This window comes from Mustelus asterias, chromosome 5 (genome assembly GCF_964213995.1).
Source record: "Mustelus asterias chromosome 5, sMusAst1.hap1.1, whole genome shotgun sequence".
Classification (NCBI taxonomy): domain Eukaryota; kingdom Metazoa; phylum Chordata; class Chondrichthyes; order Carcharhiniformes; family Triakidae; genus Mustelus; species Mustelus asterias.
This window is the reverse complement of record NC_135805.1, coordinates 59,246,922-59,391,100: the sequence shown is the minus strand read 5'-3', so window position 1 is coordinate 59,391,100 and position 144,179 is coordinate 59,246,922. Positions and strand designations below refer to the sequence as shown.

At 45.0% G+C, this 144,179-nt stretch overlaps 2 protein-coding genes across 3 annotated transcripts; both read left to right on the top strand.

Moving 5' to 3' along the window:
• The first annotated feature begins 35,114 nt into the window (after positions 1–35,114).
• On the top strand, positions 35,115–108,229 carry LOC144493553 (4-galactosyl-N-acetylglucosaminide 3-alpha-L-fucosyltransferase 9-like). Of its 2 annotated transcripts, XM_078212647.1 has the most exons (4): positions 35,115–35,225; positions 93,218–93,295; positions 93,673–93,752; positions 106,555–108,223. In XM_078212647.1, the coding sequence occupies exons 3-4, from the start codon at positions 93,698–93,700 to the stop codon at positions 107,613–107,615; spliced, it is 1,116 nt and encodes a 371-aa protein (XP_078068773.1). In that variant the 5' UTR covers positions 35,115–35,225; positions 93,218–93,295; positions 93,673–93,697; the 3' UTR covers positions 107,616–108,223. The 2 variants fall into 2 exon arrangements, with proteins under 2 accessions (XP_078068773.1, XP_078068772.1); XM_078212646.1 differs by lacking the exon at positions 35,115–35,225 and having other exon boundaries at positions 93,009–93,295; positions 106,555–108,229.
• Positions 108,230–115,329: 7,100 nt separating this feature from the next.
• LOC144493555 (4-galactosyl-N-acetylglucosaminide 3-alpha-L-fucosyltransferase 9-like) lies at positions 115,330–143,474 on the top strand. The gene is made up of 3 exons (XM_078212648.1): positions 115,330–115,991; positions 116,360–116,439; positions 141,557–143,474. The coding sequence occupies exons 2-3, from the start codon at positions 116,385–116,387 to the stop codon at positions 142,615–142,617; spliced, it is 1,116 nt and encodes a 371-aa protein (XP_078068774.1). The 5' UTR covers positions 115,330–115,991; positions 116,360–116,384; the 3' UTR covers positions 142,618–143,474.
• Positions 143,475–144,179: the final 705 nt, after the last annotated feature.

Here is a 144,179-nt window from a genome sequence, read left to right as displayed (position 1 = left end):
GCTTTGGTAAAGGGGGAACCAGTGCGGAGGCGGGCGCGGATTGCGCTAATCGCCTCACGCCTGACTTTACCAAGTTTTCACGCCCGAAAACAGGCGCAACGCGATGGAAAAATCGGGCCCTATCTGTTCAGATTCTATGTTCAGATGAAATTTCTGTACAGAATATTCAGCAATTTGAGGCTTTGCTCAGCTGATGATCAGCCATGATCATAATGAATGGTGGAGTAGGCTCGAAGGCCTGAATAGCCTACTCTAATTTTCCATGTTTCTATGGGTGACCACTGGTTTTGAGGATCATATTGCAGACTATAGACGAAATAGAGAATGATTATTATGTTCAGAAGGTGAAGTTGGGTTCAGGCTGAAGTATAATAGAAGATGAGGCAGAAGTTCAGGAACAAGCCATCTTGTTGACTAACTGAAGTGACCACATTTGACTCAATCATGTCACAACTTAGACAGGAGTGGTTAGAAGCAATTCTTACAGCCTGGGACTATGTTTGGCTGAAAATAAAAGCCTTTGAAAATAGCTTTCATTCAAAACCAGGCAATGTTTCATTTAGTAAGAGCAGACTACTGCGAGTGCTAAAGATTTGAAATTAAAACGTGCTGCAAACCCCGGGCAGGACAGGCAGCATCTATGGAGGGAGAAACGGAGTAAATGTTTTGAGTTTATTATGACCCCTTCTTCAGAACTAATGAGGTAGGAATGTGATGGGCTTTATGTTGTTGAAAAGAGAGGGATGGGCAGGTGGAGCACAAGTAAGACCAGGAACAGGTTACAGGCTGGGAGAGATTAAATAACAAAGACTGATGCCAAAGAAAATGACAAACAGAGCAAAAGGCAAAGGGAGTGGTAATGAGAGCAGTAAAGAAACATTGATCCAGTTAATAGCAGAATAAAGGACGGGGCTGTCTAAGACAAAAACATGAGTGCAAGATACAGACTGGCAATTGGGAAAAAATTCAGAATGGAGGAGAGAGTACATGGTTTGAAGCTGTTGAACTCAATGTTGATTTGATTTTAAATTTGATTTGATTTATTATTGTCACATGTATTAGTATACAGTGAAAAGTATTGTTTCTGGGGCGCTATACAGACAAAACATACCGTTCATAGAGAAGGAAAGAAGAGGGTGCAGAATATAGTGCTACAGTCATAGCTAGGGTGTTCAGAAAGATCAACTTAATGCGAGATAGGTCAATTCAAAAGTCTGACAGCAGTAGGGAAGAAGCTGTTCTTGAGTGGGTTGGTACATGACCTCAGACTTTTATATCTTTTTCGCGAAGGAAGAAGGTGTAAGAGAGAATGTCTGGGGTGTGTGGGCTCCTTGATTATGCTGGCTGCTATTCCGAGGCAGCGGGAAGTATAAGCAGAGTCAATGGAGGGAGGCTGGTTTGAGTGATGAACTGGGCTTTGTTCATGACCTTTTGTAGTTTCTTGCAGTCTTGGACAGAGCAGGAGCCATACCAAGCTGTGAAAAAAACCAGAAGGAATGCTTTCTATGGTGCATCTGTAAAAGTTGGTGAGAGTCGTAGTGGACATGCAAAATTTCCTTAGCCTCCTGAGAAAGTGGAGGCGTTGGTGGGCTTTCTTAACTATAGCGTCGGCATGGAGGGATCAGGACAGGTTGTGGTGATCTGGACACCTAGAAACTTGAAGCACTCGACCATTTCACTTTATCCCCATTGATGTAGACAAGGGCATATCCTACACTACACTTCCTGAAGTTGATGACTATCTCCTTCATTTTATTGACATTGCAGGAGAGGTTATTGACATGCACTAGTTCACCAAATTGTCTACCTCTTTCCTGTACTCCGACTCATCATTGTTTGTGTTCCGACCCACTATGGTGATGCCATCAGCAAACTTGAAAATCAAGTTGGAGGGGAATTTGGCCACACAGATATAGGTGCATAAGGAGTATAGTAAGGGGCTGAGGACACAGCCTTGTGGGGCACCGGTGTTGAGGATGATCATGGAGGAAGTGTTGTTGCCTATCCTTACTGATTGCAGTCTGTGGGTTAGGAAGTCTAGGATCGAGTCAAAGAACAAAGAACAAAGAAAATTACAGCACAGGAACAGGCCCTTTGCCCTCCAAGCCTGTATCAACCATGCTGCCCGACTGAATTAAAGTCCCCTACCCTTCCGGGGACCATATCCCTCTATTCCCATCCTATTCATGTATTTGTCAAGACGCCCCTTAAAAGTCACTATTGTATCTGCTTCCACGACCTCCTCCAGCAGCGAGTTCCAGGCACTCACCACCCTCTGTGTAAAACACCTTGCCTTGTACATCTCCTTTAAACCTTGTCCCTCGCACCTTAAACCTGTGCCCCCTAGTAATTGACTCTTCCACCCTGGGGAAAGGTTTCTGGCTATCCACTCTGTCCATGTCTCTCATAATCTTGTAGACTTCTATCAGGTTGCTCCTCAACCTCTGTCGTTCCAGTGAGAACAAACCAAGTTTCTCCAACCTCTCCTCATAGCTAATGCCCTCCATACAAGGCAACATCCTGGTCACAGAGGGATGAGCCGAGCCCCAGGTAACGAAGTTTAGAGATGAGTTTCGTGGCAATAATAGTGTTGAAGGCTGAACTGTAGTCAATAAATAGGAGTCTGACATAGATGTATTTGTTATCTAGGTGTTCCAGGGTTGAATGTAGGGCCAGGGAGGTGCCGTCTGTTGTGGACTTGTTGCGGTGAAAGGTGAACTGTAGTGGATCCAGGCAATCTGGGAAGCCGGAATTGATTCGTGCCACGACTAACCTTTCATAATAATGGATGTCAGAGCCACTGCGCAATAGTCATTAAGGCAAGCTGCCTGGATTTTCTTTGGTACTGGGAAGTCTGTGAAGTGCCTAACTGGAAGTTGAGGTTCTCTTCCTCCAGCTTACATTAGGCTTCAGTGGAACAATGTAGCAAGACAAGGACAGAAATGTGGGCATGACAGCAAGATGGCAAATTGAAATGGCAAGCATAAGGTTGGGGTCATAAGTATAGAATAGGCGAATGTGTGCTGCAAAACAGTCGCCCAGTCTGCGTCTGGTCTTCCCAATGTGTAGGAGATGCATTGTGAGCAGCATCGAGGCTAGACTGAAAATATACAAGTAAATCACTGTTGCCGTAGAAAGAGTGTTTGGAGCCTTGGACAGTGAGGACATAAAAGTGGGGAGGGACGGGGAGGGGGGGGGGGCGTGGTGGGGGGGGGTGCGAGGGGGAGGCTTTACACCTTCTGTGATTGCATGGAAACATGCCAGAGTGATAAACCAGGGTGCCAAGGATGGAATTGTTCCTTCAGAATGCTGCCTGGGGAGGAGAAGATGGAAAATGTTCTTGCCAGTTTTTTAGATTGTGGGTTGCATATGCTGAAGGGCTGAAGGGCAAGGTAAGTGAAGTATTTAAACAGGAAATGGGCAGAAAATTATAAAAATAAGGTAAATTATATAAAGTTAATATAGAATAGATAAGATTGATTAAAATGAGAAATTTAAAGGTAAGGGAGGATAGGACTAATATCTTACTAAATTTTAGCAAACATTGTAGAACTATATAATTAATATTACAATAATAAAGTAACTCTAGTGTGTATTATTCAGGATTGCTTCATTACTAAGTTGCATGAATTAAGAAGTTTACAAAGTGACTAACTCGAAGTCTAGATCTGTCTTTACAATCAATGATTTAAGATTTGATTTGATTTTACACCAAGCTACATCTTATCCTGCTTTAGAATGTACAAATATCATGTCCAAATTCATAACACAACATGGCACGGCATGGTGGCGCTGTGGTTAGCACTGCTGCCTCACAGTGCCACAGACCTGGGTTCGATTCCCGATTTGGGTCACTGTCTGTGCAGAGTCTGCATGTTCTCCCCGTCCCTGCATGGGTTTCCTCCAGGAGCTCTGGTTGCCTCCCACAGTCCGAAAGATGTGCTGCTTAGGTGCATTGGCCATGCTAAATTCACCCTCAGTGTACCCAAACAAGCGCGACTAGGGGATTTTCACAGTAACTTCATTGCAATGTTGATGGAAGTCTACTTGTGACACTAATAAATAAACTTTAAACTTAGTCTCTAAAACATAAGGTTATTGGAATAGGGGAAATGAATATGTGGTGCACAGTCTACTATATTTTAGGATGGAACGTTGAATCTTGATCTGAAGTTCTTTAAGAAAACCATTTAAAACCATCTAGAATTCTATGGCTGGCAGTACCCTGTGTTTAACCATGCTACAATTAATACTGTATGGTATTCTCCAATGATTGGTTTATGGAGCGGACTCAGAGCACAGTCTGCAAGGTCTCAATTTGATTTGGTTTCCTTGTTTAAAATAGTATCTTTGTTCCCTCCAAGGTTGATTGTATTTGTATCGTGCGATACAATCATTTCCACATTGTAACATGTTTAGCGCCAACCTCGGTCACGTCTGCGGATCAGCAAGATAGTTTGTTGATTTGTGGTGAAAACTCTGGAAAATTACATTAAAAAGTATACAGAGCTCACTGGAAGATAGTTACAAACGCTCCATTATTTTGTTTGGATTATTTCTTTCCTAACCGCTCTTGGTACAGTGGAGATTTGGAATGAAGCCTGACGACTTTTGCCAGTATGTGAGGTTAGCAAATTGGGTGCTTCTGAACTCTCCAAATCTAAACGCGCCCATTTAATTTTGTATTGAACATGTTGGTTCTGGCGATGTGAGGTGAAGTTTGGGGGGAGGGCAGTGGGACTTTGGTGGAAGATTTTTAATCTTCGGCGTTTTGTCGCAAATGTGGAACTTCACACAATCATCGCTGAATGAGGTCCCGCAATGATCACATAAACTCTCCTTTCACATAAACTAAAACACACGCCAAATGGTTAGAATTCTGCTCAGAAATCCGGAATAATACTACATCATGGCACAGTTATTTATTGGGAACATTTATATTTGAATTAATGAAATGCTTTAAGATAAATATTTTGACAAGAAGCTTTGCGGGGAGTTGACGTGGATTACAGACCGTTTTGAAAGATGAATTGTAAATTGATCGGCATTTTAATGTTGACTGGTTGCACTATAGTTCACAACATATCAGCTCAATAGAATGCAGCATTTTAATAATCCAACATCCACATCTTCAACAACTTGGAAAAAAATGTACACAGCCCCGCCTGACAGATTTAAAATCTGATAAGAAATGGCCACAAGGTATTTTAATGTAAAAACCTCTCCCTTATTCCTGGTAAGGTTGGCAGAAATGCCGACTTTTTGATTCTCATTTTGTTCTGACTTCGGAATCAGGGACGATTTTAATGAGGAAATCCATCGCTTTGTAAAAAATACAGGCAGGTTATTTAGAATTACACAGACAGCACTTCACTCATATTGTTATTTTCTGCGCTGCCAACCTTTCAAAAAGCTTTTTGAGAAAAAGGCAATTGCGCTCAGAACGCATTCACAGAAAATAAATAAGACATTCTCGGCCCTTTTACCACGTTCTCATCACTCAATATTCTGCCAACACAAACCCCCAAACTGTGCAAATGCTGCAGTCCCAACGCTGGAAAATAAAAACACCTCCAGGTGCAATTGGTGAAATCACCATGTTTTAACATAAACCACATTCCCAGGTACTCACGGTCTCAGAATAGGATCCACATCAATTGTGCAAAAATTAATCTTGCAGAGAGGACTTCTTAAAGAACAGAACAAAGGTGTCCTTTCATCTGCAACACGGAATGCACTGAATCCTGCGGATTTGCTGCAGATATTTGTCGGAGAGTCTTTATTCCTCACTGTAATGTTTCTGACCGACAGGAAGTGGCGTCTTCTCGTCAATTTCGGTGAAGTGGTGCTTAGATCGCGGTGCAGGCTCCATGGTTCCGCTACTCAATTCACTCTGCATTCACCCGCTTCATTATATCAGCATCCCTGTTTCCAGTTCAACCTTTGCCTTTCCCGTACCGATGGATATCACTAAAATGCGATACCATCAACAGTGTGCAGTAATTTAATTCGGGTGATACAGATTGTCGACATTAACACAGCCGTTGACATTAAAACAGCCTCTGATTTAGGCGATATCCCTTAATCGGCCGAAGATGCTTCTCTATCTGGTCTGATCAAGGCAGCCTCTGATGCACTACACTGTTATAAACCTGCAGGATTTGCTGCCGCTCACACGAGCAGGTGAACTGGAGAACGAATGATTCTGCAGCCACCAGGAAGGGGTTCAAATAGGTATCATGTCAGACGGTTGGCATTTTCTCCACGTTCCTTTACAGGAGAAAATCTGTTAATCTATGATCCAGCCAAGTGCAGTAATGGGTTCGCAGTTAATATATACTTCAGGGTAACATCTGACCAATACGTGTGGATTTGCTGCTTGCCACTCAGAAATACAGTTACACAGATTTTAAATCCTTAAATGCTCTTGTATCTTATTGAATCTCAGCTCTTCGGCTGTGTATCCCTGCCAACCACCATTCTAACCAACCATTGGTATTCTAATTTATGTCCACCAAAATAATGACACCCACAGCTCAGTTTCAAAACAGGGCATTTCACACAAGATAAAAATGAGAAAAGACTCGCACCTGCAGGCTGCTCATTTTTTAAAAACTGTATTATAGACTAACATGAACATTCTCTCTTCCACCTTCATCCGTCGGGAAAATGATACAAAAATCTGGGGTCACGTACCAACCGACTCAAGAACAGATTCTTCCCTGCTGCCATCAGACTTTTGAATGAACCTACCTTGCATTAAACTGATCTTTCTTTGCTCCCTTGCTATGACTGTAACACTACATTCTACACTCTCTTGTTTACGTCTCTATGTACGGTATGCTTTGTCTGCATAGCGGGCAAGGAACAATACTTTCCACTGTATACTAATACATGTGACAATAATAAATCAAATCAAAAAATCAAATGCCTTACCTGATTCACTTAATCTCCCACAGACAAGTTCTGTAGAAATACTCCTTGATGCTCAGAGGGAATCACAAAATCCCAGGAAATTTACCCACCTCCACTCTTCCACTTTTCATCACTGACCACATGCCTCTATGGTCAGCAAATTCCTGTCCCCTTTTTCAAATCGTTATGTTTTTGGGACTATTTAATCACTTTAGCGTGTACTTCAACTGCCAAGTAAGTCATGCATCTAGCCTTTTTTAAGGAGTTCTTTGTTATGGTATCAATGTCTTTTCTGGGATCCTTAAATCTGAGATCTACAAGAAAACGTTTATAATTTCAAAGCTTTCCCTCTAGCTTTGTGCTTCCAATCCAATACAACTTAATTTGTTTTAATCTATGTTACAGAATTTTTCTAGCTGCAAACGATCATCATTCTCAAGAGCAGTCACTTTACTACACACAGCTTCACGTTTCTGCATGTACGCACAAACTGACACATCACCAAGAACATGGATAAGGGGGAAGGCCAGAAACCGGTGGTGCTCAGCAGCCAGCAATAGCTGAGCATCTGGTGGAGGGAGGGAAACAGGAGTGTTGGGTTCACAGTTGCACAGTACAATGGTTAAGATCAGCATTGACGGATTTAACCATCTTTTCTCCCATTTCTTTTCCTTTGTATCCACATATGTCACTATGTAGGCCACAATCTGGAAATCCAATACCTACACACGCAAAATAAATAAAACTACATTCAATGAGCTTTGTACAATAAATCTCCCCTTTTGTTCAGGCAGTATCATCAATAATATGTCAGCTAAAGCTGAGAATTTCTTGTAAGATTTAATGTACCAAGAAATGAGTATTGCCTCACTGGTTGCACTGTCAGCTCAGTGTTAGAAGGTTGTGAGTTCAACCCCAAATCCAGAGATTTGTCTACTTGACCCTTGCTGAAACCTCATTGCAGTATTGAAGGAGTGCTGTCCTGCTGGAGCTGATACTTTGGATGAACCATTAAACAGAGGGGCCCTCAAACAAACCAGAATCCCAAACCACTTGTAGATGAGAAAGGTATTATACTTGTGTCCTGGCTCATGCACCAGTTCAATTGGAATCTCCATAGGTATATTGTTGGCTGCCTTATATCTCTCACCCATACGTTGCCTCTCAGGAACATCATCTAAAAACAGGTTTGTAAGGGCTTAAGAAATAGAACCAGGAGTTGGCCATTTTTCTCTTTGAATCTGCTTTACCATTCGAAAGGGTCATGACTCGTCTTCTACCTCAACCGTACCTTCTCAAACGATCCTCAATTCCCCGATCCCTTTAGTGTCTAAAAATCTATCCCTCTTGATATGAAATGAAATGTGGACCTGGGTTATTTCTATACCCAAAAAGAAGCAAAGTATAGCATTAACATTATTGTAGCCACCCAAAAGTAAGATAAGGAATAAAGCATTTTCAGAAAGCATTTACAAAAAGGAATGGATATTAGAAGTATTTGAAGCCTGGACAATCTTTGATAGGTTTAGAAAATCAGGGAATCAGTCCATGGAAGAATGTATCATGGATTTTGATAAATGTTATAAGACACTACAGAGATTTGTGCTTGAAATTCCAGAATCTGTATCGGCATTTAAATTACTGGATTATGCCCACATTTCCCATGTTGATAGTCTTTTGGTACTGACAGGGATTCAATTTCAATAGAAATCGAGATCAAATGGCTGCAGTCCTAAAAATAATTTCTGGCAAACAGTCATTCCCAGCCATTCTCATGGCAAATGCACACAAAATGCCATGAAATGAAGGATAGAGGATTCAATTGTGGCTCAGCTTCAAGGTTAACTAAACATTAGATGAAAACTACAATACAGAGATGGTGTTAATGACAGGAGGTCTGAAAATGGTCATATCCCTAGCCAGTTTGAAAGTTGGGTTAAAAAGCATGCCTGGACAGTGACCGTAGGTAGTTAAACCCAAAAAATGCACGGGGTATGATAAATCATTGTTTCCGGTGTAATTCCCAGAATCATTATGCAATGAACTGCCCACAGCAAAGGATCTGTGTTTTTGAAGTAAGCCATGAGATGGATTTACCTGAGACTGAAAATAATGCTGATGGCTGCCATGATGGAACTGCATTGGTCACTGAGGGTTTGAATCTACTAATTAGCATATTGATGCTTGATTCCTTTAACTGTGCAGTTTTAGATAATGGTTGCACTTCTATAGTGTGTGGAGTCGACTGGCTTAACTGCTTTCTGTGGTCTCTCAATGAGACAGACTGACAGAAGGTCAGAAAGCAACACCTCTTTCAAGTTTGGAGAGGACAATACATTAACATCCTCCAAATGAGTGATCCTCCCTTGTAAGATCAGAGGGATCAATCTATTTATCAGTACTGAAATGGTTTCTTGTGAGATATCACTATTGTTAAGTTGATCTGTGATGAAAAAGGCTGAAGTGATGCTAGATATGAAGAATGATCAAGCTATTGTGTTTGGAAAATGTGTGGATCTGCATTTTACTCAATCAACCATTATTGCTTACCGCTAACCATATTATTGCTTACCACTAAGTAAGCCAGAGATTTCTCATCAAAACATTCATGAAATTTTGTTAACCACTGAGAATAGGAATTTGATGGACAAAAAGAAGATAATGTGGAAATTACTCAGTTTGCACATCCAGCGTCACAGAAACTGAAGGTTCTTCTTCGAGATGCAGGAATGCTTGATATAGGATATGATGACTTTACTGGACAAATCACTGCTCAATGCAAAATCTGCATTACATATCACAAGACACCACCACATCCAGTTGCCACTAGCCAGGAAGTTTAACAACACAGTGGCAATGGACTTGAAAGTTTGGGACAAGGAAAGGGGTATTTATATACTATCCTTCATAGATATGCAACCAGATTAAGCCTATCCAATGTGATACATTGTAAAGACAAAAGGACCATTGTTGATAAGGTCATGGAGAAATTGGCAGGAAAAGGATTAGGAACACCAATGATGTTCTTGACTGTTAATGGTGGAGAATTTGCCAATGAGGAATTTCAAGATATGTGTGAAAATCTAAACAACGTAGTTATGCACACTGCAGCTGAGAGCCTGTTAATAACAGTTTTTGCAAAAGAAACCATGTGGTAATAGACAACATGTTACCAAATATATTGCCTGATCAACCAGATTGTAACTTGCAAATGCCATTGGCATGGTTGGTGCACATAAATAACTTTTTGCAAATGGCTGCAGAGTACAGTCTATACCAGTTGGTGTATGGAAGAAATCCAAAGTTAGCTTCCATGCTGTCAGATGCTCCCCCTGCTCTAGAAGAGATGAGCATTAGTTCAACTTTTTCTGCTCATCAGAATGCCTTGCATGCAGGCAGAAAATATTTAATTAAAGTTGAGGTTTTGGAGAGAATTCAGCAAGCCCTACGGCACTGCATAAAGCTTTCAGAGATACAATTTTGGCCAGGAGATATGATATATTATGAAAGGGCAGAATGTCAGGGAGTGGTAAGGGCCTGGCAAGGTAATAGGGAGTAATGGGAAAGTAGTAAAAGTAAAGTTTATTAATCACAAGTAAGGCTTACATTAACACTGCAATGAAGTTACTGTGAAATTCCCCTAGTCGCCACAGTCCAGTGCCTGTTCGGGTCAATGCACCTAACCAGCACGTCTTTCAAAATGTGGGAGGAAATCGGAGCACCCGGAGGAAACCCACGCAGACATGGGGAGAACGTGCAAACTCCACACAGACAATGATCCAAGCCGGGAATCGAACCCAGGTCCCTGGCACTGTGAAGCAGCAGTGCTAATCACTGTGCTACCGTGCCACCCAAAAACTGTGCAAAATGGCACTCAAATTGTTCAGGTGCATTCTTCATGGTTGATTGGTATTGACTATACATTCACAGATCCTGAACTGCACAGAGGAAATGGGGAGGCATCATGAACTTCATATACACACTGGGTAATTATGAGTAGCAGATGACAGTAGATGCAATGTTGGCAGACTATGAACAAAGTAATACGGAGGCACAGGATAATGCTATTTGTTCAAATGGACAACCAGCTAAAGTGGGCACAAAGATAACTTACATGCCAGAAAGGACCAGTGTGTGGAGGAGTAGCATCATAAAGGGAGAGCAGGAAAAGCCTCTGGCAAATACAAAAATTGGCTCAATATGCAGGATGAAGGACAAGAGACAAGGGCTGGAATTCTCCAGCTGCTCATGCCCTGCCACCACTGCTGCCAACTAGAACAGAGAATTGGCAGCTCAGTCAAATCTCTGTTCACTGCAATGGGGCGGGAACATCCTAGCTGTGGGCGAGGTCGGAGATCTATGGATTGGCAAAATGATACAAAGGTGTGGAAACCCAAAAAGCAATAGTATCTGTTCTGACACTGAATCAGAAGTGGGCTGGGACCCCCAAAAAAAGATCATGAACTTGCGGACAAAGTCCTGATCTTATGGGAGCAAGATCATATAGTAGTAGTTCAGAAAGGGACAGGAATATAAGTAGAGACCATAGTTTAATGAGAATGAGACATAGAAAGCAAGCTAGCAATCTCATTAAAAGTACAAAGAACAAAAAACAGTACAGCACAAGAATAGACCGTTCAGCCCTCCAAGCCTGCGCCGATCACATTTACCTATCTAGACCAACCACTTATATCCCTCTATTCCCCATTTGTTCATACGTCTATCAAGATAAGTCTTAAATGTGGCTAATGTAACTGCCTCAACAACTTCACTTGACAGTGCATTCCAGGCTCCCACCACCCTCTGCATAAAAAACTTCCCCCGCACATCTCCATTGAACATTTCCCCCCTAATCTTGAACGTGTGCCCTCTTGTAACTGTCATTTCTGCCCTGGGAAAAAAACTTCCAACTGTTCACCCTATCTATTCCTCTCATAATTTGATAAACTTCTATCAGGTCGCCCCTCAGCCTCTGTCTTTCTGGGGAGAACAATCCCAGTTTATTCAATCTTTCCTCATAGCTAATACCCTCCATATCAGGCAACATCCTGGTAAACCTTTTCTGTATTCTCTCCAAAGCCTCCCCGTCCTTCTGGTAGTGTGGTGATCAAAATTGGACTCAATATTCCAAATGTGGCCTAACCAATGTTTTATACAACTGTAACATAATTTGCCAATTTTTATACTCGATGCCTTGTCCGATGAAGGCAAGTATGCCAAATGCTTTCTTCACCATCTTTTCCATCTGTGCTGCCACTTTTAAGGATCTGTGGACCTGTATTCCCAGATCTCTCTATGTGTCTATGCTCCTGATTGTTCTGCCATTTATTTTATAGCTCCCACCTGAATTGGATCTACCAAAATGCATCACCTCGCATTTGTCCAGATTAAATTCCATCTGCTATTTCTCTGCCCAATTTTCTAGCCTATCTATATCCTGCTGCATTCTTTGACAATCTTCATCAATATCTGCAACTCCGCCAATCTTAGTATCAACCAAACTTGCTAATCAGACCAGCTATGTTTTCTTCCAAGTCATTTATATATCTTACAAACAGCAGAGGTCCCAGCACTGATCCCTGTGGAACATCACTAGTTACAGACCTCCATTCAGAAAAACACCCTTCCACTGCTACACTCTGTCTTCTATGGCCAAGGTCAGTTCTGAATCCATCTAGCTAGTTCATCCCTGATCCCGTGAGATTTAATCTTTTGCACCAACCTGCCAAGAGGGACCTAATCAAATGCCTTACTAAAGTCCACATGGACAACACCCACAGCCCTTCCTCGTCAATCCTTTTTGTCACCTCCTCAAAAAATTCAGTTAAATTAGTGAGACATGACCTCCCTCATACAAAACCATGCTGTCTGTCACTAGCAAGATCATACAGTTCCAAATGTGTATAGATCCTATTCCTAAGAATCTTCTCCAACAATTTCACTATCACTGACATCAAGCTCACTGGCCTTTAATTACCCAGTTATCCTTGCTACCCTTCTTAAATAGGGAAAACATTGGCTATCCTCCAATCCTCTGGGACCTCACCAGTGGCCAATGAAGAATCAAAGATTTCTGTTAAAGGCCCAGCAATTTTATCTCTTGTCTCCCTCAGTAATCTGGGATAGATGCCATCTGGCCCTGGGGATTTGTCTACCTTAATGCTTTTTAATTCACCTAACACTTTCTCCCACGTAATGATGACTTGTTCTAAAGGGGTTACACAGACATCATCAATCAACGTGTCCCTCTCCTTTGTGAATACCGATGCAAAGTACTCATTAAGGAGCTCACCCACTTCCTTTGGTTCTGCATATAATTTCCCTCCTTTGTCCTTGAGTGGACCAACTCTTTCTCTAGCTACCCTCTTGTTCCTAATATATATTCATAAAATGCCTTGGGATCCTCCTTAATCCTGTCTGCGAAGGACATTTTGTGACCCTTTTTGCCCTTCTAACTCCCTGTTTGAGCTCTTCACTATTTTCCCTGTATTCTTCAAATGCTTCATCTGTTTTTCGTTGTCTAGACCTCATATAGAAGTCTTCATGGCCATGAAATTTTAGCAGCTGCTAAAAAAACTGGAAAATAAGCTAATAAAGGAAGGCAAATATAAAGAGAAAAAAGTTGGAAGGAATTTGGAATATATACTGAAGTGCCTGCTAGGGGATAGTCAGCTTTATCTCACCAGTGGATCTGTACAGAAAAGATACCCACAGACAGCATGTATAAGGCCAAAGCAAGATTAGTAGCATGAGGCTTTGATGAGAGTTTAGGGGATCAGGATGTCAGAGTTGACTCACCTACTGCAGGGAAAGTAAGTTTTAAGATTTTTTTGGCTATTTTGGCTTCATATTCCTGGGAGTGTAATCTATTGACAAAAAGGCTGCATTTTTACAAGGAGAAAATATCAAAGATAATTTTTTTAAAAGCTGCCCAAAGAAGCTAGTGATGTAGAAGGAAGCTATGGAAGTTAAACAAGTGTGTTTCCTGATTAATAAAGAGTCCGTGGCTTGATCTTACCGCCCATTCATGCCATGCTTCGGCTGCAGTGAATACGGAGAATCTAGCAACAAGCCAAATCTATGTTCACTGCAGCAGGATGGGGAAATCCCGCTAAGGTGAATGGTCAGAAAATTCCAGCTATTGCATTTTTTGTGAGGACTGCCCTGTTGAAAATAGGTTGCGTTCAACTAAAGGCAGACCCCACAATGTTCTACTGGTAACATAAGGAGAAACTAGTTGGAATTTTCATTATAGATGTTGATGAGTTCCCATGGGGAGCCTCTATTGAATTTTAGCAAGGGTTGGTTGAGAAGATACAAAAGGAATTCAAGGTTGGAAGTCAGGCTTCTGCGGTCTTTAAATACATAATGTGGAGTTGCTGGCGTTGGACTGGGGTAGGTTGGACTTTAACCTGGTATTGTGAGACTACTTACTTTAAATACATAGATTTAGACATTAAGAAAAACAAATTAAGAGTAACACTGGATCAATAGTCTTACCTAGAAAAAGTTATCTCTATAACTCAGATTAAACCCTGATGAAAAGAGGATCCTGTTACCAAGGAAGAAACGGAACAACTGAGAAGTTTGATTGGGCAGTTGAACTGGTTGTCCACTCAGACAAGATCTGACACCAGCTATGGTGTGTTAGAGTTAAGTAACATGCTTCAGGTGAGGAAATTCCGAGAGCAAATAAAGCACTAAAAAAGTTACATTTGGAAAGTTATTTGTTGAAGTTCTCAGCTTTGGATGAGCCAGAACATGTGAAGCTGGTCATTTTTTAGTGATGCTTCACAAGCCAATCTCCCAGATGGGTACTCTAGCACAGGGTTAATCATCTTCTTGGTGGGAATTTTATTTTATTAATTCATTCGTGGGGCATGGATGTTGCTGGCTGGGCCAGCATTTATTGCCCATCCCTAGTCGCCCGAAAGCAGTTGAGAGTCAACCACATTGTTGTGGCTCTGGAGTCACATGTAGGCCAGACCAGGTAAGGACAGCAGATTTCCGTCCCTAAAGGACAGATAGGTTTTTTCCGACAATCGTCAAGGTTGCATAGTCATCAGCAAATTCTTAATTCAAGATATTTTTTATTGAATTCAAATTCCACCAGCTGCCATGGCAGAATTCAAGCCTGGGTCCCCAGAACATTATGATAGGTGTGGATCGTTGGCTTGGGAGGCCAATAAAATAAAAAGAGTGGTAAAAGGCACATTAGCTGCTGAAACACTGGCATTGGTCGAAGCACTGGATATGGGGGTTTACTTATCCAATATATTGTCAGAAATTTTATATAAGGGGCAATGTGAGAAAAATTTACCCACAGAAGGTTATGCTGACAAGGGGTCTCTCTGGGACAATGTGCATTCGACAAAGAATGTAAAAGAGAGGAGGCATAGATCTAGCCGGCATAAAAGAAATGTTCAAGTGAAGGGAAATCCCCTTGTGGGTTGACACAAGTCACAAGCTGTCTGATCCTTTTACAAAAGAGCCTGCTCTAAGAAATTACTAAATATGTTAGAAGAGGGACGAATTATGGTATAACGATGAAATGAAAAAACTAATTTTTTTATAATGGCTTATGTACATCTGATAAAGGAATTATAGGGTTCATAGATATGGAAATATGAGATCATTTATTTCTGTTTAGATTCAAAAGGATGATCTTTATTTTTTTCTTTCAAAGCTTTACTTTCTTTAAAAAAGAGGGAGTCTGTACAATTATTGTACTATAAATCACAATGTATGGCAATTACCTTGTTAGGGGAATTGCTGAACACGTGACTTTGATTGTCCTATAAATAGAGGCAGCTGGGTAAAGAGTTTCTTGTAGGTTAGTAGGACTGAGGAAGTGTCTTACCATAAACCAGCTTGAACCTAAAAGACCAGCCTGAATTGATTCTTCCATCACAACCACTTGCTGTGGGCAACATCCAGTACCTTCAGACATTTCTTAATGTCATGTGAAGTGAATCAAATTGGCTGAAAACTGGCACCTGCAATGCTGGGGACCTTTGCAGGAGGTGATGACTGATGATCCACTTAACAATTCAAGTTGAAGATTGTTGCAAATGCTTCAACCTTGTCTTTTGTGTTAAATGCTGGGCTCCTCCATCAGTCAGGATGGGGATATTAGTGGAGGTTCCTCCTCCAGTGAGCTGATAATTGTCCACCAAGATTCATGACTGGATGTGGCAGGACTGCAGAGCTTAGATATGATCCGTTGATTGTAGAATCGCTTATCTCTGTCTATTATTTGTTGTTTATTCTGATTAGTACATAAGTAGTCCTCTGTGGTAGCTTCACCAGATTGCCATCTCATCTTTAGGTGTGCCTGGTGTGCCCTCCTGCACTCTTTATTAAACCACTGACTTGGTGGCAATGGCAGAGTGGGTGATATGCCAGGCCATGAGGTTACAGATTGTGGTTGAGTACAATTCTGCTGCTGGTGGCCCACAGTGCTTCATGGATTTTCGAAGCTCTCATGTTACAAAAAGTAATAAAAGAACAAAAGTAAAAACTCTGCATCTGAATGAATGTAGCATTCAAAACAAAACAAATAAATTGAGAGGGAAATAAAAATAAATAAGCACAATCTGATAGCAATTATAAAGACATGGTTGTAAGATAACATAGATATTGGAGGGTACGTGACATTTAGGAAGGACAGTAAGCTAGAAAAAGGTGGCAGGGTGGTTTTGTTAATTAATAATAATATTAGCACATCAGAGAGGGATGGCCTAAGTTCAGGAAAACAAAATGTAGAAATAGTTTTAGTGGAGATGAAAGATCATAAAGGCAAGAAGTCATTTGTGGGGGTGGTGCACGAGCACCCGAATAGTAACCATACAGTAGGGGAAAGTATAAAGGAAGAAATAATGGGTGCTTGACAAAATGCTTTCATGAAAACCATGGGGGACTTTAATCTGCATATGGACTGGAAAATCAGATGGACAAAGGTAACCTAGATGAGGACTTCGTAGGATTGTCCAGGATAGTTTCTTAGCACTGGCTAGAGAGCAGGCTACATTCGACTTGCTTTTATCTGCAATGAGATAGAATCAATAATACACTGATAGTTAAGAACCCTTAGGTAGTAGCAAACGTAATATGACAGAATTCTAAATTCGGTTTGAGGGAGAGAAGAATCAATCCAAGACTAGTATTTTAAACTTAAATAAGGGCAATTATGAGCTGTGCATTGAAGCAGAGCGAGCAAAAGTGAATTTATCAAATTTGACAAGGGATAAGTCAATAGAGGTTCAGCGACTGACATTGAAGGGGATATGAACCTATGAACAAGGAGCAGGAAAAGGCCATTCAATCCCTCAAGCCCACTCCAACATTTAATAAGGTCATGGCTGGTCAGATAGTAATGGCAAATCTGCATCCCTCCTACCCCCTGATAACCTATCACCCCCCTTGCTTACTAAGAATCTATCCATCTCTGCCTAAAAATATTCAAGGACTCTGCTTCCACAACCTTTGCAGGAAGAGAGTTCAAAGAATCACAACCCTCTTAGTGAAAAAAAATACCCGATTATGTCTTAAAAGGGCGGCCCCTTATTTATAAACAGTGACGCCAAGTTCTAAATTTTCCTACAAGAGGAAACATCTTCTCAACTTCCATCTTTTCAAGACCCTTCATGATCTCGTATGTTTCAATCAACTCACCTCTTACTCTTCTAAACTCCAGCGGATACAAGCCTCACTTGTCTAACCTTTCCTCATTAGGCAACACATTTATTCCAAGTCCTAGTTTGGTCAACTTGATCTGAACTGCTTTCAACACATTTTCTCCTTTCCTTAAACAATACTGGACACAGTGCTCCGAATGTGATCTCACTAATGAGATCGTCGGAATGGACAAAGGCTGCAAATGGAAAGTTGGCCATTTTGACAGGAAAAGTAAAATATAAGCATATTGTTGAAATTGTGAGGGATTGCAGAGCTTTGAGATGTAGAGAATTGCAAAAGTTAAAGTTTATTTATTAGTCACAAGTAGGTTTGCATTCATACTGCAAAGAAGTTACTGTGAAAATCCCCTGTAAAAAGGTTAGTATACGGGTGCATCAGGTAATTAGGAAAGCTAACAGAATGGTTTGTTTATTGTGAATGGAATTGAATACAAAAGTAGGGAGGTAATGCTTCAACCTTATGAGGAAAGATTGGACGGGTTAGGCTTCAATCCGTTGGAGTTTAAAAGAGTAAGAGGTGACTTGAGTGAAACATATAAGATCCTGAGGGGCCTTGACAGGGTCAATGTGGAGAGGATGTTTTCTGTTGTAGGAGAATCTAACACTAGGGGCTACTTTTTAAAATTAGGAGTCACCCATTCAGGACAAAGGTGAGAACATTTTCTCTCACAGGGTTTTGAGTCTTTGGAACTCTCGTCCTCAAAAGCTGAAGCTATGAATAGGTTTAAAGCAGAGCTAAATAGATTCCTGATAAGAAGAGGAGGGGTGGGAAAGGTTATTGGGGAGCGGCGGGAATGTGGTGTTAAAGTTAGATCTGCAATGACCGTACTGAATGGCAGAGTAGGCTCAAATAGCTGAGGGGCCTACACCTGCTCCTAATTCGTAAGTAATGTTATGAAAATCTAATTTTCTCTGCAATTGAACATCTAACAGTCTATACTAGTACATCTGCAAATATATCTAATTTGCTGATGTCACTATATCAAGTGGCACAGTAAATAGTGCGGATGTGAGCAAAGGGCCATTGGTAGATGAAGTGAGTGGGAAAAACTGGCAGGCAGAGGAGTATCTTTTTTTTATTAGTGTCACAAGTAGACCCACATTAACACTGTAATGAAGTTACTGTGAAAATCCCCGAGTTGCCACACTCCGGTGCCTGTTCGCGTACACTGAGGGTGAATTTAGCATGGCCAATCCATCTAACCAGCACGTCTTTCAGACTGTGGGAGGCAACCGGAGCACCTGGAGGAAACCCATGCAGACACGGGGAGGACATGCAGACTTCGCATAGTCAGTAGCCCAAGCTGGGAATCGAACCTGGATCCCTGGCGCTGTGAGACAGCAGTGCTAACCACTGTGCCACCATGCCACCCATGTGAAGTTTAACGTGGGAAAGTGTGAGGTCATTGACTTTAGATTTAAGATCAGAGTACTTTCTAAATAATGAGAAGCTACAAACTGGAACTGAGCAGAGAGATTTAGTGGTTCAAATCCAGAAATCACTAAAAGTCAGTAGATAAGCACAAAAACTAATTTGAAAGGTTAATGAGATGTGGGGATTTGATCTCAAGAGAGCTTGAATACAACACAAAGGAATGGAATTTTTGGTTGGACCCTTTCTGAAGAACTGCATTCAGCTTCTGGTACCGCACCTCAGGAAGAATATTTGACCTTAGAGGGAATACCAGAGTCTAAGAAGTTTAAATGATAAAGAACAGGTTGCATAAAGTGGACTTGTATTTTATTGAGTATAGAAAATCATAGAATCGTGTAATTGAGGTATTTACAATAATTAAAGGAGTTACTAGGTGAGAAAGGGCAGAACTATTTTGTTTTCACTTGGGGGATTTCAGAACAGGGGAACGTAACTTTAAAATTAAACTCGGCAATTTAGAGTGATGTCAGAAAATTGTTTTCACTCAAGGGGCAATTGAGATTAAACTTGGAGCTCCCTCACCCCCCCCCCCTCCCCCCACAAATGTTGCGCTTAAGTCAATTGAAAATGTAAAAAATTAATGTATTTTTGAGGTGAGGACATTAAGAGTTATCTAATACAAATAGATAGAGTTAAAATACAGATCAGCTCTTATCTAAATGAATGGCAGAACAGCCTCAAGGGGCTGAATGGTCTCCAACGGATTGTATTTTTCAATGTCTCAAATTACAGATATATTATATCCCAAAGTGTTATTCCATGAGCAGCAATCTATCAAAGTTGCACTTGAATGATCAATATTAACTTCAATTGTCCTTAGGAGTTTGTTCATAAATTGATCACTCGCTCACTGAAATGTTTCCACAGATTAATTTTCAATTTGTGCTTCTTCAGGTACAGGCAGTTTCTACAGTTCTGAACAAAGGTCAATAGTTTGTCATGGTCTACGTCATCGAAACATCAATGGTAGCATTTGTCAACTTTCTGGTTTTCAGTGAGAACAACCCCAGTTTACTGATCATTTCTGGTAATCCAATTCCTCTATCCTCCTACCAAAGGTTTTGGAATATCTTCTCAATGCATGCCAGTAATCCTTTCATTCAGCATAATTTCATGCCAAGGGTCTTTGCAGATGCAAAGAATGTTGGTCTTTCCGTTATTCAAGAGTCCATATCGCATATCTGAACATTCACACCATAATTGCACTGAAAGCAGCGTCTTCAGAAAAATAGGTATCTTAACATTACAAGGACATAGCAGGTGTAGACCATAGGGTACAAGGACATAGCAGGTGTAGACCATATACACCTGCCTCCACATATAACCAGCCTCCCAGCCTCCCAACCATTGACTCCGTCTACATTTCCCACTGCCTCAGAAAAGCAGCCAGCATAATCAGGGACCCCACGCACCCCGGACATACTCTCTTCCACCTTCTTCCGTCGGGAAAAAGATACAAAATCCGAGATCACATGCCAACTGACACAAGAACAACTTCTTCCATGCTGCCATCAGACCTCTGAATGGACCTACCATATATTAAGCTGATCTTTCTCTACACCCTAGCTATGACTATAACATTACATTCTGCATCCTCTCCTTTCCTTCTCCCCTATGTACTCTATGAACGGTGTGTTTTGTCTGTATAGCACGCAAGAAACAATACATTTCACTGTATCCCAATACATGTGACAATAAGTTTAAGTTTATTTATTAGTATCACGAGTAGGCTTACATTAATACTGCAATTAAGTTACTGTGAAAATCCCCTAATCGCCACACTCTGGCGCCTGTTCGGATACACTGAGGGAGAATTTAGCAAGGCCAATGCACCCAACCAGCATGTCTTTCAGAGTGTGGGAGGAAACTGGAGCACCCGGAGGAAACCCACGCAGACATGGGGAGAACATGTGGATTCCGCACAGACAGTGACCCAAGCCAGGAATCAAACCCGGGTCCCTGGTGCTGTGAGGCAGCAGTTCTATTCACTGTGCTACCGAATAATAAATCAAATCAAAAATCGAATCAAATCAATCCCATCAATTTCCCTACTTGTGACAATAATAAATCAAATTAAATCAAATATCCTTGAACCTGCTCTGACAATCGGTAAGGTCATGGTTAATCTTTCATTTTAACACCACCTTTGTTGTGCCCCCATTATCCCTTGGTTCACTTTAATATCTCAAAATCGATCAATCTCTATCTTTAATATACTCAACAACTGAGCGTGCCCAGAGTTTTAAAAATCAGAACATTTTGTATGAAAACAATTTTCCTCATCAGTCCTGAGGGGCTGAGTCTATACCTTGGGACTATGAACGCTAGTTCTAGACACATCCATTAGGGGAAACAGTTTTTCAGCATCTATTTTTTTAAGCCCTCGAAGAATTTTATATGTCTCAATTCATTCACCCCATTTTTCTAACACCAGAGAACATAAATCCATTCCACTCAGCAGGGTTAGCAGTGTAGTCCACTCTGCTGCTCTATGACCAGCTTTCACCTCTTTGACCCCATCCTCATCTTCTTCTTCTTCCCTATTATTACCTGTGAAAAGTCCAATAATCTTCATGAATCTTAAGCTGCTTAAAGTAGGCAGATACTTAGTAGAAGTGCAAATAGTGGCATGGATTATTCTAGAATGTTGCACTGTACGAGTTCTACCTGCGCACAACAGCTTCCTGGATCACCTTTTGCAAAGACAATGGAAGACACATTTATGCATGTGTACATTAACTCATTTTCGGATTCATCATTATCTTTGAAAGTAATGATATGCAAATCTAATTTTCTCCGTATTTGAACATCTAACAGTTTAAACTATTTCATCTGCAAGATGAAAAGGTAAGGGGGTGTCTTGGACATATCACTTGTGTGCCCATCTCCCCCTTGCCCTTTCATATGGCTGTGCAATAAAATATTTACCCTTAAAAATTGTCAGGAGCTGCATTGTGATCTTCTCAATAGATCATGCTGTTATGCATTAATTATATATAACCACATTATCTATAGAGAACAATGGCTCCATTCTGGAGTCAACCAGGGAGAGGTTATATTACATCTGTTATTGTAGTAAAGGCATCCCTATGTAGCAGCAATCATCACATGATTAAATTTTACATTCAGTTTGACAGGGAAAAGAGTGATTCTAAGACTGGATTAAGGGCAATTATGAAAGTGTGAAAGCAGAGCTAGCCACAGTAAACTGGCAAATTAGATTAAGGGATAGGTCCAAAGAGATGCAGCAGCAGACATTTACATTTCCCTCTCCGGCAGGACATCACACCAGTGCAAATCAGTACTGCTCTCCACTAGTGGAGACCTGGCACAATGGCCATGCCGGGAGGGCTCAGAGATGGCTGGGAGCATGGCTGCATGGTGCCCATTGTGCAGCGTCCACCTGGCATTTCCCATCTGGCATATTGGCAGATGGCCACCAGTCACCCTATCAGTGCCAGTTGGGCACCTCGGCAGCATGACAGGGTCAGCACCAAGGGGATGGGGCCTGGGGGGTTCTATGATGGCGGGACGGGGCGTACAGTGGCCGGGGGGGGGGGGGGGGGGGGGGGGGGTGGGGAGGAGGTGCATGCAGATGTGAATAATGTCAGGGATCATGATGGGTGGCCCACTGGGAAGGCCCCGATGCTAGCGACCCATGGAGGGGAAGGGGCGGGGGAATATATCGCTGATGGGAAGGGAAGGTTCTGATGTCTGTGGGGAGAGAGACTGCATTGTGAAATCAGGGCACCCTCGTGACACGGTGCCCGAGAGCTCTGAAGCTGGGCTCACTGGCATGTTTAGTAAGTGAGTTCCAGGATTTTAACCAGCAACAGTGAAGTAATGTTGATATTTCCAAGTCAGGATGGTGTATGACATGAAGGAGATCTTCGAGGTGGTGATGTTCCCATGTATCTGCTTCTTGTCCTTCCAGATGGTAGCAGAAGTGAGTTTGGAAGATGCTACCTAAGGAACCCCGGTGAGTTCTTGCTTTGCTTCTTGTAGGTGGCATACACTGCTGCTACTGGTCATTGGTGGATGTTTGTGGAAGGATTGTCAATCAAGCAGACTGCTTTGTACTGGATGGTCCTGAGCTGACTGTTATTTGAGCTGCAGTCATCCAGGCAAGTGGAGAGTATTCCATTACATTCTTGAGTTGTGCCTTGTAGATGGCGGACAGGCTTTGAGAAGTCAGGAGATGAGTTACTCACTGTGGCATTCCCAGCATCCTGACCTGCTCTTGCAGTCACAGTATTTATAGAGCTAGTCCAGTTCAGTTTCTAATCGATGAAAACCTTCAGGATGTTGATAGTGGGGGGATTCAGCACTGGCAGTGCCAATGAATGTCAAAGGGCAATAGTTAGATTCTCTCTTGTTGGAGACTGCCATTGCCTGACACTTGTGTGGCACAAATGTTACTTGCCATTTGGCAGCCTATGCCTGGATATTGTCCAGGTCTTGCTGCATTTGGATCTGAAGAGTCAGGAATGGTGCTGAACATTGTGAAATCATCAGTGAACATCCCGCTTCTCATCTTATAATGGATAGAAATTGTTGAATAAGCAGCTGAAGATGGTTGCGCCAAGGACACTAAACTGAAGAACTCCTGCCGTGATATCCTGGAGCTGAGATGACTGACCGCCAACAACCACAACCATTTTCCTTCATGCTAGGTACGACTCCAACCAGAAGAGAGTTTTCCACCTGATGCCCACTGACTCTAGTTTTGCTAGGGCTCCTTGATGCCACACATGGTCAAATGCTGCCTTGATGTCAAGTGCAATCACTCTTGCCTTACTTCATGAGTTCAACTCTTTTATCCATGTATGAATCAAGGTTGTGAAGAGGTCAGGAGCTGAGTCCACTTGGCAAAATTCAAACTGAGCGTCTGTGAGAAGTTTATTACTAGGCAAGTGCTACTTGATAGCACAGTTGATGACCCCTTCCATCTGATGATTGACAATAGACGAAAGGGCAGGTAATTGGCCAGGTAATTTGTCCTGTTTTTTGTATATAGGATATAATTGTGTAATTTTCCCACATTGCTGGGGTAAATGCCGGTGTTGTAGCTCTACTGGAACACTTGACTTGAGGCATGGAATGTTCTACTGCACATGTCTTCAGCACTGTTGTAGAGATATTGTCAGTGCCTTCAGCCATTTCTTGATGTCTTATAGTTGGAATCGAATTGGCTAAAGATGGGCATCTGTGATGATGGTGATGGATCATCTACTCTGCACTTCTGACTGAAGATTATAGCAAATGCTTGCGCCTTATCTTTTGCACTGATCTGCTGGGTACCCATCATTGAAAGGAGAGATATTTGTGGAGCCTCCTCCTCTCATAAGTTGTTCAGTTACCCACTACCATTCAAGGGTGGGTATGGCAGGATTGTAGATCCGGGATCTGACCCGTTTGTTGGGGAATTGCTTATCTCTATGTTGTTTGAGTGCTTTGCATGATGATCCAATGAAACTGGACCAGATTCAAAGGAAATTAAACATGTATCTGAAATCATCAAACTATATGCAGCTGGGTATCCTGAATTTATTTTTCACATTTATTATCATGTTCATGATTGTGGAAAGATAAGAATATAAGGACATAAGAACATAAGAACTAGGAGCAGGAGTAGGCCATCCGGCCCCTCGAGCCTGCTCTGCCATTCAATAAGATCATGGCTGATCTTTTTGTGGACTCAGCTCCACCTACCCGCCTGCTCACCATAACCCTTAATTCCTTTGCTGTTCAAAAATTTATCAATCCTTGCCTTAAAAACATTCAATGAGGTAGCCTCAACTGCTTCACTGGGGAGGGAATTCCACAGATTCACAACCCTTTGTGTGAAGAAGTTCCTCCTCAACTCAGTCCTAAATCTGTTTCCCCTTATTTTGAGGCTATGCCCCCTGGTTCTAGTTTCACCCACCAATGGAAATAACTTCCCTGCTTCTATCTTATCTATTCCCTTCATAATCTTATGTGTTTCCATAAGATCTCCCCTCATTCTTCTGAATTCCAATGAGTATAGCCCCAGTCTATTCAGTCTCTCCTCATAAACCAATCAGCTCAACTCTGGAATCAACCTCGTGAATCTCCTCTGCACCCCCTCCAGTGCCAGTATATCCTTTCTCAAGTAAGGAGACCAAAACTGTACACAGTACTCCAGGTGTGGCCTCACCAGCACCTTATACAGCTGCCACACAACCTCGCTGTTTTTAAACTCCGTCTCTCTAGCAATAAAGGACAAAATTCCATTTGCCTTCTTAATTACCTGCTGCACCTGCAAACCAACTCCTTGAGACTCCTGCACAAGGACACCCAGGTTCCTCTGCACAGCAGCATGCTGCAATTTTTTAACCATTTAAATAAGGAAGGAAGTTAAAAAGCAGGACCCCAAGGGTAGTAATCTCAGGATTGCTACCTGTACCACGTGCCAGTGAGGGTAGGAGTAGGATGCTTGGGCGGATGAACACATGGCTGAGGAACTGGTGTAGAGGGCAGGGTTTCCGATTCTTGGATCATTGGGACCTCTTCTGGGGCAGGTGGGACCTGTACAAGAGAGACGGGTTACACCTAAACTACAGGGGGACCAATATACTTGCAGGGAGGTTTGCTAATGTTATTGGGGAGCGTTTAAACTAGATTTGCAGGGGGATGGGAACCCAGAGTGCCAGAGCAGATAGTGGAGCAGGGGTAAAAAGACAGGTTAGTTCAAGTAAAATCACAAATGGAAGGGTTGGGTGTGGTGGAAATAATCTTTTGAGGTGTGTCTATTTCAATGCCAGGAGTATTGTGGGGAAGGCAGATGAGCTGAAGGCGTGGATAGACACATGGAAATATGATATTATAGCCATTAGTGAAACTTGGCTACAGGAGGGGCAGGACTGGCAGCTCAATGTTCCAAGGTTCCAATGTTTCAGGCGGGATAGAGGCAGAGGGATAAAAGGTGGGGGGAGGCATTGTTGGTCAGGGAAAATGTTACAGCGGTACTCAGGCAGGATAGATTAGGGAGCTTGTCTACAGAGGCCCAATGGGTGGAGCTGAGAAACAGGAAAGGTATGACCACATTAATGGTGTTGTATTATAGACCACCCAATAGTCAGTGAGAATTGGAGGATCAAATCAGTAGAGAGATAGCTGACAACTGCAAGAAACACAAAGTTGTGATAGGAGGGGATTTTAATTTTCCACATATAGATTGGGACTTGCATACTGTTAAAGGTTTAGACGGGGTAGAGTTTATAAAATGTGTTCAGGAGAATTTTCTACATCAGTATATAGAGGTGCCAACTAGAGAGGATGCGATATTGGATCTCCTATTGGGAAATGAGTTAAGGCAGGTGATGGATGTGAGTGTGAGGGAACACTTTGGATCCAGTGATCATAATGCCATTAGTTTCAACCTGATCATGGATAAGGATAGATCTGGTCCTCGGGTTGAAGTTCTGAACTGGAAAAAGGCCAAATTTGACTAAATGAGAAGGGATCTGGGAAGTGTGGATTGGCACAGGCTATTCTCTGGTAAGGATGTAAATGGAAAGTGGGAGGCCTTCAAAGGAGAAATTTTGAGAGTGCAGAGTTTGTATGTTCCTGTCAGGATTAAAGGCAAAGTAAATAGGAATAAGGAACCTTGGTTCTCGAGGGAGATTGTAACACTGATTAAGAGGAAGAGAGAGTTGTATGAAATGTACAGGCAGCAAGGAACACATCAGATGCTTGAGGAGTATAAAAAGTGCAAGAAGCTACTTAAGAGGGAAATCAGGAGGGCTAAAAGAAGACATGAGGTTGATTTGGCAGACAGAGTGAAGGAAAATCCAAAGAGCTTCTATAAGTATGTTAGGAGCAAAAGGATAGTGAGGGATAAAATTGGTCCTCTTGAAGACCAGAGTGGTAGACTGTGTATGGAACCAAAAGAGATGGGGGAGATACTAAATGGTTTTTTTGCATCCGTATTTACTGAGGAAACGGGCATGGAGTCTACGGAAATAGGGCAAACAGGTAGGGAGGTCATGGAACCTTTACAGATTAAAGGAGAGGAGGTGCTTGCTGTCTTGAGGCAAATCAGAGTGGATAAATCCCCAGGACCGGACAGGGTATTCCCACGGACCTTGAGGGAAGCTCGTGTTGAACCTGGAGGGGCCCTGGCAGACATATTTAAAATGTCAGTATTCACGGGGGAGGTGCCGGATGATTGGAGAATGGCTCATGTTGTTCTGTTTTTTTAAAAAAGGTTCCAAAAGAAATCCGGGAAATTATAGGCCAGTAAGTTTGACATCGGTGGTGGGCAAGTTATTGGAAGATGTGATAAGGGATAGGATCTACAAATATTTGGACAGACAGGGACTTATTAGGGAGAGTCAACATTCCTTTGTGCGTGGTAGGTCATGTTTGATCAATCTATTAGACTTTTTCGAGGAGGTTACCAGGAAAGTGGATGAAGGGAAGGCGGTGGATGTTGTCTACCTGGATTTCAGCAAGGCCTTTGACAAGGTCCCTCATGGGAGGTTAGTTAGGAAGGTTCAGTCGCTGGGTATACATGGGGAGGTAGTAAATTGGATTAGACACTGGCTCAATGGAAGAACACAGTAAAAAGTCTCACAACACCAGGTTAAAGTCCAACAGGTTTATTTGGTAGCAAATACCATAAGCTTTCGGAGCGCTGCTCCTTCGTCAGATGGAGTGGAACATCAATGGAAGAAGCCAGAGAGTGGTTGTGGAGGATTGCTTCTCTGAGTGGAGGCCTGTGACTAGTGGTGTGCCACAGGGATCGGTGTTGGGTCCATTGTTTGTCATCTATATCAATGATCTGGATGATAATGTGGTGAATTGGATCAGCAAATTTGCTGTTGATACAAAGATTGGAGGTGTAGTGGACAGTGAGGAAGGTTTTCAAAGCTTGCAGAGGGATTTGAACCAACTAGAAAAATGGGCTGAAAAATGGCAAATGGAATTTAACGCAGACAAGTGTGAGATATTGCACTTTGGAAGGACAAACCAAAGTAGAACGTACAGGGTAAATGGTAGTACTCTGAAGAGTGCAGTTGAACAGAGGGATCTGAGAATACAGGTACAGAATTCCCTAAAAGTGACGTCACAGGTGGATAAGGTCGTAAAGAGTGCCTTTGGTACATTGGCCTTTATAAATCGGAGTATCGAGTATAAAAGTTGGAGTGTTATGGTACGGTTATATAATAAGAAGTCTCACAACACCAGGTTAAAGTTCAACAGGTTTATTTGGTAGCAAATACCATAAGGTATTTATTACCATAATGTATTTGCTACCAAATAAACCTGTTGGACTTTAACCTGGTGTTGTGAGACTTCTTACTGTGTTCACCCCAGTCCAACGCCGGCATCTCCACATCAAGGTTATATCAGGCATTGGTGAGGCCGAATTTAGAGTATTGTGTACAGTTTTGGTCACCTAGTTACAGGAAGGATGTAAATAAGGTTGAAAGAGTGCAGAGAAGGTTCACAAGGATGTTGCTGGGACTTGAGAAGCTGAGTTACAGAGAGAGATTGAATAGGTTGGGACTTTATTCCCTGGAGCGTAGAAGAATGAGGGGAGATTTGATAGAGGTGTATAAGATTTTGATGGGTATAGATAGAGTGAATGCAAGCAGGCTTTTTCCACTGAGGTTAAGGGTGAAAGGAGAAAAGTTTAAAGGGAATATTAGGGGGGGCTTCTTCACGCAGAGAGTGGTGGGAGTGTGGAATGAGTTGCCGGATAAAGTGGTAAATGCTTTTAACATTTTTTAAAAACTTGGACGGGTTCATGGATGAGAGGGGTGTGGAGGGATATGGTCCAAGTGCAGGTCAGTGGGACTAGGCAAAAAATGGTTCGGCACAGATAAGAAGGGCCAAAAGGTCTGTTTCTGAGCTGCAATTTTCTATGGTTCTATGGTTCTAATAGCCCATTTTGCTGTTATTCCTACTAAAATGGATGACCTCACATTTACCAACATTGTACTCCATCTGCTAGACCCTTGCCCACTCACTTAGACTACCTATATCCCTTTGCAGACTTTCAGCGTCCTCTGCACACTTTGCTCTGCCACCCATCTTGGTGTCATCTGCGAATTTTGACACATTATACTTGATCCCCAACTCCAAATCATCTATGTAAATCGTAAACAATTGCAGTCCCAACACTGATCCCTGAGGCACACCACTAGTCACTGATCGCCAACCAGAAAAACACCCATTTACCCCCACTCTTTGCTTTCTGTTAGTTAACCAATCTTCTATCCATTCTAATACATTACCCGTAACACCGTGCACCTTTATCTTATGTAGCAGTCTTTGGTGCAGCACCTTGTCAAATGCCTTCTGGAAATCCAGATACACCACATCCACAGGTTCCCCAATGTCCACTAGACATATAATGTTCTCAAAGAATTCCACCAAATTAGTCAAACATGACCTTCCTTTCATGAACCCATGCTGCGTCTTCCCAATGGGACAATTTATATCCAGATGTCTCGCTATTTCTTCCTTGATGATAGATTCAAGCATTTTCCCTGCTACAGAAGTTAAGCTAACCGGCCTATAGTTACCTGCCTTTTGTCTAGCACCCTTTTTAAACAGCGGCGTCATATTTGCTGTTTTCCGATATGCAGGAACCACCCAGAGTCCAGCGAATTTTGGTAAATTACCACTAGTGCATTTGCTATTTCCCCCGCCATCTCTTTTAGTACTCTGGGATGCATTCCATCAGGACCAGGAGACTTGTTTACCTTTAGCCCCATTAATTTGCCCAACACTACCTCTTTCATGATAATGATAGTTTCTGGGTTCTCACCTGCCATAGCCTACCTGCCATCAATTTTTGGCATGTTATTTGTGTCTTCCACTGTGAAGACTGACACAAAATACCTGTTCAATGCCTCAGCCATTTTCTCATTTCTAGTTATTACATACCCCTTCTCGTCCTCTAAAGGAACAATGTTTACTTTAGCCACTCTTTTTTGTTTTATATATTTGTAGAAACTTTTGCTATCTGTTTTTATATTCTGAGCTAGTTTACTCTCATAATCCATCTTATTTTTCTTTAGAGCTTTTTTCGTGGCTTTCTGCTGACCCTTAAAGATTTCCCAATCCTCTAGGTTCCCACTAATGTTTGCCACTTTGTATGCATTTTCTTTCAATTTGATAGCCTCCTTTATTTCCTTAGATATCCATGGCTGATTATCTTTTTTTCTACAGTCCTTCCTTATCACTGGTATATACTTTTGCTGAGCACTGTGAAAGATCACTTTGAAAGTCCTCCACGGTTCCTCAATTGTCCCACCATAAAGTCTTTGCTCCCAGTCTACCTTAGCCAACTCCTCCCTCATCCCATTGTAGTCTCCTTTGTTTAAGCACAAGACACTGGTATTGGATTTTACCTTCTCAGGCTCCATCTGTATTTTAAATTCAACCATACTGTGGTCGCTTCTTCCAAGAGGATCCCTAACTGCAAGATCATTAATTATTCCCATCTCATTACACAGGACCAGATCTAGGATAGCTTGCTCCCTTGTCGGTTCCATTACATACTGTTCAAGGAAGCTATCGCGGATACATTCTATGATCTCCTCCTCGAGGCTGCCTTGATCGACCTGGTTTGATATGTAGATTAAAATCCCCCATGATAATTGCTGTACCATTTTTACATGCATCAGTTATTTCTTTTTTTATTTCTTGCCCCACCGTGATGTCATTATTTGGTGGCCTATAGACTACGCCTATCAGTGACTTTTTCTCCTTACTATTTCTAATTTCCACCCAAATGGATTCAACCTTTCTTTCCATAGAACCTATATCATCTCTCACTACCACCCTGATGTCATCCTTAAATATCAGAGCTACACTACCTCCCTTACCTTCCTGTCGGTCCCTCCAAACAGTTTGATACTCCTGGATATTCAACTCCCAGTCATGACCATCCTGTAACCATGTCTCTGTAATGGCCACCAAATCATACTCATTCGCAGTGATTTGTGCTGTCAACTCATTTACCTTGTTTCAAATGCTACAAGCATTAAGATAAAGTGCCCTTATGCTAGTTTTTGTACCTTCTTTTTGAATTCTAACACTTCCATTAATAACATCTCCTGAGTTCTCCTTCCTTTTAACATTTTTCCTGATTTTTTATGTAGTTGGAATATTCTCCCCACATTTTGTCCTTGCTCCCTCCTTCTCAGAGTCCTTACGTACGTTCCCATCTCCCTGGCATATTAGTTTAAACCCTCCCCAACCGCTCTAGCAAACACTCCCCCTAGGACATCAGTCCCAGTCCTGCCCAGGTGTAACCCGTCCAATTTGTACAGGTCCTACCTCCCCCAGAACAGGTCCCAATGCCCCAGGAAGCTGAAACTCTCCCCCTGACACCATCACTTCAGCCATGTATTTATCCGATATCCTCTCATTTCTACTCTGACTAGCACATGGCATCAGTAGTAATCCTGAGATCACTACCTTTGAGGTCCGATTTCTTAACTTTCTTCCTAGCTCCCTGTATTCTGCTTTTAGGACCTCATCCCTTTTTTTAACCTATGTCATTTGTACCGATGTGTCCTACGAACAGCTCAGGAGCTGTTTACCCTCCCCCTCCAGAATGTCCTGTACCTGCTCCAAGACAGCCTCAATCCTAGCACCAGGGAGGCAACATACCTGGAGTCTCGTTTGCGGCCACAGAAACGCCTGTCTATTTCCCTTATTATTGAATCCCCTATAACTATTGCACTGGCACACTTTTTACCCCTCCCCTCTGCAGCAGAACCAACCGTGGTGCAGCGAGTTTGGCTGCTGCTGCTTTCCCCAGAGAGGTCATTCCCCTCAACAGTATCCAAAGCAGTATATCTGTTTTGCAGGGGAATGACCACAGGAGATTCCTGCACTACCTGCCTATCTCTCTTGCTCTGTCTGGTGGTCACTCATTCCCTTCCTGCCTGCGGACTCTGAGCCTGCGGTGTGACAAACTCTCTATACCTGCTATCCACGATACTCTCTGACTCGCAGATGCTCCATAGTGTCTCCAGCCGCCGCTCCAGCTCTGAAATTCGAGCTTCCAGGAGCTGTAGCTGGAGACACTTGCTGCACACACACAGATCCAGGGGACTGGAACTGTCCCCAGCCTGCCACATGGAGCAAGAGGAGCAAACCACGGCTTGGAGCTCTCCTGTCATGTCTTACCCCTTTAAATTAAACTTTTATAAGATGTTTTGTTTCAGATATATATGATTTTCGAGGGCCCTTCTTTCCTGCTCCTTGTTACTACTGAGTATAACCTCTTCAAACTATAGACTTTTCAAAGATAGAGGGGTGTCCTCTGGAGATTTTTCAAATTAGTTGTGGCCATGCTAAATTGCCCCTGAGTGTCAGGGTGACTAGCAGGGTAAATACATGGGGTTACGGGGATAGGGCTGGAGTGGGATTGTTGTCAGCTCAATGGGCCAAATAGCCTCCTTCTGCACTGTAGGGATTCTATGATATCAATCACTTGCTGCTTACACTGTTTGGCATGTAGGAGGTCCTGTGTTGCAGCTCAGTTTTGGATATGCCTGGTACTGCTCCTTGCATGCCCCCCTACACTCTTCCTTGAACCAGGGTTGCTCCCCACACTTGGTGGTAATGATAGATTAGGCAGATTACAGATTGTAGCTAATACAATTCTACGGCTGCTGATGGCCCACAGTGCCTCATGGTTGCTCCATTTTGAGTTGCTAAATCTGTTCAAAATCTATGTCATTTAGCACAGTGGTGGTGCCACATAATACAATGAGACTTGATCTCCAAAAGGACCATGCCGTGGTCACATCTACCGATACCATCATGAACAGATACACATGCATCTGAGGCAGGCAGATTGGTGAGGATGGGGTCAAGAACGTGTTTTCCTCTTGTTGGCTGTCTCACCACCTGCCATAGGCCCAGTCTAGCACCTATGACCTTTAGAACATGACCACCTCGGTCAATAATGATGCTACCTAATCACTCTTGATGATGGACATTGAAGTCTCCCACTCAGAGTACATTGTACATCCTTGCCACCCTCAGTGCTTCCTCCAATCAATGTTCAACATGGAGGAGTATTGATTCATCAGCTGGGGTGAGGTGTTGCTGCTGGGTGCAGTACTTGGAACCCAGCAGGAGGATTCCTTGCCCACACTTGACCTTATGCCATGAGACTTCATGGAGGTCCAGAGATGATGTTGAGAACTCCCAGGGTAATACACTCGCAACTGTGCCACCACCTCCGCTGGGTCTGTCCTGTCGGTGGGACAAGATATACCCAGGAATGCAGATGGTGGTGACTGGGACATTACCTGCAAGGTGCGATTATGTGAGAATGACTATGTCAGGATGAACACCGATTGGAGGAAGCACTGAAGGTGACAAGGGCACACAATGTACTCTGGATGGGAGACTCAAATGTCTATCACCAAGAGTGGCTCAGGGAGCACCACTACTGACTGAGGTGGTCACATCCTAAAGGCTTGACTAGTCTGTGGCATAGCTCTCCCAATTTTGGCACCAGGTCCCAGATGTTAGTAAGGAGGACATTGCCATTGTCATTTCCAGTGCCGAGATCGATGTTGGATGGTCCATCTGGTTTAGTTCCATTTTATTGACTTTGTAGTGATCTAAGTGGCTTGCTAGGCCATTTCAGGGGGCATTGAAGAGTTAACTACATTGCTGTGGGTCTGGAGTCACATGTCAACCAGATCGGGTCAGGAAGGCAGATTTCCTTCCTTAAAGGACATTAATGAATCAGATAGGTTTTTACGACAATCAACAATGGTTTTATGGTCATCATTCGACGTTTAATTCCTGTTTTTTTATTAAATTCAAATTCTACCACATCTCCTGAAGGAATTTGAACCCGGGTGCCCAGAGCATTACTGAGTCTCTGGATTACTGGTCCAGTGACAATAACAATGGGGTGAAAGGTTGATAATCAAGGGGGTGAAAGGTTATCAGGGATAGGCAGGAATGCAGAGTTGAGGTTATAATTGGATCAGCCATGATCTTATTGAATGACATGGCTGAAGGATTCGAGTGGCCTATTCCTGTTCCTAATTCTTAAGCTTGTATATTTATTTCCATGGTAGCCTAAATAGATAGTATTGACGGACAGCTAGACTCATATTCTAATGGATCCGATGGACAAAACCTTCCCATTACCTTGGAGATCACTTTGAAGGTAGAATGTGGAGCAAAATTTGGGACTCTGGCCTTGGGATGCCTCACGGATGCCATCCCACCTCTATGTCACCTTGTTGGAGGTGGAATCAGTCTGACACTGGTTATCTGTTTGGCAACAGTTAGAACTGAGGGAAATATTGGTGACAATGCCTGGGCCTTACCAGCAATTGATCAGTCTCCCATTGAGACTAAAGCCTGCTGGTGCCAGAACCCCCTGCCTGTGAACGGAAACCAGCAAAGTCTCCTTTAACTCCTCCAATATCCCCAGAGCTACAGATACTAGATGGCCACAGCTGCGGCCTCGGACCATTCTATTGGAAAGGGGGTCCACAACTAATTTCAAAAATCTCCAGAGGACATCCCTCTATCTTACGGTGCCCTTGCCTCAGGGAAGATGAACAGGGAAGTGAATGCAATTTACACAATCATGGGCATGAGAACAAATGTGAAAAATAAATTCAGGACACAATAATTACCAAGCTGGATAGAGTTTGGTGACTTTAGATATATGTTGAATTCCCTTGAATCTGGTCCAGTTTAATTCAATCATCATGCAAAGTACACAAAAAACCATTCAGCACTTCTACACATGCAAATTCTTGTGCATTTTGCTGCAGGACAAATTTTGTTTCTGCCACTGAAACATGTTTCTAATGTCACATGAATCTTACAAGTAAAAAGCAACAAGATCTCTGCCAGTAAGTTACCTGTGTGGACATGTTCGTTGGTGAATCAGAAAACAGGCTCGGCATTTGCTGCCCCACAGAAGTTTGATCAGAATATAAAACAGTCATTATTCAGTTACTGGAAGTTTGTTTGGATATTCTGTGCTGCAATTTGTGGCTGCTGGATGAACAGCAGTGGAAGGAGCAGGAAGATGTGTCTTTTTGGAATTCTGCTATCTGTGTACTAATGGAATTGGAGGCAGATATACCAGAAGTGCTTCTTGATGTTAGGGCACTCTTATGGGATCAGAGTTGATGCATCAGGTAGGTGTGGTTTTCAAGTGAGTATCATCGCCTGTCTATATGATCCTGAGTTTCTACTGTTTTACTGTTCCACTGGAAATTGAAAAGGCACTCAACTTTCATGTTGTTGTAAGCTTCGAGAAAGAGTCACAAGTGAAAACTAAAGCTGCTAGTCCATTAAGGTGCACTGGTTAGAAAGATCAAGATGCAGAAATGTAAGAACACAAAAATAGAAGCAGGAGTCGACAAGATGAGCCATCAAACATGCTCTACAATTCAGTTCAACTACGTGATCTCAAGCTTCAACTCCACTTCGCTGCCCGCTCCCCATATTCCTTGATTCCCCGAGAGGCCAGAAATCTGTCTATCCAAGCCTTAAATGCATTCAATGATAAATCACACACAGCTGTTTCGGGGTACTGGATTCAGATAGCTCACAGCCCTTTGAGTGAAGTAATTGCTCTGCTCTCAGTCCTATATGATCAGTCCCTGATCCGAAAACTGTTTTCGATGCACCAGTCAGCAAGAACGATCCCTCGGCATCTACCCTATGAAGCCCCTTCAGAATCTTCTTTGTTTCAATGAGATTGTCTCTCATTAATTTGTAAACCCCAGAGAATATAAATCCAAATTACTCAGCTCCACATCATAGGACAATCCTTTCATCCCTTGGATCAATTTTGGGAAGCCTCGCTCTACTGCCTCCAATGCAGTTATGTCCTTCCTTAAATATGGGGAACAAAACTGCGCACAGTATTCTAGGCCAAAACCCTAAACAATCGTAGCAAGACTTCTTTATTATTGTACTCCAGTCCCCTTGTATTAAAGATTAACATGACATTTGCCTTCCTAATGGCTTATTGCTAATGCATGCTAACTTTCTGCATTCTTCGTACACGTACATCCAAGTTTCTGTGAACTCAACATTTACAAGCTTCACACCTTTCAAAATATGTTCTGCTTTTCTATTCTTATAATCAGACTGTATAATCTCACACTTATACTTCACATCCAACATTATATTTCTTCTCTATCTCTGTGCTGTCTCCCTGTGTCCTTCTCTCAGCTCACATTGCCAGCTAGCTTTGCATTTGTCAGAAAACTAAGTTAGTGTTTAACTAGCTGTAATCAATTTAGAAGTCTGAATCTGATATTGAAATTAGGCTTAACACTCTCAGAAATGCCTCATCCAGTATAAAAGTGGCCCAAATGCCTGTGCAGGCAGAGTGCCAATCTCTTCATTGATCATTAGTTATTGTGACACCAGTAAAACATTGTTCTGTTTTGGCCCCTTAATTAGCCAGTGTGCGATAATTGGGAGCAGCCACCATGCCACTGATGGCCTTCTTTTCAAAGTTAATGACTACATTATCTTTTGACTACTGAGCAGGGAGCAGCAAACATATCTCCTTGGCTGTCACCATATGTGTGGGTGACCAAGGGAACAGACTCAATACCATACTCATGTGGCTCTGTGTTCACTAAGAGATAGGAGCACTGCTTACATTAATTATGCGGAGTGTGGCGAACCACTGTAGTTGTCTGTTTATGTGATAGTTTATGTGATATGCCTGGACACGCCCCTGCTGCCTCAATCCAGGGCTCCCGCCCTTCTCGGGGTATAAAGGTGGCTGCTCTCCGCCCCTTTTGCCTCAGTTCGGATTAGCTATCGGTTCAGGAGTGCTCCCGTTCTTTGTTAATAAAAGCCTGTTATTTCGCAACAACGAGTCTTTGCGTAATCAATGGTGCATCAATTTTATTAACAAAAATTTTGGGATGGAGCAACTCCTGAAACCTGACAAATTGGACTTGGATCCACAGGCTGTTGGGGCCTCAAACTCTTTTGATCACTGGCTGCGCTGCTTCGAGACCTTCACCGCCTCCTCCTCCGCCGTCGTCGTAACCGACATCGACAAACTACACGTGCTCCACGCCCGCGTCAGCGCTCACGTCTTCGCGATGATCCGAGACACGGAAACTTACCAGGATGCAATCGATCTCCTAAAGAGCCAGTACAACGGCAGCCGAATGAGGTCTCCGCCAAACATCTGCTGGCCACTCGCAGACAGCAGCCTGGGGAATCGACTGAACAATTCCTGCGCGAACTGCGTGCACTCGGCAGAGCCTGCAACTGCAAGGCCGTTTCAGCCGCCCACAACGCTGACGACCTGATCAGAGATGCCTTTGTCGCGGGCATCAGGTCGACCTATATCCGGCAGCGTCTGCTGGAACAAGGTGGGCTGCACCTGAAGAAAACTGTGGAGCTTGCCGGCTCGCTGGAGGTGGCTTTCCGGAACCTTGAGACCTACACCCCCGACCACGAGGGCGCACCGTGGACACCGCGACCGCAGCCATCTCTGTACCAGGGAGGGCCGCAAACCTACACCATGCCCCGTCCTGACGCCGAACGGACCACTGCGGCAGTCTCCGGAGGCCCGAGGTGCTACTTCTGCAGCCTGGGGAAGCACCCACGATGACGCTGCCCGGCGAAACTCGCGATCTGCTCTGGCTGCGGTAAGAAGGGCCATTACCTGAAAGTGTGCAGGGCAAAATCGGCCCCCAGGCCCAGCAGCGCCGCGTGCGATCCGCGGGAGGCACTGTCTTCGACGCCATCGGCCATGTGCGATCCGCCGGAGCTGCCATTTTGGACGCCATCGGCCACGTGCGACCCACGGAGGCCGCCATCTTGGACACCATCAGCCGCATGCGACCCACGGGAGCCGCCATCTTGGATGATGTCAGCCGAGTCACGGGGGAACTGTCCACCGCATCGCCTAATCCGACGGTGGCCTCGGTCACGTTGAATCAGTCCAGCCCTCACCAACTCGCCTGGTCTATGATGGACATCAAGGTAAACGGCCACACTACTAACTGCTTATTTGACAATGTGAGTACAGAGAGTTTTATCCACCCTGACACGTTGAGGTGCTACGCACTACCAGTACTGCCAATGCAGCAATCAATCTCCATGGCTTCGACGTCCCGGTCGGTGAATGTCCTCGGCTACTGTGTAGCAACTCTGACGGTACGGGGCACGGTGTACGAGAAGTGCAGGCTCCTCGTGCTGCCACAGCTCTGCGCTGCCGTACTACTGGGGCTAGATTTCATGTGTCACCTTGGGAGCGTCACCATGGTGTATAATGGGCCTTTTCCCCCAATCTCCATCCAAAATCCACAGCTATTAGACCAGCCACCGTGCACCACCTGTGGTCTCTCGACCCTTAAAGTCGCCCCTCCCTCGCTCTTTGAACACCTCACCCCCGACTGCAAGCCCATTGCCACCAAAAGCAGACAGTACAGTGCTGAAGATAGAGCGTTTATAAAGTCCGAGGTGCGACGCCTCCTGGGGGAGGGGATCATTGAGGCCAGTACCAGCCCCTGGAGAGCCCAAGTGGTGGTTGTTAAGACTGGGGAGAAACATCTGTCCTGAAACATCAGGTTTGGAAACCTGAGCGGAGAGAGACAAAGGAAGGCGTGACAACAGAAAACAGGTGTAAAGGATGAGTAAACTGAAAAGGACATAAAGGACATTGCGATGAAAGGGTAAATAATGTGATGGGCTCAGGTCTAAAGCAGCAACAAAAATAGGCCTGTGAAGTTAAACAGGGAAACTCAATTTCCATTACAATTTTTGCATTGCATAAGAATTAATAAGTTGTGAATCTAAAAAGTCTTGAGAGAGGAGACAAAAGCAGGGAGTCCCGAGCTGAAGTCAGAAGTGGCATAGTGCAACCAACTGGACATAGATAATGTGGAGTAAGCTTGGAGAATTAACAAACTGATGGACAGAGATAGATGTGAAGCAAATTCGGAAGTTATTTGATGGCTGCAGTATGACAGATAATAGAAGGTTTTTCATGGGATTGAAGAGAAAGGGGGCCGGATTCTCTGACCTCGCTCGCAGTTGGGATTCTCCATTCTTGTGCAGTGAACGGCAATTTTGCTGCCAGAATCTCCACTCTTAATGGCAGCGGCGACGGGGCATGAACGGCCAGAGAATTCTCGCATGGAAGTGTGTAAAATCCATCTGGGGGCAGAACAACTTGTTAACCAGAATTTTATATTCCCCTGCCATGCAGCAGAAAATGGAAATAAGTTCTGGACTCACCAATAAACGTACAACCCTGAAGAAATAAATGAAAATAAATTGAATCCTGGATAAATCCAATGAGATCTCTTTGAAATTAGATCTCATTTAAGGAGAAATCATTGCACTAGAATCTTGGAGAAAATGTTAAAGTGCTATCTCAGTCTTCAACTTAACATGATCCCGGTTTCAAGCCATTTAAATCTGTGCAACTAATTTTTTTGTTGTCTTTTGACCATAAGGCTCATCTAGCAAATTACTTCTGCCACATAACCATTTGGGAAAGCTGACTTCAGATTTTATTTCCTTGAGCTGTACCAGTTCCCAGGTGTTAAGACACTGTGACCAGAGATTAATGGAAACTTTTGTCCTGTCACATGTTTACAATGGAACTGCTTTGATTTCTCTGTATTATAAGAGTCTGGTCTTCAGCTATAGTCTAGATTAAAGGATTTGCCCTGATCCTAGCAATCTAATAATAGAAATGTGTGCACACATATATAGAAAATCCTGTATAGCTATGAAACAGCAACAAAGTTATGTAAAGGCAAATGATTCTACGAGTATTAATCCACACTGGAGTTAGATCCAAACATGATTGTTCGATGCTTGCATACATCATTTTTCCCCACTTTAATTCTATAGACAATATAAGCACAAATGCAAAGTAAAAAAAGGAAAACAAATGTGAGAAAAGTTTAACAGATTAATTACATTTAATTGTTTCTTGAAGCTGGAGAGTTCCAATTTATTGTGCCACTCGCTGCTCTCCCAATATTTGTTCAAGCGGCTTATCTACTGCAGTTGCTGCCATATCATATATATGTATGCATTCATTCCTTGTCAGAAGAAGGTCATACATTAGTTTGTTCTTCTATTAGAGTTTCCATTTCAACAAGGGAATGCGAAAGGTTTGCCCTTCAGTTGAATTGTTATTTTGGTGCATTTGCTTGGCAGGATCAGTCAGCTGAACAGCAAGTGCAGTGAGTGACTTTTCAACTATTGTTCACTACTTGTCACTGGTTTCATGCCGGCGTCCATGATTCCCCATTTGCCGCAGAATGCATGTCCCACATGACCAAATTGCCCTGCCAAATCTTTAATGAAATTTGAAAGCAGGAGATTTGGAAGAGGAGGACCCGACGACAAGCAATCAGTCCAGTCTGCAGCTCCAGAGCAGGTCCAACTGCTTTGTGAGGAAACTCGAGCGCGATATTACAGGGAAACAGGGAGTGAATTGGTTCGATATTCTTGCAGCCTTGCAAGGATGAAATCAGGGATTTCCTGGAAGTCAGCGAGGTGGCGGATCCTGTCTGAAACCACTCCGGAGCCAGTGGGTATACATCGAGGCTGAGGCTTGAGGCCTATTCTTACCTAGGAGCCAGAGAGGCCACCATTCAGCTGCTTAGTTCACCGTGCATTAAGTTTGAAGGAAGAGTGAAAGAAACACACAGTGAGATCCCAGCAAAGTCACAGGTTGATTAGTCGGTAAGTTTCGACTGGAAGGGCCTGTGTGCAAAAACCTAGATTAATTTGTTATTTTTAGGAAGGGTGTTTAAACGAATCATAGAATCCTTACAGTGCATAAGAAGGTCATTCAGCCCATCAAATCCGCACTGACTCCCTCTGACAGAGTACCTCTCACAGGCCCTTTCCCCCACCCTATCCCCATAACCTCACACAAATTTCCTTTGCTCCAAGAACAACAGACTCAACTTCTCCAACATAACCTTGGAGCCATTCAGCTAAATCTCCTTCACCTTTTCGAGCACCCTCACATCCTTCTGAAACTGTGGTGAACATAACCAGACAAAATACTCTAGTCGCAGCCTTTTCATGACTAAAGAATATCTTAAATTTTACACAAAATTATTCACTTTTGAAATGCAGGAAATGCAACTTTGCAGACAGAAAGGTCCCATGAACAGCAGTGAGAGGCTGATAAGGCAATATGTTTTGGTGAAGCTGGTTAGGGGACACTCAGAAATCTCACCTGCCCTCCTTCAAATAATGCCATTGTGGTGAACCATAGATGGTTACCACTATGGGTACTGAACCATAGATGGTTATCACTATGGGTACTTGTACATATGTTACTCTTGTTACTGTTGGGGTTAGGGTTGGGGTGTTCCACCTGTTGGCATTGTTCTGTGGTACACTCCGGTTGGCTCTGCCTACCTATAGGAGTGTAAAGGTCACTGCACTTCCTTGTGACCCTTTAGTCTGGGATTGTATTGTTAAGCAGTATGCTCCATTCTTATTGCTAATAAAAACCTTTATTTCCCGGGTACGATCCAGCCTCCCGAGTGAATTAATCGCGCATCAGCCATAGAATCTTTTCCCTCCATCGAGAAGGCAGATGTGGTTGGGTTTAAAGTTCCATTTGAATGAAGACACCCCCGACAGTGCAGGACCTCCTCAGTCCTGCACAGGAGTTTGGCCTTGATGTTGCTCTCAAGCCTCTGAAATGCGATTTGAACCCACAGCGCTCGGATTCAGTGGTGGTGCTGCTTCCACTAAACTACAGTCAACGCCAAACAATGCAATGAGCTGGAGCACTTGAACATTATCTTTATCGTGAATAGAATTGGTTTAATATAAATCTAGATAACATTGAAGAGTGACCTTTAGTTATGTATGTAAGGCTTAAAGTACTTATGACTTGCATGAAAATTCTAGTTGTTTTATTTTGCCCACTCTCTATAATGTTCTTATGAAATCTCAATCTATTCTTTTGTTTGAAACATTTGGGGGCGATTCTCCCAAAAGTGCTGAATTGGTGGGAAAACTGTTCTAGAGCAGCTTCACACTCGAATCTCCTCACTCCGTGCAATGCAGAGAACCCAATTGGGAATCTCTTTAAAAATCCGGGGGACGGGACCTATTCACGCCGGAGTCTGACAGTTCTGGAACTCTGCGCATGAGCAGTGGCCCCGATCTGTCAGTCTCCCCGTTTGCTGGCCAGCTCGTTCACTGGCCAGCCCAGGAGTCCCGCGGTGCTGCCACTCCAGCCCACCTCCTGGCCAGATTGCGGCCCCCACAACCATTCCCGGGACAGCTCTGACCGCCCCCCCCCCCCTCCCCCCCACTCCCCACCAGCCCCGGAGTGCCCCGATGTCCAGCCCACCCCCCAGCAGTGGCGACCCCCCACCCCCCTGCGCCCCCCCCCCCCCCCGGGGTTGGACCCCCTCCCGGTAGACCATCCCCCGCCTGCCCGCCCCAATTGCTGCCCTGCCTCCATCCCAGACTGATCCCCATGCAGAGTGGCAGCGGGACCCCTCACGCCCACCGATCGCCCTTAGGCCCCGCTCACAATAGGCCCCATCCCTTGGCACTGCGTCATGGGCACTTTGCCCCTTGGGCAGTGCCAGAGGGCACAGGCTGGCATTGCCAGGGTGCCCACGCTCAGGGGGCACCAGCCCCCGCCACCCGACCCCCTGAGGGGCCCCGATTGCCCCCCCCCTTCTTTCCGGTGGGGTCTCCCGCTAATTCCCTAAACCCCGCCGGAATGAAGTACTCCTGACAGGTGGGAGATTCTATTGGGCCCGGCAAGTTCCGTGCCGGGGCCCGATAATTGCATGCAAAGTATATTTAAACTACATTAAAAAAAGACCTTATAACACTTCCATATCTCGTTCGTACTGCTGTCGGAGGAGTGGTAGGCTCTGTCACTACTGATTCGTTCTGCAGGTTTGGAGGTTGTTCTAGCAACTGGGCATGTTTTCATCCTTTTTGCCATTCTGTTGTGTTGAAATGTACTTGGTCGGTTCAGCCGGTCGATGGTTGCTACCCTAACTCATTTCTTGCACGGAGGACAAGCGTTTTATTCATTTCCTTGCCATTTCTTTTGCTTTTTCCTGTTGTCATGTGGGTTGTGGTGGAAGATGAGCATCCCTGTGACCAGACTGAGGTTTAGTAGCACGCTCACCTCTGCACTTCACTGTCAGCAACAGCTGGCAGCTACCAGGTTGGTTTGTCGCTTTGTCACGCTGGCTGCGAGTTGCAGTGTATGCTCAGTGGTTGCAGTGTTGACCCGCTGTGTCATTGTCGGGGCCGGAGGTCCAGGCTTGTCGGACTGCAGGTTGCTCTCTTTTACATCCTCCACTGGAGGCATGGTGGTTCCAGTCTGAGTGGTTTGACTGGTCTGCCCATTGAAGGTTTTCCAGTATCTGTGTTGAGAATGGAGAAACCTGCTCTGCCCAGAGAGAAGATAGTTCAGGGCTGAAATCCCAGTCAGGGTAATGTTTGAATTCTTGCGAACTTGCAGCTCTGTGTGATTAATGTCTGTGGTTGTCTTGACATCCTGTCTTCTTGAGGACACTCTGAGGTATAGAGACATCACTGCTTAGGGCAGAGAAAGGCTGTATATCAGATTGAAGATTTGATCACTGCTATTCCTTGGTGCTTCCAGAATGATGCTAATAACTGGAACTCTGATTCCTCCAAGCAAATAGAGTGATGTGTCTATTGTTCAAAGCAGAGGTCTTTTAGCCCTGGTGCTTTATCTGTCAGAGCTGTTACTTCACCGTGTGTAATCTAAAGTTTGTCGGTCGGCACGGTGGCATTGTGGTTAGCACTGCTGCCTTGCAGCGCCAGGGACACAGGTTCGATTCCTGGCTTGGGTCATTGTTTGTGTGGAGTTTGCACGTTCTCCCCTTGTCTGCGTGGGTTTCCTCCGGGTGCTCCGGTTTCCTCCCACAGTCTAAAAGACATGCTGGTTAGGTTGATTCGCCATGCTAAATTCTCCCTCAGTGTACCCAAACAGGTGCCGGAATGCGGCGACAAAGGGATTTTCACGGTGACTTCATTGCAGTGTTAATGTAAGCCTATTTGCGACACTAATAATAAATAATTAAATTGGCATTGACTGAAAAGTCTGCATTCCAAAATGAGAAACCAAGATCTTTGACCTCACCCAAGAATCATGGCTATGTGTCTTCTAGGCTTCCAGTTTCCACCTTGGGGTTAATCTTTCGGCCTTCTTTGTGTTTCAGAGTTTTGTCCCTGCACAATTTGCTATTGTGTCCAATCCTGTTGCACTGAAATCATTGGGTCGAAATCGCAGGACATTGATCTCACCGCTTTGCTCCACAGCATTGGCCATGGTCACTTTGCTGGCTGGTTCAGATATTTCTTACCCTGGCCTGGAGTGTCCATGCTTTTGTTGCATAAAAATTGAACTATGCATTGGCCTCTGCACCACAGTTTAATTCCTCCCCTTAAAATGGTTCTCCACAGCTCACAGAATTCTGACTGCCTAAGTATCTAGATTGTTTTTCTTTCAGAGTTAGCTCTTTCTCTGATTGCACGAGGTCAGATAATGTATCGTCTATTACTCCTACCACTATTCTGTTAAGAGTTCATATTTTAAGTCCCCATATTCGCAACCATCTGCCATTCTATACAGGTCATTGATGAATGCGTTGACATGTTCTCCTGACTGTGGACTCATTGTTAATTTTAGCTCTTTTGAGTGTTTTATTGCTTCATAGATTAAAATAAATGTTGAGTGATTTTAGTACTTCATCAAATTCAGTAGATGATTCATTGATTCCCTTTGTGCGATAATGTTGTCTTACCATATAAAGCAATGTGTTTTTGACCTTTTGTCTAAATCTGAAGTGATGCTGTAACTTAGGAATCATTTCCTCCAAAGTCCCCAATTATGCGATCTGGGCCTTTGATTAGTCCAAATTGATTTGGAAATCTAATCCATATTTAAATTTCTAATAAAAAAGCTCTGCTTTATGAAGTTGCTGAAATTCCAGACGGCCACCTGTTCATTTGAAGACAAGGTCTACCTGTGCTTGCCTGCCTACCTTGGCAGGCTCCCCATGATGGCACTCACACTCAGTCGGGAAAATATTTTAAGCAATGTGTTGCAATCCCTCAGATGGGTTCCTATTATATAATCACCCAAATTCACTGCATGCAGTATAGGAGATCATAGAATCCCTACAGTACAGAAAGAGGCCATTCGGCCCATCGAGTCTGCACCGACCACAATCCCACCCAGGCCCTACCCCCATATCCCTACATATTTACCCACTAATCCCTCTAACCTACGCATCTCAGGACACTAAGGGCAATTTTAGCATGGCCAATCAACCTAACCCGCACATCTTTGGACTGTGCGAGGAAACCGGAGCACCCGGAGGAAACCCACGCAGACACGAGGAGAATGTGCAAACTCCACACAGACAGTGACCCAAGCCGGGAATCGAACCCAGGTCCCTGGAGCTGTGAAGCAGCAGCGCTAACCACTGTGCTACCGTGCCGCTAACCACTGTGCTACCGTGTCACCCGTAAGATGACAAACAAAGAACAAAGAACAGTACAGCACAGGAAACAGGCCCTTCGGCCCTCCAAGCCTGTGCCACTCCTTGGTCCAACTAGACCAATCGTTTGTATCCCTCCATTCCCAGGCTGTTCATGTGATTATCCAGGTTAGTCTTAAACGATGTCAGCGTGCCTGCCTCCACCACCCTACTTGGCAGCGCATTCCAGGCCCCCACCACCCTCTGTGTAAAAAACGTCCCTCTGATGTCTGAGTTATACTTCGCCCCTCTCAGCTTGAGCCCGTGACCCCTCGTGATCGTCACCTCCGACCTGGGAAAAAGCTTCCCACTGTTCACCCTATCTATACCCTTCATAATCTTGTACACCTGTATTAGATCTCCCCTCATTCTCCGTCTTTCCAAGGAGAACAACCCCAGTCTACCCAATCTCTCCTCATAGCTAAGACCCTCCATACCAGGCAACATCCTGGTAAACCTTCTCTGCACTCTCTCCAATGCCTCCACGTCCTTCTGGTAGTGCGGCGACCAGAACTGGACGCAGTACTCCAAATGTGGCCCAACCAGCGTTCTATACAGCTGCATCATCAGACTCCAGCTTTTATACTCTATACCCCGTCCTATAAAGGCAAGCATACCATATACCTTCTTCACCACCTTCTCCACCTGTGTTGCCACCTTCAAGGATTTGTGGACTTGCACACCTAGGTCCCTCTGTGTTTCTATACTCCTGATGACTCTGCCATTTATTGTATAACTCCTCCCTACATTATTTCTTCCAAAATGCATCACTTCGCATTTATCCGGATTAAACTCCATCTGCCACCTCTCCGCCCAATTTTCCAGCCTATCTATATCCTGCTGTATTGCCCGACAATGCTCTTCGCTATCCGCAATTCCAGCCATCTTCGTGTCATCCGCAAACTTGCTGATTACACCAGTTACACCTTCTTCCAAATCATTTATATATATCACAAATAGCAGAGGTCCCAGTACAGAGCCCTGCGGAACACCACTGGTCACAGACCTCCAGCCGGAAAAAGACCCTTCGACCACTACCCTCTGTCTCCTATGGCCAAGCCAGTTCTCCACCCATCTAGCCACTTCTCCTTGTATCCCATGAGCCTTAACCTTCTTAACCAACCTGCCATGTGGGACTTTGTCAAATGCCTTACTGAAATCCATATATACGACATCCACGGCCCTTCCTTCATCAACCGTTTTTGTCACTTCCTCAAAAAACTCCACCAAATTTGTAAGGCACGACCTCCCTCTTACAAAACCATGCTGTCTGTCACTAATGAGATTGTTCCGTTCTAAATGCACATACATCCTGTCTCTAAGAATCCTCTCCAACAACTTCCCTACCACGGACGTCAAGCTCACCGGCCTATAATTTCCTGGGTTATCCCTGCTACCCTTCTTAAACAACGGGACCACATTCGCTATCCTCCAATCCTCAGGGACCTCACCCGTGTCCAAAGAAGCGACAAAGATTTCCGTCAGAGGCCCAGCAATTTCACCTCTCGTCTCCCTGAGCAGTCGAGGATAGATGCCATCAGGCCCTGGGGCTTTGTCAGTTTTAATGTTCCCTAAAAAACCTAACACTTCCTCTCTTGTAATGGAGATTTTCTCTAACGGGTCAACACCTCCCTCCGAGACACTCCCGGTTAACACACCCCTCTCCTTCGTGAATACCGATGCAAAGTATTCATTTAGGATCTCCCCTATTCCCTTGGGTTCTAAGCATAATTCCCCTCCTTTGTCCCTGAGAGGTCCGATTTTCTCCCTGACAACTCTTTTGTTCCTAAGATTATATCACACATGGTTATTCTCTATAACTCCAATACTCTCAATTCAAAATATCAGATGTAGTGTCACCCCATGCAGTATTACTGGAAAGTAGAATGCAAATCCCATCGCTTTAACACTTTCCTTTTCACATCCTATCTGTACAGGGTCTACCTGCACCAAACCTCTGAGTTGACATGCACCGATCTTGTTTTCATATTTAGTCAATGTTTGCACTCGGCTGTTTGAAATCCATTAGGGCATTTCCCCTTCATAAATTTGCCTTCTGTTGTCACAGGCTTGTGCTATCATCCAGGAGCCATACATAACACATACTATTCTTTGGAGGTATCCAATCCTCCCGAATAAGTTTATTAATAATATTAACAATATTCTCCAATTGTTCTACCACCATTTTCAGAGGGACAGACATAATTTGGCACTCTTTTAGCTCAGAGTCCTAGTTGTTAATCCCTTTGGTCAAAAGATCCTTCATTTTCCCTTTTCCCTCTAGGGACATGTGATATCCCCTTGTTAAATACTGTAGCCGCATCATTGGCTCAATGTCTTTTCCTCCTTGAGATAGCCCCATTTCCCGCAGACTGGTGGTGTTGCCTCCAATCCACCATTCCCATTCCGGACCAATGGTTTGGTCCAACACTTGTCCCACCAGTTGGTCATACAGACTCCTTGGCCGGATTTTACTGGCACACCCGCCCCGATTCTGGGGGCGGGCGAGGCTCAGAGAATGGCATGCTCCGTTGGCCTTGGATGGGATCATACGAACCTCGGGCAGACGTGCTGGTAAAATTACACCCCTTGTGCAAAATGTTCCATCAATGAGACTAAGTGAGCTGGCTCACACACGATTCCGTGCTTGGAAGCTCATTCATTATGCACAGGCAAGTATCGGATGGCATAATTTCCCACTGGCGGGATGCATGATTGGAAATGGTGATGAGATGCTGATGAGCAGCTATTTTAATGAGCATTCATGAGATTTAAATGAATGCATAGGGCATTCACATCACTAGGCTGCGGGCTAACCAACCCTCCATTAACTAACCATTGCAAGAATTGCAAATTGGTTTTACTCTGGCAGGTTGTGACTTTTTGCTTGCTGCTAGGTTCTCCGCTCCTGCCCACTATGAATCCCGCTGCAGATGGCTGGTAAAGTTCCACCCTTTATCGTTTTACCACATCAATCTGGTAATCATATCCCTATCAAATTTAACATCACCGGTACCACCTTATGATGTGCATCATGATACAATATTTCACCAGTAGGTATCAACACCAGACCATTCCTTGGACCTGGTGTAAAGTCCAGACACTCCATTGTCCGACTTTCATTGTGGCTGGGAGGATGCTGTTTGTGGCGAGAGGGCAGTGTTTTAGGTAGTTCCTCAGACAACACCACTCTTATTCCCCTCAATGACCCCAAAATCCACTGCTTTTGAGCAGGACCACATGTGTACACTCCCTGTTCTCCTTTTGCTTGGATCCAACAAACATTAATGCCTTAGTATCACTATATCGCTCACAATCTGATATTCCCCTAAGTTCTGATAGGCGTTTCTGTGGACGTGAAAGAGACTCCAGGATGGTATGTTGCCTCCCTGATGCCAGGGTCCAGGGTATCTTTGAATGGACAGAAAGCATTCTGAAGGGAGAGGGTGAACAGCCAGAGGTCGTGGTACATATTGGTACTAACGACATAGGCAGGAAGAGTGATGAGGTCCTGCAGCAGCAGTTTAGGGAGTTAGGTAGAAAATTAAAAAGCAGGACTTCTAGGGTTGTAATCTCAGGATTACTCCCTGTGCCCCGTGCTAGTGAGGCTAGGAATAGGAAGATAGTGCAGCTCAACACGAGGCTAAACAGCTGGTGTAGGAGGGAGGGTTTCAGATATCTGGACCATTGGGGTCTCTTCCGGGGCAGATGGGACCTTTACAAGAAGGACGGATTGCATCTAAACTGGAGGGGCACAAATATTCTGGCCGGGAGGTTTGCTAGTGTCACACGGGAGGATTTAAACTAGTTTGGCAGAGGGGTGGGATCCAAAGCAAAGGTGAATTAGCTGAAGGGGAATGAGAGAGTAGGGCCAGTAAGACTCAGAGAAACAGCAGGCAGGGTGGGATTGCAAATCAGAGAGGGTCTGGTGGACTGAAGTGCATTTGTTTCAATGCGAGAAGTGTAACAGGTAAGGCAGATGAACTTAGAGCTTGGATTAGTACTAGAAACTATGATGTAGTTGCCATTACAGAGACTTGGTTAAGGGAAGGACAGGATTGGCAGCTTAACATTCCAGGATACAGATGTTTCAGGTGTGATAGAGGGGGATGTAAAAGGGGTGGGGGAGTTGCACTACTGGTTAAGGAGAATATCACAGCTGTACTCCGGGAGGACACCGCGGAGGGCTCATACAGCGAGGCAATATGGGTAGAGCTCAGGAATAGGAAAGGTGTAGTCACAATGTTGGGGGTTTACTATAGGCCACTCAACTGCCAACGGGAGATTGAGGAACAGATATGTAGGCAGATTTTGGCAAGGTCTAAAAGTAACAGGGTTGTTGTGGTGCGAGATTTTAATTTCCCCTATATTGACTGGGACTTACTTAGTGCCAGGGGCATGGATGGGGCAGAGTTTGTAAGGAGCATCCAGGAGGGCTTCCTGAAACAGTATTTAGATAGTCCAACTAGGGAAGGGGCCATACTGGACCTGGTATTGGGGAATGAGTCCAGCCAGGTGGTCGATGTTTCAGTAGGGGAGCTGTTCGGGAACAGTGACCACAATTCAGTAAGCTTTAAGGTACTGATGGATAAAGATAAGTGTAGTCCTCAAGTTAAGGTGCTAAATTGGGGGAAGGCTAATTACAACAATATTAGGCAGGAACTGAAGAATGTAGACTGGGGGCAGATGTTTGAGGGCAAATCAACATCTGGCATGTGAGAGGCTTTCAAGTGTAAGCTGATAGGAATTCAGGACCGGCACATTCCTGTAAGGATGAAGTATGGCAAGTTTTGGGAACCTTGGATAACGAGAGATAGTGTGAGCTGAATCAAAGAGAAAAAGGAAGCATTTGTCAAAGCTAGGAGGCTGGGAACACACAAAGCAAGTGTGGAATACAAGGAAAGTAGAAAGAAACTTAAGCAAGGAGTAAGAAGAGCTAAAAGGGGTCATGGAAAAGAATTGGCCAGCAGGATTAAAGAAAATCCCAAGGCTTTTTACACATATATATAGAGAAAGAGAGTAGCCAGGGAGAGGGTTGGCCCACTCAAGGACAAGGGATGAAATCTATGTGTGGATCCAGAGGAAATGGGCGAGGTATTAAATGAGTACTTTGCGTCAGTATTCACCAAAGAGAAGGACTTGGTGGATGATGAGTCTGGGAAAGGATGTGTAGATAGTTTGAGTCATGTTGAGATCAAAAAGGAGGAGGTATTGGGGTTCTTGAGAAACATCAAGGTAGACAAGTCTCCAGGGCCTGATGGGATATACCCCAGAATACTGAGAGAGGCAAGGGAGGAAATTGCTGGGGCCTTGAGAGAGATCTTTGTATCCTCACTGGCTACAGGGGAGGTACACACAGTTAAGAGTTTTAACAACACCAGGTTAAAGTCCAACAGGTTTATTTGGTAGCAAATGCCATTAGCTTTCGGAGCGCTGCTCTTTCATCAGATGGAGTGGAAATCTGCTCTCAAACAGGGCACAGAGACACAAAATCAAGTTACAGAATACTGATTAGAATGCGAATCTCTACATTAACTCTTATTGTGTTTACCCCAGTCCAACGCCGGCATCTCCACATCATGACTACAGGGGAGGTCCCAGAGGATTGGAGAATAGCCAATGTTGTTCCTTTGTTTAAGAAGAGGAGCAAGAATAATCCAGGTAATTACAGGCCGGTGAGCCTTACATCAGTGGTAGGGAAATTATTGGAGAGGATTCTTCGAGACAGGATTTATTCCCACTTGGAAATAAGTGGACGTATTAGTGAGAGCAACATGGTTTTGTGAAGGGGAGGTTGTGTCTCACAAACTTGATCGAGTTTTTTGAGGAAGTGACGAAGATGATCGATATGGGTAGGGCAGTGGATGTTGTCTACATGGACTTCAGTAAGGCCTTTGACAAGGTCCCTCATGGCAGACTGGTGCAGAAGGTGAAGTCGCATGGGATCAGAGGTGAGCTGGCAAGGTGGATACAAAACTGGCTCGGTCAAAGAAGACAGAGGGTAGCAGTGGAAGGGTGCATTTCTGAATGGAGGGCCGTGACAAGTGGTGTTCCTCAGGGATCAGTGCTGGGACCTTTGCGTTTGTAATATATATAAATGATTTGGAGGAAAATGTAACTGGATTTATTAGTAAGTTTGCAGATGACACAAAGGTTGGTGGATTTGCGGATAGCAATGAGGACCATCAGAGGATACAGCAGGATATAGATCAGTTGGAGATTTGGGTGGAGAGATGGCAGATGGAGTTTAATCTGGACAAATGTGAGGTAATGCATTTTGGAAGGTCTAATACAGATAGGAAATATACAGTAAATGGCAGAACCCTTAGGAGCATTGATAGGCAAAGGGATCTGGGTGTACAGGTACACAGGTCACTGAAAGTGGCAATGCAGGTGGAGAAGGTAGTCAAGAAGACATATGGCATGCTTGCCTTCATCGGCCGGGGTATTGAGTTTAAAAATTGGCAAGTCATGTTGCCGCTTTATCGAACCTTAGGCTGCACTTGGAATATAGTGTTCAATTCTGGTCGCCACACTACCAGAAGGATGTGGCGGCTTTGGAGAGGGTACAGAAAAGATTTACCAGGATGTTGCCTGGTATGGAGGGCATTACCTATGAGGAGAAGTTGGAGAAACTTGGTTTGTTCTCACTGGAGCGACGGAGGTTGAGGGGAGATCTGATAGAAGTCTACAAGATTATGAGAGGCATGGACAGAGTGGATAGTCAGAAGCATTTTCCCAGGGTGGAAGAGTCAATTACTAGGGGGCATAGGTTTAAGGTGCGAGGGGCAAGTTTTAAAAGAGATGTACGAGGCAGATTTTTTACACAGAGAGTGGGGGGTGCCTGGAACTCGTTGCCGGGGGAGGTAGTTGATGCGCTATCAATAAGGCGAAAGACTACCGATATGCCAATATAAGTGTAGGCTTTTATTCACAACAGAATCAGGAGCAGATCCCAACAATTAACCGACCTGGACTGAACAAGGGGGAGGAGACAGCCACCTTTATACTAGGTGCTGAGGGGAGGAACCAAACTGGAAGGGGATGTGTCCAGGTATGACAAACACACACACAACGGTGGTCCATATAGGACAAAGGCACAACTGAGGTCCACCACAGTAGTGGAAGCGGAAAAGGAAGTGACTTTTAAGGGGCGTCTTGACAAGTACATGAATGAGATGGGAACAGAGGGATATGGTCCCCGGAAGCATAGGGGGTTTTAGTTAAATCGGGCAGCATGGTCGGTGCAGGCTTGGAGGGCCGAAGGGTCTGTTCCTGTGCTGTTATTTTCTTTGTTCTTTGTTCTCCCTTATCGTATTCTCACTGTCAAGTCAATATCCTTGGCTTAGGCCAGAACGATTTCCTAAGCCTCAGCTCAATCACTGTTACATTTGTAAATGCCCAGAATTTCTGTTCCAGAAGCAAACAGTTCAAGTCTGTGGAATGGTGAACTTCCATGTTTTCCTTGACTGTACCCGTGGTGGACCTCTCTTCCATATCTTTTCAAGCTTCCCCTGCTGCTGGGCATTTCCTAATTCCCATTTTTCCCTCAATTTGGTTATTCTAGCATCTCTATCTACCAGGTCTGCTCTCCAGCCTTTAGCAATCTTTAACCATAATGAACCACTTTTCCAAAGCAGTCTGGCATCAAAACATTGTGTTCCTTTACCCAATTCTAGCATAAAGATGCAATATCGTTTATTGCTGATTTCATTAAAACACTGCAATTTCTTAAGTCTTCTGACCATAATCCATGGTCTCCAGGTCCTAAGTGGGGGTGGATCAGATCTGGATTACAACGGGTGGGTCACTGGGTTCTGAGGATCGGTTCGCCTTCTACATCCCAGATCAGGATCGTAATGCTTTATACATGATCTACAAAGTAAAGCACAAGGAAGAAAAACAAAAACAAAAATTACTCTGTGAACAGATTTGGTCACAGGCACAGGGCTATGTGCATAAAATTTGACTGCAGGCGTGAAATCAGGATAGTATGTTGTCTCCTTGATGCCAGGGTCAAGGATGTCATTAAGCAGCTGCAGGATATTCCGAAGGGGGAGGATGAACAGCCAGAGGTTGTGGTCCATATTGGTAACAATGACATAGATGGATGAGGTCCTTAAAGTCGAACATAGTGAGCTGGGGAATAAATTAAAAAGCAGGATCCCAAAGGTAGTAATCTCAGGATTACTCCCAGTGTGACAGCTAGCAGGAATAGGAGAATAGACCAGATTAATGCTTGACTGGAGAGATGGTATAGGAGGGAGGAATTTGGATTCCTAAGGCTGAGGGACCGATTCTGGGGAAGCTGGGACCTGTACAAGCTGGACGGATTGCACTCCAACAGGACTGGGACTAATACCCTTGCAGGGGTATTTACTAGAGCTTTTGGGAAGGGTTTAAATGAGAGTTTCAGGGTGGTGGGTACCTAAGCAGGGAGACACAGAGAGGAAATCATAGAATCATAGAATCTCTACAGTGCAGAAGGCGGCCATTCGGCCCATCGAGTCTGCACCAACCACAATCCCACCCAGACTCTATCCCCATAACCCCATGCATTTACCCTAACTAGTCACCCTGACACTACGGAAGCACTGAGTTCTCACCTATCGCGATCATACCGGCCCCAGATTTCCGGCGTGATCCAGATGTGAGGCTGATTTAAATATTTAAATCAGAGTTTCCATGTTATTAGTGAGACCGAGACGGAATTCTCCAGGCTCATCTGTCTTAACAGCCTCGCCAGTGGAGACCCTCACTGGTGAGGATTACATATGGTCCTCATCAATGGGGGCCTGACGTGGTGGTCTCATCGGTGGGACAGAGATCATTGGTGGTCGGGGACAGGGGGAAGTGCCACTTGGATAGTGCCAGCCTGGCACTGCCAGCCTGGGACTGCCCACTGGGCACTGGACAGTACAAGGGGTGAGGCCATGATGTGGTGGGGCCTAAGGGGAGGCGGGCAAAGATAGAAATAAAAGACAGAAAAATAGAAAGCAAAAGGCAGAGGAAACAAGGGCTAGCAGCAAACAGGACTAAAGTACAAAGAATGTGTTAAAATGTTAAAAAAACAAGGCTAAAGGCACTATATCTGAATGCAAAAGAACATTTGCAATAAGGCAACCCAATTAGCAACACAAATTGGTATACACAAGTATTATATGATTACAAAGTCATGGTAGCAGGGTGGCTAAGGCTCGGACCTGAATATTCAAGGGTACTCAATATTTAAGAAGGACAGACAAAAAGAAAAAGGAAGTGGGATGGTGTTGTTAAGTAAGGGTGAAATCCGTGCAACAGTGAGAGAGGATGTTGGCTCAGAATGTAGATCATTGAATCTTTTCCTGCACTGATTCCATGAGCATTAACGGTCTCCTGCTGCCATTATCACAGCAGTTGTGGTAATCCAGGCCTTCTTGATTTCTGCAGTGTCATTGTCATGACGGTGTGCAGCTGTGAGGGAACTGGTGAAGGATCAATTGTGTGGGCACATCCTGGTAGATGGATGGCAAGAGGGAAAATGTATGGGAGGATGAGTATGACACTATTTATCATTCAGCCACCCGCTGAGTCTTGGCATGACTACATAATATCTGCACCAGGCAGTGGTGGGAAGAGGATGCCATCTCCATCACTGCGTCTTGAGAATCCATTCCATGTTTTTAATGGATCAGTAGAGTACACATCAATTCAGCAGTAACAATGACATAGGGAAAGACTCATTTCCAGAGTCAGCTAAGAGTTGGACCATATTTACAGTTTTGACAAGACAATGACATCTCTTCTGAGGCACTAGGGGCTTCACCCTTTGATGATCTACCTCTCAAATGGGCATTTCAGAAAATCTGCAGTTTATCTGCTTCCAAGACGCCAAACCTTGAATTGAATTTGATGATCAGCCATGATCAAAATGAATGGCAGAGCCGGCTCGAAGAGCCGAATGGCTTCCTCCTGCTTCTAGGTTCTATGTTTCTATAACCTGCGCTGAGCCCACCTCCAACCACTTTTGGAGTCATCGACCTCGACTCCTCTTCTAACCTGCTTCCCTCCAGATGGGAAAGCAGAGGTTCAGGCAGTCGTTTGTATTTGGGGAGCTGAGAATTCTCTCACCTCTGTGTACCTGACCCAGGAACAAAAAATCTGGGCTTCTGTTTCAAACAAAACAATCACAGGCTGTAGAATCAAAATTGCTCCCCGCAGAAGATCCCACCCCAGTGAGCAAAGGACCCAAAATTTCAACCTCACACTATCCCAATTGCAAAAGTTATATCCTGGTGATTGTCACGAGCCTGTCGGTAAGGTGCAGGTTTTCACAGGGATGGAAGGGGTCTCTAACTTAGCAAACCAACACCAGAGCCCCGATTCCGGGAGTGCCACCTCAAACCTGCCACCCACCATTTGCACTGGGGGGATGGGAGCAGGGTGGTGGTAATTTCAAAATCAGTAGTTTTAGTGTGAATTTCGTATGAATTTATTAACCATTTTGTGCTGAATTGATAATAGCCATTAAAAAAACCCACTAAATCTGCTTTACTGGAAATCAGCCAGATTAGTTAAATGGATAGCTTTACTTGTGAGACAATTAAAGAATAAGTAATTCATTAATAGATGTCTTAGTAAGGCTGGTATAGTATTGTAATCAATCTGTAACACTAAACATTTAGAGCTTCTGGAATTATAAACACTTTGTACAATTAACACTTGATTATGAATACAAATTCTTAAAATGCAGTGAGAATTGTAAGATGCTCCCTTCCCAAACAGGCCAAAATAAAAACATGGACTTGTCAAACTTCTCATTAACCTAATTGAAGGAATGAATAGGTTTCTATTCAAGGGTGGTGGAGGGGGCGGGGGATTCTCCCATCCCGCTGTGCTGCTTTTTTAGTGCAGCAGGCCAGGAGACTCTAGCAGCAGCCAATTCACACGATCCACACTGGGCATCCGGGTCTCTGAGTATCTCCCAGGGCCGGATTGCCTATGGCGTCAGCTGTGTGTCGGAAATTGGCACAGAGCTGCATTAAATATTCAAACAGTGATTTTAATATAATTTAATTATAATTAGCGGGCCCGGGACTGAAATCTCCAGACCCGCTCGCCTCTCCCCTCCCCCACCAGGAGCATTTCACTCCAGCAAAGTTTACTATAGCTCCCCATGAATGGGGAGCTGGTGGCCCGACCCCGCAGGAGTGAATGGGGGGGGGGTGCAATTGAGGCCCCCCAGAGGATCAGGTGCTGGGGGGTGTTCCATGAGCATTGGGACCTTGGCAGTGCCAGCCTGGGCCCCCTGGCACAACCTAAGGGGCAAAGTGCCAATGCCCAGGGGGCACCTTGGCACTTCCCATTGGGCACGGGACAGTGCCAAGGGGGTAGGGCTTAATGGGGGCAGGGCCTGTGGGGGCGATCAGTGGGGAGGTGGGGGGTCCCACTGCCACTCTGCAGTCGAGATTTGTTGGGGAGGGAGGGAGACCAGCGATCAGGGCTGGCCATTGGGGTGGGGGCAGGAGATCGAAGCGGGCCGGGAGCGGGTGGTGGTCAAGGCTGGCCCCGACATGTCTGGGAGACCAGCGATCGGACCGTGGGGCGTTTGAGAGGACCGGCGTTGCAGTGGTCGCAGGGCTGGCCAGCAATCGGGAGGCCGGCAGACAGGGGCCACTGCACATGCACCAATCTCAGTGCAGACTGATCGGCACATGCGCAGTGGCCTGCTCAGCGCTATGCTGCCGGCCTCTCCAGCGGGAATAAGTTCCATCCACTGATTTCTGGAGAACTATTCTTCTCTGCAATGCACAGAGTGTGGCAGACTCTTTTATAAATTCCCGCTAAAAAAAACCAGCGTGATTTATTCCAGGTTTCACGCAAATTCGACACTTTGAATTTGCTTTGGGAGAATCACCCCCAAGATGTCTCAACTTTGAATGTCAATCAGTTGTGTCAACCAACTATTGATCAACGCTTAGGCTAACTCAAGATAAGAGATATAGCTTAAAAGAAGCCATTGTCTTAATGATGAGGCAATGTGCGCAATTTGCTAAAATCAAACGGGTTTTATTATTGATGAATTATAGACTAATTGGCTATTTTCCAACAATTGACAAAGGTGGACTTTCAACATCATTAAGGTATAAGAAGGAGTCTTGAGAAGCTCTATTGAGAGAGAGGTCGGTTATTTTAATGTGTTATCCATATTTCCAGAGCCTTTATTTCATGCCTTGGTCTCAGAAGAGTGATGGAAGGTCTGTTCAATTCTTAAAGTTAAGTTTTCCTCTCTAACTACTAATTACTGTTAATTGACACTTTCTTTTTGACCTTCTGACTTGTTCCCTTTTAATGGTTAATAAACCATTTAAAGTATTCTTTCTTGCCATGTGGTTAAGCCTGTAGAACCTGGTGTGATGTACGATTGGGGAGTCATTGCAAACAAGTGACCCCATAAATCTTCATTCAAATAAATAAGTTGCAACAATGGGAGGGGATGTATTGTGTATATTCATGTTTCATGGAGACAACTGCACATATAAAAGTGCAGCTACATTTAAACATACAGTTTTCATTAGAACATGGCTTGTGAGCTATAGACCTTTGAGCAAGAGATCTAAAGCTGCTGGAGTCAGGTGACCCTTTGGAGACGTCAGTGTTCTTTACAATTCTTACAAGTCGTTATGGATTTGAATAAAAATGGACTGTCCACTTATGAATGCATTTAAACCCACACTTTAACTTTTTGATGATAAACATTCTGCAGTTGAAAAAAAAGGTCTCTGCTTGCAAGTCCTGTCATGGGATCTGTGCATTGCCGGTAAGGCCAGCATTTGTTGCCCATCCCTAGTTTCCCTTGAACTGAGTGACTTGCAAAGCCAGCACAGAGAGCAATTAAGAGTCAACCACATTGTTGTGGGTCTAGAATTATGTGTAGGCCATTGATGGAAATTCCATAGTCACCTTTGCATTACAAGCTTTGAGATTATTTGATTTATTATTCTGACATGTATTAGTAGACAGTGAAAAGTATTGTTTCTTATGCGCTATACAGACAAAGCATACCATACATAGAGAAGGAAAACGTGCAGAATGTTAGAATAGAGTTTTAGAAGTATAGAACGAGAAGAAAATATAGCATTAGAGGATATGCTGAAGACAGCTGAAGTCGCCATGCTCCACGCCATCTTGAATTCAATGTATTAATGTTCAGATGTATTAATCACCAGCTGCCAAGCATTAAATCTGCAGTGTTTGCAACTCGAGGAGCTCCTCCTGTAAGTTGTTTAATTGTTCACCACCATTCATGGCTGGATGTGACAGGATTGCAGAGCTTAGATCTGATCCCTTGGTTGTGGAATCACTTAGCTGCTTTTATCACTTGCTGCTCATGTTCTTTGGCAAATGAATAGCTTTACCAGGCTGACACCTCACTTTTGGCTTTGCTTAGTGCTGCTCCTGGTCTGCCCTCCTGCATTCTTCATTAAACTAGGGTTGATCCCTTGACGTATCAGGTTGCAGATTGTGGCTGAGTACAATTCTGCTGCTGCTGATGGCCCACAGTGCCTCATAGGTGTTCAATCTCGAGTTTCTAGAGCTGTTCAAAATTTATCCCATCCAGCATGATGGTAGTGCCACACAACACTATGGAAAGTATCCGCCTTGTGAAGATTGGACTTCATCTCCACAAGGTCTGTGCGTTGCTCACTCATACCGATACTGACGTAGACTGATGCATCTGCAGCAGGCAGGTTGGTGAGGATGAGGTCAAGTACATTTCTCCCTCTTGTTAGTTAACTCAACACCTGCCACAATCCCAGTCTAGCAGTTTCGGTCCTTTAGGACTTTACCAGCTCGCTTAGTAGTGGTGTTACTGAGTCACTCTTGGTTATGGACATTGAAGTCCCCACCCAGAATACATTCTGCACCCTTGTCACCCTCAGTACTTCTTCCAAGTGGTATCCAACATGGAAGAGTACTGATTCATCAGCTGAGCGAGGACGCAAAGTGATAATCAGCAGTGGCCCTGGAAATAGTAGATCCATTAGTGGTTATTCTCCAAAACTCTTTGGACTCTGGAATAATTCCTACAGATTGGAGTGTAGCTAATGTAACCCCACTATTCAAAAAGGGAAGTAGAAAGAAAGCAGGGAACTATAGACCAGTGAGCTTAATGGCAGTACTGGGAAAATTGTTAGAGTCCATTATCAAGGATTTCATAACTCAGCATTTGGAAGGCAGTGGTATAATCAGACAAAGTCAGCAGGAATTTACAAAAGGGAAATCATGCTTGACGAATCTATTGGAATTCTTTGAGGATGTAACTAGGTGAGTTGACCGAGGAGAACCAGCGGATGTGGGTTTTTTAGACTTTCAGAAGGCGTTTGACAAGGTCTCACATAAGACTACTGTATAAAGTTAAAGCAAATGGGATTGCAGGTAATGTCTTGAGATGGATAGAAAGCTGGTTAGCAGATAGGAAGCAAAGAGTTGGCATAAACGGCTCTTTTACTGATTGGCTAGTGACTAGTGGGGTTCCGTAGGGATCTCTGCTAGGACCACAACTGTTCACGTTATATATTAATGATTTGGAAGAGGGAAATGTGCAGATGGTACAAAGTTGGATGGGAGGATGAGCTGTGAGGAGGATGCAGAAATGCGTCAGCGTGATTTGGACAGGCTGAGTGTCCGGTCATCTGCATGGCAGATGCTGTATAATGTGGATAAATGTGAGGTTATCCACTTTGGTAACAATAATAGGAAAGGCAAATTATTACTTGAATGGGTGTAAATTGAGAGAGGCGGATACTCAGCGAGACCTTGGTGGCCTCATGCATCAGTAGCTGAAAGTAAGCACGCAGGTACAGCAGACAGTAGAGAAAGCAAATGGTATGTTGGCCTTTATGGCGAGAGAATTTGAGTACGTGTGCAGTTTTGGTTTCCTTATCTGAGGAAGGAAGTCCTTGCTAGAGAGGGAGTACAGCAAAGGTTTACCAGGCTGATTTTTGGGATGTCTGGTCTGTCATATGATTAAGTTGGTTAGAATTTTATTCATTGGAGTTCAGAAGAGTGAGAGGAGATCTCATAGAAATTTATAAAATTCTAACAGGATTCAACAGGATAAATTCAGAAAGAATGTTCCCAATGGTGGTGGAGTCCAGAACTATGGGTCATAGTTTGAGGAGAAGGGGTAAACCTTTTAGAACTGAGGTGAGGAGAAATTTCTTCACCCAGAGGGTCGTGAATTTGTGGAATTCAGTACCACAGAATGTAGTTGAGGCCAAAATATTGTCTGATTTCAAGAAGAAATTAGATATAGCTCTTGGGCCTAAAGGGATCAAGGGATTTGGGGTGGAATCAGGATATTGAATTCGATGATCAACCATGACCAAAGTGAATGATGGAGCAGGCTCTAAGGGCCGAATAGCCTACTCCTCCTTCTAGTTTCTATGTATACCACTGTGCCACCACCACACCCATGGATCGTGATGGTGGCATCTGGGACATTATCTGTAAGATATCATTTCATGACTATGACTACATCAGGCTGTTGCTTGACTAGTCTGAGAGACAGCTCTCCTAACTTTAGCACAAGCTCTCCAATGTTAATAAGGAGGACTTTGCGAGGTTGCCAGGGCTGGGTTTGCCATTGTTGTGTCTGCCATTGTTGTGTCCGATGCCTAGGTTGATGCCTGGTGTTACATCTGGTTTAATTCTTGTTTATTGACTTTGTAGCAGTCTGAATGGCTTGCTAGGCCATTTCAGGGAGGGAATTTAAGAGTCAACCACATTACTGTGGCACTGGAGTCACCTGTAGGCCAGACCAAGTAAAGCCTATAGGACATCAGTGAACCGGATGGATCTTTTTGACAATGGTTTTATGGTCTTCATGGTCATTAGACTTTTGCTTCCAGATGTTTTTTGAATTCAAATTTGAACCTGGATCCCCAGAGGATTACCCTGACTCTCTGAATTATGAGTCCAGCGATTATGCCGCTGCCTCCCCCCTTATTTGAAAGAGGTTAAATGTATTCAATGATTTTTTAAAAATTAACAATAGTGTTTTTCTGTAAGATATTTCATAGAATCCCTACTGTGCAGAAGGGGGCCACAATCCCACCCAGGCCCTATCCCCATAACCATACATATTTATTCTAGCTAGTCACCCTGACACTAAGGGGCAATTTAACATGGCCAATCAACCAAACCCACACATCTTTGGAGTGTGGGAGGAAACCAGAGCACCTGGAGGAAACCCATGCAAACATGGGGAGAACGTGCAAACTCCACACAGTGACCTGAGGCTGGAATTGAACTCGAGTCCCTGGCGCTGTGAGGCAGCACTGCTAACCATTGTGTCATTGTGCCTTCATTTTCTCTCATCTCAGAATGGCTCTTGCTCTCTTCCCATGGTGAATATTGGGTGAATTGGAATGGAAGATGTAAGGACAAATTGTGGTGAGTGGGACAGTTAGGGTTGGCATGAGTAATCACTTAAGTTAGCATAATGGCTATAAAGAGCTGTGGGGAATAAATGGGGGCATGAGTTGACATGAAGTGCTACTAAATTAGCATAGAGTGGCATGGTGAATGAGGGCCCATGGGTTGTAGGGACATCAGATGGCATGAGTTGGAATGGGTAAGGCCAGGAGAGAGTGCAGGGTGAGGAATTGTGAAGGGCGAGGGCTATTTTTGGTTTTAGCTTTTTTTGACAGCCGGGATGAAGCTCCAGAGCATCAGGGCAGGCCTTTTAACAAGTCCAGGCAGCCCTTGGCCAGATTCCAAACTCTTTCTAAGGCAGATGGACAAGACTCCTGTTAACACCCACTCCCATGGAATAAATACCCGAACATTCGAGACACTTTCCCCTCAAGTGAAAATTCGACCCCAAGATTACAGGTTTTTGATGGATATCATTGTGAGTAAGCATGGCTTTCTCTTGTAGCCAGATCACCACCTTCTCAGGCAATCCAGAAAACTGCATGAAGTAGTGAAACAGCCATGAAGGACAGGACTTTTCCCATGAGCTTCAGGACCCAACGCCAGGGTCAAATTGGGGTTGGAAACACACTGTAGGGGAAACAGTCACCCAGGTGTCCTGCTCCCAAATTTTCCAATTAATTACCAACTGGCCTCACAGTTTAATTAAGGATTTAGGCCAGAGTCTCTCCAGCACAGAAGCAGCAACTGCTTTTTGAGGTGAGCACAAGAGAGGGTCCCTCATAAATGGAGACGCCCTCTGTCCAACTGTTAAAACAAAAAAAATGCCCTTAGCAGTCAAGCCACTGTTGTGGGAGGGGAGGGGAAAATCCCTCCCTATGGTGATCAGAAGCTGCAGCTGAGAGGCAGGCAAGGAAGGCCTTAAAGCCTATCAGGAACACTTGTCCTATACCATCTCCCTCCAAGTCTCGCTCTCGGGACCTTCAGGACAGTTGGTAAATTCCAGTCAGCCTCCGGCAATAATCCTCAATCAACTTTTCAAGTGCCTTAATAGAGGCACCGGCCCAACGTGGACAGGTAGCGCTGCCACCCCCATCATTACCTCCAGGAAACTGTCCCAGGGATGGGATGTGTCGACAAATTAGCGTGTTGGCCATCAGCACAACATTGCACAGCTGCTCCCATTGGGGCCTAAAGATTCAGCCCAAAGAGCCCAGATGAGGTGGCAGTGCCAGGGAGAGAACAAGTGAGGTTGGAGCACGCGAAGTGAATCGTGGAATCCCTACAGTGCAGAAGGGGCCATTCAGCCCATCGAGTCTGCACCGACTCTCTGACAGAGTACCTATCCCCGTCCTAGTCCCATCATGTCCAATTACTTAACCTGCACATCTTTGAAGTGTGGGAGGAAATCGGAGCACCCGGAGGAAACCCACGCAGACACGGGGAGAACGTGCAAACTCTGCACAGCCAGTGGCCCGAGGCTGGAATTGAATCCGGATCCCTGGCACTGTGAGGCAGCAGTGCTAACCACTGTGCCATGGTGTTGCCCCCTAGGTGTGGTGAACCATCGTTGGTTCACCACTGGGGTTGTTATTGTGTTACTGTTGGGCTAGGGTGTTGTTGTTATGGGGGTTGTACTATGTTGTTGGGTTAGGGTGTTTACCTGTCCTAAGTGTTATCATGGCACACTCCAGTGGGGTCCCGCCTCCGGTGGCAGGGTATAAGACCCCCTGCTCCGGCAGGACCCCTTCAGTCTGAACGGGTGAATTTGTGTTAGTAGTTTCATTGTTAATGTATTAAAGCCTTCAGTACTAAAGCCTTGTTTCCGGGTGCTCATTGAGGTGCATCAATTTAATACATTAACTGAGAATATGGAACAGATCCTAAAACCGGATCGTCTGACACTGGACCCACGTGCGGTCGGTGCAGCTAACACATTCGAACATTGGTGGAAGTGCTTCGAGGACTACCTGGCAGCCTCGGTAGCTATCACTACGGACAGTGATAGACTCCAGGTCCTCCACGCGAGGGTAAGCGACACGATTTACCTAGCCATTCGTGCAGCTTCCACTTACCAGGGTGCCGTCGAGCTCCTAAAGAATAGGTACATTACGCCACCCAACGAGATACATGCTCGTTATCTCCTCGCTACACGACGTCGGCAGTCGGGCGAGACCATAGAAGACTACGCCAATGAGCTCCTGCAGCTTGCCAGGGGTTGCGACTGTAAGGACGTCTCCGCCGAGCAGTACATGTACGACCTCGCCCGAGACGCGTTCGTAGCAGGGGTAGGGTCCTCGTACATCAGGCTTAAATTACTAGAAAAGGGGAAACTCAACTTGACCCAGGCAATGGGGATGGCCGTGAGGTTGGAGGCGGCGTCGAAGAGCTTGGCGCTGTACCCCGAGGACCACGTGCAGTCAACGTGGTTGGAGCAAGCTCTGCTCCCTCCTCGCCCCGCGAACCCGCGCTCCCAGATCGATTCGACGACGGCGGCAGCTTCAGGTGGCCAGCGATGCTATTTTTGCGGTGGGGCCAAGCATCCACGGCAGCAGTGTCCGGCAAGAACGGCAATCTGCAGCCAGTGCGGTAAAAAAGGCCACTACAGCAAAGTCTGCAGGTCCAAACCTAAAAACGGCAGTGCAGCTTGTAACCCTCCAGAACGGAGACCATCTCCTTCGGCGCTGCAGTACCCACGAGGTCCGACCACGTGCGATCTCAGGACGGCGCCATCGTGGCAAACAGAGGAGGAGGAAGACCACCAGGAGTCGCTGCGCTTGGCACCCTCGCCCACGTGCGATTCATGGGGGCGGCCATCATGGTCCACGACGACTAGGAGCGACCAGCAGGGGTCCTCAGCATCCACATCGGCAGCATGCAGCAGCGACCAGCAGGGGTCCTCAGCATCCACATCGGCAGCATGCAGTGACGCCCAGGGGCCAACGGTGGCGTCGATCTCTCTGGATCAGACCAGGCATTTCAGACTGGAACATTCTATGATGGAGGTAAAGGTTAGTGGCAGAACTGTGAATTGTCTGTTTGACAGTGGGAGCACCGAAAGTTTCATACACCCTGAAACTGCTAAAAGGTGTGGACTCCGGGTTCTCCCTGCCAAACAGACCATTTCCATGGCATCACGGTCCCGGTCGGTACCGATCCAAGGACGATGTATGGTAACTCTTGAGGTACAGGGCACAGTTTACGAGCAATACAGGCTCCTTGTGTTACCTCACCTTTGCGCGCCAATTCTCCTCGGACTAAACTTTATGGTCCACATGAAGAGTGTGATCCTACAGTACGGTGGGCCACTCCCTTCACTGGCCGTAGGGAACCAGCCGCAGCCTCCAAATTGCCCAAAGCGCCCCGCGTGCAATCTATCCACCCTGAAGATCACGACACCATCCCTTTTTAAAAATCTGGTACCTGGCTGCAAGCCCATCGCTACTAAAAGTAGGCGTTACAGCGCTGAGGACCGGATCTTTATTAGATCTGAGGTTCAGCGGCTCCTCAAGGAAGGGATCATACAGGCCAGTGCTAGTCCGTGGAGAGCGCAGGTCGTGGTAGTCAAAAGCGGGAACAAACCTCGGATGGTCATCGACTATAGTCAGACCATTAATAGATACACGCAGCTGGATGCGTATCCTCTCCCGCGCATTTCTGATATGGTCAATCAGATTGCGCAGTACCGAGTGTTTTCTACCATAGACCTTAGGTCCGCCTACCATCAACTCCCCATCCGCCCAGAGGACCGACAATACACGGCCTTTGAGGCGGATGGTCGTCTATACCATTTCCTCAGGGTTCCATTTGGTGTCACCAATGGGGTCTCGGTCTTCCAGCGTGCTATGGACCGAATGGTGGACCAGAACGGGTTGCGGGCTACCTTCCCGTACCTGGATAACGTCACCATCTGCGGCCTTGACCAGCAGGACCATGACACGAATCTCCAACACTTTCTGCGTACTGCATCTCGCCTGAATCTGACCTATAACAGGGAGAAGTGCGTATTCCGTACGCGTAAGTTAGCCATCCTCGGATACGTGGTGGAAAACGGGGTCATTGGCCCTGATCCAGACCGTATGCGACCACTCACTGAACTTCCCTTGCCCGCTAGCACGAAAGCACTCAGGAGATGCCTCGGGTTCTTTTCGTACTATGCACAGTGGGTCCCCAACTATGCGGACAAAGCTCGTCCGCTCATTAAGTCCACGACCTTCCCACTTACGCCGGAGGCCCAATTGGCCTTCAAGGTTTTGAAAAGCGACATTTCGAAAGCCACGATGCACGCGGTGGATGAATCCATCCCTTTCCAGGTGGAGAGTGATGCATCTGACTTCGCCCTAGCCGCCACACTAAACCAGGCAGGCAGGCCCGTCGCGTTTTTTTCCCGCACCCTTCAAGGCCCAGAAATTCGGCACTCAGCGGTGGAAAAGGAGGCTCAGGCCATTGTGGAGGCAGTCAGACACTGGCGCCATTACCTGGCAGGTAAGCGGTTCACCCTGATCACGGATCAACGATCCGTGGCGTTTATGTTTAGTAACACGCAGAGGGGCAAGATCAAGAACGATAAGATCTTGCGGTGGAGAATTGAGCTCTCACCTATAATTACGATATTATGTATCGTCCAGGGAAGCTCAATGAGCCCTCGGATGCCCTCTCGCGCGGAACATGCGCCATCATGCAGGAGGACCGCTTGAAGGCTCTCCACAATGATCTGTGTCATCCTGGAGTCACCAGACTCTACCACTTCATAAAAGCCCGCAACCTACCCTACTCGGTGGAGGAGGTCAGGTCAGTTACTAGAAGTTGTCGGATTTGCGCAGGATGCAAACCACACTTTTATCGACCAGACCGGGCACATTTGGTCAAGGCCACTCGCCCTTTTGAGAGGCTGAGTGTGGATTTTAAGGGCCCCCTTCCCTCAACGGATCGGAATGTCTATTTTCTCAACATAATAGACGAATATTCCCGGTTTCCGTTTGTTTTCCCCTGTGCGGACACGTCAACTGCCACCGTCATCAAGGTTTTCAGTGAACTTTTTACCCTGTTCGGGTACCCCTGCTATATTCATAGCGACAGGGGCTCGTCGTTCATGAGCAACGACTTGAGGCAATTCCTGCTCTCATTCGGGATTGCCTCTAGTAGAACCACGAGCTACAACCCTAGGGGTAACGGACAGGTGGAAAGGGAGAATGCTACAGTCTGGAAGGCTGTCCTACTGGCACTGAAATCCAGGGGCCTTCCAGTCTCCCGGTGGCAGGAGGTCCTTCCAAATGCGCTCCATTCTATCCGCTCCCTCCTGTGTACGGCAACCAATGCTACTCCCCATGAGAGGATGTTCTCATTCCCTCGGAAGTCGTCCTCGGGGACCTCATTGCCAGCCTGGTTGACGTACCCAGGACCCGTCCTTCTGCGGCGCCATGTGAGGGCTCGCAAGTCCGACCCCTTGGTCGAACCGGTCCAACTCCTCCACGCCAACCCTCAGTATGCCTATGTGGCATATCCTGACGGGCGAGAGGACACTGTCTCCATTAGAGACCTGGCGCCCGCAGGGGACGTAGCAACTCCTGTCGCTCCTATTCCCCCAGTCACAGATCCACTACTCCTCATTACTTCCCCAGACGTGGCGCGGTCAGCACCGGGACCAGTGCATAACACTTTTACTCCCATGTACAGCTTGCCTGAGACTCGGAGATCGGCGCCACCATCATCACCACCACCACCACCACCAAACGTTCCAGGATCCCCTGCACCATCGCCTCACCAGGGCCGGCCGGCCCGGGAGTCCTTGAGGGGACAGCCAGATGTTGCTTTGAGAGAGCCACCGCAAGCACCTGCTCCGGTTTCGCAACCGGTGTTGAGAAGATCGCAGCGTCGGTGTGGTCCTCCAGACCGTCTGGACTTGTGAATCCTGTTATTTTTTTTGTTATTGTCTGTTTTCATCCACCCCGCCACCTTTGGTTCCTAAAGGAGGGGTGAATGTGGTGAACCATCGTTGGTTCACCACTGGGGTTGTTATTGTGTTACTGTTGGGCTAGGGTGTTGTTGTTATGGGGGTTGTACTATGTTGTTGGGTTAGGGTGTTTACCTGTCCTAAGTGTTATCATGGCACACTCCAGTGGGGTCCCGCCTCCGGTGGCAGGGTATAAGACCCCCTGCTCCGGCAGGACCCCTTCAGTCTGAACGGGTGAATTTGTGTTAGTAGTTTCATTGTTAATGTATTAAAGCCTTCAGTACTAAAGCCTTGTTTCCGGGTGCTCATTGAGGTGCATCACTAGGTCCCTTTTTACTCTGAATGTTGCCTGGTTTTAAAAGGAGCATTTTTCATCTAGAGCCACATCCTTGGGAATGATGGTTAATTAGCAATCAGCTCTGGACATACAGCACACACACAGTCAGTAAACATGTTGTCACTGGTTTTCTCTCATTGTCCACCACACAAGGTTTGCAGGTGTTCAAAATGACCTCCACCTGGCCTGGGCACGTTCTTGTTGCCATAGTGATCTATCCTCTGCTGCATGGTATTTTACAATGTATCCTTTAAAAAAGGTCCTTTTTCAGATTCAGCATCAGGCTTTCATTTCCCTGACGCATTTTCACCTCACATCTCATCTTGGCATCCGAAAGCAAACAAAATTTAGCTCTGAATTTCAGAGTTAACACAAATTACACTGGTACCTTATTACAGCTGTGAAGGGAAAAAAATTACAACAACAATAGCTGTAATTCCACCAACGTCCAAAATTATACAAAACCATGACACGAGGTGATGGTTCGCTCCTTTCTCTAACCCAATAGTTTGGGTGTTTCCCAGAGGATGATTGGGTTTGAGCTGGTTCATACGCAGGATCTGATTTGTCATCCAGATCTGGTTATTCTTGGTGCACAGTGCGTAAAAATCCACCATATAATCTTTTGATCCTCATCTTTCCTTAATTCCTGAAGAAGTGTGGTCCGTTCGCAGAGAAAACAAACTGCTCGCGAATGCTGGCGGTCTGAAATGATGGAAAATGTTGGCAATGTTTAGCAGGTCAGTTCCTTTCGCGTCTCTGGCTGTTGTTGCATCTTTGGCAAAAAGACTCCTTAAATCCCAGAAACAAAGCCGGTAATTGTTTCTTTTGGAATTCTTATTTTTAAGCTCCCAGCAACTTTAACATGCCCCAAGTTCAAATTTAGATGAATCTCTGTCCATTATTTCAATATTTCTCATAGTTTCTTTCGTAACATCTTATGTACTGGAGTTTACAGTAAAAATTGCTTTGGTTCATAGGAACAGAGAACAACCTTCAGCCAGAAGTGCTGGGTGGATGATCCATTTCAGCTTTCTCAGAAGGTCCCCTGCAACTTAAATGCCCAGTCTTCAACCAATTTGATTCACTCAATGTGACATTAAGAAACAGCTGAAGGCACTGGATACTGCAAAGACTATGTGCTCTGACAACATTCCAGCAGTAGTAATGCAGATTTGTGCTCCAGAACTTGTTACATCCCTAGCTGAGCAGTTCCAGTACAGCTACAACACTGACATCCACCCGGCAGTGTGGAAATTTGCCCAGGCGTGTCCTGTACATAAAAAGCAGGGCAAATCCAACATGGCCAATCACTGCCCCAATCTACTCTTGATCATCAGTAAAGTGATAGAAGAGGTCATTGACAGTGATATCAAGTGGCACTTCTTAAACAATAACCTGCTCACTGATGCCAAGTTTGGTTTCTGCCAGGGTCATTTGGTCCTGACCTCACTATAGCCTTGGTTCGAACATGGACAAACCAGCTGAATTCAGAGGTGAGGTAAAAATGACTGTCCTGAACATCTGGGCGCCATTTGACCAAGAGGGCATCAAGGAGCACTGGAAGTCAATGGGAATAAGGAAAGACACTTCACTGGTTGGAGTCATACCTGGCACAAAAGTAAATAGTTGTAATGGTTGGAAGTCATCTCAGTTCTGGGACTGCAGGACTTCCTCAGGATGGTATCCTCGGCCCAATCATCTTCAGCTGCTTTGTCAGTGAATTTCTTTTCATCATAAGGTCAGAAGTGGGGATGTTCACTGATGACTGCATAATATTCAGCACTATTTATGATGCTTTAGATATGGAACCATGTTGAAATGCAGCAAACCATGAACAAGCAGGCTGACAAGTAACATTCACACCGCACAAGTGCCAGACAATAACCATCTCCAACAAGAGAGAATTAAACCATTGCCCCTTGACATTCGATGGCATTTCTATCACTGAATCTCCCACTAACATCATCCTTAGGGTTATCATTGACCAGAAACTTAATTGGACTAGCCGTAGAAGTACTGGGCTACAAAAGCAGGTCAAAGGCGAGGATTCTTGTGACAAGAAACTCACCTCCTGTCTCCCCTAAGCCTGCCTACAATCAGAAATTTGAAGGAATATTTGCTTGTCTGGATGGGTGCAGCTCTAACAACACTCAAGGAGCTTGACACCACCCAGGACAAAGCAGCCCGCTTGACTGGCATCTCTTCCACAAACATTCAGTGTACCACTAGAAGAGATGCCAATCACTGCGCATAATACCAGCCTTGTGTACTATCCACAAGATGCAGTGCAGGAACTCACCAAGCTTCCTTGGACAGCACCTGCCTAACCCACGACCACTATTATTTAGAAGGACAAGGGTGGCAGATAAATGGAAACACTACCACTTGGAAGTTCCCCTCAAGTCACTTACCATCCTGACTTGGAAATAAATTACAGTTCCTTCACTGTCTATCGCTGGATCAAAATCCTGGAACTTACTCCCGAACAGATGGCATCAAGAAAGTCTTCAACAGCCAAAACAAACTGAGCAATTTTACTTTCCTTCCTTTTTTTGGAATAAGTATGTCACCCAGATTGAGAAACCAACCTCATTGGAAACTTACCAGTGAATCAAGATCCTGTAATTATTGCAACAGCTTCTACATTTGAGCGCATCCAAGAAACCAGCTAACCTAAATGAGCTGGAATATTTACAATCTAAACCTCTATGACAATCAAAGGACATTTAACCTTTTCTACGTGTGGTGTGCGTGTCCTACTGACTGAATGAGGGCCAAATATTTGTCTGCTTGTCGCCGCACTTTTAGAATTTCTCATGTTTAGAGATTAATAAATTTGCTCTCTCTGTGACTCAAGAAAACATCATTTTGTTGATCTTTTATTGATTTAGGTTAAACAGTCAAATACATTCTGATTTGGAAAAGGCACATCCTTGTAAAAAGAAAGTTAAGTCTTGTTGTTGTGACCAAGGAGGTTGAATAGAGGGAATCCAGTTCACCTCTTCTCACTGAGTCATAGCAAGATAGAATTGGGCTGTTTTAATGAGCATCTTTCATTGCCCACCTGTACCGACTGTATGGTCAGCTGACAGCAGAGTCTGAATTTTATGCTCTCCGGCAGCAGATTTTGAGGGGTGTGGAGAGGGGGTAGGGTGTTGAGTGTGAAATTGCAAGGATGGGATTCCCTACAGGATCCCACCCACCCTGACCCCACACTATTTTATGGTGGGGCAGGCAGGGCCTCGAACGGGAAACCTGCCCTTGCCCTTCCGGCTGACAGGGTGGAAAATAGAAACATTCACCATCTTCTATCTTGGACGGGGAGCCACGAAATGTACTTTCATCAGAAATCCCCTTTGGATTGTGGGCTCCCTGCACACAAGGATCAGATAACTCTGGACTCCCATTTCTGCCTCCCCCCACCACTCTGGTCTATCCTCCGACAACCAATAGCCATCTCATGACCTCCCTCCAAGCATCCTCTACCCTCCCTTTCCTGGGACCCCTGCTACTTACCTTCAAATCAGCTCCCTGCGCTTAACCCCAGGTGTGGCGTTGCAATGCCTCTTCTGGCCCGTGCTGTGCCTGGCGAGTTAGCCGACAGTTCTCCAAGGTGGGACTTCCTTCCGAGTTCGGATGGAAGTCCTGTCTGCTGCCAATCAATCCTCACTTGAACCTAAAACAGCAGCAGGCCTGTCGGAGTCAGTGGAGATGCGTTCCCCATCAACTCTCCAGACGGCAAGAGCTGCAGGACAGCTGAGCTGAACTTCAAAAGACAATGGGCCAGATTCTCCAACCTTGCCCATACCTCGGATTCTCTGGATCGGCTGCTGTGAACAGAGATTTGGTTGAGCACCAAACTCTGCATTCTTGCTGGCAGCAACAGCGTGGCATGTGAGACCAGAGAATCCTGGCCAATGAAAGCTCAGCCTTCCGTCAAATCTTCGAAACAGCCAAGCAGATGGCTGATCTGAACTTCAAGGAAAAATCAAAGTCTAAGGGCTCATTTCACATCTAGATTTCACGATTACACATTGCAGGAATAGCAATAAATCATGTATTCTCGTAAATCTGAAGACTTTCACAATGATGTTCATTAACTTGAAAGTTTGCCAGATGTTAGAAGTGACAACCTGGCATCCCACATTATTTAATGGGCACTTACCTTTTCAAAACACAGCCCTATAATCACTAACTGTGTTAAACCATGCATAATTCATGATGCAACATTTCATTATGACCTGTGAAGTTGGCAATACCTTTTGAACTTACCGCTTTCAAAACTATTGTTCCTTCGTAGATCATGACATCTGAGCTTGTGCGAAACACATCATCCACTGAATCCATGGAATTTGTGCAAAGTCTGAAATGCCCAATTGCATAATGGTGTCGACAATATCCAGATGTCAGTATGTGAGTTCACAACCCTCCCCCTTATCCTGAGCCGCTGAAAAATTCCAGCAATAGGAATGGGGGAGGAGTCCGAAAGCCAGGTTACATCTACCATTTTTAAAGCCAATGCAACATACTTGGTTTTTTTCTTTTTATGGCAACTTGTTTGTTTTTTTCTTTTTATTAATGACAATTTTAATATACAAGTTTGAGAAGTGAAATTAAATACAGCTCAGCAATAAGAATCTCTATTGTTGTCACGTAAAAAGTGGGTAAATGCATCCTGACTAAACTTGACCAGTTTGTAGGAACCCTTTTTAACTCAAATGCTTCCACGGTGAGATAAAGGGGACAAGAGTCAGGTAAAGGTCCAACACAACTTTATTGAACACTTTAGCAAGGAAAAACAATATTCAGTCTCTTCAAAGGATTCTTCAGTAAACAGTCTTAAATCTCGAAATAACCAGTCTCAAATCTACACTAGCTATCTACTTCTAACACGCACTTCCGAGGATTCACAGCACCCTTTCACTATAATTGAACTGTTTGTCTGAAAAGACTGGTAGCACCCATTCAATAAGGCTGGGACAGGCTATTCCTTGGTCTTTGAGCATTTGTTCCTTTGTAGGGTTTGAGCTTTCCCTCACGTCCAGGGCTGGTTCTGGTCTTCGGTTCATCTCACCGGAGTGGTCTTCTGGGTCTGGTCAGTCTGAGGATGCTATTACCACGAGGTTCAAGGAGCTGGAGATGCTGTGTTGCTTGGCTGCCAGTCAGAGGTGCTCTCTGGAGATGCTGGTGAAGGAAGTGCAGAAAGGCAGAGAGAAAGAAAGAGCTAGGGCTGCAGGTTGCTCTCTTCAGCACCCTCTCAAAGTTCTGTGCCTGTGTCCAAGACTTGTCACATTATGCCCTTTGCCTCCTACTGAGCTGGGTGCCACCAAGTCCGCGTAGCATTCTTCTAACAAAGCAGGTTCACTGGAGGTGTAAACAATCCCGTGGTCATTAGCACCTGGCCAAGCACTTCCAGATCTGTCTGGCTTTGACGGAAAGTTGATTGTCCAAGGTCTGCTGCATGTAAACTGTCTGTTCTAGCTCTACAGTTTTCAAAGTACAGAGTCTGGCTGGGTTTAAACTTGGCTTCCAAATTGAGTTTTTAACCATGTTCATGCAAAATATCAATATTTCTGTAATAAACCTGGAGGTGATGGGTCATCTGACCATACTGTTACACCACATAAGCAGAACTGATCCATGGGAAACTGGTACTGTGCCGTAAGTGCATCCTAAGACGGCTGGTCCTTGATGAACTTTCCATACATAAAATATGGGGACTGGAAATTATTCTGGCAGTTAGCACAGGCCATTCCTGAACCCATTGCTGCATCAAAATAATAGACCAACTGCGCAGCTTAAAAATTACAGCAGAAAATACAATTCCTAAGCCAAAGATATTTGAATCATCAACAGTCACGGGTGAGGTGCCTGAAGATTGGAGAGTGGCAAATGTTGTGCCTTTGTTTAAAAACGGCTGCAGGGAAAAGCCTGGGAACTACAGGCCAGTGAGCCTCACATCTGTAGTGGGTAAGTTGTTGGAAGGTATTTTGAGAGAGAGGATCCACAGGCATTTAGAGACGCAAGGACTGATTAGGGAGAGTCAGTATTGGCTTTGTGAGTGGAAAATCATGTCTCACAAATTTGATTGAGCTTTTTGAAGGGGTAACCAAGAAGATAGATGAGGGCAGTGCAGTTAATGGTGTCTACATGAACTTTAGCAAACCCTTTGACAAGGTACCACATGGTGGGTTGATGCATAAGGTTAAATCGCACAGGATCCAGGGTGAGGTAGCTAAATGGATACAAAATTGGCTTCTTGACAGAAGCCAGAGGGTTGGTTGTGGAGAATTGCTTTTCAAACTGGAGGCCTGTGACCAGCGGTGTGCCTCAGGGATCAGTGCTGGGTCCACTGTTATTTGTCATTTATATTAATGATTTGGATGAGAATATAGGAGGCATGGTTAGTAAGTTTGCAGATGACACCAAGATTGACTATGTGAGGTAATGCATTTTGGAAGGTCTAATACAGATAGGAAATATACAGTAAATGGCAGAACCCTTAGGAGTATTGATAGGCAAAGGGATCTGAGTGTACAAGTACACAGGTCACTGAAAGTGGCAATGCAGGTGGAGAAGGTAGTCAAGAAGGCATATGGCATGCTTGCCTTCATCGGCCGGGGTATTGAGTTTAAAAATTGGCAACTCATGTTGTCACTTTATAGAACCTTAGTTAGGTCGCACTTGGAATATAGTGTTCAATTCTGGTCGCCACACTACAAGAAGGATGTGGAGGCTTTGGAGAGGGTACAGAAAAGATTTACCAGGATGTTGCCTGGTATGGAGGGCATTAGCTATGAGGAGAGGTTGGAGAAACTTGGTTTGTTCTCACTGGAGCGACGGAGGTAGAGGGGAGACCTGATAGAAGTCTACAAGATTATGAGAGGCATGGACAGAGTGGATAGTCAGAAGCTTTTTCCCAGGGTGGAAGAGTCAATTACTAGGGGGCATAGGTTTAAAGTACGAGGGGCAAGTTTTAACAGAGATGTATGAGGCAGATTTTTTACACAGAGAGTGGTGGGTGCCTGGAACTCGTTGCCGGGGGAGGTAGTGGAAGCGGATAAAGGGCGTCTTGACAAGTACATGAATGAGATGGGAATAGAGGGATGTGGTCCCCAGAAGTGTAGGGGGTTTTAGTTAAGTCGGACAGCATGGTCGGTGCAGGCTTGGAGGGCGGAAGGCCTGTGGCTGTGCTGTAATTTTCTTTGTTCTTTCTTCTTTGTTGACTCTATTCCCTTCCTGTTCCTATGCTCCTAGTCGGTTTATACAGCTGGAGGTTGGATCACTCTGCCAGTTTACCACCCAACTGGGTGAAAATGGAAATCTACCAAACTTCCAACCAACTACCATCAAATGACTCACTTTCTACTAAAGCAGATGAGAGTAACTTGTTTGGTAAGGGAGGGACACTGAAACCTTTCACTGCAGACCTGGATTCTACACTACTGCTAATGCAGGCTGAATGTAAAGATTATTTTTTCCTTTCACAGAGCGTGAGTGTAACTGGCAAAGCCATCGGTGTTGCCCATCCCTAATTATTCTTGAAAGGACAATTAAGTGTAAATTGGAATTGAGACAACAACTAGATTTGCCACGATCATATTGAATGGTGGAGCAGACCCAAAAGGCTGAGTGATCTACTCCTGTTCCTAAGTCCTATGTTCTGCATCACTTTGTTATTTCATTGGCAGATAAACCTTCTTCTAATTTCACCATTGAAGTCTTGGGATCTGCCTGTCGAGGTTAAAGTTTTGCAATAAACTGATTTGTGATTGGATTCAGATGCGCAAATTATATATCTTGAAACCTTAATCTAATCAAAAATCGCAAAAATTAGGAAAGGGGTATTGGACATAAATAAACATGCAACAAATCTGCACTAGGATTTTAATTTAACCTTGCCTAATAAAGATACTATTCAGTGTGCAAGATTGAGAAGTGAATTACCCTGATAATGACATTCAGTTAGTTAAGTTTTGTTTGCCATCTCGTTTTACATACAGTGCCCAACCATGGGCTGTCACCACCCTGCCACCTCATTTTTTGTTTAATTTAATTTACTGACTTTTAGTTCCAATCAAAAGAGTAGAAAAGGAATTACCTTGGTGCATCATTCCATGATCAAACAAATAATTAGACAGCAGATCCACTAGCAGGTCTCATCAACAGCATTATGTACAGGCTTGTGATAAAGCTTCAGAAGCTGCTGTATGTTTGCAGGACAGGAAATGATTTGCAAGACTGTGGTCATGGGTAAGCACACAGACGTTCTATCAGCAACACAGTCAAAAAAAAGAACTCACACCAGAATTTGACAGCCACAGATCAGAAGGAAATTGGGTTCCTGCAGACTGCAGGACAGACTTAGTAGTTTTCCTAGGGTGACCTCCAGATTGGCTCGTCATCCACTTAGGAAACTGAAAGTATATATTTGCAGCTTGCCAGCAGGTTCAAAGCCCTGGCAACCTCTTCACTAGGGGAGGGCAGTGCTGGCGCAAACCAGGGATCAAGGAAGATGGGCTTGGAAAGGTCAGTGTCAATTAAAATATCAGAAAGCCCAATCAGGCAGGCCCCATCAGATGGCCCACGTATGGCTTTGTCAGTTACACTCACGCTCTGTGAAAGGAAAAAAATAATCATTACATTCAGCCTGCGTTACAGTAGTGTAGAACCCAGGCCAGCAGCAAAAGATTTCAGTGCCCCTCCTTGCCAAACAAGTCACTCCCATCTGCTTTCGCGGGCTATGGAACTTCTAGCTCCAGTAGCTTCCCAGACTGTCAGGGAGAAGCCACCTCTAAGAAGTTGCTGGCCATTCCCGCTGTGGGGGATGGATCCAGTTGCCGTGTTCTATGTAGCAGATGACAAATGTAGAACTAGGAAAGAGGTTCTGCCTTGTGAATATGAGGAATCGGGCACTAAAATAAAAAGCAGAACCTCAAAGGTTATAATCTCTGGATTATTCCATGAGCCGCATGCAAATTGACTGCAGTTCATGTGTTGTAGGAATACCCACAGAGTGTGTGAGGGATGGAGTTGGCTCAACAGGGAGGTTACGATGGATCTGTATTTAATGCTCAATAGGCCACAGCTAGAGTACTGTGCGCAATTCTGGTCACCACACAATAGTGTTGTGGGAAAACCACCAGAGTCAGACTGGAGGTTCACCAGTACAGTTTTATTTAACCAAGCTTCGTGGAGAAAGGCACTGGCACTCCGCAGTACTTTAGGCAACTACCTTCTCCCAATGATACAATAGGAGTGGTTCATTTTTATACTTTTCAGACAATGGATAGTCCGGACATTAGCCATTTAACACATCGTTACAGTTGAGTAGGATCGATAGTTTAACACATCGTTGCAGCCAGACATATACAGACATTTCCTCTTTCAGTGATCTATCAATGACTTAGTTTCGGTCTATACATACAGTAATTGGTTTTCCTGCATTTATGTATTCCCGTTCCCATTTATGGCTAATCTCTTTATCAGACCCTATTGTCCTGGGTCTGTCCTTATCTTAAAAGTGCCTCAAGTTCTTACTGGTTTTCTGTAGTATCTGATTCCTGCATGTTTAACTTTAAATAGCTGTCTGCGCTAAAAGTCAGTGCCTGCTTAATGTCTCTTTCCCAGGTAACCTTTTTATGTGCCAGGCAGCCATTTCATGTGTTAGGTATCCATCTTTATGTTTTTCCCCACTTCAATAGTAAGGATCTGATTACACTAGAAAGGGTGCAGAGGAGATTGACCAGGAGGTTGTCTGGGCTGGAGAGTTTCAGCTATGAAGAGAGGCTGGATAGACTGCAGTTGTTTTCCTTAGAGCAGAGAAGGCTGAGGGAGGACCTGATTGAGGTGTGACTGGGCCTTGAAAGGGATGAGAGCATGAGGGGGTATTGAAAGGCCAGCCTTTATTTAAAATGCTTCAATTTCTCACCCATTCCTCACCAATGCCAGCCAGTAGCAGCATGCTGCTTCCCCTCCTAATGGCGGAGTTTTCCCTTGCTTGTCCACCATCTGCAAGGCACAAGGCAGGAGTGTGATGGGATACTCTCCACTTGCCTGGGTGAGTGCAGCTGAAGAAATACTCAAAGGTCCAAATACCCCCCTTGATCAATACCCCATTCATGACAACACCCATCCACATCTTTATTGTTCACTTCCTCCACCACTGATGCACAGTGGCAGCTGTGTGTAACATCTACAAGATGTCTTGCAGGGATTCACCAAGGCTCCTTCGATAGAACCTTCCAAGCTCAGTCTCCTGGACAGATACAGGCTCCTGCCACAACCTGAGGCTTGAAGAAGGCCCCATATGATTAAAGTTACCATTTGCATTTGATGTTGCATTAATTTCTGCCGAGGAACTGCTTGAAGTGATGTCATGGGATGGAGATAATTGACTTCCAACAACCAGAACTATCTTCCTTAGTGCTTGGTATAAATGCAAGCAATGGAAAGTTTTTCCCTGATTTCCATTTACTTCAAATTTACTGTGGCTTGACTTGAAGGGCAGCTAGAGGCAAAAATTGGCTAAGCAGCCAGAGTGGTGCATGGCAGACATACTGGTGAAATTAGGTGTTGGTTTTAGAGTCAGAGTCATAGAGGTTTACAGCATGGAAACAGGCCCTTCGGCCCAATTTGTCCATGCTGCCCTTTTTTAAAAAAACCCCTAAACTAATCCCAATTACCCGCATTTGGCCCATATTCCTCTATACCCATCTTACCCATGTAAGATGGGTAAGATGGGTATAGTGCCCGATTCCTCATATTCACAAGGCAGAACCTCTTTCCTAGTTCTACATTTGTCATCTGCTACATAGAACACGGCAACTGGATCCATCCCCCACAGCGGGAATGGCCAGCAACTTCTTAGAGGTGGCTTCTCCCTGACAGTCTGGGAAGCTACTGGAGCTAGAAGTTCCATAGCCCGCGAAAGCAGATGGGAGTGACTTGTTTGGCAAGGAGGGGCACTGAAATCTTTTGCTGCTGGCCTGGGTTCTACACTACTGTAACGCAGGCTGAATGTAATGATTATTTTTTTCCTTTCACAGAGCGAGAGTGTAACTGACAAAGCCATACGTGGCCTCAATGGGCCATCTGATGGGGCCTGCCTGATTGGGCTTTCTGATATTTTAATTGACACTGACCTTTCCAAGCCCATCTTCCTTGATCCCTGGTTTGCGCCAGCACTGCCCTCCCCTAGTGAAGAGGTTGCCAGGGCTTTGAACCTGCTGGCAAGCTGCAAATATATACTTTCAGTTTCCTAAGTGGATGACGAGCCAATCTGGAGGTCACCCTAGGAAAACTACTAAGTCTGTCCTGCAGTCTGCAGGAACCCAATTTCCTTCTGATCTGTGGCTGTCAAATTCTGGTGTGAGTTCTTTTTTTTGACTGTGTTGCTGATAGAACGTCTGTGTGCTTACCCATGACCACAGTCTTGCAAATCATTTCCTGTCCTGCAAACATACAGCAGCTTCTGAAGCTTTATCACAAGCCTGTACATAATGCTGTTGATGAGACCTGCTAGTGGATCTGCTGTCTAATTATTTGTTTGATCATGGAATGATGCACCAAGGTAATTCCTTTTCTACTCTTTTGATTGGAACTAAAAGTCAGTAAATTAAATTAAACAAAAAATGAGGTGGCAGGGTGGTGACAGCCCATGGTTGGGCACTGTATGTAAAACGAGATGGCAAACAAAACTTAACTAACTGAATGTCATTATCAGGGTAATTCACTTCTCAATCTTGCACACTGAATAGTATCTTTATTAGGCAAGGTTAAATTAAAATCCTAGTGCAGATTTGTTGCATGTTTATTTATGTCCAATACCCCTTTCCTAATTTTTGCGATTTTTGATTAGATTAAGGTTTCAAGATATATAATTTGCGCATCTGAATCCAATCACAAATCAGTTTATTGCAAAACTTTAACCTCGACAGGCAGATCCCAAGACTTCAATGGTGAAATTAGAAGAAGGTTTATCTGCCAATGAAATAACAAAGTGATGCAGAACATAGGACTTAGGAACAGGAGTAGATCACTCAGCCTTTTGGGTCTGCTCCACCATTCAATATGATCGTGGCAAATCTAGTTGTTGTCTCAATTCCAATTTACACTTAATTGTCCTTTCAAGAATAATTAGGGATGGGCAACACCGATGGCTTTGCCAGTTACACTCACGCTCTGTGAAAGGAAAAAATAATCTTTACATTCAGCCTGCATTAGCAGTAGTGTAGAATCCAGGTCTGCAGTGAAAGGTTTCAGTGTCCCTCCCTTACCAAACAAGTTACTCTCATCTGCTTTAGTAGAAAGTGAGTCATTTGATGGTAGTTGGTTGGAAGTTTGGTAGATTTCCATTTTCACCCAGTTGGGTGGTAAACTGGCAGAGTGATCCAACCTCCAGCTGTATAAACCGACTAGGAGCATAGGAACAGGAAGGGAATAGAGTCAACAAAGAAGAAAGAACAAAGAAAATTACAGCACAGCCACAGGCCTTCCGCCCTCCAAGCCTGCACCGACCATGCTGTCCGACTTAACTAAAACCCCCTACACTTCTGGGGACCACATCCCTCTATTCCCATCTCATTCATGTACTTGTCAAGACGCCCTTTATCCGCTTCCACTACCTCCCCCGGCAACGAGTTCCAGGCACCCACCACTCTCTGTGTAAAAAATCTGCCTCATACATCTCTGTTAAAACTTGCCCCTCGTACTTTAAACCTATGCCCCCTAGTAATTGACTCTTCCACCCTGGGAAAAAGCTTCTGACTATCCACTCTGTCCATGCCTCTCATAATCTTGTAGACTTCTATCAGGTCTCCCCTCTACCTCCGTCGCTCCAGTGAGAACAAACCAAGTTTCTCCAACCTCTCCTCATAGCTAATGCCCTCCATACCAGGCAACATCCTGGTAAATCTTTTCTGTACCCTCTCCAAAGCCTCCACATCCTTCTTGTAGTGTGGCGACCAGAATTGAACACTATATTCCAAGTGCGACCTAACTAAGGTTCTATAAAGTGACAACATGAGTTGCCAATTTTTAAACTCAATACCCCGGCCGATGAAGGCAAGCATGCCATATGCCTTCTTGACTACCTTCTCCACCTGCATTGCCACTTTCAGTGACCTGTGTACTTGTACACTCAGATCCCTTTGCCTATCAATACTCCTAAGGGTTCTGCCATTTACTGTATATTTCCTATCTGTATTAGACCTTCCAAAATGCATTACCTCACATAGTCATAGAGGTTTACAGCATGGAAACAGGCCCTTCGGCCCAACTTGTCCATGCCGCCTTTTTTTTTAAACCCCTAAGCTAATCTCAATTGCCCGCATTTGGCCCATATCCCTCTATACCAATCTTACCCATGTAGCTGCCTAAATGCTTTTTAAAAGACAAAATTGTACCCGCCTCTACTACTACCTCTGGCAGCTTGTTCCAGACACTCACCACTCTCTGTGTGAAAAGATTGCCCCTCTGGACACTTTTGAATCTCTCCCCTCTCACCTTAAACCTATGCCCTCTAGTTTTAGACTTCCCTACCTTTGGGAAAAGATATTGACGATCTAGCTGATCTGTGCCCCTCATTATTTTATAGACCTCTATAAAATCATCCCTCAGCCTTCTACGCTCCAGAGAAAAAAGTCCCAGTCTATCCAGCCTCTCCTTATAACTCAAACCATCAAGTCCTGGTAGCATCCGAGTAAATCTTTTCTGCACTCTTTCTAGTTGAATAATATCCTTTCTATAGAAAGGATGTTCTGTCATTCAGTAAGGTCATGGCTGATCGGTGAACTAATACCATATACTTCTCTTTGCCCCATATCTGTTAATAACTTTCCTCGTTCTACATGTGTCATTGGGCCACATGGACCACGACAACTGGATACACCTCCGCTCCCCCCACCCTCCCCTGTCACAACACTCCTTTTTACATCCCTCACTTGAATGGCTTCCTGTACCACAGTGCCATGGTCAATTTACTCATCCATCCTGCAACCCCTACTCTTATCCAAACAAACTGTGGGAACATCAAACATATTGGACAATTTCAGAGTCCGACACTCCTGTGCCTCTGCCTTCTAAGTCCCACTTACCTCCCTCATTCTGTTCCTGACCACTGACTAAACCAGAAGATCCTATCCCAAGTGGTGAGACTGTCTCCTGGCTCAAAGCATTGCTGATAACTTTCCTCCTTCCTGATGTATCATAGTGTCTGCAGCTCAGTCTCCAACGCAATGACTCTGACTTGAAGCTCCTCGAACTGCAAACACTACAAACTTATTGCATGACAGCTGGCGATAATTTAATCCAGTTAATACAGCTGAAAGCTCATCTAAGTTCTGGTGATGATGAAACTTTCATCCATTGTTGTAAAAACTAGTCTCGTTCTCTATCAGCCATCCTTACCCAGTCTGGCCTACATTTAACTCCAGACCCATAACAATGTGGTCTGTGAGATGGTTTTGCGAGCCGGGGAAATTAGGGATGGTCAAAAAATGCTGGCCTTGCCAGCAATGCACAGATTCCATGGAAGAATAAATTTTAAAAATGATAAACTTATATCAACAGACAGCTAGTTAAGCTGCAAGCACTGATCATTTCTCAACTACAGTGTTTTTCTTCCAAAATTTAAAGAAATTGAGAATTTAAATGCCTTGACAACTTGACAGTTCATTTTAGTACACATTCTTGTCTACTTTTAAGAATTCTAAAGGGCACCTGACCTCTCCCAAAGGGATGCAGGATCTCTCTAAAAAAAAGTACCCTACATCTCCAAATAACTCCTGGAGTTTTACACCTGTTGCTCAAATGTTTATAGCCCACTAGCCATGTATTTGACATCCAACTAATAGAAATTTTATCTGAATGCACTTTCACATGAAACACCAAAGTGCACAATGTATTTTTCTTCAACTAACTCCACTACCCACCGCCCTATGTTTACTGGGGTGGGATTTTCAGTGGGAGAGGGGTTTTGAATCTACAGCCTGTGATTGTTTTGTCTGAAACAAAGGTCCATGATGCATCATCAATCAAGCAAAGACTAGTTTGTATGCAAGGACAAATAGGCTTTTATTAGCAAAAGACTTGGAGCACACCCATGCCGATGAACTGGTCCAAACTGAGGCAGGGGGGTGGGGAGCAGTTGCCTTTATACCTGGACCCGGGGGGCAGAAGTCCCGGGCAGGGCCGGCAGGGACGTGTCCAGGCATGTCACACACACAGGCAATAAGTTAACAGTGGTTTACCACAGTCCATATTTTTGTTCCTGGGTCAGGTACGCAGAGATGAGAGAATTCTCAGCTCTCCAAGCCTAGCTTTGATAAATGACTGCTTGAACCGTTGCTTTTCCATCTGGCTAGTACAGGAGTGGATTGGGATGACCCCAAAAGTAATGAATGATTGGAGGTTGGCTCAGTGGGGGTCGGGCAATTCAAGAGCAGATAAACAGCAGGTCTTCAGCCAGACATATTTGAAAGGTAGGTCATCAGTGGGTCAAGTTCCTGTGCCTCGGAGATGTCACTGTCTTGTCAGGAGAGTGTCAAAACTGTAACCTTTCTCATCAACCATGGATACGAATCCATTTCCTTTGACTTTGTCTCGCTCGGTGGAATGTATCTATTCTGTGCATTCTGAAGTATTCCCTTAAATATTTACCAGTGCATCTCTATTAACCTATCCCTTAACCTAATTTGCCAATTCACTTGAGTCAGCTCAGCTTTCATGCCATCCACATTGCCCTTATTTAGTTTAAAAAATAGTCTCAGACCCACTCCTCTCTCCCTCAAAGTGAATATAATATTCAATCATGTTATAATCGCTGCTACCTACAGGCATCTTTATAATGAGATTATGAATTAATTCCACCTCGATGCACAGTACAGGTCTCTGCTCGTGCTGTTCTAAAAAACTATCCCTAAAACATTCTGTGAACTCCTCATCTAGGCTACTTTTGTCCATATGCCTATTCCAGCATATATGTAAACTAAAATCCCCCAAGATTATCACCATGCCTTTCTGGCAAGCTCCCATTATTTCTCCCTTTATGCTCCACCATATCATGTGGTTATTATTAGGGGGCTGTACACAACTTCCACAAGTGATTTCTTACCTTTATATTTCTGATCTCTATCCAAACCATTTCCACATCCCAGTTTCCTGAACCTCGGTCATCCGTCTAGATTGTGCACATACCGACAGAGCCACCACTCCCCCCAACTTTTTCCTTGCTTCCTGTCTTTCCTAAATGTCCTGTATCTTCATTATTCGTGTCCAAATCCATGTCCTGCAGCCACAATGTCTGTAATTGCTTTCAAATAGTACTTATTTATTTCTGTGTGTACTCTTGAGTTCATCTGATTTATTTTGAGTGCTTTGTGCATTCAGACACAAAGCTTTTAGTTGTATCCTTGTATTCTTTTTATAATGTCTAGTCTCATCTTTTGATTTACTGCCAGGTTTGTACTCTCCTCTCTCCCTTCCTGTTACAACAAACTAATTAGCCTAACATCTGTTACGAGGAATTGTGTTTTTTTATTCACTCCTGGGCATCATTGGTTCGGTCAACTTTTCGTGCCTTTCCCAAATTTTCCTTGAGAAGGTGGTGGTGAGCTGCCTTCCTGAAACACTGCAGTCCTGAGGTGCAGGTACACCCGCGGTGCTGTTCGGGAGGGAATTCCAGGGTTTTGACTCAGCACCAGTGAAGGAATGGCAATATCTTTCTAAGTCAGGATGGTGAGTGAAGGTATTATGTTGTGGCATTTCAGGCATTGTCAAGGGATTTCAGACTTTGTTGGGAACGAAAGATATTCATTCCATTTTTTGGATCCTTTATCAGACCGTTACCTTCCCCTTTTAGCTTGTGGAAGTCTTCTTCAAATGATTTCTGTAGTTTTTTTATGCTTCTTTGCTGCCTAAATATTCTGGGTTCTTTTTGTCAATTTCATTCAGAATGATTGTCACTATCCTTTCAGGACTATTATCTTATTTTAACTTTTTGGTTTATTTTCTTTTTTTTTGAAGCAGCTAAAGGATTATTTTGTTCCCAAAACTGCCAAACTTCACTTCCTGTAGCCCCCTTAGCGCAGATGATCCCTGCAGGCTCTGAGATTTGCAGTCTCAGTTTTTCCCTTTTCTGCACTATGGGCACAAGCTTTTTCTTTTTTTAAACTTCTGAACTTATTTGCTGCAGCCAATCTTCTTTCCAGATTTTTCCATTTTAAATTTGAAACACAGCTTTCATCTGGCTGGGTATATCTTTCTTTTATTTCAAAAACGACTTTGATCCTTCGTTTTAAGATCAAGATTTACTTATCTTGTTCCTGAGGGTTAATCGCTTTCCAAACTTCTGGCCACATCGGCCAAAAAAAAAACCCACTGGGTTTGTTAATTCATCTGTCCCTCAGGGTCTGGCACTACCTCAATAACCCTCTCTCTCTGATTCTACTTGTCCTAAAACAGGCACTTGGGTGGGTATCCCTTTTTTTCCAAACTTCAATTAAACCAGATACTTACAGGTAGGTTGTGCCATCCAATTGATCCACCTCATCGCTAATACGTTATTTTGTGCCATTCCAGGCATCAAGAGGTTTCAGACTTTATTGGGAATAAAAAGTAATGATTGATAAACAAAGATAAAAGCAAAATACCGAGGATTTTTACCTTCACCAAAACTTGGTACAGGAGGTTTGTAGCTCTAAGCTGCCTTGGAGCAAAGCTCAAGTCCTTACATGCTTACAACATGGCTGCTAGATGATTCTACTAAAGAGTGGACTCCATCCTTTGGTGTGATTGCTCATTCTCAGTTTCTATTGGTCCCTCAAGTCAGGTGATTCACTTCTACTGTACTGTCTTAAAAAGACAGACCCCACATACACAGCAGAAGGGAATCTCCAAGTGGTGGTGCTGTCATGTATATGCTGCCCTTGTCCTCCTAAATGTTAGCAGTTATAGGTTGAGAAGGTGCTGCCTAAGGAGCCTTTTGATTTCCTGCAATGCATCTTGTAGATGGTACACCCTGCTCCCACTGTCCTTCAGTGGTGAAGGGAGTGAATGTCTGTGGAAGGCGTACGAATCAATTGGGCTGCTTTGGCCTGGATGGTGTTAAGCTTCTTCAGTGTTGTTGGAACTCATCCAGGTAAGTTCCATCATGCTCTGACTTATAGCTTGTAGATGGAAGACAGACTTTGGGGAGTCAGGAGCTGAGATACTTGTCACAGGATTCCTAGCCTCTGATCTGCTCTTGCAGCCACAGTATTTATGTGGCTGATCCAGTTCATTTTCTGTTCAAAACCAGGATGTTGATAGTGAAGGTCCCAGCAATGGTAATGTCAAGGGGCGATGGTTAGAGTCTCTATTGTTGGAGATGGTCATTTCCTGGTGTGAAAGTTATTCGCAACTTGTTGGCCGAAGCCTGGATATTGTCAAGGTCTTGCAGCATTTGGACATGTCTGCCCATTTCACTTGTCTGTCTTTCTGAATTCTGTTCCTATCCTCCTCACTCTTTACTATATTTCTGAGTTTCAGATCATCTGCAAACTGTAAGATTACCATGAATTGATTTCCCTGCAAATAATCCTTTCACACATTGCAGCATTATCTAACTTACTTCCTGTATTGTTATGATAACTTATGCAATTTTAGAATGTAATGCTGATTTGACACCAGTGGTACCATTTTTCACCTGAATGTTGCAGCTGACGTCCTTAAGCTCTTCATAGCCTTGTACAGCTGAATATTTAGCAAGGAGGGAGACCCCTACGTGTTATTTAAAGGGATCAATAATCACCTTCATTTCTCCTGACTGCTGCTTTGCATTGCTATTAAAGTTGCTAGAGTTCAGAAGGAGTGATGTGTTGAATATGTTGAAAGCCTTTGTGCTGACTTCTTGGGATCTGCTGTGATGTTTTGTTCCCAATCATGAGCGCAACAATTTATTTTTGCCTTCACCAGCAGCCTGATGGGAAGAATGAGCAATGATTGAATCATGATTCAGCCATGATTGAATGGCGGAGCAGACTCGATGGGCCACGTGGCCTAATTCTGCTCCTGATGTCTGATGATCTTATGAGCAGAGGAGGACAAGCTGCTCGAAGAGGGAAGAGGAGAAGAGCAACAGGGGCTTATTCCAGGAGACCATATCCATCTCAGGTGTTCAGGGAGAAATTCCCAACTACTCCCCATATCATATGGTTCCCTCAGAGACCAAAAATCTGTCTATCTTAGTCTTTAATTTATTCAAGAATGGGCATCCCCAACTCTTTGGGGAAGAGAATTCCAAGTTTCGCAATCCTTTGCGTGAAGTTTATAAAGTTTATTTATTAGTGTCACAAGTAGGCTGATGCACCATCAATCGAGCAAAGACTAGTTTGTATGCAAGAACAAATAGGCTTTTAATAGCAAAAGACTTGGAGCACACCCAGGCATGTCACATATACAGTGGTTTACCACATAGGCTTACATTAAAACTGTAATGAAGTTACTGTGAAAATCCCCGAGTTGTCACACTCGGGTACACTGAGAGAGAATTTAGCATGGCCAATGCACATAACCAGCACATCTTTCGGATTGTGGGAGAAAACCAGAGCACCCAGAGGAAACCCACGCAGACACGGGGAGAATGTGCAAACTCCACACAGTCACCCAAGCAGGGAATCGAACCTGGATCCCCAGAGCTGTGAGTCAGCAATGCTAACCACTGTGCCACCATGCCGACCCATGAAGAAATTTCTTTTTACCTCAGTTTCAAATGATTGATTTCTTATCCTGAAACTGTGCCTCTTGTGTTCCAGATCCTCAGCCAGGAAAACAACAGCTCAGTGTCTATCCTGTCAAGTCCTTTCAGAATCCAATATGTTTCAGTGAGATCATCTTTCATCTTTCTAAACCAAATTGTACTTTTCTTTTCCAACCCCGGCCCTATCCCCACAACATATTTACCCCATTAATCCTTCTAGCCTACATATCCCGGGACACTAAGGGGCAATTTAGCATAGCCAATTAACCTAACCCGCCCATCTTTGGACTGTGAGAGGAAACCGGAGCACCCGGAGGAAACCCACACAGACATGGGGAGAATGTGCAGACTCCGCACAGACAGTGACCCAAGAACTTCTCCTTGAAGTTTAACAGCATTCTCTGCATCAAAATTAGCATGATCAGAAACTGAACTGAACAGACCATATAAATAATATATACAAAAGCAAGTCAGAACTTGGAGTATCTGTGGCAAGTAACTCGCATCCTGACTCCTCAAAGTCTTATCATTATCTACAAGGTGCAATCAGGAGTATGATGGAACATTGTTGGCTTGGATGAGTGCAGTTGCAACACCATTCAAGAAACATGGGAAATGATAAACAGAATGTGACAGCAAAGGACAGAGAGCACAAATCTAAGAATAAAGCAACAGACAAGGTCAGGCATTACAAAAATAATGAAAGGACAAAATTAAAGGCCTATCTAAATGCATGTGGCAATTGAAACAAAGCAGCTGAACCGATCACGCAAATAGAAATAAATAAGTACGATCTGATAGCCATTATAGAGACGTGGCTGCATGTTGAAGTATATGTGACATTTAAGAAAAACAGGAAGTTAGGAAAAGTTGGAGGAGTGCTCTGTTAATCATGGTGTTAGTGCATTAGAGATGGATGACATAAGTTCAGGAAACCAGAATGCAGAAGCAGTTTGGGTTGAGATGAGAAACAATAATCAGTCATTTGTTGGAGTGCTGTACAGGCTCCCTAATTGTAACCACAAGGTAGGACAGAGTATAAAGGAAAATATAATGGGCGTTTGTCAGAAAAGTACAGCGATAATAATAGGGAATTTTAATCGACTGATAGAAAGGAAAAATCAGGTGAACGAAGGTAGCATACACGAGGTCATTCAATATTTCGGGATTGTTTCTTGGAACAGCACATTCTGGAGCCAACTGGAGAGCAGGCTATACTAGACCTAGTAAGCTGCAATGGGATGGGTCTAATTAATAACCTCATATCAAGGTAACAGTGATCATAATATGTCTGAATTTTACATTCAGTTTAAGGGAGAGAAGAGTGGGTCCAAGACTAGTATTTTAAATTTAAATATGAGGAATTCTGAGGGTATGAAAGCAGGGCTAGCTAAAGTGAACTGACAAATTGGATTAAGGGATAGGTCCATTGACATGCAGTGGCCGCCATTTAAAGGGATATTTCAGAATACGAAAGAAACATTCCAAGGGAATATCCACCATATATGGTTAATTTTAAAAATTAATAACAGTATCAAAATTAAGGAAAAAGCATATAATTGCACAAAGATGGCTGGCAGGCCAGAAGATTAGACAGAATATTAGGAGCAATAAACAATGACAAAAAGGTTAATAGGGAAGAAATAAATTTGAAAAGTCTCCCAACAGGAGTTCTTAAAGTTCTTTCATTTTTGTTTTGAAAAATGAGAAGACTAAAAATACAGCCTCCCATTTTTTTTCTATTCAGTATTAAATAATAACCTCTTCCTTTCTATGGAAGTATTTTGTTTGCTTTTGAGCCTCAAGCACGTTGAAGCTCAGTTCCTAATTGTTCAGCATTACATTTGTAATTTGCCATGGTAAGATACTTGATAGTGTGGATGAACAGAGATCTCGGTGTCCATGTGCATAGATCCCTGAAGGTTGGCACCCAGGTTGATAGGGTTGTTAAGAAGGCGTACGGAGTGTTAGCTTTTATTGGTCGAGGGATTGAGTTTCGGAGCCAGGAGGTCATGTTGCAGCTGTACAAAACTCTGGTGCGACCGCACTTGGAGTATTGCGTACAGTTCTGGTCGCCGCATTATAGGAAGGATGTGGAAGCATTGAAAAGGGTGCAGAGGAGATTTACCAGGTTGTTGCCTGGTATGGTGGGAAGGTCTTATGAGGAAAGGCTGAGGGACTTGAGGTTGTTTTCGTTAGAGAGAAGAAGGTTAAGAGGTGACTTAATAGAGGCATAGAAGATGATCAGAGGATTAGACAGGGTGGATAATGAGAGCCTTTTTCTTCGGATGGTGATAGCTAGCACGAGGGGACATAGCTTTAAATTGAGGGGTGATAGATATAGGACAGATGTTAGAGGTAGGTTCTTCACTCAGAGAGTAGTAAGGGCGTGGAATGCCCTGCCTGCAGTAGTAGTGGACTCGCCAACATTAAGGGCATTTAAATGGTCATTGGATAAACATATGGATGATATTGGAACAGTGTAGATTAGATGGGCTTTAGATTGGTTTCACTGGTCGGCGCAACATCAAGGGCCGAAGGGCCTGTACTGCGCTGTTATGTTCTATGTTCTAAACCCCAGAGAATATAACTTACTCAGCCTCTCATCAGACGATAACCCTCTCATCCTAGAAACCAATTTACTGAACTTTCATTCACTGTTTCCAGTGCAAGTATACCCTTCCTTAGATATGGACACCAAACTGCAAACAGTAATCCAGGTGTAGCCCCCCAAAGCACTGTAGTGAGATTTTGTTATTCTTATACTTTAATCCCTTTGAGATAAAGGCTAAAATGTCATTTGATGAAGACCACAAGAAACTACAAAGTGTCGTGAACAAAACCCAGTCCATCACGCAATCCAGCCTCCCATCCATTGACTGTCTATACTTCCCGATGCCTTGGAAAAGCAGTCAGCATAATCAAGGACCGCACGCACCCCGGACATACTCTCTTCCACCTTCTTCTGTCGGGAAAAAGATACGAAATTCTGATAACACGTACCAATCGACTCAAGAACAGCTTCTTCCCTGATGTCATCAGACTTTTGAATGGACCTAGGCAAAGGAGAATCCAAAGAGCTTCTACAAATACATAAAGGCCAAAAGAGTAACTAGGAAGAGAGTAGGACCTCTTAAGGATCAACAAGGTCATCTATGCATGGATCCACAAGAGATGGGTGAGATCCTAAATTGATATTTCTCATCAGTATTTACTGTTGAGAAAAGCATGGATGTTAGGGAACTTGGGGAAATAAATAGCGATGTCTTGAGGAACGTACATTATTACAAAGAAGGAGGTGCTGGAAGTCTTAAAACGCATCAAGGTAGATAAATTCCATCTGCCACCGAGTGTATCCCAGGACATTGTGGGAGGCTAGGGAGGAAATTGCGGGTGCCCTAGCAGAGATATTTGAATCATCGATAGTCACAGGTGAGGTGCCTGAAGATTGGAGAGTGGCAAATGTTGTGCCTTTGTTTAAAAGGGAAAAGCCTGGGAACTACAGGCCGGTGAGCCTCACATCTGTAGTGGGTAAGTTGTTGGAAGGTATTTTGAGAGAGAGGATCTACAGGCATTTAGAGTCGCAAGGACTGATTAGGGAGAGTCAGTATTGGCTTTGTGAGTTGAAAATCATGTCTCACAAATTTGATTGAGCTTTTTGAAGGGGTAACCAAGAAGATAGGTGAAGGCAGTGCAGTTGATATTGTCTACATGTACTTTAGCAAGCCCTTTAACAAGGTACCGCATAGTCAGTTGTTGCATAAGGTTAAATCTCACGGGATCCAGGGTGAGGTAGCTAAATGGATACAAAATTGGCTTCTTGACAGAAGCCAGAAGGTGGTTGCAGAGGGTTGTTTTTCAAACTGGAGGCCTGTGACCAGCGGTGTGCCTCAGGGATCAGTGCTGGGTCCACTGTTATTTGTCATTTATATTAATGATTTGGATGAGAATATGGGAGGCCTAGTTAGTAAGTTTGTAGATTACACCAAGATTGGTGGCATGGTGAAAAGTGAAGAAGGTTGTCTTGGATTGCAATGGGATCTTGATCAATTGGGCCAGTGGGCTGACGAATGGCAGATGGAGTTTAATTTAGACAAATGCGAGGTGATGTATTTTGGTAGATTGAACCAGGGCAGGACTTACTTAGTTAATGGTAGGGCGTTGGGGAGCGATACAGAGCAAAGAGATCGAGGGGTACAGATTCATAGCTCCTTGAAAGTGGAGTCACAGGTGGACAGAGTGGTGAAGAAGGCATTCGGCATGCTTGGATTCATCGGTCAGAACATTGAATACAGGAGTTGGGACGTCTTGTTGACGTTGACAAACACAAGGGGTCACAAGTTCAAGGTAAGGGGGGCAAGGTTCAATACAGATATGCGGGGACGTATTTTACACAGACTCAAAGTTACCTTCCTAATTGCTTGCTGTATCAGCATGCTAATTTTTTGTATCCCCTGTATGGGTATATTCAAGTCCTTGTAAACATTAATATTTAAAGGTTTCATGCCATTTTTCAAAATAACTCTGCTTTTCTATTCTCATTAACAAAGTGAAGAACCTCACACTTTCCCACGTTACATTCCATCTGTCACCTTGCTGCCCAGTCACTCATCTGCCCCAATCTCTTTCTGCTTGTTTATGTCCTCCACTCAGTTTCCATTCCATCTAATGTATTGTGAACAGACTTGGATTCGTTACTCTCTTTCGAACTGAATAATTGATGCAAACTATAAATAGCTGAAGCCACAGCACTGATCATTGTGGCACTCCACGGAATCATAGCCTGCCAACTTGAAAATCTCCCTGTTATCCCCACATTTTGTTTCCTGTTTATTAACCAAGATGATGAAGGGGACCAGACTGTGCTTGTGCAGATCAATTGTTTACGCCGAATAGGTTAGGAAGAAGATGGAATCAATTTCTTCGAGGTGAGTGCTTGGGCGGGAACAAGCTGCCACCACGGGTGTGAACACTGAATTCGCCGAACTTGTTAAGTGAGAGTTGAAAACCCTTTTGGTGAAGGTCACCCACCCCACGTAACGTTGTTGTCTCCTGGGCGAACTGCAACAACCTAAGGAGATTGGGGATGAATTTTCCATATTTTGTTTCCAGAATTGTCCTGAATTTTTTTTATGATTTTTTTTTTTTGTCTCCTTGAGATCAGATGGTTCCAGGTGGAGAATCTCTCTGTTATCTTATACATCTGTTGAACGTTTGTCTCACCTTTTTACGAACAGGTAATAATTGGCAGTCCTGCCAGTCACATTTATCTATCAGGAGCAAAGTTGAACAAAAAATCATCTGCAATTATCTGCGGGGAAAGGGCAGAGCTAGTCACAGCTCAAGTCACTTCAAACACAAGTGGTTTCAAACAAAACTTGTAGTCTTTAACTTTAAGGAGATGGTGCACAGAGATTACTAAACACAATTGATTTGCATCTAAAATATTTACATACAGTTTGCCTACCTCTGTAACTATAACGTAGAAGCAACACATTGCAGTGAAGAATTGCAGAAAAAGGGATAATTATGGAAGCACTATGGTAGACAAGTTCAAATTTATTGCATTCCTGAAAAAAAAACGATAATCTATATTTGTATGTTTTGCCGACAGAAAAAAGTCCAAAAGTCTATAAGATATGTCAATGGAAGACAACATCTTTGCTGAGGGAGGCAGATGTGGAAAAACATCAGGTAAGGCGACCACCATGGAACTGCAGCCAGAGTGTGTCAGTTTAATTATCAGACATCATGTTCCACCATGCATTTACACGAGCCATATGATTATCACAGAACACATGGTCGAATAACTCTCTGCTGTAAAAATTAGTGAGCAGATCTGTGAATTTTCAGCTCAGCCACTCTTTCAAAATGACACTGAGTAGTGGGAGATTGATGGGGGTGCAGTCGTGGTCAGGACTGTGATTCATAATCGGGGAACTGCACCCCCACCAATCTCCCAGCCCTCAGTATCATTTCCAAAGCGAAGCTGAGCTGCAAATTCAAACAGCTGCAAAATATCTGGGGTGGAGATTACCATGGAAATATCAACAGAATATGCTTGTTATTTGATTATTATAATTGCTACCAATTATCTAAGGAAGGACATGCTGGCCTTGGAGAAGGTCCAGAGGACGTTCACGAGAATGACCCCAGGAATGAAAAGCTTGACGTGTGAGGAACATTTGAGGACTCTGGGTCCGTACACGATGGAGTTTAGAAGGATGAGGGGGGATCTCATTGAAACTTATAGAATACTGAAAGGACTGGATAGAGTGGAGGTGGGGAAGATATTTTCATTAGTAGGTGAGACTAGGATCTGAGGGCGCAGCCTCAGAGTAAAGGGACAACCCTTTAGAACCAAGATGAGGAGAATTTCTTCAGCCAGAGGATGATGAATCTATGAAATTCATTGTCATGGAAGGCAGTGGAGGCCAGGCCATTGATTGTATTTAAGACAGAGATAGATAGGTTCTTGATTGGCAAAGGGATCAAAGGTTATGAAGAAAAGGCGAATGAATGGGTTTGAGAAAGTTATCAGACGTGATTGAATGGCAGACCAGACTCAATGGGCTGAATGGCCTAATTATGCTCCTGTATCTTATGGTCTTGTGATAAGCAAGTATCACGTTGGAGCAAGTTTTTGAATTGGCCAAATTGGATTATTCCACGAAATGTTTCCACAGAAAGTAAGACTCCGAAAATAACCTCATTTATGGCGTACGGATATAACGTGAGCTGAACCGAGATCCCAGCTGAACTATTGAGTAGAGTTGTGATCAGTAGACTGACTGATATGTGGAGAATGTCACAACCCTTTGTAAAGCAGTGATGGGGAGTCGGATAAGAGATATTGGTGGCAGTTTCTAACTCTGTGGCAATTCTTACTGGATGCATGACGAAGTGCAAAGGTAACTATCGATTTCTTTACTCGCCTGCCATTGTTAAAACAAGATGTTTGAAGAGCGCCATGACCATTGTGCAGAGCCCGCCAAAGCCAGCAAGCATGGGCAATCCCTTTGCTTCTGAATGAAGGGCAATGTCATCTTGAAATTTACAAAGCTCTTAAAGCTGAAGGTATACTTTAAAATATTTCAAACGTGGATCGCAATTCTACACTTTCAAGTCAATTCACACTAATCCCAGGCCCAGACCAATCATAAAATTGGAGACTTTGGAGGAAAAGATTCATACATAGAAACATACATAGAAAATAGAAGCAGGACTAGGCCACTCGGCCCTTCCAACCTGTTCCATCATTCATTATGATCATGGCTGGTCGTCATATTCGATTCTTCAGACATGAAAACAAAGGAAGGTCTAACCATGGAAAAGACATTCCAGATAGCTAGTCAGTCAGAACTTTGTGAACAGCACAGGACAAACCTAAGGAGAGGGAATAAAACATGGTGCTGAGTCCAGCCAGTTAAGCTGCAAAGACACAAAGATGAAGTCAGGGAAAGTAATACTGGAAGCGGCCAGCACAGTGCCCATGCTAGCACTGTGGAGTGAAGGACCAGGTGAAATCAATGTCCTGCAAGTGCAGCCCAATGCTTCCAGTGCAATAGGATTGGACACTATGACAAACTGTGCAGCGGAAAAACTCTGAAATGCACGGCCCAAAGATGAAACCACGAGTTGGGACTGCAAACCCAGGGACACACAGTTATGCTCCTTGAGTGAGGTCAAATATGTTGTGTAAGTGGCCATTTAACAAATTTTAAATTAGATACAGAAATCAGCGTGACAGTTCTGTCAGATAAAGAACTGTGGTTAGTGGCCCACAGCACCCCTGTATACTTCAGGAGGATTACAGCTTTTGGTGAAAGGCACCTTGCGGGAAACACTGAAGTATAAGGACAAAGCAATAGAAGAGACTTTGCTCAGTGTCCACAACCAGGACTGCTGACTGCTGCCTGTTTCGGATTGAATGTTCTGCACAAGATTGACGAGGTCAAGCAACAAGGGCCTGGTTTCAAATACAGAAGTGGGTTCCTGAAGCTCTTTACAAGACTGGGACATCTGAAAAATGCATATACTATCACATCAAGAGAGAAAGTTAAACCTGTGTGCCGTTTCATTTCACAAAAGGGTCCCCACCCCTTCATGAAACAAGTACAACAGCAGCTGGACGAGATGACAACCATCTTCCGAGTCATAAAACCAACTGCACAGTGTTACAGGATGATCCCAATCTCAAAACAGAATGCGTCCATCTGAATTAGCATTGAGCTGACACAGCTTAACAAGGCTGCAGCCAGAGAAGTTCATCCTGTTTACTCAGTGTGTGAAAGCCTGACTAAACTCTCAAAGGGCATGGTATTATTCCAAGCTGGATGTGAACAGTAGATTCTGGCAACTTCTTCTCAATGAGGAGAGATTCTTCAGCAGATTCTGCTTCAACTGCCTGCCATTTGGAATCACCTCAGAGCCAGAAATATTCCACAGCAGTCTTAGAGCACCTGCAGGAAGCTGAATAACAAATAGAGCTGGCTGGAAAGGGCATTGACCATGCCTGCACCGATAGTGAGATGGGTAGCACACAGCCAAGTGATGATCTTGCACCAGCTCATCCCTCAGACAACCATACAGTGAGTGCTTTGTCCTGTTTCAGAGTCACCTGCCATTCACTAATTATCTCTCCTTTCTTTCACAAGCACACCTGGAAAGCTCCTGAGGGCCTCCACAAGCCAGGCCCTCAGCCCTGATGACACTTTGACTGAGGTGACCAAAGGACACCAAAGCAGAAAACGCCATAATTCCCTCCTCCAGTTAGCACCTCACCTCAGCAAGGACACATCCTCATTATTCTTCAAAGGATCAGGACAATGTGAGCCTGATGTGTAACTATTCACTCTCATATTGAAGTGTATGGGTGAAATGAGAGGGACAGCAAGGTTGGTGTTCATGCTGACCCCTGATGGAGGGCATTTGTCTAAGAGGGTACTCGGTGCAATTCTTTATCCTCCTGGTGGCAATGAGGACTTCACACAAAAAGCTGTCTCATCTGGCCCAAGCTGAGGCCTCTTTCCCTGCAGCCTCAGCTTCCTCAAATGCATCATCCTTATCCCCTTCGAGATTCTCCTCTTTGGATAAGATGTGCAACTCCTCCATTTCATCATCTGGCCAGTTTTCTGCCCTTTGCAGCACCAGGTTGTAGGACACAGCAAGCCCATGATGATCCGTGAGATCCTTTGAGGACTGTCCTGGAATGTTCCACCACATCTGTTCAGGCATCGGAATTGCATCTTTGTAATGCCTATGGTGCGCTCCACCGATGACTGGGTAGCGGCATGAGCATCATTGTACCTTCTCTCAGAAAGATTCTGCGGCTGCTCCACTGGCTTCATCAGACTCATCCTTTGCAAGCACCCTTTGTCACTGAGGAGCCAGCCTAGATCCTAGGTGGTCTCTCGAAGATGCCCAGGACCTGCGATCAATTCAAGAATTCTAAGTAGTGGATGATTCCTGGGTATCTGGTGCAAACCTGCATGATCAGTTCCTTTATAGTCACAGATCAGCTGTGTGACCGAGTGGTAGCCTTACCAGTTAACGCATTGAAGTGCTTGTTGCCAGGGAACTTTGATAATCTCATGAGTGCAGCGACGGCACCCTACACCTGTGGGAATCCAGAATACAGAGCAAAGGCCAGTGCTCTGGTGTCCTGGCTTACTTGATCTCCGTCAATGTTGACATAACTATGGGCCTTGGGAAAAAGGATCTCTGTGATTTGTGCGTGGACATTTGAAAGCTTCTGCAGCCACTCCAGTTGAGCCTTGGAAGGAGGCATTGGTGTCGAGGTTCAGTGTGGTGATTACTTTCACAGCCACCAGAAATGGACATCCTCCCAGTCCCCATGGCACCAATTCCTGGAGAATGTAGCAAATGTGAGTCACAGGTCCCGAGACGTGCAGAGCCATCGGTGACTCACCTGCAGAAAAGATATGTGAGGTCTGTACACCCTCCGTCTTGGGAACAGCTCACGCAGAGCATCTCTATGGGCCTCATCCTCTATGTCTGGAGGAAGCCTTGCTGGCCCTTAGTCTTGTGTGTTTCTCTCCTCCCTTTGGAAGCCAGGAACCTGTGTTGCAATCTGCTTCTTTTCTCCGGCCTGCAAGTGACAATGCAGACAGCAATGAATGCAGGCTCAGTCTTCCTGATGGTCTCCTCTCTGCAATATCAATGAGAACCTGACAAGAGCTAGAATTAGTCTCCAAAGGTCCTCTTTCTGTCAATGACTTGTCAGTGAACCTGGGTTCCTGTGTCGGAAAGTACTTGCCTCTGAAATTTTGGCCAGTGTGAGGTGTGTACCAAGGTTCCACCACAGTGCTCCCCCTCGACCCCCTGCCGAATTTGACTTACTGCTATGACATTGCTTTGCCAGATGCTTGGAAGTGCTGCTTTCAGCCCCAGGCACTGGGATCCTCATTCATTTATTTATTTGTTTCACCAAGCCTGCACCGACAACAATCCCAGCCAGGCCCTATCCCTGTAATCTCATGCATTTACCCTGCTAATCCCCCTGACACAAAGGGGCAATTTAGCATGGTCAATGGTAGTGCAGTTACATATGTAATTATGGAAACACCTCCCATCATCCAGAAGCAGCCTAATGTTAAGGTTTCCCTCTGCCACAGACCTCTAGTCTTCTCCCAGTATTCCTTGATCCCATCCTGTTTGAGGTGCATATCCGCTTGTTCACCCCTGAACATTTTGAAGTGGTTGTGCCTTTGCCCCATTTGGACCTCACCCCTTCCCATCTTACATCCTCGGATGCTCCCACAATTTCTAAGCTGCAGATATCTGAATTTGCCAGCCATAGCTCATTTGATGTCTGAAATGGCACCGACTGAGGCACATGATGTTACGACCACATCCTGCACACAATACACTGGCTATAACTGAGACTGGGTGACATGCCAACCCCTTCCCTGGACTGGGACAAGAGCAGTCATTACAAGCTCAACAATATAAACTGAAGCACTCCTTCACTCTGTGCTCCTCCCACCCTGGCCTTTACGTCAATTTGTAGTTTCTCTGTCACCATCCTGTGCCTTACCCAGTCATGTGTCTGAGTACAACGTTCGCCACTCATACTTCCCAGTGATGATCTAACCCTGCAGCCCTTTCTCCTGCCTGAAGCCAGTTGCTCCCTTCCGTAGTACAGCCCTAACCCTGGAGCCTATTAAAAGCCACCCATGTCTTATCACTGGTCTGGTAGGTAGAGACTTGCCTGTGACACCCCCCTGGAAGCGATGCGGTACTGCCTGCGAAGCCTGGCACCAATTACCATGAATGCTGTGCGATGCAAGGTAGGTAAATGAGCCTCAAAGACACAGCAAAGTGCAGGTCACCAGGTGCATGTCGCATATATACTGTTGTGAAATGCATTGTTCTCATTGCATACCAACGTACCTGGGTGATCCAGCGTGGAGGGATGTTCCCAGCAGGGCATTCTTATAATAATGAAATACAAAAATTGGAATTAAATGGTATCAATATGTTTCTCTACAACAGCAAATTGTCTCTGATAGTGAGGAGTACATTTCCAGATGAGTGGAGGTGACGCAACTATTTTAGACTACTAAAACAGGAGTAATTAAGGCACTCAAAGAGATGTTTTCCAGCCAGAACTGGGAAGGAGTTAGGGAAGGAGTTCCAGGATTTTGACCCAAAGATCATGAAGAAATGGTGATATATTTCCAATCAGAATGGTGCGTGGTTTGGAGGGGAACTTCCGGGTGATGTTCCCATGTATCTGCACTCTTGTCCTTCTAGTTGGTTGTTAGTTTGGAAGATGTAGTCCAAGGATCTTTGGTGAGTTCTTACATCTTGCAAATGGTACATACTGCTGCTACTGTGTGAAGATAGTAGAGGGAGTGAATGTTTGAGCATGGAATGCCAATCAAGCAAGCTGCTTTATTCTGGATGATATCAAGGTTCTTGAGTGTTGTTGGAGCTGCCTCATTCAGGTAAAGGGAGAGTATTCCATCACACACATGAATTGTGCCTTGTAGATGATGGATAGGCTTTGGGGAGTCAGGATGTGAGTTCCTTGCTGCAGCATTTCAAGCCTCTGATGTGCTTTTGTAGCCACAATGTTTATATGGCTGGTCTAGTTCAGTTTCTGGTCAATGGAAATGCCCAGGATGTTGGTAGTGTCAAGGGGTGATGGTTAGATGGATCTTGCTTGGCACTTCTGTGCTGTGAATATTACTTGCCAATTGTCTGGATATTGTCCTTGTCGTGCTACATTTGGACATGGACTGCTCCAGGATCTGAAAGGTGCTGAACGTTGTGCAATCATCAGCGAACTTTGCCACTTCAGACCTCATGTTGGAAGGAAGGTCATTGATGAAGCAGCTGAAGATGGTTGGGCCTCGAACACTACCTGGGATATGTCTGCAGTGATGCCCTGTGTTGTAAAGTGAAAGGTGGGTAAATGTACCCTGACTAACATTGACCAGTTTGCAGTAACCCTTTTTAACTCAGGTGCTTACACGGTCAGATAGACAAAGAGGACAAGGGTCAGGTGAAGGTCCAACATAACTTTATTGACCACTTTATCAAGGAAAAATAATATTTAATCTATTCACAGGATGCTTCGGAAAACAGTCTTTAATCTCAAGTAAACAGTCTCAAATCTGCACCGGCTATCTACTTCCAACACACGCTTCCGAGGAATCACTGCACCTTATCCACACCCTATCACGATATTTGAACTGTTTGTCTTAAAAGACTGGTACCCATTAAATAAGGCTGGGACAGGCTGTTCCTCCCGTCTTTGAACGTTGGCTGATGTTTCAGGATCTGAAGTCATCGATTTGCGCTTTCCCTCTCATCTAAGGTTGGCTCTGGTCTTTAGTTCATCTCACTGAGGTGGTCTTTTGGATCTGGTCAGTCTGATAATGCTCGCCACGAGGTACAAGGAGCTGGAGATGCTGTTCTGCTTGGCTGCCAGTTGAAGGTGCACTTGGGAGACACCGATGAAGAAAATCCAAAAAGGCAGCGCGAGAGGGTTAGGGTTGCAGGTTGCTCTCTTCATGCCCTTCTCCAAGACCTATGCCTTTGGTCTCCTACTGAGCTGGTGCCACCAAGCCTGTGGAGCATTCTTCTAACAAAGTAGGTTCACTGGGGATGTAAACAACAGTTCAGTCTGAAACAATGTAGTCATTAGCACCTGACCAGGCAGTTCCAGGTCTGTCTGGCTTTGATGGGAAGTTGATTGTCCAAGGCCTGGCTGCATGAAAGCTGCCTCTTGCAGCTCTGCAGTTTGCAAATCAGAGTCTGGCTAGGTTTAAACTCGGCTTCCACATTTTGCATTTTTATCCATGCTCATGAAAAATGTCAATCTTTCTGTAATAATAGTGGAGGTTATGGGTCACCTGACCACACCTGGAACTAAGATGATGGACCTCCAACAACCACAGCCCTCTTCCTTTGAGCTAGGTATGACTCCAAACCAGTGGAGAATTTCTCACAATTCCCATGACTCCAGTTCTAATGTGGTTCTTTGGCTCCACATTTGGTCAAATGTGGCTTTGAAGTCGCTCTCCCTTCACCTCTGGAATTCAGCTCATTTCTCCATGTTTGTCCAAAGATGTGCGGGTTAGGTTGATTGGCCATGCTAAAAATTGCCCTTAGTGTCCTGAGATGCGTAGGTTAGAGGGATTAGCGGTTAAATATGTGGGGATATGGGGGTAGGGCCTGGGTGGGATTGTGGTCGGTGCAGACTCGATGGGCCGAATGGCCTCTTTCTGTACTATGATTTCTATGATTTCTATGAACCAAGGAGATCAAGAGCTGAGTGGCCCTGTCAGAACTCAAACTGAGATCAGTGCAAACTGAGTAAGTGCATCATGATAGCACTGTTGATGACTCCCTTCGATCACATTACCGATGATCAAAAGTAGAGACAGGATGGTAATTGGCTGCATAGGGTTTTTCATGATTTATGTGTATTGGATATACTCAGGCAATTTTATTGATATCACATGGAGTGAATTGAATTGGCTGAAGACTGGCATCTGTGATACTGGGGACCTCAGGATGAGGCTGAGATGGATCATCCATCTTCTGGCTGAAGATTATAGTAAATGCTTCAGGCTTATGTTTTGCACTGATGTGCTATGCTCCCCCTGCCCCCTCCCCCCCCCCCCCCATCATTGAGGGAAAATGTTGAAGCTGCCTCCTCCAGAGAACATTGGTAGCCAGAAAATTGCCATCCATGGCTTCTCTACACAGATACCATTGCCTAATGACTTATTCCTCCTATTCTTCATTCCCTTGGTGACATCATACTGGAAGGTACTGGAAGGTTCTTTGGAACAGTATGTAGATAGCCCGACTAGAGAGGGGGCTATACTGGACCTAGTTCTGGGAAATGAGCCCGGTCAGGTCGTCAAAGTTTCGGTAGGGGAACATGTGGCAAATAGTGACCACAACTCTGTTAACTTTAGGATAGTAATGGACAAGGATGAGTGCTGTCCTACGGGCAGGGTGCTAAATTGGGGGAAGGCTGACTATAGCCGGATTAGGCAGGAATTGGTGGATGTTGATTGGGAGAGGATGTTCGAGGTTAAGTCCGCGTCTGGCATGTGGGAGTCTTTTAAGGAACTATTGATAAGGCTGCAGGATAGGCATGTGCCTGTAAAAAGGAAAGATAGGAAAGGTAGGATTCGAGAGCCGTGGATAACCAGGGAAATTGAGGATCTGATTAAAATGAAAAGGGAGGCGTACGTTAAGTCCAGGCAACTGAAAACAGATGGAGCTCTGGAGGAATACAGAGAGAGTAGGAAAGATCTCAAACGGGGAGTTAGAAGGGCAAAAAGAGGTCACGAAATGTTCTTGGCAGGCAGGATTAAGGAGAATCCTAAGGCATTCTATTCATACGTTAGGAACAAAAGAATTGTCAGGGAGAAAATCGGACCTCTCAGGGACAAAGGAGGGGAATTATGCTTAGAACCCAAGGGAATAGGGGAGATCCTAAATGAATACTTTGCATCGGTATTCACGAAGGAGAGGGGCGTGTTAACCGGGAGTGTCTCGGAGGGAGGTGTTGACCCGTTAGAGAAAATCTCCATTACAGGAGAGGAAGTGTTAGGTTTTTTAGGGAACATTAAAACTGACAAAGCCCCAGGGCCTGATGGCATCTATCCTCGACTGCTCAGGGAGACGAGAGGTGAAATTGCTGGGCCTCGGACGGAAATCTTTGTCGCTTCTTTGGACACGGGTGAGGTCCCTGAGGATTGGAGGATAGCGAATGTGGTCCCGTTGTTTAAGAAGGGTAGCAGGGATAACCCAGGAAATTATAGGCCGGTGAGCTTGACGTCCGTGGTAGGGAAGTTGTTGGAGAGGATTCTTAGAGACAGGATGTATGTGCATTTAGAACGGAACGATCTCATTAGTGACAGACAGCATGGTTTTGTAAGAGGGAGGTCGTGCCTTACAAATTTGGTGGAGTTTTTTGAGGAAGTGACAAAAACGGTTGATGAAGGAAGGGCCGTGGATGTCGTCTATATGGATTTCAGTAAGGCATTTGACAAAGTCCCACATGGCAGGTTGGTTAAGAAGGTTAAGGCTCATGGGATACAAGGAGAAGTGGCTAGATGGGTGGAGAACTGGCTTGGCCATAGGAGACAGAGGGTAGTGGTCGAAGGGTCTTTTTCCGGCTGGAGGTCTGTGACCAGTGGTGTTCCGCAGGGCTCTGTACTGGGACCTCTGCTATTTGTGATATATATAAATGATTTGGAAGAAGGTGTAACTGGTGTAATCAGCAAGTTTGCGGATGACACGAAGATGGCTGGAATTGCGGATAGCGAAGAGCATTGTCGGGCAATACAGCAGGATATAGATAGGCTGGAAAATTGGGCGGAGAGGTGGCAGATGGAATTTAATCCGGATAAATGCGAAGTGATGCATTTTGGAAGAAATAATGTAGGGAGGAGTTATACAATAAATGGCAGAGTCATCAGGAGTATAGAAACACAGAGGGACCGAGGTGTGCAATTCCACAAATCCTTGAAGGTGGCAACACAGGTGGAGAAGGTGGTGAAGAAGGCATATGGTATGCTTGCCTTTATAGGACGGGGTATAGAGTATAAAAGCTGGAGTCTGATGATGCAGCTGTATAGAACGCTGGTTAGGCCACATTTGGAGTACTGCGTCCAGTTCTGGTCGCCGCACTACCAGAAGGACGTGGAGGCATTAGAGAGAGTGCAGAGAAGGTTTACCAGGATGTTGCCTGGTATGGAGGGTCTTAGCTATGAGGAGAGATTGGGTAGACTGGGGTTGTTTCCCTTGGAAAGACGGAGAATGAGGGGAGATCTAATAGAGGTATACAAGATTATGAAGGGTATAGATAGGGTGAACAGTGGGAAGCTTTTTCCCAGGTCGGAGGTGACGATCACGAGGGGTCACGGGCTCAAGGTGAGAGGGGCGAAGTATAACTCAGACATCAGAGGTACGTTTTTTACACAGAGGGTGGTGGGGGCCTGGAATGCGCTGCCAAGTAGGGTGGTGGAGGCAGGCACGCTGACATCGTTTAAGACTTACCTGGATAGTCACATGAGCAGCCTGGGAATGGAGGGATACAAACGATTGGTCTAGTTGGACCAAGGAGCGGCACAGGCTTAGAGGGCCGAAGGGCCTGTTTCCTGTGCTGTACTGTTCTTTGTTCTTTGATCATCCATAAAACACATCCATTTTCACATGTATGCTGACAACAATGGTACAATGTGAGGGTGAGCCAAGGTAGGAAGACAAGAGAAATTTCATGAGAGGAAATGTAAATCTATGTATGTTTGGTGAAGTCATTGAAGATGAAGAATTATGCAGTGCAAAGTTTCAATGATGAAAATAGGAACGAGACATCTACGAGATCATGATATTTGGGCAGTGTCAAACAAGTGGTCCTCAAACATTATTAATCTTTAAATCAGACTAATGGTTGTTCTTTAGCTTTCACCAGACAGGAAATCTTAACCGAAGGCGACCAGCAAAAACTGACAGGGTCAGTTTTTAACACCCTAACTGTTGGAGAGTAATCTAGCACGGGCTGTAAACATACAATGAATGTGAACCTCCATGCCTGCCCAGCAAGTTAGCTTCAATTACCTCCTAGGTCACTGAGCCAGTTGCACTTAGTGTCTTATCAGTCTTCAGCCGCTTGTTCATTTTATTCCTTTGGCTTTGTAATTTTGACAAAATAATATTGTTTTGTGTCACCTGTATTTGATGGAATGCCACTGTCTGATATCTTAATTATCTAGCTAAATTTCAGTTTACTTTTCAGTGTTTGCCTCTCATTTCTCTTCTTTCATACTCATAGTGTAGATGTCCGTTCTGTAATGCATTGTATTATAATAGTTATGTTGTAATGGTAATATAGAGATCTAGACTAATAATCTAGAGCATTTGAGTTCAAATTCCATCATGTTTGCCAGAATTTGAATGCATTCTTCTAAACAAATCTGTAAAAGTGAGCATAAAGTTGTAAGTTTGTTGAAAACCTCACATGTACACCCACAGCTCCTAACCTCACCCTCCAAGGCCTCTAAATATGCTCACTTATTTTTTAGCCATGATTCACAATGTCAGAAGGCTGTGGGTTGAAGACCTGCTTCAGAGTGTTGAACTCAAGGTCAAGGGTAATGCAGTCAATGTTGCACTACTGGAGGTCTTTCAGAAGAGACATGCATCTGAGACCATGTCAATATTACAGGGCAGGTGACTCGAGGTCCTGTGGCATAACTTTGACGAATCTCCCCAATATTCTCACAGTACGAGGGACCCAGGTTCGATTCCGGCCTTGGGTGACTGTCTGTGGAGTTTACATGTTCTCCCTGTGTCTGTGTGGGTTTCCTCTCGACTGTGGGAGGAAACTGGGACATCCAAAGATGAGCAACGTTAGGTGGAAGGGCTATGCTAAATTGTCCCTTAGCGTCCAAACATCTAGGTTAGGTGGATTAGCCATGGTAAATGGACAGGTTTATGGGGATAGGGTGAGAGTGTGGGCCTGAGTGTGATGGGCCAGATGGCTTCCTTCTGCACTGTAAGGATTCTGTAGTTCTATCCTGACTAATAATTATTCCAAAATTAATCTCACTAAAACTAGTCAGTCACATTTATGTGCTGTGTGAAAATTTGCTGGTGCATTTTCTACTACAAATCAAAAATATTTCATTTGGGACATTCTGAGATTGCCAAAGGGCTCTGAAATATTTTTTTAATGCCTGACCTATATGTTGACTCCAACTCTTGTGATTTTGACACCAATGAGCCACTTTATCGACTCAACTTGTTTAGCCAGTCTACCTAAGTTAATCATTACAATATTATTAAAACTATGTTAAATTGCAAATGCCAACCTTGTTCGAGATGCCATATCATAAGAATAAGCTAATTAAATAATTGGATTAGGAAATCAGTAGTCCTTGATGTAGTTTCAATGGCTGTGGTCCAAGAATCTGAACAATTTTTATTTCTTCTATTACAGGATCTGCTGATACATCCATACCTCATAAAAAGGTTTTACGCAATCTGTTACTTTCCATCATCCTTTTGGCCTGTTTTTTAGCTTTATTGATGCTGTATATCAACCCACCGGACACATTGATGAATGACTTAACATCCGTGAAAAACCTCGATATGCCTGTAAAGAATTATACCATTGTGCTCATTTGGTTTTGGCCTTTTGGTGTTAGATTTGAGCTCAATTCTTGTGAATCTGCGTTTAATATCCATGACTGTTACTTGACTGTAGATAGGAACCTGTACAATAAATCCCACGCTGTCCTTATCCATCACTGCGACATAAGTGGAGACTTGTCCAACCTGCCCAAACAACCTCGACCGGCTTTTCAGAAATGGGTTTGGATGAACATGGAATCACCCAGCAACACAAAAATAAACATTGGACTTGACCCGCTCTTCAACCTGACTTTGACGTACCGACGAGATTCAGATATCCAAGTGCCTTATGCGTCTCTGACAATGAACAAAGTCCCCGTAGATTTTGCATTTCCCAAAAAAACCGACCTGGTGTGTTGGATTATAAGCAACTGGAACACTAATCATGCCAGAGTGAAATATTACAATGAACTCCAGAAATACATTAAAATCAACATATATGGTCAATTCTTATGGAAACGCCTGAGCGATAAAGATTTGATTCCGACCATATCTAGTTGTAAGTTCTACCTTTCCTTTGAGAATTCAATTCATGAAGATTACATAACTGAAAAGCTCTACAATGCTTTGCTTGCTGGCACCGTGCCTGTGGTCTTGGGGCCACCTAGAAAGAACTATGAAAATTACATCCCGGGCGATTCTTTCATTCACGTGGATGACTTCCACTCAGCTAAAGAGCTTGCGGATTACCTGCACAAGCTGGATGGTGACGAAGATTTGTACATGCACTACTTCAAATGGCGAGAGAAGTACACAGTGAGGATGACTCATTTCTGGGATGAACATGCATGTAATGTGTGTGAGAATATAAAATGGCATCAAGAACATAAATCATATTCCAGTTTGGAGAAATGGTTTCGTGCCTAAATTCTAAAATATACCTTCAGTAACTATCAGTATTTGTGGAACGCATTTGCCTTTTTCCAACTACAATTTATTTTTTGATAATTTTAGGTGTCAGAAATTTATTTTGGAGCGATGTTGTAAAACAGGAAATATCGATCGGCCGTCCAATATGTACATGTCTGATAGTCGGTTCCGCTGCAACCAGTTTTTTGCAGCTGTGCCCAAGGCTAATTTCTAGCTTTACTTCTTTTGTTAACCTAAAACAAATCTACAACCGTATCTGGTTATGTGAGAATCCATCGTGCCTTTGACACCCCAGCAGTGGATTTCTGAACATCATATTCTCATCTGAATGGAAAACGCAATTTATTTTCAAGCAGAATTTTTTTATTTTGAAGAATCTTCATTCTGTCTTTCCCCTGGCAAACGCCAGTTGTAGGAAAATAGAAGAAAAAAATCCTTACTGGAAATTAAGAAAAATGGTTTTCAGAAACAAATTAAACAGTTGATCTGAAAGATTTACTGGAGTAATGTAATTCAAATTATGTATGTTCAAGAGCTGTAAGTAATTTAGAAGCTGTAAAACTACAATTCACATGCATCCATTTTGAGTAAAGTAGCAGTGCTTTATTATTTATAGTCTTGGTCCTCAATTCATCACCATATTGCTTGTGATTATATACAAAGTGGATGAAACAACTAGAAGGCCCACCTCTAAAGCCTCTAACAGCAAGGTAATTCTGTGATTGACAGAATTTCTTCCTCTTTTTCATGTACCTCTTGCCCCTTTAACAACAGCATCAAGAGACATGGGGTCAGCTTCTACAGGTATACTCATTACACCTTACTCTGCCTCTCCACTACCTCTGTGCTTTTTAACTGTTCATCTGAAATTCAGATTACTTATGGATCACAAACTTCCACAGCATTTAAAGCAGTGGACAGTTCAAAATGGAATGTACCAAAGGGCTGTTTAAGGCTATGTCTGACTTTGGTATGATGTTGCATTGGACCTGTTCAGCAAAAGTTGAATCCCTTCTCAATCAGAAATAACTGCTTATTCGATAATGCTGTTCTCTGCTGTATTTAAGGAAGAATTTGATGTCATAAGTTGACATTTTATTTTTGTGTATTTTGGGGTTTTTTTAAATCGCTTTTCTAAATTCTTTCCATTTTCAAAATATTCTCGAATCACGTTTTGTGAGAATTTTGTTCCTCCAGGTCACCAGGAAAACTTTTCTTTGCACCAGCATGTGGTAGCCATGTTCCATATTAAAAACAGAAAATGCTGGAAGTACTCAGCAGGTCTGGCAGCGTCAGTGGAGATAGAAAATGAGGGTAGAATCCTTAATTGTGCTGGGTTCCCACCCTTGGCGTAAATCCTGGAGCACACCCATCTCCCCTTGGCGGGCTGTGAATCCCACAGACTCACAATCCTTCGAGAGAAGTCATTTCTCCTCATCTCTGTTTTAAATCTGCCAATCTCTTATCCTAAAACCATAACCTCTTGTTCCAGATGGCCGTACAAGAGGAAACATCCTCTCCACATCTGCTTTGTCAATCTCCCTCATCATATTGTACACCTCAATTAGATCTCCTCTCATTCTTTTAAACTCCAGAGTATATGCCTAAATTTCCCAATCTCATCTCTGGAATCAATCTGGTGAACCTCATCTGAACTGCCTCCAATGCAACTACATCCCTCCTCAAGTAAGGGGACCAAAACCGTAAACAATATTCTAAATGCATTCTCACTAATGCTTGGTACAGTAGCATTCTATTTCATTAGCAATAAATGCCAAAATTCCATTTGTTTTCTGTGATTCATGCACGAGGACACCCAGATCCATCTGCACCGAAACACTCCAAAGTTTCTCTCCATTTAGATAATAATTTGCCTTTATATTTTTCCAACTAAAATGGATAAAATCACACTTATCCATGTTAGACTCCATCTGCTAAATTAGCCCTATTCACTACCTATATCCATTTCCAGACTGACCAAGAGCCAATGGAAATCAATCAACAACTAACTTGAAGGGGATATCCCTGTTGGAACTTCACCTGTTCAGCTATACATGGTTAAGGGAGCACAGTATTGGTATCAATATCACTGGTACATGTGAGTGATGTCATGATCTCTGCTAATGTTCTCACAAAATAGCATTTGATGCAGACTATATCAGCAATGTGCATTCATGCCACGGACACTGTTTTGGAACCAACTATGGCATGCGTAGTTTTGAAAATATGGTCACTTTGCAAATAAATTTTGTGGCCAATATTCTGGAAATTAATTACCTCTTGGAAAAGCATAATCCATGACCACCAGCATGCTTGTTGAATGCTAATTGTGTTGGACTAATTTGATTCAGTCTTTGTCGATGTAATGGCCAGGGTTGGTGACGGTACTGTTGTATATATGGGCTTTTTTTCCCCTGTACCTACCCCCCAGCACCTTAAACCTGTGTCCTCTCATAGCAGCCATTTCCACCCTGGGAAAAAGCCTCTGAGAGTCCATCCGATCTATGCCTCTCAACATCTTATCTACCTCTATTAGGTCTCCTCTCATCCTACGTCTCTCCAAGGAGAAAAGACCGAGCTCCCTCAGCCTATCCTCATTAGGCATGCCACTCAATCCAGGCAACATCCTTGTAAATCTCCTTTGCACCCTTTCAATCATTTCCACATCCTTCCTGTAATGAGGTGACCAGAACTGAGCACAGTACTCCAAGTGGGGTCTGACGAGGGTCTTATATAGCTGCATCATTATCCCCGGATTCCGAAACTCAATCCCTCGATTGATAAAGGCCAGCACACCATTCGCCTTCTTAACCACCTACGGGGCCGATTTTAGAGTCCCATGGACCCAGACCCCAAGGTCCTTCTCTTCCTCTACAGTACTAAGAGTCTTTCCCTTAATATTGTACTCCTTCATCCCATTTGACCTGCCAAAATGGACCACTACGCATTTATCTGGGTTGAAGTCCATCTGCCACTTCTCCGCCCAGTCTTGCATCCTATCTATGTCCCTCTGTAACTTCTGACATCCCTCCAGACTATCCACAACCCCACCAACCTTTGTGTCGTCGGCAAACTTACCAACCCATCCCTCCACTTCCTCATCCAGGTCATTTATGAAAATGACAAACAGCAAGGGTCCCAGAACAGATCCCTGGGGCACACCACTGGTGACCGACCTCCATTTAGAAAAAGACCCATCTGTACACACTCTCTGCCTCCTTTGGGCAAGCCAGTTCTGGATCTACAGGGCAGCAGCACCTTGGATCCCATGCCCTCTCACTTTTTCTAGAAGCCTTGCATGGGGGACCTTATCGAACGCATTGCTAAAATCCATATAAACCACATCTACCACTTTCCCTTCATCACTGTGTTTTGTCACATTTTCGAAGAACTCCACTAGGCTCGTAAGGCACGATCTGCCTTTGACAAAGCCGTGTTGAGTATTCTTGAGCATACTAAACCTCTAAATGCTCATAAATCCTGTGCCTCAGGATCTTCTCCATCAGCTTACCAACCACTGAGGTTAGACTCACCGGTCGGTAATTTCCTGGGCTATCCCTATTCCCCTTCTTGAAAATAGGAACCACATCTGCAATCCTCCAATCCTCCGGCACCTCTCCCGTCTCCATCGACGATGCAAAGATCATCGCCAGAGGCTCTACAATCTGTTCCCTCGCCTCCCACAGTAACCTGGGGTACATCCCATCCGGACCCGGCGACTTATCTATCTTGATGCCATTCAAAGATTGCAGCACAACCTCTTTCTTAAAGTCCACATACTCAATCTTTTCAGTCCACCGCAAGCCCACAGTACATCCACCCAGGTCCTTCTCCTCTGTGAAAAGCGAGGCAAAATACTCATTAAGCACCTCTGCCATTTCTACTGGTTCCGAACAGACTTTCCCGCCTTCACCTTTCATAGCCCTATTCCTTCACGTCTCATCCTTTTACTTTTCACATATTTATAGAACGCCTTAGGGTTCTCCTTAATCCTACCTGCCAAGGCCTTCTCGTGACCCCTTCTGGCTCTCCTAATTTCCTTCTTTAGTCCCTTCCTACAAGCCGTATATTCATCTAGATCCCTATCTTTGCCAAGCTCTCTACACCTTAGCTATGACCGTAACACTACATTCTACACTCTCTTGTTTCCTTCTCTATGAACGGGATGCTTTGTCTGTATAGCGCGCAAGAAACAATATTTTTCACTGTATGCTAATACATGTGACATCGATCGAGACGAGGAGACTGGGAGCGAGGAAGTTAGCTCGCAAACAGTGCAAGAGGGAGGCGACTAAGTCCCGCACAGCTTTCGTGCACCACGGTTCCTTTAACCGACCAACACCTCCCTGTCTGCTCGGAACGTTGTCCTGTAGAACTCTCGACAGACATTCCTTGAAACACTGCCACCTCTCTTCAGTACATTTCCCCGAGAATACCTCCTTCCAATTTACTCCTCTAATTTGCTGCCTTGTCTTCATATTTCCCCTTACTCCATATAAACACTTTCCTAGCTTGCCTGATCCTCTCTTTTTCCAATGCAAGCCTAAAGGAGATAGAGTTATGATCGCTATCGCCAAGATGCTCTCCCACTGAGAGATCTGACACCTGTCCAGGTTCATTGGTCAGTATCAGATCAAGTACAGCCTCTCCTCTTGTAGGCTTGTCCAGATGCTGTGTCAGGAAACCCTCCTGAATACATCTAACGAACTCCTCCCCATCCAATCCCCTTACCCGAGGGATATTCCAATCTATGTTTGGGAAATTAAAGTCTCCCATCACAACAACTCTGCTATTCCTGCATCTCTCCAGGATCTGCTTCCCTACCTGCTCCTCCACCTCCCTGTTACTATTGGGCGGCCTATAGAAAACTCCCAGCAAAGTGATCGACCCCTTCCCACTCCGAACTTCCACCCACAGAGACTCTGGAGACAATCCCTCCATAGCATACACCTTCTCTACAGCTGTGACACTATCCCTGATCAACAGTGCCACTCCACCCCCTCTCTTGCCTCCCTCCCTGTCCTTCCTGAGACATCTGAATCCCGGCACCTGGAGTATCCTGACCCTGAGACATCCAAGTCTCCGTAATGGCCACCACATCACACTTCCAGGCATCGATCCACGATCTGAGCTCATCCCCTTTATTCACTATACTCCTGGCATTAAAGTAATCACATCTCAATCCTTTGGTCTGAGCTCTCCCCTTCTCTATCCCCCGTCCATCCTCCCTCTTGCACTGTTTGCGAGCTAACTTCCTCGCTCCCAGTCTCCTCGTCTCGATCGATGTCACATGTATTAGCATAGTGAAAAATATTGTTTCTTGCGCGCTATACAGACAAAGCATCCCGTTCATAGAGAAGGAAACAAGAGAGTGTAGAATGTAGTGTTACGGTCATAGCTAAGGTGTAGAGAAAGATTAACTTAATGCAAGGCAAGTCCATTCAAAAGTCTGATGGCAGCAGGGAAGAAGCTGTTCTTGTGTCAGTTGGTGTGTGACCTCAGTATATTTTTCCTGACCTAAGAAGCTGGAAGAGAGAATGTCTGGGGTGCGTGGGGTCCTTAATTATGCTGGCTGCTTTGCTGAGGCAGTAGGAAGTGTAAACAGAATCGATGGATGGGAGGCAGGTTTGGGCTACGTTCACGACCTTTTGTAGTGTCTTGCAGTCTTAGGCAGAGCAAGAGCTATATGAAGCTGTGATACAACCAGAAGGAATGCTTTCTATGGTGCATCTGTAAAAGTTGGTGAGAGTCGTAGCTGACATGCCAAATTTCCTTGAACTTCTGAGAATGTAGAGGCGTTGGTGGGCTTTCTTAACTATAGTGTCAGCATGGGGGGACCAGGACAGGTTGTTGGTGATTTGGACACCTAAAAACTTGAAGCTCTCGACTCTTTCTACTTCACCTCCATTGATGTAGACAGGAGCATGTTCTCCTCTACGCTTCCTGAAGCCGATGACAATCTCCTTCGTCTTGTTGACATTGAGGGAGACATTATTGTTGCCGCACCAGTTCACCAGACTCTCTATCTTATTCCTGTACTCTGTCTCATCATTGTTTGAGATCTGACCCACTATGGTGGTGTCGTCAGCAAACTTGAAAATCGAGTTGGAGGGGAATTTGGCCACACAGTCATAGGTTTACAAGGACTACAATAGGGGGTGAGAACACAGCCTTGTGGGGCACCGGTGTTGAGGATGATCGTGGAGGAGGTGTTGTTGCCTACCCTTACTGATTGTGGTCTGTGGGTTAGGAAGTTCAGGATCCAGTTGCAGAGGGAGGAGCCGATGCCCAGGCCACAGAGTTTGGAGATGAGTTTCGTAGGAATAATGGTGTTGAAGGCTGAGCTGTAATCAATATATAGGAGTCTGACATAGGTGTCTTTGTTATCTCGATGTTCCAGGGTTGAGTGCAGGGCCAGGGAGATGGTGTCAGCTGTGGACCTGTTGCGGCGGTAGGCGAACTGCAGTGGATCCAGGTAGTCCGGGAGGCTGGAATTGATACGTGCCATGACTAGCCTTTCGAAGCACTTCATAATGATGGATGTCAAAGCCACCGGACGATAGTCATTAAGATACGCTGCTTGGTTTTTCTTAGGTACTGCAGTGATGGTCGTCTTCTTGAAGCAGATAGGGACCTCAGATTGTTGCAAAGAGAGGATGTATCACAGCTTCGTATAGCTCCTGCTCTGACCAAGACCGCAAGGAACTACAAGTGGTTGTGAACATAGCCCAGTATGTCACACAAACCAGCCTCCCATCCATTGACTCTCTGTCTACACTTCCCGCTGCCTTGGAAAATCATCCGGCATAATTAAGGACACCATGCACCCCAGACATTCTCTCTTCTACCTTCTACCATTGGGAAAAAGATATAAAAGTCTGAGGTCACATACCAACCGACTCAAGAACAGCTTCTTCCCCGATGCCAAAGGAATTTAGAATGGACCTACATTACATTAAGTTGATCTTTCTCAACACGCTAGCTATGACTGTAGCACAACATTCTGCACCCTCTACATTCCTTCTCTATGTATAGTATGTTTTGTCTGTATAGTGTGCAAGAAACAATATTTTTCACAGAAAATCTTTGGTGCTATTTTTTCTTTACAGAAGCACAATGTTTTTAGTGCTAAAAAAGATCAATCAGCTCACCATGTCCGCACTGCACTGTTTCTCTAAATGAGCAATTTGCGCAATTCTGTTCTCTGACACATTGGTCCTTTTCAAATAAAAGTCTAATTTCTTTCTGAATGCCTCATTTGAGCCTGCCTCCACCACACTCAGGCAGTGCATTCCAGACCTTAACCACTCACTGCAGGAGAAAGTATTTTCTCATGTCACATTTGCTTATCTTAACTCTCTCTCTCTCTCTCTCTGTCTCTGCCCTCTCATTCTTGATCTTTTCATGAGTGGGAACAGTTTCTCCCAATGTACCCCCTTCCCTGACTCCTCATGATTTGATGTGGAGACAAAAATCCTCATGATTTTCCATATCTCTCTTAAACCTCTACTCAGCAGTTTTTTTCTTCCAGGGAAACAGTCCTAACTTCCCCAAACCTTCTCATGACTAGCATTCCTTTAGGAACCGCTCAACTTATTTACAGGTTAAAAATAAACCACTTAACCAGTAACCACTGTGACCCATCACCTGGAAAAGCAAACTACAAACTTACCCAGAACTCCCCACTCTCCGGTTTCCTGCTGCAATTGGCGGGGGGGAAAAACTTAGGGAAAGGGAAGGTAAAAATCGAAGTCTCTTCCTCTCAGCTCTCCTCAGACGAATCGCTCCCTCTCTGGTCGCTCCGGTGGAACAATGTTGCATTGTGAACAGACTTGGATTCGTTACTCTCTTTCGATCGAAATAATTGATGCAAACTGTAAATAGCTTGAAGCCACAGCACTGATCATTGTGGCACTCCACGGAATCATAGCCTGCCAACTTGAAAATCTCCCTTTCGTTTCCGGTTTGTTAGCCAAGATGATGAAGGGGACCAGACTGTGCTTGTGCAGATCAATTGTTTACGCCGAATAGGTTAGGAAGAAGATGGAATCAATTTCTTCGAGATGAGTGCTTGGGCGGGAACAAGCTGCCACCACGGGTGTGAACACTGAATTCGCCGAACTTGTTAAGTGAGAGTTGAAAACCCTTTTGGTGAAGGTCACCCACCCCACGTAACGTTGTTGTCTCCTGGGCGAACTGCAACAACCTAAGGAGATTGGGGATGAATTTTCCATATTTTGTTTCCAGAATTGTCCTGAATTTTTTTTATGATTTATTTATTTTTGTCTCCTTGAGATCAGATGGTTCCAGGTGGAGAATCTCTCTGTTATCTTATACATCTGTTGAACGTTTGTCTCACCTTTTTACGAACAGGTAATAATTGGCAGTCCTGCCAGTCACATTTATCTATCAGGAGCAAAGTTGAACAAAAATTATCTGCGGGGAAAGGGCAGAGCTAGTCACAGCTCAAGTCACTTCAAACACAAGTGGTTTCAAACAAAACTTGTTGTTTTTAACTTTAAGGAGATGGTGCACAGAGATTACTAAACACAATTGATTTGCATCTAAAATATTTACATACAGTTTGCCTACCTCTGTAACTATAACGTAGAAGCAACACATTGCAGTGAAGAATTGCAGAAAAAGGGGATAATTATGGAAGCACTATGGTAGACAAGTTCAAATTTATTGCATCCCTGAAAAAATAAATGATAATCTATATTTGTATGTTTTGCCGACAGAAAAAAGTCCAAAAGTCTATAAGATATGTCAATGGAAGACAACATCTTTGCTGAGGGAGGCAGATGTGGAAAAACACCAGGTAAGGCGACCACCATGGAACTGCAGCCAGAGTGTGTCAGTTTAATTATCAGACATCATGTTCCACTGTGGTGAACCATCGTTGGTTCACCACTGGGGTTGTTATTGTGTTACTGTTGGGCTAGGGTGTTGTTGTTATGGGGGTTGTACTATGTTGTTGGGATAGGGTGTTTACCTGTCCTAAGTGTTATCATGGCACACTCCAGTGGGGTCCCGCCTCCGGTGGCAGGGTATAAGACCCCCTGCTCCGGCAGGACCCCTTCAGTCTGAACGGGTGAATTTGTGTTAGTAGTTTCATTGTTAATGTATTAAAGCCTTCAGTTCTAAAGCCTTGTTTCCGGGTGCTCATTGAGGTGCATCAATTTAATACATTAACTGAGAATATGGAACAGATCCTAAAACCGGATCGTCTGACACTGGACCCACGTGCGGTCGGTGCAGCTAACACGTTCGAACATTGGTGGAAGTGCTTCGAGGACTACCTGGCAGCCTCGGTAGCTATCACTACAGACAGTGATAGACTCCAGGTCCTCCACGCAAGGGTAAGCGACACGATTTACCTAGCCATTCGTGCAGCTTCCACTTACCAGGGTGCCGTCGAGCTCCTAAAGAATAGGTACATTACGCCACCCAACGAGATTCACGCTCGTTATCTCCTCGCTACACGACGTCGGCAGTCGGGCGAGACCATAGAAGACTACGCCAATGAACTCCTGCAGCTTGCCAGGGGTTGTGACTGTAAGGATGTCTCCGCCGAGCAGTACATGCAAGACCTCGCCCGAGACGCGTTCGTAGCAGGGGTAGGGTCCTCGTACATCAGACTTAAATTATTAGAAAAGGGGAAACTCAACTTGACCCAGGCAATGGGGATGGCCGTGAGGTTGGAGGCGGCGTCGAAGAGCTTGGCGCTGTACCCCGAGGACCACGTGCAGTCAACGTGGTTGGAGCAAGCTCTGCTCCCTCCTCGCCCCGCGAACCCGCGCTCCCAGATCGATTCGACGACGGCGGCAGCTCCAGGTGGCCAGCGATGCTATTTTTGCGGTGGGGCCAAGCATCCACGGCAGCAGTGTCCGGCAAGAACGGCAAGCTGCAGCCAGTGCGGTAAAAAAGGCCACTACGGCAAAGTCTGCAGGTCCAAACCTAAAAACGGCAGTGCAGCTTGTAACCCTCCAGAACGGAGACCATCTCTTTCGGCGCTGCAGTACCCACGAGGTCCGACCACGTGCGATCTCAGGACGGCGCCATCGTGGCAGACAGAGGAGGAGGAAGACCACCAGGAGTCGCTGCGCTTGGAGCCCTCGGCCACATGCGATTCATGGGGGCGGCCATCATGGTCCACGACGACTAGGAGCGACCAGCAGGGGTCCTCAGCATCCACATCGGCAGCATGCAGCAGCGACCAGCAGGGGTCCTCAGCATCCACATCGGCAGCATGCAGTGACGCCCAGGGGCCAACGGTGGCGTCGATCTCTCTGGATCAGACCAGGCATTACAGACTGGAACATTCCATGATGGAGGTAAAGGTTAGTGGCAGAACTGTGAATTGTCTGTTTGACAGTGGGAGCACCGAAAGTTTCATACACCCTGAAACTGCTAAAAGGTGTGGACTCCGGGTTCTCCCTGCCAAACAGACAATTTCCATGGCATCACAGTCCCGGTCTGTACCGATCCAAGGACGATGTATGGTAACTCTTGAGGTACAGGGCACAGTTTACGAGCAATACAGGCTCCTTGTGCTACCTCACCTTTGCGCGCCAATTCTCCTCGGACTAAACTTTATGGCCCACATGAGGAGTGTGATCCTACAGTACGGTGGGCCACTCCCTTCACTGGCAGTAGGGAACCAGCCGCAGCCTCCAAATTGCCCAAAGCGCCCCGCGTGCAATCTATCCACCCTGAAGATCACGACACCATCCCTTTTTAAAAATCTGGTACCTGGCTGCAAGCCCATCGCTACTAAAAGTAGGCGTTACAGCGCTGAGGACCGGATCTTTATTAGATCTGAGGTTCAGCGGCTCCTCAAGGAAGGGATCATACAGGCCAGTGCTAGTCCGTGGAGAGCGCAGGTCGTGGTAGTCAAAAGCGGGAACAAACCTCGGATGGTCATCGACTATAGTCAGACCATTAATAGATACACGCAGCTGGATGCGTATCCTCTCCCGCGCATTTCTGATATGGTCAATCAGATTGCGCAGTACCGAGTGTTTTCTACCATAGACCTTAAGTCCGCCTACCATCAACTCCCCATCCGCCCAGAGGACCGACAATATACGGCTTTTGAGGCGGATGGTCGTCTATACCAATTCCTCAGGGTTCCATTTGGTGTCACCAATGGGGTCTCGGTCTTCCAGCGTGCTATGGACCGAATGGTGGACCAGAACGGGTTGCGGGCTACCTTCCCGTACCTGGATAACGTCACCATCTGCGGCCATGACCAGCAGGACCACGACACGAATCTCCAACACTTTCTACGCACTGCATCTCGCCTGAATCTGACCTATAACAGGGAGAAGTGCGTATTCCGTACGCATAGGTTAGCCATCCTCGGATACGTGGTGGAAAACGGGGTCATTGGCCCTGATCCAGACCGTATGCGCCCACTCACTGAACTTCCCTTGCCCGCTAGCACGAAAGCACTGAGGAGATGCCTCGGGTTCTTTTCGTATTATGCACAGTGGGTCCCCAACTACGCGGACAAAGCTCGTCCGCTCATTAAGTCCACGACCTTCCCACTTACGCCGGAGGCCCAATTGGCCTTCAAGGTTTTGAAAAGCGACATCTCGAAAGCCACGATGCACGCGGTGGATGAATCCATCCCTTTCCAGGTGGAGAGTGATGCATCGGACTTCGCCCTAGCCGCCACACTAAACCAGGCAGGCAGGCCCGTCGCGTTTTTTTCCCGCACCCTTCAAGGCCCAGAGATTCGGCACTCAGCGGTGGAAAAGGAGGCTCAGGCCATTGTGGAGGCAGTCAGACACTGGCGCCATTACCTGGCAGGTAAGCGGTTCACCCTGATCACGGATCAACGATCCGTGGCGTTTATGTTCAGTAACACGCAGAGGGGCAAGATCAAGAACGATAAGATCTTGCGGTGGAGAATTGAGCTCTCCACCTATAATTACGATATTATGTATCGTCCAGGGAAGCTCAATGAGCCCTCGGATGCCCTCTCGTGCGGAACATGCGCCATCATGCAGGAGGACCGCTTGAAGGCTCTCCACAATGATCTGTGTCATCCTGGAGTCACCAGACTCTACCACTTCATAAAAGCCCGCAACCTACCCTACTCGGTGGAGGAGGTCAGGTCAGTTACTAGAAGTTGTCGGATTTGCGCAGAATGCAAACCACACTTTTATCGACCAGACCGGGCACATTTGGTCAAGGCCACTCGCCCTTTTGAGAGGCTGAGTGTAGATTTTAAGGGCCCCCTTCCCTCAACGGATCAGAATGTCTATTTTCTTAACATAATAGACGAATTTTCCCGGTTTCCGTTTGTTTTCCCCTGTGCGGACACGTCGACTGCCACCGTCATCAAGGCATTCAGTGAGCTTTTTACCCTGTTCGGGTACCCCTGCTATATTCATAGCGACAGGGGCTCGTCGTTCATGAGCAACGACTTGAGGCAATTCCTGCTCTCATTCGGGATTGCCTCTAGTAGAACCACGAGCTACAACCCTAGGGGTAATGGACAGGTGGAAAGGGAGAATGCTACAGTCTGGAAGGCTGTCCTACTGGCACTGAAATCCAAGGGCCTTCCAGTCTCCCGGTGGCAGGAGGTCCTTCCAACTGTGCTCCATTCTATCCGCTCCCTCCTGTGTACGGCAACCAATGCTACTCCCCACGAGAGGATGTTCTCATTCCCTCGGAAGTCGTCCTCGGGGACCTCATTGCCAGCCTGGTTGACGTACCCAGGACCCGTCCTTCTGCGGCGCCATGTGAGGGCTCGCAAGTCCGACCCCTTGGTCGAACCGGTCCAACTCCTCCACGCCAACCCTCAGTATGCCTATGTGGCATATCCTGACGGGCGAGAGGACACTGTCTCCATTAGAGACCTGGCGCCCGCAGGGGACGTAGCAACTCCTGTCGCTCCTATTCCCCCAGTCACAGATCCACTACTCCTCATTACTTCCCCAGACGTGGCGCGGTCAGCACCGGGACCAGTGCATAACACTTTTACTCCCAGGTACAGCTTGCCTGAGACTCGGAGATCGGCGCCACCATCATCACCACCACCACCAAACGTTCCAGGATCCCCTACACCATCGCCTCATCAGGGCCGGCCGGCCCGGGAGTCTTTGAGGGGACAGCCAGATGTTGTTTTGAGAGAGCCACCGCAAGCACCTGCTCCGGTTTCGCAACCGGTGTTGAGAAGATCGCAGCGTCGGTGTGGTCCTCCAGACCGTCTGGACTTGTGAAACCTGTTATTTTTTTTGTCATTGTCTGTTTTCATCCACCCCGCCACCTTTGGTTCCTAAAGGAGGGGTGAATGTGGTGAACCATCGTTGGTTCACCACTGGGGTTGTTATTGTGTTACTGTTGGGCTAGGGTGTTGTTGTTATGGGGGTTGTACTATGTTGTTGGGATAGGGTGTTTACCTGTCCTAAGTGTTATCATGGCACACTCCAGTGGGGTCCCGCCTCCGGTGGCAGGGTATAAGACCCCCTGCTCCGGCAGGACCCCTTCAGTCTGAACGGGTGAATTTGTGTTAGTAGTTTCATTGTTAATGTATTAAAGCCTTCAGTTCTAAAGCCTTGTTTCCGGGTGCTCATTGAGGTGCATCATCCACCATGCATTTACACGAGCCATATGATTATCACAGAACACATGGTCGAATAACTCTCGGCTGTAAATATTAGTGAGCAGATCTGTGAATTTTCAGCTCAGCTACTCTTTCAAAATGACACTGAGGAGTGGGAGATTGGTGGGGACGCAGTCGTGGTCAGGACTGTGATTCATAATCGGGGAAGTGCACCCCCACCAATCTCCCAGCCCTCAGTATCATTTCCAAAGCAAAGCTGAGCTGCAAATTCAAACAGCTGCAAAATATCTGGGGTGGAGCTACCATGGAAATATCAACAGAATTTGCTTGTTATTTGATTATTATAATTGCTCTCAATTATCTAAGGAAGGACATGCTGGCCTTGGAGAAGGTCCAGAGGAGGTTCACGAGAATGACCCCAGGAATGAAAAGCTTGACGTATGAGGAACATTTGAGGACTCTGGGTCCGTACACGATGGAGTTTAGAAGGATGAGGGGGGATCTCATTGAAACTTATAGAATACTGAAAGGACTGGATAGAGTGGAGGTGGGGAAGATATTTTCATTAGTAGGTGAGACTAGGATCTGAGGGCGCAGCCTCAGAGTAAAGGGACAACACTTTAGAACCAAGATGAGGAGAATTTCTTCAGCCAGAGGATGATGAATCTATGAAATTCATTACCACGGAAGGCAGTGGAGGCCAGGCCATTGATTGTATTTAAGACAGAGATAGATAGGTTCTTGATTGGCAAAGGGATCAAAGGTTATGAAGAAAAGGCGAAAGAATGGGTTTGAGAAAGTTGAGATGTGGAGATGCCAGCGTTGGACTGGGGTAAACACAGTAAGAAGTTTAACAACACCAGGTTAAAGTCCAACAGGTTTATTTGGTAGCAAAAGCCACACAAGCTTTCGGAGCTCTTAGCCCCTTCTTCAGGTGAGTGGGAATTCTGTTCACAAACAGAGCTTATAAAGACACAGACTCAATTTACATGAATAATGGTTGGAATGCAAATACTTACAAAAGTCAGTTACGTGGGAGGTTCCCCCTCATTGATCCACTGGAGCAAGCTGAGAGGGGTGATTGAAGGCAGCAGTGCTGGTGAGAGATTAATTGAATTGTTTATTTATTTAATTAGTCAGCTAGTGTGTGTATTTTTTTGGCCTTTACTTTAACAGCAGTTTTTCAAGTTTAAAGTGAAAACTAGAAGTGGGCAGCAAAGGAGTCTGGGAAGGGTTTTTATTTTAACTTTAAAAGTCAGTTACCTGGGAGGTTCCCCCTCATTGATCCACTGGAGCAAGCTGAGAGGGGTGATTGAAGGCAGCAGTGCTGGTGAGAGATTAATTGAATTGTTTATTTATTTAATTAGTCAGCTAGTGTGTGTATTTTTTTGGCCTTTACTTTAACAGCAGTTTTTCAAGTTTAAAGTGAAAACTGGAAGTGGGCAGCAAAGGAGTCTGGGAAGGGTTTTTTAAGCGCGTGAAGTATAAAAGGTAGGCTGCAGTATACAGCGGGCAGCGTCGGGAGCGGGCAGTGGAGTGTGTGGGAAGCAGAGTGTGAGCTATAAGACTTTGGCTCACAGGGCTTGAGTGTGTGGGAAGCAGAGTGTGAGCTATAAGACTTTGGCTCACAGGGCTTGAGTGTATGGGAAGCAGAGTGTGAGCTATAAGACTTTGGCTCACAGGGCTTAGGCTGAAAGGGCGAGTAGGGGTGAGTTGAATTCATTTTTGCACTTTCTACCTGGTACTGGCAAGGTACCTAGAGGGGATGGGTGTGCAGGCAGTGCAATGTTCCTCTTGCACTATGTTTGAGGTGAGGGACGACGACAGTGTCCCTACTGATTACACCTGTGGGAAGTGCACCCATCTGCAGCTCCTCCAAAACCGTGTTAGGGAACTGGAGCTGGAGTTGGATGAACTTAGGATCATCAGGGACGCAGAGATGGCCATAGACACAAGCTTTAGGAATACAGTTACTCCGAGGATTGAAAACAGATGGGTGACGGTGAGAGGGGCTGGGAGGAAGCAGTCCATGCAGGGATCCCCGGTGGTCGTTCCCCTTAGCAACAAGTATTCCGCTTTGGATATGGTTGAGGGGGATGACATACCAGTGGGGAGCCGCAGTGAGAGGATCTCCAGCACTGTGTCCGTCTCTGTGGCGCGGGAGGGAAAGGGGGAGAGCGGGAGGGCGATAGTTATTGGGGACTCATTAGTTAGAGGGATAGATAGGAGGTTCTGTGGCAGCAAAAGAGACTCACGGATGGTATGTTGCCTACCGGATGCCAAGGTCCGTGATGTCTCAGACCGTGTTTTCCAGATTCTGAAGGGGGAGGGGAAACAGTCACAAGTCGTGGTGCACATTGGTACCAATGACATAGGTAAGAGAAGGGACGGGGATTTAAAGCAGGAATTTCTGGAGCTGGGCTGGAAGCTGAGAGCCAAGACGAAACATGTGGTCATCTCTGGTACGTTGCCGGTACCACGTGATAGCGAGTTGAGGAACAGGGAGAGAGTGCAGTTAAACATGTGGTTGCAGGGATGGTGTAGGAGGGAGGGTTTCAGATACGTGGATAATTGGAACACGTTCTGGGGAAGGTGGGACCTGTACAAACAGGACGGGGTGCACCTGAACCAGAGGGGCACCAATATCCTCGGAGGGAAATTTGTTACGGCTCTTCAGGGGGGTTTAAACTAATTTGTCAGGGGAGTGGGAAAGGGAGTTGTAGTCCAGAAGTCAGTGAGGGTGGTGAGGTATTGGGGAAGGTATCAGGGTCAAGGGTGGGTACTGGTAGACAGGAAGGTGGGTTGAAGTGTGTCTACTTCAATGCAAGGAGCATCCGGAACAAGGTAGATGAACTTGGGGCGTGGATTGGTACTTGGGACTACGATGTTGTGGCCATTACGGAGACGTGGGTAGAACAAGGACAGGAATGGTTGTTGGACGTTCCGGGGTATAGATGTTTCACTAAGTGTAGGGAAGCTGGTAAAAGAGGTGGAGGAGTGGCATTGTTAATCAAGGATAGTTTAACGGCTGCGGAAAGGCACTTCGTGGGGGATCTGCACACTGAGGTAATATGGGCTGAAGTTAGAAATAGGAAAGGAGCGGTCACGTTGCTAGGAGTTTACTATAGGCCCCCAAATAGTAATAGAGATGTGGAGGAAGAAATTGCTAAGCAGATTATGGATATGTGTGGGGGTCACAGGGTAGTTGTCATGGGGGACTTTAACTTTCCAAATATTGATTGGAACCTTTGTAGGTCAAATAGTTTGGATGGGGCAGTTTTTGTGCAGTGTGTGCGGGAGGGTTTCCTGACACAATATGTGGATGGGCCGACTAGAGGTGAGGCCACATTGGATTTGGTACTGGGAAATGAACCGGGCCAAGTGTTAGATTTGGTTGTGGGAGAGCAATTAGGAGATAGTGACCACAATTCGGTGTCTTTTGTTATTGCAATGGAGAGAGATAGGGCCGTACGGCAGGGCAAGGTTTACAATTGGGGGAGGGGTAATTATGATGCGATGAGGCAAGAATTAGGGGGCATAAGTTGGGAACAGAAACTGTCAGAGAAAGGAACTAATGAAAAGTGGAACTTTTTCAAGGAACAAATACTGGATGTCCTTGATCGGTATGTTCCTGTCAGGCAGGGAGGAAATGGCCGAGTGAGGGAACCATGGTTCACAAAAGAGGTGGAATGTCTTGTGAAAAGGAAGAGGGAAGCTTATGTAGGGATGAGGAAACAAGGTTCAGATGGCTCGATTGAGGGTTACAAGTTAGCAAGGAATGAGCTGAAAAAGGGGCTTAGGAGAGCTAGGAGGGGACATGAGAAGTCCTTGGCGGGTCGGATCAAGGAAAACCCCAAGGCTTTTTACTCTTATGTGAGGAATAAAAGAATGACCAGGGTGAGGTTAGGGCCGGTCAAGGACAGTAGTGGGAACTTGTGTATGGAGTCAGTAGAGATAGGCGAGGTGATGAATGAATACTTTTCTTCAGTGTTCACCAAGGAGAGGGGCCATGTTTTTGAGGAAGAGAAGGTGTTACAGGCTAATAGGCTGGAGGAAATAGATGTTCGGAGGGAGGATGTCTTGGCAGTTTTGAATAAACTGAAGGTCGATAAGTCCCCTGGGTCTGATGAAATGTATCCTAGGATTCTGTGGGAGGCAAGGGATGAGATTGCAGAGCCTTTGGCGTTGATCTTTGGGTCCTCGCTGTCCACGGGGATGGTGCCAGAGGACTGGAGAATGGCGAATGTTGTTCCTCTGTTTAAGAAAGGGAATAGAAATGACCCTGGTAATTATAGACCGGTTAGTCTTACTTCGGTGGTTGGTAAATTGATGGAAAAGGTCCTTAGGGATGGGATTTACGACCATTTAGAAAGATGCGGATTAATCCGAGATAGTCAGCACGGATTCGTGAAGGGCAAGTCGTGCCTCACAAATTTGATAGAATTTTTTGAGGAGGTAACTAAGTGTGTTGATGAAGGTAGGGCAGTTGATGTCATATACATGGATTTTAGTAAGGCGTTTGATAAGGTCCCCCATGGTTGGCTTATGATGAAAGTGAGGAGGTGTGGGATAGAGGGAAAGTTGGCCGATTGGATAGGTAACTGGCTGTCTGACCGAAGACAAGGGTGGTGGTCGATGGAAAATTTTCGGATTGGAGGCAGGTTGCTAGCGGTGTGCCGCAGGGATCAGTGCTTGGTCCTCTGCTCTTTGTGATTTTTATTAATGACTTAGAGGAGGGGGCTGAAGGGTGGATCAGTAAATTTGCTGATGACACCAAGATTGGTGGAGTAGTGGATGAGGTGGAGGGCTGTTGTAGGCTGCAAAGAGACATAGATAGGATGCAAAGCTGGGCTGAAAAATGGCAAATGGAGTTTAACCCTGATAAATGTGAGGTGATTCATTTTGGTAGGACAAATTTAAATGTGGATTACAGGGTCAAAGGTAGGGTTCTGAAGACTGTGGAGGAACAGAGAGATCTTGGGGTCCATATCCACAGATCTCTAAAGGTTGCCAGTCAAGTGGATAGAGCTGTGAAGAAGGCCTATAGTGTGTTAGCTTTTATTAACAGGGGGTTGAAGTTTAAGAGCCGTGGGGTTATGCTGCAACTGTACAGGACCTTGGTGAGACCACATTTGGAATATTGTGTGCAGTTCTGGTCACCTCACTATAAGAAGGATGTGGAAGCGCTGGAAAGAGTGCAGAGGAGATTTACCAGGATGCTGCCTGGTTTGGAGGGTAGGTCATATGAGGAAAGGTTGAGGGAGCTAGGGCTGTTCTCTCTGGAGCGGAGGAGGCTGAGGGGAGACTTAATAGAGGTGTATAAAATGATGAAGGGGATAGATAGAGTGAACGTTCAAAGACTATTTCCTCGGGTGGATGGAGCTATTACAAGGGGGCATAACTATAGGGTTCGTGGTGGGAGATACAGGACGGATATCAGAGGTAGGTTCTTTACGCAGAGAGTGGTTGGGGTGTGGAATGGACTGCCTGCAGTGATAGTGGAGTCAGACACTTTAGAAACATTTAAGCGGTTATTGGATAGGCACATGGAGCACACCAGGATGATAGGGAGTGGGATAGCTTGATCTTGGTTTCAGATAAAGCTCGGCACAACATCGTGGGCCGAAGGGCCTGTTCTGTGCTGTACTGTTCTATGTTCTATAACTAATCAAGTCTTTAAGAGACGAAACAATGTGAGTGGAGAGAGCATCAAGACAGGCTAAAAAGATGTGTATTGTCTCCAGACAAGACAGCCAGTGAAACTCTGCAGGTCCATGCAACTGTGGGAGTTACAAATAGTGTGACATGAACCCAATATCCCGGTTGAGGCCGTCCTCGTGTGTGCGGAACTTGGCTATCAGTTTCTGCTCAGCGACTCTGCGCTGTCGTGTGTCGTGAAGGCCGCCTTTGAGAACGCTTACCCGAATATCAGAGGCCGAATGCCCGTGACCGCTGAAGTGCTCCCCAACAGGAAGAGAACAGTCTTGCCTGGTGATTGTCGAGCGGTGTTCATTCATCCGTTGTCGCAGCGTCTGCATAGTTTCCCCAATGTACCATGCCTCGGGACATCCTTTCTTGCAGCGTATCAGGTAGACAACGTTGGCCGAATTGCAAGAGTATGTACCGTGTACCTGGTGGATGGTGTTCTCACGTGAGATGATGGCATCTGTGTCGATGATCCGGCACGTCTTGCAGAGGTTGCTGTGGCAGGGTTGTGTGGTGTCATGGTCACTGTTCTCCTGAAGGCTGGGTAGTTTGCTGCGGACAATGGTCTGTTTGAGGTTGTGCGGTTGTTTGAAGGCAAGAAGTGGGGGTGTGGGGATGGCCTTGGCGAGATGTTCGTCTTCATCAATGACATGTTGAAGGCTCCGGAGGAGATGCCGTAGCTTCTCCGCTCCGGGGAAGTACTGGACAACGAAGGGTACTCTGTCCACTGTGTCCCGTGTTTGTCTTCTGAGGAGGTCGGTGCGGTTTTTCGCTGTGGCGCGTTGGAACTGTTGATCAATGAGTCTAGCGCCATATCCTGTTCTTATGAGGGCATCTTTCAGCGTCTGGAGGTGTCTGTTGCGATCCTCCTCATCCGAGCAGATCCTGTGGATACGAAGGGCTTGTCCGTAGGGGATGGCTTCTTTAACGTGTTTAGGGTGGAAGCTGGAGAAGTGGAGCATCGTGAGGTTATCCGTGGGCTTGCGGTACAGTGAGGTGCTGAGGTGACCGTCCTTAATGGAGATGCGTGTGTCCAAGAATGCAACCGATTCCGGAGAGTAGTCTATGGTGAGCCTGATGGTGGGATGGAACTTGTTGATGTCATCATAGAGTTGTTTCAGTGATTGTTCACCATGAGTCCAAAGGAAGAAAATGTCATCGATGTATCTAGTGTATAGCATCGGTTGAAGGCCCCGTGCGGTGAAGAAGTCTTGTTCGAACCTGTGCATGAAGATGTTGGCATATTGAGGTGCAAATTTGGTCCCCATGGCTGTTCCGTGTGTCTGGATGAAGAACTGGTTGTTGAAGGTGAAGATATTGTGGTCCAGGATGAAGCGGATGAGATGTAAAATTGCATCTGGAAACTGGCAGTTGTTGGCGCTGAGCACTGAGGCCGTTGCAGCAATGCCATCGTCATGGGGGATGCTGGTGTAGAGTGACGAGACATCCATTGTGACGAGGAGCGCTCCTGGTTCAACTGCTCCATGTGTGCCGAGTTTCTGTAGGAAGTCCGTCGTGTCGCGACAAACGCTGGGGGTTCTTTGTACAATGGGTTTCAGGATGCCCTCGACATAGCCGGAGAGGTTCTCGCACAGGGTCCCATTGCCCGATACGATGGGACGGCCGGGTGTGTTTGCCTTGTGTATCTTCGGGAGGCAGTAGAGATCTCCAATGCGGGGAGTACGTGGGATGAGAGCACGGAGGGTGTTCTGAAGGTCCGGATCAAAGGTCTTGATCAGAGTGTTGAGTTGACGGGTGTGTTCTTTGGTCGGATAAAAGCATCCCCCATGACTATGGCATTGCTGCAACGGCCTCAGTGCTCAGCGCCAACAACTGCCAGTTTCCAGATGCAATTTTACATCTCATCCGTTTCATCCTGGACCACAATATCTTCACCTTCAACAACCAGTTCTTCATCCAGACACACGGAACAGCCATGGGGACCACATTCGCACCTCAATATGCCAACATCTTCATGTACAGGTTCGAACAAGACTTCTTCACCGCACGGGACCTTCAACCGATGCTATACACTAGATACATCGATGACATTTTCTTCCTTTGGACTCATGGTGAACAATCACTGAAACAACTCTATGATGACATCAACAAGTTCCATCCCACCATCAGGCTCACCATAGACTACTCTCCGGAATCGGTTGCATTCTTGGACACACGCATCTCCATTAAGGACGGTCACCTCAGCACCTCACTGTACCGCAAGCCCACGGATAACCTCACGATGCTCCACTTCTCCAGCTTCCACCCTAAACACGCTAAAGAAGCCATCCCCTACGGACAAGCCCTTCGTATCCACAGGATCTGCTCGGATGAGGAGGATCGCAACAGACACCTCCAGACGCTGAAAGATGCCCTCATAAGAACAGGATATGGCACTAGACTCATTGATCAACAGTTCCAACGCGCCACAGCGAAAAACCGCACCGACCTCCTCAGAAGACAAACACGGGACACAGTGGACAGAGTACCCTTCGTTGTCCAGTACTTCCCCGGAGCGGAGAAGCTACGGCATCTCCTCCGGAGCCTTCAACATGTCATTGATGAAGACGAACATCTCGCCAAGGCCATCCCCACACCCCCACTTCTTGCCTTCAAACAACCGCACAACCTCAAACAGACCATTGTCCGCAGCAAACTACCCAGCCTTCAGGAGAACAGTGACCATGACACCACACAACCCTGCCACAGCAACCTCTGCAAGACGTGCCGGATCATCGACACAGATGCCATCATCTCACGTGAGAACACCATCCACCAGGTACACGGTACATACTCTTGCAATTCGGCCAACGTTGTCTACCTGATACGCTGCAAGAAAGGATGTCCCGAGGCATGGTACATTGGGGAAACTATGCAGACGCTGCGACAACGGATGAATGAACACCGCTCGACAATCACCAGGCAAGACTGTTCTCTTCCTGTTGGGGAGCACTTCAGCGGTCACGGGCATTCGGCCTCTGATATTCGGGTAAGCGTTCTCCAAGGCGGCCTTCACGACACACGACAGCGCAGAGTCGCTGAGCAGAAACTGATAGCCAAGTTCCGCACACACGAGGACGGCCTCAACCGGGATATTGGGTTCATGTCACACTATTTGTAACTCCCACAGTTGCATGGACCTGCAGAGTTTCACTGGCTGTCTTGTCTGGAGACAATACACATCTTTTTAGCCTGTCTTGATGCTCTCTCCACTCACATTGTTTCGTCTCTTAAAGACTTGATTAGTTGTAAGTATTTGCATTCCAACCATTATTCATGTAAATTGAGTCTGTGTCTTTATAAGCTCTGTTTGTGAACAGAATTCCCACTCACCTGAAGAAGGGGCTAAGAGCTCCGAAAGCTTGTGTGGCTTTTGCTACCAAATAAACCTGTTGGACTTTAACCTGGTGTTGTTAAACTTCTTACTTTGAGAAAGTTATCAGACGTGATTGAATGGCAGACCAGACTCAATGGGCCGAATGGCCTAATTATGCTCCTGTATCTTTTTGGTCTTATGATAAGCAAGTACCATGTTCTAGCAAGTTTTTGAATTGGCCAAAATGGATTATTCCACGAAATGTTTCCACAGAAAGTAAGACTCCGAAAATAACCTCATTTATGGCGTACGGATATAACGCGAGCTGAACCGAGATCCCAGCTGAACTATTGAGTAGAGTTGTGATTAGTAGACTGACTGATATGTGGAGAATGTCACAACCCTTTGTAAAGCAGTGATGGGGAGTCGGATAAGAGATATTGGTGGCAATTTCTAACTCTGTGGCAATTCTTACTGGATGCATGACGAAGTGCAAAGGTAACTATCGATTTCTTTACTCGCCTGCCATTGTTAAAACAAGATGTTTGAAGAGCGCCATGACCATTGTGCAGAGCCCGCCAAAGCCAGCAAGCATGGGCAATCCCTTTGCTTCTGAATGAAGGGCAATGTCATCTTGAAATTTACAAAGCTCTTAAAGCTGAAGGTATACTTTAAAATATTTCAAACGTGGATCGCAATTCTACACTTTCAAGTCAATTCACACTAATCCAAGGCCCAGACCAATCATAAAATTGGAGACTTTGGAGGAAAAGATTCATACATAGAAACGTACATAGAAAATAGAAGCAGGACTAGGCCACTCGGCCCTTCCAACCTGTTCCATCATTCATTATGATCATGGCTGATCGTCATATTTGATTCTTCAGACATGAAAACAAAGGAAGGTCTAACCCTGGAAAAGACAATCCAGATAGCTAGTCAGTCAGAACTTTGTGGACAGCACAGGACAAACCTAAGGAGAGGGAATAAAACATGGTGCTGAGTCCAGCCAGTTAAGCTGCAAAGACACAAAGATGAAGTCAGGGAAAGTAATACTGGAAGCGGCCAGCACAGTGCCCATGCTAGCACTGTGGAGTGAAGGACCAGGTGAAATCAATGTCCTGCAAGTGCAGCCCAATGCTTCCAGTGCAATAGGATTGGACACTATGACAAACTGTGCAGCGGAAAAACTCTGAAATGCACGGCCCAAAGATGAAACCACGAGTTGGGACTGCAAACCCAGGGACACACAGTTATGCTTCTTGAGTGAGGTCAAATATGTTGTGTAAGTGGCCATTTAACAAATTTTAAATTAGATACAGAAATCAGCGTGACAGTTCTGTCAGATAAAGAACTGTGGTTAGTGGCCCACAGCACACCTGTATACTTCAGGAGGATTACAGCTTTTGGTGAAAGGCACCTTGCGGGAAACACTGAAGTATAAGGACAAAGCAATAGAAGAGACTTTGCTCAGTGTCCACAACCAGGACTGCTGACTGCTGCCTGTTTCGGATTGAATGTTCTGCACAAGATTGACGAGGTCAAGCAACAAGGGCCTGGTTTCAAATACAGAAGTGGGTTCCTGAAGCTCTTTACAAGACTGGGACATCTGAAAAATGCATATACTATCACATCAAGAGAGAAAGTTAAACCTGTGTGCCGTTTCATTTCACAAAAGGGTCCCCACCCCTTCATGAAACAAGTACAGCAGCAGCTGGACGAGATGACAACCATCTTCCGAGTCATAAAACCAACTGCACAGTGTTCCAGGATGATCCCAATCTCAAAACAGAATACGTCCATCTGAATTAGCATTGAGCTGACACAGCTTAACAAGGCTGCAGCCAGAGAAGTTCATCCTGTTTACTCAGTGTGCGAAAGCCTGACTAAACTCTCAAAGGGCATGGTATTATTCCAAGCTGGATGTGAACAGTAGATTCTGGCAACTTCTTCTCAATGAGGAGAGATTCTTCAGCAGATTCTGCTTCAATTGCCTGCCATTTGGAATCACCTCAGAGCCAGAAATGTTCCACAGCAGTCTTAGAGCACCTGCAGGAAGCTGAATAACAAATAGAGCTGGCTGGAAAGGGCATTGACCATGCCTGCACCGATAGTGAGATGGGTAGCACACAGCCAAGTGATGATCTTGCACCAGCTCATCCCTCAGACAACCATACAGTGAGTGCTTTGTCCTGTTTCAGAGTCACCTGCCATTCACTAATTATCTCTCCTTTCTTTCACAAGCACACCTGGAAAGCTCCTGAGGGCCTCCACAAGCCAGGCCCTTAGCCCTGATGACACTTTGACTGAGGTGACCAAAGGACACCAAAGCAGAAAACGCCATCATTCCCTCCTCCAGTTAGCACCTCACCTCAGCAAGGACACATCCTCATTATTCTTCAAAGGATCAGGACAATGTGAGCCTGATGTGTAACTATTCAGTCTCATATTGAAGTGTAAGGGTGAAATGAGAGGGATAGCAAGGTTGGTGTTCATGCTGACCCCTGATGCAGGGCACTTGTCTAAGAGGGTACTCGGTGCAATTATTTACCCTGCTGGTGGAATCTGGTTCCAATGAGGACTTCACACAAAAAGCTGTCTCATCTGGCCCAAGCTGAGGCCTCTTTCCCTGCAGCCTCAGCTTCCTCAAATGCATCATCCTTATCCCCTTCGAGGTTCTCCTCTTTGGATAAGATGTACAACTCCTCCATTTCATCATCTGGCCAATTTTCCGCCCGTTGTAGGACACAGCAAGCCCATGATGATCCGTGAGATCCTTTGAGGACTGTCCTGGAATGTTCCACCACATCTGTTCAGGCATCGGAATTGCATCTTTGTAATGCCTATGGTGCGCTCCACCGATGACTGGGTAGCGGCATGAGCATCATTGTACCTTCTCTCCGAAAGATTCTGTGGCTGCTCCACTGGCTTCATCAGACTCATCCTTTGCAAGCACCCTTTGTCACTGAGGAGCCAGCCTAGATCCTAGGTGGTCTCTCGAAGATGCCCAGGACCTGCGATCAATTCAAGAATTCTAAGTAGTGGATGATTCCTGGGTATCTGGTGCAAACCTGCATGATCAGTTCCTTTATAGTCACAGATCAGCTGTGTGACCGAGTGGTAGCCTTACCAGTTAACGCATTGAAGTGCTTGTTGCCAGGGAACTTTGATAATCTCATGAGTGCAGCGACGGCACCCTACACCTGTGGGAATCCAGAATACAGAGCAAAGGCCAGTGCTCTGGTGTCCTGGCTTACTTGATCTCCGTCAATGTTGACATAACTATGGGCCTTGGGAAAAAGGATCTCTGTGATTTGTGCGTGGACATTTGAAAGCTTCTGCAGCCACTCCAGTTGAGCCTTGGAAGGAGGCATTGGTGTCGAGGTTCAGTGTGGTGATTACTTTCACAGCCACCAGAAATGGACATCCTCCCAGTCCCCATGGCACCAATTCCTGGAGAATGTAGCAAATGTGAGTCACAGGTCCCGAGACGTGCAGAGCCATCGGTGACTCACCTGCAGAAAAGATATGTGAGGTCTGTACACCCTCCGTCTTGGGAACAGCTCACGCAGAGCATCTCTATGGGCCTCATCCTCTATGTCTGGAGGAAGCCTTGCTGGCCCTTAGTCTTGTGTGTTTCTCTCCCCCCTTTGGCAAGCCAGGCACCTGTGTTGCAATCTGCTTCTTTTCTCCAGCCTGCAAGTGATAATGCAGACAGCAATGAATGCAGGCTCAGTCTTCCTGATGCTCTCCTCTCTGCAATATAAGACCATAAGACCATAAGACATAGGAGCGGAAGTAAGGCCATTCGGCCCATCGAGTCCACTCCACCATTCAATCATGGTTGATTTCAACTCCATTTACCCGCTCTCTCCCCATAGCCCTTTATTCCTCGAGAAATCAAGAATTTATCAATTTCTGTCTTGAAGACGCTCAACGTCTCGGCCTCCACAGCCCTCTGTGGCAATGAATTCCACAGACCCACCACTCTCTGGCTGAAGAAATTTCTCCTCATCTCTGTTCTAAAGTGACTCCCTTTTATTCTAAGGCTGTGCCCCCGCGTCCTAGTCTCCCCTGTTAATGGAAACAACTTCCCTACGTCCATCCTATCTAAGCCGTTCATTATCTTGTAAGTTTCTATCAGATCTCCCCTCAACCTCCTAAACTCCAATGAATATAATCCCACGATCCTCAGACGTTCATCGTATGTCAGGCCTACCATTCCTGGGATCATCCGTGTGAATCTCCGCTGGACCCGCTCCAGTGCCAGTATGTCCTTCCTGAGGTGTGGGGCCCAAAATTGCTCACAGTACTCCAAATGGGGCCTAACCAGTGCTTTATAAAGCCTCAGAAGTACATCCCTGCTTTTGTATTCCAAGCCTCTTGAGATAAATGACAACATTACATTTGCTTTCTTAATTACGGACTCAACCTGCAAGTTTACCTTTAGAGAATCCTGGACTAGGACTCCCAAGTCCCTTTGCACTTTAGCATTATGAATTTTGTCACCGTTTAGAAAATAGTCCATGCCTCTATTCTTTTTTCCAAAGTGTACGACCTCGCACTTGCCCACGTTGAATTTCATCAGCCACTTCTTGGACCACTCTCCTAAACTGTCTAAATCTTTCTGCAGCCTCCCCACCTCCTCAATACTACCTGCCCCTCCACCTATCTTTGTATCATCGGCAAACTTGGCCAGAATGCTCCCAGTCCCGTCATCTAGATCGTTAATATATAAAGAGAACAGCTGTGGCCCCAACACTGAACCCTGCGGGACACCACTTGTCACCGGTTGCCATTCTGAGAAAGAACCTTTTATCCCAACTCTCTGCCTTCTGTCTGACAGCCAATCGTCAATCCATGTTAGTACCTTGCCTCGAATACCATGGGCCCTTATTTTACTCAGCAGTCTCCCGTGAGGCACCTTGTCAAAGGCCTTTTGGAAGTCAAGATAGATAACATCCATTGGCTCTCCTTGGTCTAACCTATTTGTTATCTCTTCAAAGAACTCTAACAGGTTTGTCAGGCACGACCTCCCCTTACTAAATCCATGCTGACTTGTCTTAATCCGACCCTGCACTTCCAAGAATTTAGAAATTCATCCTTAACGATGGATTCTAGAATTTTGCCAACAACTGAGGTTAGGCTAATTGGCCTATAATTTTCCATCTTTTTTCTTGTTCCCTTCTTGAACAGTGGGGTTACAACAGCGATTTTCCAATCCTCTGGGACTTTCCCTGACTCCAGTGACTTTTGAAAGATCATAACTAACGCCTCCACTATTTCTTCAGCTATCTCCTTTAGAACTCTAGGATGTAGCCCATCTGGGCCCGGAGATTTATCAATTTTCAGACCTTTTAGTTTCTCTAGCACTTTCTCCTTTGTGATGGCAACCATATTCAACTCTGCCCCCTGACTTTCCTGAATATCCTGAATATCAATGAGAACCTGACAAGAGTCAGCATTAGTCTCCAAAGGTCCTCTTTCTGTCAATGACTTGTCAGTGAACCTGGGTTCCTGTGCCGGAAAGTACTTGCCTCTGAAATTTTGGCCAGTGTGAGGTGTGTACCAAGGTTCCACCACAGTGCTCCCCCTCGACCCCCTGCCGAATTTGACTTACTGCTATGACATTGCTTTGCCAGATGCTTGGAAGTGCTGCTTTCAGCCCCAGGCACTGGGATCCTCATTCATTTTTTTATTTGTATATTTTTTTTATTTGTTCCTCTGCAGTGCACAAGGAGCCCATTCAGCTCACCAAGCCTGCACCGACAACAATCCCAGCCAGGCCCTATCCCTGTAATCTCATGCATTTACCCTGCTAATCCCCCTGACACAAAGGGGCAATTTAGCATGGTCAATGGTAGTGCAGTTACATATGTAATTATGGAAACACCTCCCATCATCCAGAAGCAGTCTAATGTTAAGGTTTCCCTCTGCCACAGACCTCTAGTCTTCTCCCAGTATTCCTTGATCCCATCCTGTTTGAGGTGCATATCTGCTTGTTCACCCCTGAACATTTTGAAGTGGTTGTGCCTTTGCCCCATTTGGACCTCGTCCCTTCCCATCTTACATCCTCGGATGCTCCCACAATTTCTAAGCTGCAGATACCTGAATTTGCCAGCCATAGCTCATTTGATGTCTGAAATGGCACCGACTGAGGCACATGATGTTACGACCACATCCTGCACACAATACACTGGCTATAACTGAGACTGGGTGACATGCCAACCCCTTCCCTGGACTGGGACAAGAGCAGTCATTGCAAGCTCAACAATATAAACTGAAGCACTCCTTCACTCTGTGCTCCTCCCACCCTGGCCTTTACGTCAATTTGTAGTTTCTCTGTCACCATCCTGTGCCTTACCCAATCATGTGCCTGAGTACAACGTTCGCCACTCATACTTCCCAGTGATGATCTAACCCTGCAGCCCTTTCTCCTGCCTGAAGCCAGTTGCTCCCTTCCGTAGTACAGCCCTAACCCTGGAGCCTATTAAAAGCCACCCATGTCTTATCACTGGTCTGGTAGGTAGAGACTTGCCTGTGACACCCCCCTGGAAGCGATGCGGAGCCTGGCACCAATTCCCATGCGTGCTGTGCGATGCAAGGTAGGTAAATGAGCCTCAAAGACATAGCAAAGTGCAGGTCACCAGGTGCATGTCGCTTATATACTGTTGTGAAATGCATTGTTCTAATTGCATACCAACGTACCTGGGTGATCCAGCGTGGAGGGATGTTCCCAGCAGGGCATTCTTATAATAATGAAATACAAAAATTGGAATTAAATGGTGTCAATATGTTTCTCTACAACAGCAAATTGTCTCTGATAGTGAGGAGTACATTTCCAGATGAGTGGAGGTGACGCAACTATTTTAGACTACTAAAACAGGAGTAATTAAGGCACTCAAAGAGATGTTTGCCAGCCAGAACTGGGAAGGAGTTAGGGAAGGAGTTCCAGGATTTTGACCCAGAGACCATGAAGAAATGGTGATATATTTCCAATCAGAATGGTGCATGGTTTGGAGGGGAACTTCTAGGTGATGTTCCCATGTATCTGCACTCTTGTCCTTCAAATGGTTGTTAGTTTGGAAGATGTAGTCTAAGGATCCTTGGTGAGTTCTTACATCTTGCAAATGGTACATACTGCTGCTACTGTGTGAAGATAGTAGAGGGAGTGAATGTTTGAGCATGGGATGCCAATCAAGCAAGCTGCTTTGTTCTGGATGATATCAAGGTTCTTGAGTGTTGTTGGAGCTGCCTCATTCAGGTAAAGGGAGAGTATTCTGTCACACACATGACTTGTGCCTTGTAGATGATGGATAGGCTTTGGGGAGTCAGGATGTGAGTTCCTTGCTGCAGCATTTCAAGCCTCTGATGTGCTTTTGTAGCCACAATGTTTATATGGCTGGTCTAGTTCAGTTTCTGGTCAATGGAAATGCCCAGAATGTTGGTAGTGTCAAGGGGTGATGGTTAGATGGATATTGCTTGGCACTTCTGTGCTGTGAATATTACTTGCCAATTGTCTGGATATTGTCCTTGTCGTGCTACATTTGGACATGGACTGCTCCAGGATCTGAAAGGTGCTGAACGTTGTGCAATCATCAGCGAACTTTGCCGCTTCAGACCTCATGTTGGAAGGAAGGTCATTGATGAAGCAGCTGAAGATGGTTGGGCCTCGAACACTACCTGGGATATGTCTGCAGTGATGCCCTGTGTTGTAAAGTGAAAGGTGGGTAAATGTACCCTGACTAACATTGACCAGTTTGCAGTAACCCTTTTTAACTCAGGTGCTTACACGGTCAGATAGACAAAGAGGACAAGGGTCAGGTGAAGGTCCAACATAACTTTATTGACCACTTTATCAAGGAAAAATAATATTTAATCTATTCACAGGATGCTTCGGAAAACAGTCTTTAATCTCAAGTAAACAGTCTCAAATCTGCACCGGCTATCTACTTCCAACACACGCTTCCGAGGATTCACTGCACCTTATCCACACCCTATCACGACATTTGACCTGTTTGTCTTAAAAGACTGGTACCCATTAAATAAGGCTGGGACAGGCTGTTCCTCCCGTCTTTGAACGTTGGCTGATGTTTCAGGATCTGAAGTCATCGATTTGCGCTTTCCCTCTCATCTAAGGTTGGCTCTGGTCTTTAGTTCATCTCACTGAGGTGGTCTTTTGGATCTGGTCAGTCTGATAATGCTCGCCACGAGGTACAAGGAGCTGGAGATGCTGTTCTGCTTGGCTGCCAGTTGAAGGTGCACTTGGGAGACACCGATGAAGAAAATCCAAAAAGGCAGCGCGAGAGGGTTAGGGTTGCAGGTTGCTCTCTTCATGCCCTTCTCCAAGACCTATGCCTTTGGTCTACTGAGCTGGTGCCACCAAGCTTGTGGAGCATTCTTCTAACAAAGTAGGTTCACTGGGGATGTAAACAACAGTTCAGTCTGAAACAATGTAGTCATTAGCACCTGACCAGGCAGTTCCAGGTCTGTCTGGCTTTGATGGGAAGTTGATTGTCCAAGTCCTGGCTGCATGAAAGCTGCCTCTTGCAGCTCTGCAGTTTGCAAATCAGAGTCTGGCTAGGTTTAAACTCGGCTTCCACATTTTGCATTTTTATCCATGCTCGTGAAAAATGTCAATCTTTCTGTAATAATACTGGAGGTTATGGGTCACCTGACCACACCTGGAACTAAGATGATGGACCTCCAACAACCACAGCCCTCTTCCTTTGAGCTAGGTATGACTCCAAACCAGTGGAGAATTTCTCACAATTCCCATGACTCCAGTTCTAATGTGGTTCTTTGGCTCCACATTTGGTCAAATGTGGCTTTGAAGTCGCTCTCCCTTCACCTCTGGAATTCATCTCATTTCTCCATGTTTGAACCAAGGAGATCAAGAGCTGAGTGGTCCTGTCAGAACTCAAACTGAGATCAGTGCAAACTGAGTAAGTGCATCATGATAGCACTGTTGATGACTCCCTTCGATCACATTACCGACGGTCAAAAGTAGAGACAGGATGGTAATTGGCTGCATAGGGTTTTTCATGATTTATGTGTATTGGATATACTCAGGCAATTTTCCACATTGGTGGGCAGATGCCAATGTTGTTGCTGTACTGGAACAGCTTGTCTAGATACATGACAAGCTCTGGAGCACAAGTCTTCAGTACTATTGCTGGAATATTGTCAAGGCCTATAACCTTTACCTTTTATTGATATCACATGGAGTGAATTGAATTGGCTGAAGACTGGCATCTGTGATACTGGGGACCTCCGGGTGAGGCTGAGATGGATCATCCATCTTCTGGCTGAAGATTGTAGCAAATGCTTCAGGCTTATCCTTTGCACTGATGTGCCATGCTCCCCCTGCCCCCCCCCCATCATTGAGGGAAAATGTTGAAGCTGCCTCCTCCAGAGAACATTGGTAGCCAGAAAATTGCCATCCATGGCTTCTCTACACAGATACCATTGCCTAATGACTTATTCCTCCTATTCTTCATTTCCTTGGTGACATCATCCAAAAACACATCCATTTTCACATGTATGCTGACAACAATGGTACAATGTGAGTGTGAGCCAAGGTAGGAAGACAAGAGAAATTTCATGAGAGGAAATGTAAATCTATGTATGTTTGGTGAAGTCATTGAAGATGAAGAATTATGCAGTGCAAAGTTTCAATGATGAAAATAGGAACGAGACATCTATGAGATCATGATATTTGGGCAGTGTCAAACAAGTGGTCCTCAAACATTCTCAGTCTTTAACTCAGACTAATGGTTGTTCTTTAGCTTTCACCAGACAGGAAATCTTAACCTAAGGCGACCAGCAAAAACTGACAGGGTCCGTTTTTAACACCCTAACTGTTGGAGAGTAATCTAGCACGGGCTGTAAACATACAATGAATGTGAACCTCCATACCTGCCCAGCAAGTTGGCTTCAATTACCTCCTAGGTCACTGAGCCAGTTGCACTTAGTGTCTTATCAGTCTTCAGCCGCTTGTTCATTTTATTCCTTTGGCTTTGTAATTTTGACAAAATAATATTGTTTTGTGTCACCTGTATTTGATGGAATGCCACTGTCTGATATCTTAATTATCTAGCTAAATTTCAGTTTACTTTTCAGTGTTTCCCTCTCATTTCTCTTCTCTCATACTTATAGTGTAGATGTCCGTTCTGTGATGCATTGTATTACAATGGTTATGTTGTAATGTAGAGATCTAGACTAATAATCTAGAGCATTTGAGTTCAAATTCCATCATGTCTGCCAGAATGTGAATGCATTCTTCTAAAAAAATCTGTAAAGGTGAGCATAAAGTTGTAAGTTTGTTGAAAACCTCACATGTACACCCACAGCTCCTAACCTCGCCCTCCAAGGCCTCTAAATATGCTCACTTATTTTTTAGCTATGATTCACAAAGTCAGAAGGCTGTGGGTTCAAGACCTGCTTCAGAGTGTTGAACTCAAGGTCAAGGGTAATGCAGTCAATGTTGCACTACTGGAGGTCTTTCAGAAGAGACATGTATCTGAGACCATGTCAATATTACAGGGCAGGTGACTCGAGGTCCTGTGGCATAACTTTGACGAATCTCCCCAATATTCTCACAGTACGAGGGACCCAAGTTCGATTCCGGCCTTGGGTGACTGTCTGTGGAGTTTACATGTTCTCCCTGTGTCTTCATGGGTTTCCTCTGGATGTCCCAGTTTCCTTCCAAAGTCTAAAGATGTGCAACGTTAGGTGGAAGGGCCATGCTGAATTGTCCCTTTGCGTCCAAACATGTAGGTTAAGTGGATTAGCCATGGCAAATGGACAGGTTTATGGGGATAGGGCAAGAGGGTGGGCCTGAGTGTGATGGGCGAGATGGCCTCCTTCTCCACTGTAGGGATTCTGTGGTTCTATCCTGACTAATAATTATTCCAAAATTAATCTCACTAAAACTAGTCAGTCACATTTATGTGCTGTGTGAAAATTTGCTGGTGGATTTCATACTTAATAACTGGAACTACAAATCAAAAATATTTCATTTGGGACATTCTGAGGTTGCCAAAGGGCTCTGAAATATTTTTTTAATGCCTGTCCTATATGTTGACTCCAACTCTTGTGATTTTGACACCAATGAGCCACTTAAGTATCGACTCAACTTGTTTAGCCTGTCTACCTAAGTTAATCATTACAATATTATTAAAACTATGTTAAACTGCAAATGCCGACCTTGTTCGAGATGCCCATATCATAAGAATAAGCTAATTAAATAATTGGATTAGGAAATCAGTAGTCCTTGATGTAGTTTCAATGGCTGTGGTCCAAGAATCTGAACAATTTTTATTTCTTCTATTACAGGATCTGCTGATACATCCATACCTCATAAAAAGATTTTACGCAATCTGTTACTTTTCATCATCCTTTTGGCCTGTTTTTTAGCTTTATTGATGCTGTATATCAAACCACCGAACACATCGATTAATGATTTAACATCCGTGAAAAACCTCGATATGCCTGTAAAGAATTATACCATTGTGCTCATTTGGTTTTGGCCTTTTGGTGTTAGATTTGAGCTCAATTCTTGTGAATCTGAGTTTAATATCCATGACTGTTACTTGACTGTAGACAGGAACCTGTACAATAAATCCCACGCTGTCCTTATCCATCACTGCGACATAAGTGGAGACTTGTCCAACCTGCCCAAACAACCTCGACCGGCTTTTCAGAAATGGGTTTGGATGAACATGGAATCACCCAGCAACACACAAATAAACATTGGACTTGACCCGCTCTTCAACCTGACTTTGACGTACCGACGAGATTCAGATATCCAAGTGCCTTATGCGTCTCTGACAATGAACAAAGTCCCCGTAGATTTTGCATTTCCCAAAAAAACCGACCTGGTGTGTTGGGTTATAAGCAACTGGAACACTAATCATGCCAGAGTGAAATATTACAATGAACTCCAGAAATACATTAAAATCAACATATATGGTCAATTCTTATGGAAACGCCCGCGCAATAAAGATTTGATTCCGACCATATCTAGTTGTAAGTTCTACCTTTCCTTTGAGAACTCAATACATGAAGATTACATAACTGAAAAGCTCTACGATGCTTTGCTTGCTGGCACCGTGCCTGTGGTCTTGGGGCCACCTAGAAAGAACTATGAAAATTACATTCCAGGCAATTCTTTCATTCACGTGGATGACTTCCACTCAGCTAAAGAGCTTGCGGATTACCTGCACAAGCTGGATGGTGACGAAGATTTATACATGCACTACTTCAAATGGCGGGAGAAGTACACAGTGAGGATGACTCATTTCTGGGATGAACATGCATGTAATGTGTGTGAGAATATAAAATGGCATCAAGAACATAAATCATATTCCAGTTTGGAGAAATGGTTTCGTGGCTAAATTCTAAAATATACCTTCAGTAACTATCAGTATTTGTGGAACGCATTTGCCTTTTTCCAACTACAATTTATTTTTTGATAATTTTAGGTGTCAGAAATTTATTTTGGAGCGATGTTGTAAAACAGGAAATATCGATCGGCCGTCCAATATGTACATGTCTGATAGTCGGTTCCGCTGCAACCAGTTTTTTGCAGCGGTGCCCAAGGCTAATTTCTAGCTTTACTTCTTTTGTTAACCTAAAACAAATCTACAACCGTATCTGGTTATGTGAGAATCCATCGTGCCTTTGACACCCCAGCAGTGGATTTCTGAACATCATATTCTCATCTGAGTGGGAAACACAATTTATTTTCAAGCAGAATTTTTTTATTTTGAAGAATCTTCATTCTGTCTTTCCCCTGGCAAACGCCAGTTGTAGGAAAATAGAAGAAAAAAATCCTTACTGGAAATTTAGAAAAATGGTTTTCTGAAACAAATTAAACAGTTGATCTGAAAGATTTACTGGAGTAAAAGGATATCAGAGGTAGGTTCTTTACGCAGAGAGTGGTTGGGGTGTGGAATGGACTGCCTGCAGTGATAGTGGAGTCAGACACTTTCGGAACATTTAAGCGGTTATTGGATAGGCACATGGAGCACACCAGGATGATAGGGAGTGGGATAGCTTGATCTTGGTTTCAGATAAAGCTCGGCACAACATCGTGGGCCGAAGGGCCTGTTCTGTGCTGTACTGTTCTATGTTCTATGTTTAACGTGATTCAAATTATGTATGTTCAAGAAAAGAGCTCTAAGTAATTTAGAAGCTGTAAAACTGTAAAATTCACATGCATCCATTTTGAGTAAAGTAGCAGTGCTTTATTTATTATTTATAGTCTTACTTGGTCCTCAATTCAGCACCATATTGCTGTGATTATATATACTCTTTTTCATGTACCTCTTGCCCCTTTAACAACAGCATCAAGAGACATGGGGTCAGCTTCTACAGGTATACTCATTACACCTTACTCTGCCTCTCCACTACCTCTGTGCTTTTCATAGAAATCATAGAAACCCTACAGTGCAGAAGGAGGCCATTCGGCCCATCGAGTCTGCACTGACCACAATCCCACCCAGGCCCTACCCCCACATATTTACCTGCTAATCCCTCTAACCTACGCATCTCAGGACTCTAAGGGGCAATTTTTAACCTGGCCAATCAACCTAACCCGCACATCTTTGGACTGTGGGAGGAAACCGGAGCACCCGGAGGAAACCCACGCAGACACGAGGAGAATGTGCAAACTCCACACAGACAGTGACCCGAGCCGGGAATCGAACCCGGGACCCTGGAGCTGTGAAGCAGCAGTGCTAACCACTGTGCTACCATGCCGTCCCTTTTTAACTGTTCATCTGAAATTCAGATTACTTATGGATCACAAACCTCCACAGCATTTAAAGCAGTGGACAGTTCAAAATGGAATGTACCAAAGGGCTGTCTATGGCTATGTCTGACTTTGATATGATGTTGCATTGGACCTGTTCAGCAAAAGTTGAATCCCTTCTCAATCAGAAATAACTGCTTATTC

What these genes read in the sequence shown, in the direction of transcription:
- LOC144493553 (XM_078212646.1), top strand. Translation starts at nt 93,698, where the DNA reads ATGTCAATGGAAGACAACATCTTTGCTGAGGGAGGCAGATGTGGAAAA. An exon ending in CAGATGTGGAAAAACATCAG is followed by an intron (nt 93,753 to 106,554) that starts GTAAGGCGACCA and finishes CTTCTATTACAG; the next exon opens with GATCTGCTGATACATCCATA.
- LOC144493555 (XM_078212648.1), top strand. Translation starts at nt 116,385, where the DNA reads ATGTCAATGGAAGACAACATCTTTGCTGAGGGAGGCAGATGTGGAAAA. An exon ending in CAGATGTGGAAAAACACCAG is followed by an intron (nt 116,440 to 141,556) that starts GTAAGGCGACCA and finishes CTTCTATTACAG; the next exon opens with GATCTGCTGATACATCCATA.